The sequence below is a fragment of the Bidens hawaiensis genome, unplaced genomic scaffold (genome assembly GCF_021521415.1).
Source record: "Bidens hawaiensis isolate Kalapana, Puna unplaced genomic scaffold, B.hawaiensis_p1.1 tig00003760_1, whole genome shotgun sequence".
NCBI lineage: Eukaryota > Viridiplantae > Streptophyta > Magnoliopsida > Asterales > Asteraceae > Bidens > Bidens hawaiensis.
In genome coordinates this window covers 1,213,737-1,357,915 of record NW_027491216.1, presented here as the reverse complement: position 1 = coordinate 1,357,915, position 144,179 = coordinate 1,213,737, and the positions used below count along the sequence as shown (strand labels likewise).

General features: G+C 37.7%; 3 protein-coding genes and 2 pseudogenes across 4 annotated transcripts; 2 read left to right on the top strand and 3 right to left on the bottom strand.

The window, feature by feature from the left end:
- Nucleotides 1–15,342: 15,342 nt before the first annotated feature.
- On the top strand, nt 15,343–15,443 carry LOC143624353 (small nucleolar RNA R71; annotated as a pseudogene).
- A 10,649-nt stretch (nt 15,444–26,092) lies between these two features.
- On the top strand, nt 26,093–27,848 carry LOC143624333 (diacylglycerol O-acyltransferase 3-like). Its single transcript, XM_077095028.1, has 2 exons — nt 26,093–26,462; nt 27,119–27,848. The coding sequence occupies exons 1-2, from the start codon at nt 26,139–26,141 to the stop codon at nt 27,725–27,727; spliced, it is 933 nt and encodes a 310-aa protein (XP_076951143.1). The 5' UTR covers nt 26,093–26,138; the 3' UTR covers nt 27,728–27,848.
- Nucleotides 27,849–30,353: 2,505 nt separating this feature from the next.
- Nucleotides 30,354–50,667, bottom strand: LOC143624309 (uncharacterized; annotated as a pseudogene). The gene is made up of 25 exons (XR_013152086.1): nt 50,485–50,667; nt 49,656–50,388; nt 49,215–49,496; nt 43,193–43,275; nt 42,758–42,813; nt 42,596–42,671; nt 42,326–42,392; nt 34,524–34,589; nt 34,341–34,407; nt 33,993–34,076; nt 33,867–33,908; nt 33,608–33,763; nt 32,537–32,614; nt 32,255–32,323; nt 32,102–32,166; nt 31,885–32,014; nt 31,733–31,789; nt 31,571–31,660; nt 31,429–31,494; nt 31,266–31,334; nt 31,091–31,194; nt 30,878–31,003; nt 30,746–30,804; nt 30,631–30,667; nt 30,354–30,543 (listed from the first exon to the last, which is right to left on the bottom strand). The product of XR_013152086.1 is annotated as an uncharacterized LOC143624309 (transcript).
- LOC143624332 (1,4-dihydroxy-2-naphthoyl-CoA thioesterase 1-like) lies at nt 43,266–133,324 on the bottom strand. The gene is made up of 4 exons (XM_077095027.1): nt 133,183–133,324; nt 132,928–133,119; nt 132,020–132,201; nt 43,266–43,275 (listed from the first exon to the last, which is right to left on the bottom strand). Exons 1-3 carry the CDS (start codon nt 133,312–133,314, stop codon nt 132,049–132,051), a joined length of 477 nt encoding a protein of 158 aa, XP_076951142.1. The 5' UTR covers nt 133,315–133,324; the 3' UTR covers nt 43,266–43,275; nt 132,020–132,048.
- Nucleotides 133,325–138,502: 5,178 nt separating this feature from the next.
- On the bottom strand, nt 138,503–143,166 carry LOC143624331 (chromatin structure-remodeling complex protein BSH-like). Its single transcript, XM_077095026.1, has 10 exons — nt 143,086–143,166; nt 142,893–142,981; nt 142,713–142,807; nt 139,795–139,866; nt 139,661–139,708; nt 139,475–139,558; nt 139,269–139,307; nt 139,092–139,174; nt 138,840–138,902; nt 138,503–138,684 (listed from the first exon to the last, which is right to left on the bottom strand). Exons 1-10 carry the CDS (start codon nt 143,136–143,138, stop codon nt 138,597–138,599), a joined length of 714 nt encoding a protein of 237 aa, XP_076951141.1. The 5' UTR covers nt 143,139–143,166; the 3' UTR covers nt 138,503–138,596.
- Between the last annotated feature and the right edge of the window lie 1,013 nt (nt 143,167–144,179).

Sequence of the window (144,179 nt, the reverse complement as noted above, 5' to 3'; positions counted from 1 at the left end):
ATAGTTTTCTTGACAAGCTCACCAGAAATATTTCTATTTCTAGTATTTGTAACACCGCCTTACACACCCACAAGTTTCTCCGAGCTACGTAGCCTATACCGGAGAACTAGATATGACCGTTAGCCCGCGGCTACGTAGCCTTTGACTGTTTAGGCTGAACAGTTTTGTTTGGAACCAGACACATGTGTATTCGGTCTGAGTTGTTTTTATTCTCTAATTTGTATTATAATGAGATCACGTAATCTCATGTAAACGTTTGACTGACTCTTTAAGACAAACAACCTGTTTATCTTATAGAGTATAAATTTGTTTGACTATTTGTAAAGGTTTAACGTATTCACCTGTACCGTCGGTGCAATTGATCGATAAACCTTCTTGAATGTGAATGATGTTTAACCTATAAAATAAACAGGTTTGAATGATTACCTTAATGGTGTTTCTTGATTAGAATGCAGACCTTAAGTCTGGTTTTAACCTTGATTAGGTTTGTGAATGTTTGTATTTTGAAATCATATCTATATTTGTGTGACGTTTGGTATAGCATGCTTTGGCCTAATAGGTTCTATCACGTTGACAAACTTCTCCAGTTAAGTAAACGGGTCCTGCAGTTGATCGGGATTTGTACGAATTACTTACCTTAGGCAAGAAGAGTCTACTAATGATATCTCCACTTCCAGTTACTACATGCCCGTCAAAATATAGTTTTGTATAATATTACATCTTATAGAAGTAGCGTTTATTCGAAAACCTTTTTGTGAATGCTTTGAAAATCTTTTAAAGGTTAAAATGCCATAGCCTTAACTGAGTCTAAGCTATTCATAACATATTTGAAATGACTTAAACTTAATTCTTAGCTTAGCGAATACTCAGGAGTGCTAACACTAAGATAAGAGAGATTGCTTGATTGGCAAAGTCTCGCTTCTAACTCGTTTAGCTGATTAACAAGGCATCAAGACTCCAATTCTTGCACGAATCTCAAGAAAACAGGGTTTCGGAACGTCACAACGATCGGGCACGCTTTTCTATGTTATGTGTGTGAGAATGGAGGTGAGATTTTGAGTGAATTGGCTGAAACCCGTCACTCCCCTTTTATAGGTGAAATCCAGCTCCTTTGCGTCGCGTGAAGGACAAAACTCTTGTTTCTTCGCGTCGCACGGACAGCCTTTCAGCCGCAATTTTACACATGACCTACACGATCGTGCCATGTGTTGACATTTGGTTGGACACGTGTCTACTTAATGAGGTTTCGCGTAGCGCGAAACAACCTTGTCTTGGATTGTATGCCTGCTATCTTCGCGTCATGCGAAGGGAGTTTAACTAATAATTTGCGTTGCACGAAGAAACAAAAAATCAGAATTTCATTTTAAGTCCCTGAACTTTTGAACATTGACATTTTTGGCAAAAATTTAAGTCGGAAATTTCATGATGTTGCAATTTTAAACCTGCATATTCCAAAGCCCCAAGGTTGCAAAGACATGATCCTCATCCTCTCAAAGGTTCACAAGTCGTTTCCTTCCTAGTTAGTTCTAATTTTCGTTTAATGTTTTATTCTTTCATTCTGCAGAAAAACCTTTTATTTCAACACTTAGATCTCGGTCATAATATATCCGAATCATGAATTCCAAAAGCCTAAGTTGATTCTTTATGTGTCTAGTATCTCTGTAATTTTTGGTGTAAAATTTTATAAACTTAAAAACGTTTTTATTATTTTTCTTTAACAAAGGGTCTTGCTGAAAATCCTGACAGATAACTTTAGCCTCAAAACGAATGTCATAACTCACTCATGTTTACGAATTATGACCCAATTTTTGGATATATTGTATACCTAATTATAAAAATTATCCGACTAGAATCTCCTTAATTCGTTAATGTATCGATTTTTAGTGATATTTCTACTAAACTGACTCTGAATCAAACCTCTCGGTAGGCTACTAATTTTCTATTTTTTAATAAATATTTATATGTTATAAAAATTATATAAGGTACAAAACTCATTCGGCTACAACATATAAAATTTTCGTGATCTAAATCAAAGGTTTACTATTTTTAAAAATTCGTGTCTTAAACAGCAATCAACCTATTTTTGTTTCTGGAAAAGATCATCTAAAACCCCAAACCATAAAGTTATCACTTGAAACCCTGAAATCCAATTGTACTTCTAGTCAAACACCAAATCTACAGATATTCAACCAAGGGTTCTGTCACCAAGGCTACGGCCTAAGGAAAAACCAAGTGGTGCGTCCGGGCGTGAATGGACCCACTTACCTTTTTCTGGGAACCTAAGGTCGAAGATTCTATTCCACCTAAATAAAGTAACATCCTAATAACAACTTTCTTAATCATTAGGACTCTAAACTAAAGTGTTTCAAGTCTCGATTTATCTACAAAGGTGTGTTCATAACCCCTTTTACATGTTTTTAAACACTTTATACTTTGGGGGTGGAAAACATGTATAATCAATTGTTTTACATGCTATTTTATTCAAGCTTTATTTCATGATATTCATTGTGTGTGATCATTACGAGTGTATACTTAATCGCATGTACAACCATTAACTTTTTAAGCCCGTGGTAGTATGATGATAGATCTACTAGCCCGACCCGCCAATCCAGGCCTCGGGTAGAGGCCGATGTGTTCAGAATCCGACGATCATTATACATTAAGCATAATAGTCTAATCGTGGATTAGACGACTATCTAAACGTGTTAGAGGTTTGGTTGTAATCACAAAGTATACAAGTAACTTAACACATATGGAATTCTTTCAACTTAAAACTTATTTTATTAAAACCTATGTTCTCACCAACTATTTTTAGTTGACACTCTCGCATGTTTTTTCAGGTATTGAAAATTTGTTTGTTGAAGATTACTTGGTGCAAGATATATGATTGCATGATTGGACCTAGATTACTATAAAACAATTTTCTTATTGTATCTCTGTATTGCTTGATATTGAATTGAATTGAATTAAACAACTATGTAACACATAGTATCATGTGCTTGAACAATCATCGTCTCGCCTCGGCGTATTCCGACGTCGGTTGGATTGTGACAATGTGTATCATTTCTACTCCCGCGGTAGCAGGTACGCCGATTACGTCATGCGCTATGGATGGATTTGCGTTGAAATCTCTAATCGCCTCCCTTCCCAAAATTATGTCATAACTGGGATGCGGACCCTCCATGATGAGAAAATCAACATCCTTAATTCTTGAGTGTTTCCTGTCACTATATGTGAGAGAAAAAGTGATTTGACCCAACGGGTATTTTTAACACTTTGGTTGACCCCCGTGATGAGCGTAATTGTAACATCTATTTTTGTTAATAATAAATAAAGGAAATTTTGTTAATTTAATGGTGTGTTAGTGTTTGATTATGTCGGGTACGGACTTGAAAATGGGTTAGGAAATGGTTATGGGCCATAGGGCCAATGGGCCTCCTATATAAACCCTCTTTAGCCACCTAAAACCTCATTTCCATCACTTTATTTCCACAAACACTCTCAAGAACAGACACAAACACTATCTTTCAAATCGGGATCCAAATCCGAGCTAAAGGAAGGATAGATCTCGTGTTCAAGCATCATCAAATAACCAGAAACACGTCCAGATCCACAGGTTGGTCCAGATCCAAACCGAACTTGAAACCCGTGAGGTGTGTGTTGATGAAAATGGCAAGATTTAAACATCGGTTGGACTTAAGATTTGTTATGAGGGCAAATCGGACCTCATAGTGGTAGAAAAACGTAAACTTTATAGTAAATGGATTAACGGGTGCAATATGGGATGAAGGAGCAACATCCGGGCCATGTAAAAGCAAGCAAACAAAGTTGTTACGGCCTAGAACTCACTAGAATAGTAAAACGAGGCATAAGGAGTGGTTAAAGGACAAAATGGGTAAAAGAATGGTAAAACGAATAAAACACCAAATCGGATCGCACAAAGCAGAATCGCATTGCATGACTATGTGATGTGATTCGTTTAAAAAGAAATGCGATGCAATTCATTTGCCATGCGATGCGATTGGTTTGCTCCATTCGATGCGATTCATTTGCCATTGGATGCGATTGGATTGCTCCATGCGATGCGATTGGTTTGCTCCATGCGATGTGATTCATTTGGCCATGCCATGCGATTGGATTTCATCCGTGCGATGCGATTAGATTTCATCCATACGATGTGATTGGATTGCATCCATGCGATGCAATTGGATTGCACCCATGCGATTGGTTTGTATAACTCAACTTGATTCGTTTTTCTGATGAATTTTTGATAAAGGCTTATAAATGAAAATAAAATTTTTCCAAGCTGACCTGGCAGCTCGACCCTAGTCAGGGGCTCTGCTCCTTAGACCTTTCTAGGGGCTGCCACCCCTAGACCCCGCTGCCAGGGGCGCTTCCCCCAGACCGCCGTTTGTTAGGGGCTTCACTACCCTAGAACTATGATATAATTAGGAGTAGTTAAGTGATGCTTGTAATTTGTACACAGTTAGCTGCGCCCAGCCGAAGAAAGGCATCACAATCAATTCTGAAAGAAACGGGATTCAGGTGAGTTTCTAGCCCCTTTCTCTGTTATGTTTTCGGAGCTGTGTGCATACTCCTCTGTGATTAGTTAATACACTTGCCTTAAGTGGTAAGTGTATGCTATATGAATGTTTATAAATGATACTTGATTGGTATAGAAAGAGTTAAGGGTATGTACGAATATGTATACGAAAATATATATAACTAAATGTATGTATGGTTGTATGGAACGAGAAAAAGGGCACCGGACCCTAATAATATCCGAGGTATGAAGGGCACCTCCCTAATAATATCCGATGTATGAAGGGCACAGGACCCTAATAATATCCGAGGTATGAAGGGCACCGGACCCTAATAGCATCCGAGGTATGAAGGGCACCGGACCCTAATAATATCCGAGGTACGTAGGGCACCGGACCCTAACAAAATTCGAGGTATGTAGGGCGAAATACTCTTTAAAGCGTAGAGATAGTATGTATGAGCAATGAGTTGAAACCATGAAAGTATAAACAGAAAGAAACTACGAAAATATGAAAGAATGAATGAGTGTATGTAGGTAAGTATGTCTGAATGAAAGATGAACATGTTAAGTCTGTAATATGTATCTTCGGATGCGTATGTGTAAGTATGTGAATGTAATGTATGTTTTCTTATTAACTAGAACTCAGTCAGCGTAGTTGACTTTTAGTATGCACGCAGTCAAATAGGTTAAAGCAGCTGGCTTGAGGGAGACACATGGCACAGGCTGAAGGAGCTGGCATCTATGAAGAAGTGTCATGATGCTTTATTTATGATGCTTATGTTAAGTAGCGTGAGGTCGAAGACTCACTCAAAGATAAACCAAATACAACTAAATAGCTAGCAGTAAGTGGGTGTCGAACACAGAGAGTTTGTGGAATATGTGTTAATCAAGTAGCTTAGCAATTAAACTAATATAAAAGTAAATGGCAAAAAGTAATCTTCAAGTTGATTTTGATTGGGTTTTATGAACTAAAATAAACTAGCAAATAAGTTGTAAACAATCGATTAAGCAAGTATTTCTCTTGGAGTTCGGGTTATTACACAACACTCTTGTTAAAGTTCAATGGATAAACCATAATATCTCGGTTTTGTGTAAATATAATTGTTTGTGATTAATCAAGAACTAAGTACACAGATACCTAGAACGCGAGGTTGTTACTTGGTAATCAATCAATAATTTTAACCCAAATTCCTTCCACTAAATCTCAATTGTCAACGACACCAAGAACGCATAGATTGAAATTAGGTTTAAACGATATGGACGATTTACAAACAATCACATAAACATCATGATTATACTAACAAGAACAATTAGACAATCAATCCAATGTCAAGAACAATTAACAATAAGTGCATTGTAATTAACCTTACACCCAAGAGAAACACCAAGGAATTAGCCACTCATGGCTTTGTTGACGATCATAGCATCTAATGTCATCATCAAACGAATCGAAAGCATCAAAATAATGTTTGCCAACACCAACAATGATTGTCTACACCACAAAATCCTCCCCCAATTTTTTATGATTGAAAAGATAATGAAAAAGATAGCCAAAACGGCCAATTAAAGCCAAAGACGGCCAGCAGTTACGATCGGAGCGTGGTCCACGGTCCAGATCGTGGGCCACGGTCCAGGCCACAGTCACCATTCTCCCCCACGGTACGGTGGGTTCTGGAGATTTTGTCTCAGTTGAACCGTGGTCCACGGTGGAGCTTGTTCCCATTTCTTGTTTTCTTCATAATTTTCTTGTTCCAGCTCCGTTTTCTTCACCGTTTTCTCCTATGATCTTGTTGTTTCGTCCTTTAGCTCCTTATACCTACAATCACACGACATAGTGTAGTAATCCAAATCCTTGAAATTAAACATAAACGCACGTGATTTAACTAAAATTACTATACTTAAGGGTGGCTCTACAATCCACTCGTCACATTCCCACACTTAAACGTTGCTTGCCCTCAAGCAACACTTGAAACCACAATTGCTTTCAAAACACAACCACCAAACAAACCACTGGCCCGACTCTGTCAAGGTCTCCAATCATACCCTATTCCCTCATTATTAGAGGTTCGCATTAGTATCACATAGTATTATATTTAAAACACAGAATTTTAGTTAATCTTAACATGCTTTCGGTTTTTATTCACACATAACACACAGTCACTCACTAACCTTCTTATCGGTGATCATTCCATATTTTTCAATAATACTCAATTCTCCTCGCATACGCTTGTACTACTATCAAATCTCCACCAATTCATGCTTTAACACAAATACAAATCAAGAGGTCTTAAAACGGGTTGTAGTGGGGCCAGGTGTAAAGGTATGGAATGGGAATATTGAAAGTGACTCACGTGATCCGATCCGGCTTGTTACATCAAAACTAAATAAGCATTAAAATAAACTAATAAACTACTATATATACACTGCCAACTTGTATCACTAACTCGATACTCATCACTTTGGATATTGAATCCCAATCTTTTTCTTCTTTTTTTTCTTTTTTTTTTATTTTTTATTTCAAATAAACTTAAACTTGCACATAAATATGAAATTCTCTACTCTCTATTGATTGATATCCAAACACATACAATTACAAAGACAACCTACCAAGCCGGATCGTCTCACAACATACATCGGGGTTAATTATATAGGAAGAATAAGTCCAAATAGGTTTAATAAAAGAACCAACCCCCCGCCCCTCTCATTGCCCACGCCCATATGTGTAATGTATGAGGCCCAACCCCCAAAACCCACACTCGCACTCATCTAGACGAGGCTTAAACCTAATTGCCTCTATCACTTTTGCACTTATGTCAAGCTAAGGTCTCGAAATGCATTAATAGCACAAGTTCTAACAGAGAATAACCAATCGATCACCGCTTTCCATTTCCCAATATTCAATGATATGGATATGTTATGCGGGTTATTATACCGAAAGCATGCTAACCTTGACTAAAGTACTTCTCAACCTTATTTTTAAAAACAACTAAGCAAACTTGACTTTGAGGGAATTATGACCATGAAAAGGGACCAAAACTTTACCCCTGCTATCTTACCACTTTCCGGTGTTTTTCTTTCAATTGTCCTTTTTTTAAAATTTTAAATTTTTAGATTTTTAATGAATTTTTTTTTATTTTTTAATGAAAAATTTCCCATCCCCACACTTGGGATACATTGTCCCCAATGTATGGTTTTTAGGAAGTAAAAACAAACACACCACCTCTTTTCATGACCCAAAACACTAAGTCAAATGTTTCATCCTCCTCCCTTCCACCAAAATACTAAAACTGAAACACAAAATAAACAAATATACAACTAATATACAGAACACATGCACCTGACATGACGAAGTCCCCCTCAATAGTAGGGCGGTTGTGGCGGCCCGAAGATGGAGGTCATGAAGTCCAAAAATTCACCAAAATTGAACGCTCCACTTCCTCCGCTACTACCTTCTCCAGATGATGGTGGTGGTGGCGCCATTGACTGTATTGGGTCCACCCACATGGAATGATGCAATGGTGGTTTGGGATAGCGCACTAAACCGTCATATGGTGGAAGAGATGTGTAATCCACACTTGGTGGATCTGGAACAACCGGCTCACCTGCATGCCATTGATCATACATTATTATATTTCTGTCATCCAAATAACGCATGTTCATCTCGTATTCTCGACCATAGGCTTGGGCAGGGTTCCACATCTCTAACCTATCATGCCTCTCCTTTTCAGCTCATTCATGGTATGCACTCATAAAAGTTTGGTGGTTAAACAAAGCCCGTGACTCCTCCGACCAATTACCAAAAGTGGAAGGCCGATGTCTTTCCACCACATCATTAATTGAACCCATGTGGGCCTAATTATGGTCGTACGATGCATATCCCGATGAATAATCCCAACCCCCATGTTGGGACCCACTACCACCAGTAGTATCCATATCCTCTGTATCACTTGGTTCCTCAATCTCCTCCTCCAACGCCTCACCTGCCTCTGGTTCAAAATCTTCCCTCAACACTCTCCATCTCACGTTCTCATTCTTTAACTGATGGTACCTCTCATCCTTAGTATAGTTCCAGCCTGGGCCCAACACATCCAACTTGTGTTACGTAAATGTTTTCTTCATCCCAACTGCGCCTGCTGGTATGGCGCCATGAAACTTCAATATCGCCGTGATCAATTGGCAGTGAGGTATTAACTTCCTCTTGTTTCTTTCTCTACTTATCCATATGTTAAGCATGGCTAAGTAGCGGAAGGAAATTATTGGCTTGCCACACATCAATGCAGCCAAAATAGGAATATCACTGTTTCTTACCAATGAAATGTCACTCCGACGGGGCAACACGTTGGATAAACATATTGTCTTCAACAACTGAGCTTCAATCTTCAACTCCTTCCTTCAAAAATTTGAACCTGTACCTCTACCTCCTTTCAACACAGACGATAACATATTTAACCATTGTGGATGTCTGTCGGGATGGTCAAACAAATCATTGACTGATGGATAGACATATGAGTTGGATGGCTTGCTGTCGAACCGAGCAATTTTATTGAGTGTCTCAAAAGACATCACCACTTGAATTCTTCCCATAGTACCAATTAACTTCATATCCGATCCCTTCTTAAATGGTGGGCACCTCAAGGTATATACCCACTCCTCCATCTCCCTATCATATAACGTAGTGCTCTCTCCATCATAACACTGAAGGGCAACTTCCCACCCTAATGCTTCAAATCTTTTAAACATGCCAAATGATTCAAGACCCGAGTCAGTTACTTCCTTCTCACACGTAAACCCTTCCATCCTTTCTCTCAAACTGCTCATCTTATCTCTAAACAACTCAGGTTGCCATTCCGCAACATAACTCGATAATACCCCACCTTTCCAATCGGGTTACTGATTTTAAACCTGCACTTGTTCCTGTTCTTCTTGCGTACGTTGTCTCTTAGCTTGAGCAGCCCGACCACTAGAGGAACTAGCCTTCCCTTTCCTTTGTTCGCGTTTCTTCCCATCTCTACACAAAAACCACCAAAAACAAACCAAGTCAATTTAACATGTTCCTCCCCACACTTGCTTGTTACCATGGTTGTGGAAAATCAATTCATTATTTAATTCACCAATATCTCAACTCCACAAAGAACACGCTTAATTTTTCAAATTTTCAAGGTAAAATCATAACTTTCAAGCATTTATCTAGTATCCACAACTATAATGTATAACCATTACAACTACAAGCAAGTGGGTATGCTCAAATCACTTCTACCTTAACAATTGTCACCATGCATTCAAAGAATTGGCAAAGAACATACCTTGGTTGATGTTTATGGTGATTAATTTGTACTCTTTCACAACAAATAAGAAACCCCAAATTCCTTGAAATTTTCGAAACCTAATTTCCTTACAATTTACAACTTAAGAATGAAAGGAACTAGGGTATGTATTGTTAATTCTCACAGAAATCCACTCAAGTTAGGGTTAGCAATCTTGGATTTTTGGTGAATATGTGAAAGAGATGATGGTGAATTAAGGTTTGAGAAAGAGTTTATGAAGATGGAGAAGATAATTGGTGGAATAAGTGGCTGAGATGTGTTGTAAAAAAAATTAAAATTCGTTTACTCACTTAAAACCCGTCGGACTGCAGCCGTGGGTGCCACACCGTGGTCCACGGTTGACCATAGTCAACGACACAAGCCAAGCCGGACCGTACCGTGGTCAAAAACAACACCGTAGCCCACATTGAGTTGACCGTGGGCCACGGTCAACACCGTGGTCCACGGTGTACCTTTTTTTTTTGAAAGGAATCCAAGCAAAGTATTTACAAAACAAAACTAAAAATTAAAAATTACCCTACCCCCCATGAAAAATCCGAGTTGTCCTCAACACGGTAAAGAAATCCATACTAATTTCCCCACACTTGAATCGAACACACCTGACGAGAAAGGTAATTTAAAAAAAAACAAATTTGAACAAAAATTATATTACACTATACAACAAACCTGGACCTTTATGCGACGGAACCATCAGGTGAGCTTAGGAGGAAACTGACCTTGTCATTGTCAATCATGTTCACATCTTTCCCTTCTAAGTACGGTTTGAGACGATGTCCATTCACAACTTGTTTACCTTGACCTTGAGCGTCTTCAATCTCAACATCACCGAACTTCCCTACTCTTGTAATGACATAAGGGCCCATCCATTTGCTTTTAAGCTTCCCGGGAAACAATTTGAGTATTGAATTGTAAAGCCACACTTTTTGCGCAACCTCAAATGTTCGTTTCCGTATCTTAGCATCATGCACCCTCTTTAATTTCTCTTTCTAATTCGAAGCACATTCATATGACTCATCCCGGATTTCCTCCAACTCGTTCAACTTTAACTTCCTCAACTCACTGGCTTCATTGTAATCCATATTGACATTTTTAATTGCCCATAACGCCCGGTGACTACTTCCATTGGCAAATGACAACCCTTCCCATACACCAACCGATAAGGAGTGGTACCAATTGGTGTCTTGTAGGTCGTGCGATAAGCTCACAATGCATCATCCAACTTAATCGACCAATCCTTTCTATCAACCCGAATCGTCTTCATTAAAATTTCTTTAATTTGTCGGTTGGAAACTTCAACTTGGCCGCTTGTTTGAGGATGGTAAGGCGTTGCAATTCGTTGATTCACACCATAATGCTTCAACAGTTTGCCAAATGCAAAGTTCTTAAAATGCGATCCACCATCACTTATGATAACTCTAGGAATCCCAAATCTTGAGAAGATGTTGGATTGAACAAACTTGCACACCACGGAATGATCATTAGTTCTTGTTGCAACCGCTTCGACCCACTTGACACATAATCAACCGCAACAAGAATGTAAAGATACCCGCATGAGTTTGGAAGCAGACCCATGAAATCTATGCCCCACACATCAAAAATGTCAACAACTAAAATGGATTGTAAAGGCATTTCATTCCTTTTTTATATACCCCCCCATTTTTTTGGCAATTTAAACAATGCCTAGCATATTCATTTGCCTCCTTAAAAATCGTTGGCCAATAGAACCCACACATAAGTACCTTATACCCTGTTTTAGAACCACTAAAATGGCCCCCACATGCCAATGAATGGGCGTGTTTCAAAATCTCTTGTACTTCATTTTCAGGTACACATCTTTTAAGAACTTGATCTACTCCAACTTTGAAAAGGTCCGGTTCATCCCAAATATATTGCTTGAATTGGGCCATGAATTGTTGCCTCCTTTTCTTTGACCAAAATTCCAGAATCGCCCCCATGGCCAAATAATTGACATAGTGAGCATGCCACGGTGCGGTTGAAACAACAAGCTAATGTTCATCCGGAAATTTTTCGTTTATCTCTATCGGATCATCAATACCATCAAGTGTAATCCGAGACAAATGATCCGCCACGGATTTCAAGATCAAATTCTTGTAACAATAACATCTATCGAATCAAACGCGGCTTTGCATCTTTCTTTTCCATCAAATACCGCACCGCACTATGTTCCGAGTACGCCACAACTTTACTTCCCAAAATATACGAACGAAACTTATCTAAGGCATACACCACCACAAGCAACTCCTTTTCGGTGGTGGTGTAGTTCAATTGTGCCTCGGATAAAGTTTTGCTCACATAATAAATCACCACCGGTTTCTTATCCACTCTTTGACCCAAAACCGCTCCAACCATGCTATCACTAGCATCACACAAAATCTCGAACGACTTTGACCAATCCGGTGATTGTAGAATTGGTGCTTGCACTAACTTCTCCTTCAAACTGTCAAATGCTTGCAAACATTCATTAGTAAACTCAAAGGGGGCATCCTTCAATAAAAGATTACATAAACGTTTTGAAATTGCACTAAAACCTTTAATGAATCTCCTATAGAATCCGGCATGTCCCAAAAACGATCTCAACCCCCTTGACATTTTTCGGGGGTGGCAAAGATGAAATTACTCTAATCTTTGCTTGATCAACTTCCATCCCCCTACTTGAAACCACATGACCTAACACAATACCTTCTTGTACCATGAAATGACTTTTCTCCCAACTTAACACCACGTTTGTCTCAACATATCGTTTTAAAACTTTTTCTAAATCATTGAGACAAGACTCGAAAGTTGAACCAAAAATAGAAAAGTCATCCATAAAAACCTCAAGTGAATCCCCGACCATGTCTAAAAATATGCTCATCATGCATCTTTGAAAACTGGTCGGGGCATTACACAATCCGAATGGCATCCGTCTAAAAGCAAAAGTGCCATACGGACAAGTAAAAGTGGTTTTGTGTTGGTCATCGGGATGGATTGCAATTTGATTATACCCCGAATACCCATCCAAAAAACAATAATATTTTTTACCCGAAAGTTTTTCAATTATTTGATCAATGAATGGTAATGGAAAATGGTCTTTTGAGGTGGCAGTATTTAATTTCCTATAATCGATACACATTCGCCACCCGACTGGTCGGATTTCTTGGGCACTACCTGTGTCGGGCTCACCCATGAGCTGTCTGAAATGGGATAAATGATCCCCGCATCCAACCACTTGATTACCTCCTTTTTCACCACTTTCCGCAAGTTCGGGTTCAATCTCCTTTGAGTCTCTCTTGTTGGTTTAGCCTCCTTATCTGTAATTATTTTATGCATAACAATAAAAGGACTAATACCTTTTAAATCTGCAAGCGTCCATCCAATGGCCGCTTCATGTGCTTCCAACACCTTCACTAACGCCCGCTCTTACTCTTCCTTCAAATTTGAAGCAATGATAGCTGGGAGGGTTTCATTCTCCCCTAAGAACTCATACTTAAAATGGCTTGGAAGCTTCTTCAATTCCACCTTCTGTGGACACTCCAAAGATGGTTTGGTATCCGAATTGATTTCCTTTGGAAAACTCTCCCATTGATGTGTCCATGGTGATCTTCCCTCTTGTAGAGCTAAAGCATCCTATTTTTGTTCCTCCATCCGCTAAGCACAAACGTGTACCTGTTCAGAGTCATCACAAATACAAGCCTTTACACAATCCTCATCAAATTCATGAATGTTACAATGATCCACCACATCTGTCAAAAAACATTCTTCACCACTCAAAGAATTAACAACGTTAGTAAAAACATTTAAACGCATTTTTTGGTTGCCAAAAGCCATGTCAATAGTACCATAGAATCAATGATTGCATGAGCAGTGTTCAAAAATGGTCGACCCAATATAACATTTTGTTGTTGACTTGAGTCACCTGATGAATAATCCAAAACCAAAAAATCCACAGGATAATAAAAATCCTCTACCTTCACAATTACATCCCGTACGATTCCACATGGAAGTTTATGAGATAAATCGGCTAATACAACCGTGGTCTCCACACGTTTCAAAGGACCAAAGTCGTATTGGTCATATAAACCTCCCGGGAGAATGCTCACTCCGACCCCAAGATCCATTAACGCCCTAGACATTTGAAAATCACCCACTTGAATGTTAATTAAGGGTTTTCTCGGATCTTGAAGCTTAGGAGGGAGATCTCCTTTCAAAACCGCACTTACCCGCTTGGTTAAATCCACCCATTTAGGCACTTTTTGTTGCCTCTTTTGAGTGCATAACTCTTTCAAAAATTTTGCATATGCGGGTACTTTTTTTATTGCTTTAAGTAAAGGTAAATTCACTTTAACTTGTTTAAACACTTCCCACATTTACTCCTTTTGAGGGCCCCGTTTTAAAATTACGTTTTTCTTTCCTGGGTCAAGCAAATTCGAAGGAAAGGGAACTACATTTGATTCCACTTCCTTGTTTTTATCATTTAAATTTGGGGCTTGACCCAAAGTTTGTAACGGTTTCTCAAAAGTGACATGTTTAGTGGATTTGTTGGTTTCAATTTCATCATCATCATCATCACTTTCTTTACCCGTGATATCCTCCACTTCACCTTCAACTAACCCCGGTGACAATTTGGCTTTATACTCTTTACCACCTCTCAACACACTAACATGATTAATAGGAACATTACGAGATGAGTTATGAGAAGGGTTTACCTTGGTGTCACTTGGCAACTAACCTTTGTTTTTCTTCAATTCTGCCACCTCGGTTGCAAGTTGACCCATTTGTGTGATCAATGATTGGATGGCCTTGTCACGAACTTCATCCTTTTGCATTCGGGCTTCATCAAGTAGATTCCTTTTCTGCATGTCTTGTTGCATCAACTTTAACATGTCCATCACTTCATTCCCAATTGATGAACCTTGACCCGAAGACCTGCTTTGACCGCCACTTGTTCCTTGAAGTTGACCTTGACTTCCTTCATTGAATTATTGTTGACAAGGAATAAAGTGGGTTTGAGAAGTCCTTTGGAAATTATGATTGAGTTGAGTTGATTGATTTCCAAATCTAAAATTTGGATAATTCCTCAACTCGGGGTGGTAGGTATTTGAGTTCATGTTGAAATTTCGATTACCACCTCCTTGACCTTGAAGTGCATTCACCTTCTCAAGTTGTGCTTGCCCTACCGTACATACATCAGCCCCATGACCCAACTTGTTGCAATTTATACAAACATCAATTCTTTGATTAGTAGTTTGTACCCCCACATCTTCTACAGCATGAACTTGCGGTCTTCCAATTGCCGGTCTTGCTCTTCTTGCAGTTTGAGCCTTTCTCTTTTATGTGACCGGCATTTGCTCCAAGAATGCCCAATCATCATGTTCATAATTGGTATCAAATGTACCATTTGTTATTGACATCAAATCTCTCTCATCTTCCGCATTCAACCCTTCTTGAAACGCATTTAACAACTCCTATAGAGCTATACAATGGTGAGGACAATTCTTGATCATCATATTAAATCTCTCAAATGCTTCATGAAACATCTCACCCGATTGCTGTTGGAAGCTTCTCAAACTTCGTCTCGCATCATTAGTCTTTTGGGCTGTGTAAAACTCTTCTAAAAACCTTTGTTGCGTCTCGGCCCAAGTGTAAATTGATGCGGAAGGCAAAGTGTAGAACCATCTCTTTGCCTTATCTTCTGACGAAAATTGGAATAAAACCAATTTAACCTCATCTGGTGAGAAACCTTGACCCCCGATCGTGTTACAAATAGAATCATATGCCTCCAAATGAAAATAAGGTTCTTCCGTTGCTAGACCCTTATACTTTGGTAAACTTTGGAGTGCATTGGTTCTAACCTCAAACGTTCTTCCATTTTGATTTTGAGGAATAACCATCGGAGATGGGTTATTAGTGATGACCAGTCGAAAGTGAGCTTCAATTCCCCTAACCATTTCTCTTGCATGCCGTCTTGGTATCCCCATTGGCACTCTCGGTTGGCCCATTTTCCAGTAAAAGGGTCTTTGTTGTGCATATTGTTGAAATTGTGGTTGGGGATTTAGTTGTTGAGGTTGTTGATATTGCGGTTGTTGTGGAACTTGTTGCAATGGTTGTGGTTGTTGTATTTGATTGACATGTGGTCCACCCCATTGTTGCACTTGTTGCGGTTGTTGTTCGGGCACATACCTAAACTGCCCTTGCACCCTCAAATGATTCCCATCAACTCCACTTGAATACCCCTCTTTAAACTCTTCATACCCTTCATTGTTATCGCCAAAACGTGGCCCACCAAACGAATGCGGGCCCGATCTAAGACCTGGTGAAATATGAGTTATGGGTGGGTCTTGAGGTTTTGTATATGGTTGATTATAAAGTGGTGTTGAGATTGGAAAGATGATTGTTGTGGTGAATTTGATGATTGTCCTTGAGTAGGCATAAAATTGGTCAAGGGTGGAAGGTTAACTGGTGATTGAATGCTAAACACTGTTGAGGTAGTTATACTTGTGGAACTTGTAGTGGTAATGGGTTCAGTGCATTGTGAGTTTTGTGGATTGATGGGTGGCGGCATTGGCGGTAAAGTTTGTTCCAAAGCCATGATTGTGGTGTCAGTTGTTCTATTTTGTGTGCTTGGAGACCCAATAATCTTGTTCTCCCTTTGAAGAATCCAATTCTGACGAAAAGTTCTCTCGATTTCAGGATCAAACGCTAACGGTGATGAAGACCGAGAGCGTCGTGTATGCATATACTTGTAAGTACCTGCACACTAGCACAACCAGTGTAAAACTGACAATAACAATTAAACAAAAACTACAAAAAATAACACATGTTGCGCACTACTCCCGGCAACGGCGCAAAAATTTGACGTGAGGTCGAAGACTCACTCAAAGATAAACCAAATACAACTAAATAGATAGCAGTAATTGGGTGTCGAACACGGAGAGTTTGTGAAATATGTGTTAATTAAGTAGCTTAGCAATTAAACTAATATAATAGTAAATGACAAAAAGTAATCTTCAAGTTGATTTTGATTGTGTTTTATGAACTAAAATAAACTAGCAAATTAAACAATCGATTAAGCAAGTATTCCTCTTGGAGTTCGGGTTATTACGCAACACTCTTGTTAAAGTTCAATGGATAAACCATAATATCTCGGTTTTGTGTAAATATAATTGTTTGTGATTAATCAAGAACTAAGTACTCGGATTCCTAGAACGCGAGGTTGTTACTTGGTAATCAATCAATAATTTTAGCCCTAATTCCTTCCACTAAATCACAATTGTCAACGACACCCATAACACATAGATTGAAATTAGGTTTAAAAGATATGGACGATTTACAAACAATCACATAAACATCATGATTATACTAACAAGAAAAATTAGACAATCAATTCAATGTCAAGAACAATTAACAATAAGTTCATTGTAATTAACCTTACACCCAAGAGAAACACCAAGGAATTAGCCACTCATGGCTTTGTTGACGATCATAGCATCTAATGTCATCATCAAACGAATTGAAAGCATCAAAACAATGTTTGCCAACACCAACAATGATTGTCTACACCCCAAAATCCTCCCCCAATTGTTTATGATTGAAAAGATAATGAAAAAGAGAGCCAAAACGGCCAATTAAAGCCAAAGAAGGCAAGCAGTTACGATCGGAGCGTGGTCCACGGTCTAGACCGTGGGTCACGGTCAAGGCCACAATCACCATTCTCCCCCACGGTACGGTGGGTTTTGGAGTTTTTGTCTCAGTTGAACCGTGGTCCACGGTGTGCACCTTGGGCCACGGTGGAGCTTGTTCCCATTTCTTGTTTTCTTCATAATTTTCTCGTTCCAGCTCCGTTTTCTTCACCGTTTTCGCCTATGATCTTGTTTTTTCGTCCTTTATCCCCTTATAACTGCAATCACACGGCATAGTGTAGTAATCCAAATCTTTGAAATTAAACATAAACGCACGTGATTTAACTAAAATTACTACACTTAAGGGTGACTCTAAATCCACCCGTCATTAAGACAATTTGAATATCTCATACAAGAATTGGCGTTTTGTAAAATAATGTTTGAAGTTTTAGTATTCCATGAAATGTCTTAATTAATCATGATATTTAAAACTATGTTTATGAGTAAATCCAACACCATATCTAGGGCACAGGGACCAGGGCCTTACAATAATTATCGATTTGATCCAGATTTTGTCTTCGTCGTCCAGTAGATCGAAGCACTACATGTACATGATATCAGATGTGGATCCAACGTCGACAAAGAAGCGGGAGGTTCAGCAGTGTGCGCCGATGACCACGGTGATAATGAGTGCGGCCTTTCTGTTAGTTCCGCCTTTTACGCGGAAGATGACTTTTTCTTCCTTCCATGCCGTGTGTCCAATCTCTGGTCGCTTCCTCCCGTGGAAAATGCTTTGGATCATATTGACGTGGAGATTCTTGATTTTCTTGTTTGGTATACCGCCCTCATATCATGCGTTTTTCCGACCGCCTCGAGAATGGTCTTGACCAAGTGTTCAAGTTTTCCATTATGTACATATCCTTTTATGGAGTCCTTGAGATTGGCGCACTCATCGATGGTATGACCGTGGGCCTCATGGTGCTTGTAGTACTTGGTCACATCCACGTTTGTCCGCAGCTTCAGCGGCTGCAACTTCTTGAACTTGATGCCTTCAGAGAGCATGACCTCTGAAGGACTTTTGGTAAGCTCTGTCCATCTTTCTTTTTGATGACGTGTCGGAAGCTTAGCCTATTGCCCGATGAGCGGACGGGAGTTAGAGGAGGATGAATCCAAGTTTATTCTCAACCAGAAAGATCCAGTCTTCCTCTAATCCTTTGTTCCCAGGTTGAGATCATTCCGCGCATCACTTTGCAGAAGGTCTCTCCCAAGGCCCCGTTCAATGCGCGCATAGCGCTTCGCGACAGTTATGATGGCGCCCCAGCTTTAGAACATGCCATCACGGCCTGTGAGAGTGTGGATGAGATCAGCACATTACACATTTTTCCGGCAGGCTGCACGCATGTGGTTTTCACCGACTCCGCCAACGTTAAGTCCCTCTTTGTTAAAGCAGGTAATAAAGTCTTCGATTCCATCATTGTCTCAGCAGGTGACATTCAGAATATCCGCCGGATCGCTGGCGTGCCTCCATTGCTGGCTGAAGTATTGCGTGAATTTGTATGCAAGATCATCCTAGTCAATGATTCGCCCCTATGGGAGGCGCGCGGCGCTGATTACCGTCAGTGTGAACATGTGACACCATAGGGCATGGTCCACCCAGAGGCCATGCATGCCGTAATGTAAGTTTGTAGGTGGTCATCCGGGTCGGAAAGGCCATTTTACTTTCCTATAGTTGTCGGGATTTTTGGATTTGCATGAAGTTTTGCCTCAGCAATCGTCTTGATGATCTTTGACTTCCCTGACGAGGCTACTGACATGTATGATACGGAGAAGTCTACATTTACGTCTGGGTGATACTTGATCACCTTATTCTTGGGTGTAACGTGAGTTCCAGCCTTTCCCTAGGTTTTGGGAGTTCCTTTCGGCATAATCAGGGCCATCCCTAAGCGAGGAGGCGGTATGGCGTGAGCGCTGTGTTAGCTGTTGGCCATCGACGTGACTTCCACCTTGACCGCAACGTTGTTGGGTGCGGTCAAAGTGGGACTCCATCACCCTGTGTCTTCGAGAAACTGACTCATGCTCCTCCTGGTCATCATCTTCATTGCTGCTTAGAGCTCCACCTAACAAGGTTCAAGGTTGGACTTCGCTAGGGGTGAGTCTCTCTTGTAGCCTCGTCATCAACTTCTCATGCTCTGCTTCCCACCACCCCATGACGCTTGGTGAAAGTGAGGGAGGTGGTTGCTGACGTGGGTAGAGTCTGGTACTGCCCGTAGCAGTGAATGGAGGCGGAGGGTTGGCAGTGTTGCCAGTTCCCTCTACGTTTTTCATGATGGTGCCTTGCACCGTATACGCCCCCCTGATAGCCAACTAGTGTTTGATTCGCTAGGGGGCTTGGTGGTCTTCCACTCATCTCAACTGAAAGTTTGAAAAGGTTGAGAAAAACAAGTTCTAGCACGGATGGTGCTAGTGAAGAAACACTAATTCAACCTTCAGCCTAGGTTACTACTCTTTAGGTTAAAGTAGTGTTTCCCGTGAGGGTAATGTATGATCCGGTCAATCTGAGTTGCTAGACCTGCAAAATAGAACATCGTGAGCTCGTTACGAGAATGAGAATGAGGGTCTTCTTGTAACCACCCTCTGACGTGAGAATCAGTATGGGTAACTGAAAATATATGTAAGCCTAGTAATAGTGGGATACTTAAGCGTGGACCCAGTTCCTTTTACCGTTAGTTTTAGGATGGTATTTATAGCCGAAGGGAAGAAGATAAGGAAGTGGGCCAGCTGCTATGTCAGGAGATCTGCCAATCAGTGGGCCAGCATGTGCCCATGGAAAGTTGGTGGATAAAGCAACCGGTTGATGGTGACATTTGTACCATGTTGTACTACTGATGATGCGTTGTCATCCTCTTATTGGCTGGAAGTCGCTTTCGCCAAGATATTTTCTTATTGTGTCATATCTAGGATGATCTTAGGGTCAAACCTTCAAGAATGCAAGGGGTGACGTGTGGTGTAAGATGGGGTCTTCACCATCGTCATGCCCTTTCTAGGTGTTGGACTAATAGATAATTAATGTTGCTCCGTGGAGGGTGTGGACCCTCCCGCAGAGGTTCTGGTTACATTGAGGTGGGTTCATGTCCCTACTTTTTTAGGGTTATAATAGGAAAATAGGTCATGGATCATGATATAATAGAAAATAGATGACATGACAACTACTTGACTTCTTATGTGAAAGGTCTAATTGAATGTTATGCGAAAAATATGCCATATTTTAATAGTATAGTTAGATAACTTCTACTAAGATGCTAGAATCTAGAAGGATACACCATATATTCACATAATGCCAATTAACCCCTTTACGTCTTAGAAAATTTTAAAACCATTAAAGTACATTTCATAGCTATAGTTGTGAGTGAACCTTTACTTATTTTACTATTTTTTTTTAAATAGATGTATTCTTATTCCTAAGATTATGATATAACCTTCTTGTGAGGTGTAGTACGATAATGAATCGGGGAAAAACAAGAGTACAAGACCTCTCTAGCTGATACCCGTTAGGAGGGAGGGCGATGCGTATTGTTGTTAGACTTCCATTTACGGACCACAAAGAGCCTTCAGAGCCAGCAATTTATCCCATGAACACAAGAGATTTTAGTTTGGATACGCATCTCCACAAAAGGATCTATGGAGGTAAGGTACCAAATCATAGTTAAGCGGAAGGCAAAGCCAATCATCCGTGGAGTGGAGTACCCTTCGCATAAAAGATATAACCTCCGCGGTAAACGTACCTTGCAATTAATAACACAAAAAGTTAAGCGGAAGATATGTTACGCTTAAAGTCAGGACATCGCGTGAAATGAAGAGAAAGGCCAATCACAGGTCGAGATCCCCATGATGCTCATGATAGCACGATGCACCAATCATAGAAGGTCGACGTTGTACCTACCAGCAACGGATATCCCTCCAATCATGAATCACTATCACGCTCAGCTATAAAATTGGAAGGCTCAAGAGGGACAACTGGCCTAATCCTTCTCCTTCCCTTCGGCTATAAATACCCAAAGAAGATTAAAGGCAAAAGGATTTGCACTTACCATACTGATTCTCACGCTGAAGGGTAGTTACGAGAAGAACCCCCCCCCCCTCCCACCTTCTCGTAATGAGCTCACGGTGTTCTGTTTTATAAGTAAAAGCTATCAAAATTCATAACGATACATTCATACCACTCTCAGTCGAGGTATTAAGCTAAACCCGTTAGGGATTAGTTTGATGTTCTTCATGATCTTCTCCTTATGCAAATTAATTAATCCATTAGTTTTCTACTAAAATACAAAATTGCTCTAAGTAGTAATATAATAATAATTTTGTTTTTTTTATATGAATAGTATTATACTATGGTAAGCTTAGAAGAGCCCGTTGAACGAAACAAGGTCAAATTATGTGTACGCTTCTGTCTCCTTTTATGGACCCATTTGTTGCAAGAGGAAAATGTGGAGTAGGTGTTTTTTAAGACATCAAAATCTCACTTCACTATTATATTTGCCCAGTTGCCCGATTTGATATAATGTACAGAATATTCTATGGATATTGTGATGCCCTTTCTAATATCTACTCAAAAGACATTACATTAACATACAATTAAGGGAATATGTTGGTGCATTTTGTGACCGTCGCTATGCAATTCTGTTCAGCAGAAACGAAGTACGGAGTTAGAACAACTTCGCCATAGGCGAAGTTATAACAACTTCGCCATAGGCGAAGTTGTAGCAACTTCTGCCATAGGCGAAGTTAGAACAACTTCGCCTTAGGCGAAGTTATAACAACTTCGCCTACTGGCCCAAGCCCAAGCCCGCGAAGTTGTTTTGTCTATATATATATGTGTCTTGTTTAGGTTTGGTTATCCAGAAAATTAGAGTATTGTGTGTCCAGTTCAAGTAGCTAGAGAGAAACCGAGAGGGAGAGTCGTGTGGGACGGCCCGAGGTAGAGCTCACCTCGGGTCGGCCGTCATTTGTTTTCGTGTTTGGTATGTAATGTGTTTCGGTTATTATATAAATGATCTGCAGATGTGTTTATCCCATTCGTGTGTTTGTTCGTGTATGTGTTTGTGTAATCGTGTTCTTCGTCTTCTACACCATAAACGAGTCTAGGAGGATTCCGCACTCCTAGACCTCGTGCGGATCTCGTATCAATCGGCGACGCCCCAGGGGGACCTACAAGTGGTATCAGAGCCTTAGGCTCTTATGCTATGGTTCGAGATCTGCGTTTTGGTGTTTCTGGCACGTTTCTGATGCGTTTTTGGCCGAACAGCCACCGCAGGCGAAGTTATGGGGTTAGGCGAAGTTGTCGCTTAAATTTTAGGGTTTAGGCGAAGATATAAGGTTAACCGAAGTTACGGACAGGCGAAGTTATGGACAGGCGAAGTTAAGGAGGGGCGAAGTTGACTTTAGGCGAAGTTAAAAAAAAAAAAAGAGTTTTCGTCTGTATGGCCAGGTGTACGCGATTATTGTGAGACCGAAGACGTTGTTCCGTCAACGAGTGAAACTTGTTATCTCTTGGTCTTACGTGTGAACAAATACGTGTCAACTCTGGATATGGAGTTGAGGTTGTGAATGGGATATTGATTGAAACTGGATATTGACACATATTTGGGTGTTTGTGGGCAATGAAATTGTTGTTGTTCGAGGTTGACCAACTGAAGAAAGTCAAACTGAACTGAAGGTTTTCGTCATTACTGGATTGCGGTCAGAGCATATTATTTATGTTATTTTCAAGGCGTTCGAGAATTGGATCCTGAAACGTGATGCTTATTTATTAAAGTGAAAATTCTGGAACAAGTTGGATTTAATCGGGAATTAAAGTGTTTATGTTCTTGATCGTTATCCCTGGTGATTGAAGATGCTTCGGATTAATTAATGGTCATGTGTGTTAGATTCTGTCAAGGTGGTTTTGTGATGAAATTGATCACTTGATGTTGAGTAGTTGAAGATTAAACCTTATCGTATGCCGACGTGTTGGTGAAGTTGTGGAGGGAGCTGAACTTCACGTGTTGTGAAGTCAGAAGGACTCACGTGTTTGGTTGAGATGATTAATTAGGCACGGGGATGCATGCATTTCAAAGACCTCAATCTATATAGTCGGAGAAGCTTACACTGAAGGGGAGATCGGATATGGAAGACGCTGGGTGATTGGTAGATTTGTGAAGCTACAAGACAGTTTCAGGAACGGCTGGTTGAAGAGCAAACAGAAGATCATCAGTTAAGAGGGAGTCTGTTGGTGCATGTTTTGTAACAGATGATCTTTTGTGTTTGTTAGAATTGAGAGCAACGGTCAAAGGGGAGTCTGTTGGTGCATTTTGTGACCGTCGCTATGCAATTCTGTTCAGCAGAAACGAAGTACGAAGTTAGAACAACTTCGCCATAGGCGAAGTTATAACAACTTCGCCATAGGCGAAGTTGTAACAACTTCTGCCATAGGCGAAGTTAGAACAACTTCGCCTTAGGCGAAGTTATAACAACTTCGCCTACTGGCCCAAGCCCAAGCCCGCGAAGTTGTTTTGTCTATATATATATGTGTCTTGTTTAGGTTTGGTTATCCAGAAAATTAGAGTATTGTGTGTCCAGTTCAAGTAGCTAGAGAGAAACCGAGAGGGAGAGTCGTGTGGGACGGCCCGAGGTAGAGCTCACCTCGGGTCGGCCGTCATTTGTTTTCGTGTTTGGTATGTAATGTGTTTCGGTTATTATATAAATGATCTGCAGATGTGTTTATCCCATTCGTGTGTTTGTTCGTGTATGTGTTTGTGTGTAATCGTGTTCTTCGTCTTCTACACCATTAACGAGTCTAGGAGGATTCCGCACTCCTAGACCTCGTGCGGATCTCGTATCGATCAGCGACGCGCGACGCCCCGGGGGGACTTACAGAATATCTACAATTAACATACAAATGTTTTATGTGATTTGAGCATAATCATACTTTTAATCCAGGATTATATTTAAAACGTTGAGAATGTTTAGCTTGTATGATTTTATTTTGTAATAACTTGTTGAATCGTAATACCTAACTTTCATTAATAAAAGCTATTAAGTTATATTGAAAAGACCATTTTGTTCTTTTATAACTACTAGGGATCCTTTTATGTAATTATAAGTCCATCTTTTAAAACCATAGTGAGAAGATTTTGTAAATTATAGAATGAGGTTGTAAATGCAAATTATAGGATGGAGAGATTATAGGATGGAGAGAGAAAATGCAGTGATTTTTGTTTGGAAAAACTTTTGTTTGCCTCTATTTATATTTTAATATTTGTTAATATTGATTATGAGTAGACGAAAGAGAAATTGTAATAATAAATGTATAAAAAAATATTATTTAATTGAACAAGAAAGAGAAATGTAGTTTTTTTAACGTAACTATAGATATGAAGATAAGGGACGGGCTGGGAATGCTCTAACTCTATCTTAATTAGTTGGATTATTCATATATACTGATAGTAATAATTTAAAAACAGCCCAACCCCTGTTTGCGGACTTTGCTACTTTTTTTGATGTCCTGCAAGCCATCATTTAGGTCGGTAATCCAACACAGTAAGGACTAGGGATGACAATGGGCTGGGTTTGAGTCGGGTTTAGGTATTCCCAAACTTATACCCGATTATTAAAGTCTGTCCCAAACCCGTCGGGATTAATCAGATTATTACCCGTCTGGTTTCGGGTTTCCTATCGAGCTTTGACAAATACTCGTCGGGTATATCCAACCCTAGTTTGCCGGGTTTCTATAAGTTTTTAACAAAATGTAACTAATCAGTTACAAATAATGATTACCATAAAATAAAAATGTCTCAAATAATTGTCATAAACAAGTTTCGACAAATAATACATACTTACATACATACATACACACATACATACATACATATATATATATATATATATATATATTACTTTATATAAATATATATAGTATAAAAAAAGTTATGTCGGGTATATCGGGTTTATAATCAAGTAAATGAGTTAATTTTATCGGGTAATCGGGTATATTACAAATCCCAAACCCAAGAAAAATTTTAAAACTAATCACAAACACCTCCCAAACCCTAATAGATCAGGTATTACTCATCCCATTTATATCAAATTTTGAGTTTTTCAATCAGACTCGGGTTTCATTGGCAACCCTTGTAGGACTAACGCTAACCAGGTGGTTTCTTACACTTAAAAACCAATACATTTAAACAAAATAAATCATTATTTATTAAAATTTAAATTTACTGATGGATAAAATTTGAAAGCATTAAACAAAATAAACTTGAATTGCCAACTAGGTAATCTACGTGTCAGTCCACGTCAGCATAAAAAACAATAACACAAAACCAACGGCCCGGATCAAGTTAACGCGCATGCCACGCATGCTAAAAAGCATGTCCAACAGATAACCGTCGTAAGCGCGGGAGTGCTGGACAACAATCACCCGCCACGTCACATCCAACGACACACACAACTCTCATGAACCAATCCAACGGTCCAGATTTTTAAAAAACAAACACTAGTCGGTGTCCCACCAGGATACATACACACATTATACCTTCCTTGTATTAAACGAAAACCCACCGCTTCAATCTTATTATTATTCTTATTCACAAATCCAATCCCACAATTTCAATTTCAATGGAGGTCGCCGGAGTTGTGTTCCGTCAGTCGGCGGGCTTCTCTTCCACCGCCGCTGACGTGTCAATCTCCCGCCAGTCGATAATCAAACCCAATTCGATCCGGGTTAAAGAAAGGAAGTGGGCTGGTGGTTTAGTGGTTTCCGGCGAGTATTCCGACAAGGGTCATTTGCAGTATTATGAGGGGATTAAGAAGAAGGAGGTGAAGAAGAAGTTGAAACTGTTGAAGGGTTTGTCCAAGAACTTGAACACTTTCACCGAGATGGGCTTTTGTTTGGATCCGGATAGTGACTTGGATCAGCAAGTCAAGGGCAAGATGATATCGGTATGATTGGCTTTAATGTTTTATTTGATTGATTAGTTTTTTTACAAGTCTATGAATTAATTTAATATTAAGAGGGTGCCAATTAGGGGTGCTTAGTATTCGAATTGAATCGAATCCGATTCGACTTGATTCGATTTCAGTAATCGAATTTCGAAATACAAATTTAAAGGTTTTGATTCGAAATTCGAATTCAAACAATACATATTTTATTGGATAATATATATATAAACATGTTTATAGAAAAGAAATTATAGAAGCCTTTTAAGTTCTAAAAACTAAAATTTAGAAGTTCATTATTGTGGTTGTTAATTTATTAATTCATAATATTAATATTTTTGTTAATTGATATGAACATGCAGCTCGTGTTACTCCTTTAAAATATAAATATTTTGAATGTTTACCACTTTGAATATTTAGCATGTTGCAACTTTGGATATTTTTATTTTGTTAAAATATTCATGTTTGCAGTAGTTTTGTTAAAAAAAACCCCATGTTTGAATTGAATTCGTCGGAGAACCAATCATATCCAGCTTCAAAATTTTAAATTTTGAATATTTGAGAGATTCAATTCTTTAAAAATTTGAATATTTCAAAATTTTAAAATTTGATTTTAAGTTCAATTGGTTAATTGTGGTGAACAATTGATGATTATGCAGGAAGCAACAGAGGTATTACTTGGACAACTGCAGAAACTAAAAGAAGAGAAGATGGAATACAAGAGGATAAAGAAAGAAGAAAAAGACAAAAAGAAAGCTTCCCGGATGACTACGATGATGAAGTCCGATTGCAAGGATTCGTCTTCGTCTGAAAGCTCATCTTCAGAGTCTGATTGCGACAACGTCGTTAATATGAGCCAACTTAAAACCGTAAGGACCTCAAACACCAATCAAGAACCAACATCATCATCATCGGTCCAAATTCCTGAAAAGGCCGAAAACATAGTCATCACAGACACCGCAATTGTCAATGAGGTTGATTGTGGGAAGAAGATAGAGGTTTGTATGGGTGGGAAGTGCAAGAAATCCGGAGCCGCAGCGCTTTTGGAGAATTTTCAGGCTGCGGTGGGTGGAGATGCGGCGGTGGTGGGGTGTAAGTGTATGGGGAAGTGTAGAGAGGGGCCGAATTTGAAGGTGCACACGGAAGAGGAGGCGGTGACGAATTCGCTGTGCATCGGAGTTGGATTGGAGGATGTTGATACAATTGTGACCAATTTCTTTGGTGGGAGTCAACGATCGTGTTCTGTTATGGTGCCTGCACTGACTTGAGAGTGTTTGATTCTAGTTCTTTTCAACTACTATTCTAAATGTATATGTTTGTTGGTTGTATTGGATTGGGGTTTGGTTTTAGGGGAGTTGTATGATTATTTAGCTAACTGTATAGAGATATGATGATCTTGATTTGTGAAATATAAAAGTTAAACCGATATTTCATTTTGTAAACGTTTAGATATTGTGATGTTTAGAATATTGTGTGGATGAATCGATATTTCATAGTTTCTGCTCTACTTCAAATCGAGTACTTAAACCTCATGTGTTATATTGGTATTTTTGTTTTTATTGCTACAAGTCGGTCACGCATTGAAATGTGTTATAACTTCGATTTTTATGTTGGTCATGCATTGAAATGTTATAACTTCAATATCCAAGTTGGTCATGCATGAAAATGTTATAAAGTTCAATATCTATGAATTTAGTTTTCCCCTAAAAAAAAAGGGCTAGCTGTATGGCTTGTCAAATATATAAAAGTTTAATATTCCTTAATTAGAAAGTCGAGTTATCTTTGAAGTTAGCTGTAATTAAATTGGATGCGTTTATCACACACATGAACTTTCATTAGATTGGGTGCGTTTATAACCCACACGAAATTAACTTTCATTAAATTGGGTTTGTTTATAACATCACACAAGAAATTAACGCCCATCAATCTGGGTGTTTGTAGCACCGCACGAATCGAGTACAAATATTCAAACTTCAAAGGGTTCTGGTCTTGTTCTAAACAGGTTTGGATCGAGATCATGAATACATTTGGCTAAATAAGCCATTAACATTAGCATGTTTAGCTAAATGAGTTGCATGCGGGTTGGATTTTTGGGTTGACTCGTTTATTTTAAAGCACGGGTTTTTACATAATAACTTAAATTGGTTGGTTATCTTATGTCAAAATTAATAAAAAAAAACTAAAATATAAGAAAAAAGAAAGTGACCTCCCAATTGTGACCTAGTGGTACAAGGCTTGAATTCTCCAGTTAAGACTCAAGTTCGAATCTCACTTGTGTCACGTTTGGGTGGGCACAGACAATGAAGCGTTTGAACTAGGCCTTGTGCAAAGGTTATTAGTTCGAACCCTGAGCCCACCTGGATTTTCGTCCCAACGCGTGTTACGCTAAAGAGTTCTGCTCTTGTGGTGACATGACTGTCAAGTGACAGTCAGCGGTATGATTTCCTGGGGAACGCTCAAGCCAAACTCTGAAGCCAACGTGGTCCCAGTTAAGACAACATAGTCTGACCAGAATGCGGGTATCAGGGTTCTCCAAATTTAAAAAGTGCGATAACCTAAACAAAAGAAAGTCGCCGTTCTAAAAGAAAAAAGAAATTGACATCAACTTTTATAATTTAAACAATTGTTTTATTTACATTTGTAATTTTTTTCTAAATTTATAATTTTAGTGTAACAGAAAATTAAAAAAAAAATAAGCATGTCATGTTTTAAACTTTGAATCAATTTGTGAATATATGACGTGTATTGGATCTTTTTCAATTAGGTCGAAACTCGAATCTTGATCAATTTATGATAAGTTCTTAAGTATCGGTTCAAAGTATTATCTAATCATCGGTTACATTTAACGGTTCAATTGTAACCATCGGTTCTAAAATGGTTTGGTTTGTGTCGGGTCATAGGTCGTTAATGGGAGTCACCACTAGGTAAAAATACCAAAAGTCAGTTTTGTTGCAAATTTCTTCATTCTATTTATGTTGCTGTCATCAAAAGAATTGTTCCTAACAATTTTTTTTTCTTTTTCTTTTTTTTTAACAGCTAAAGATTTTTTCCACGTATTTGTCTTGTCTTAAGTTATACTAGAACTCACAATTATTTAATTGTAAGCCACATATCCTTAGTTACAACTAGACTAGTGGTTGTGTATTCTTTCTAAATAAACTCTAAATTTTAAGAACTATACCTTTTCAATTATGTGATTTAAGTCAATATAAAGACTACAAGCTGCTAAAAACTATAAAACCAAGGTGTATTAGTTTTTATTAATCTCAACTATCATCTTTTGGTCGCTGCCGGTCCCACCTAACGAATTGGCTGCTGACAATCTTATCTTTCAACGTATTTGAACGGTCCGCGACTAACAAAATCTTAATGCCGCTACTTGCCGAAAAAACACTTTTGGCCGTAAAAAGTCACATTTTTGCCAATCTTTCAACTAATCTTTCCCTGACGACCAACAACTAACGGCTTTGGAATTCTATTAGCTGCGGACCAATGGGAACAAATATGATAGAAGATGAGATCGTTATCAGCCAATTCGTTAATTGGAACCGAATTAACCGACGGTAAATGTTCTACCAAAAGATGATAGTTGAGATTAGTAAAAACCAATACACCTAAAATCAATAAAAACCATTATAAGTGTGTGAGACATAGTAAAAGGATTATCTAGGAAAGTGGTGGTCCCTTTGAAGCACACAGGGCATGCACCTATGTTATCCCACCACACCAAAATGAAAAGATAAAAATGACCCATGGAAGACTAGCATAACAAGAAATTGAAACCAAATCAAACCAAACTAAACATTAGACAAAGGAACACAAACATGCTACATATACCCAAAAGAAAAACCAAAAAAATATTTTAAGCTCCTATTAAAAACACAATATGGCATATCATATTGGTTGTTTTCCGTCCCTGCCAGGCAACAAATCAGTATCTTGGACGTTTTGGGTTAGCCTGTTGTTCCGAGTTGAGTGAGTTGCAACGCTTCACATATGAGTCCAATGTTTTCTGCTTTGCAGGACTTCTACTACTAGCCGGGTTACATGAAACTTCTAGTGAATTCTCGTGGCCATCAAGCATCTATACAGTTAATTATATCACCATAAATCAATTATACTTCATTTTTCATTAAAGATTAAAAACAACTCTAAAAAGTTTAAAACTTACCTGTCCCAGATTTTCTAACTTGCTTTGCACAACATCCCTGAACCATAAAAGTAATTGATTTCAACTACTTAATATTTATAACTATGAACAAATAATATCTGAAATATGGGCATACCATATGATATCATCAACCGTGTCATTTGCCAAGAGAAAGTGTACATTTACCGACGACACCTGCAAATCCACGAGTACGTTGCTTATTGCTCAAGTAAAATAATAACAAATATCACAAAAGAATAATAATTACCTGACCAATTCTGTGAGCACGATCTTCAGCTTGAATAATGTCACCTGGAGTCCAAGAAAGCTCAGCAAATATAACTGTGCTTGCGGCAGTTAATGTTAGCCCAACACCACCTGCTTTGATTGATAGCTACACAAGTAAACAATTAATAATGTCAATTTCTCACAATTAGAAAATAAGTTTTTTAAAAAATATATAGAGGGAATAAGTTAATACCACTGCTGCTTTGATACTATCTTTTTCCTGGAATCATTAACCAAAGATTGCCTTGATCCTGCTGGAGTGCCACCATCTATACGAATACAACCAACCTTCTTTTTCTGAAATTGGACAAAGATAATAAAAATCTGTACTTGAAAAGGTAACGTAAAATATAATAGAACTGTCTTACAAGAAGAAATTGATGTATTGAATCTATCATTGGCTGATGATGAGCAAACACAATAAACTTGCACCCTGCCTGCATCACAAGATTCCCGTGTTAAACAAAAATTAAACATGGGATAAGATTGTTAAACTGGCTGCTAATTTTGGCTTTGAATAATATTGAATACCTCGATGACGGTTCCTAGGTAATCAAGAACAGCAGGGATTTTGGCTTCTGCGGACTCTGTATAGATCTGGCCCGACACATCATCAACAAAAGAACAATAAAAAACTTTAAATGACAAATTAGCTTAAAAGTTGCATGTGCACCTTGTTTATAAGGTTCTTCTCTGTAAACTTAAGGGACTCAGCATCCTCTTTTGACTTGCAAGCCTTGATTTTGCCTTTAATAACCTCCAACTGTACAATGAGTAAAAATTATGCATCATCAATAATAATCACTAATTAATTAATTATATAAGTTTACAATACCTCACAGAATAAAGCATTGATTTGCTTCATGTCCTTGTCTGCCAAGTCCAAGAAAACCTAGGAATAAGAAAATAAACAGCTTCACTAAATCATAATCACAAAATACAATTATGGAGTTCAACATTAGAAACTTGGTTAAATAAGTTAGATACCTGCTGCCTTCGTTTCACAGGTAGCTCAGAAAGAACGTCTTTTTTTAGTCTTCGTATCATCACAGTTGCTTTTATTAAATTGTGCAGTTCTTCATGATTACTTGCACCTTGATACATTCCAAAAAAACCCGGGAAAAACATTACTAGTATGAGAGTGAGCTTCAATCAACTATTTTCCTTTAAAAATATTAGTCTAATGAAAACAGTTCATCTTACGCCCTGGCAATATCGTTTTCCATATTCATGAACGTCCTTGTATACTTTAGGATACAATGCTTCAAGCTGTTATAAACATGAAAAGGTTTGACCCAGATAAGAATATTAACTTTTAACTTCATGACATTTGACAAGTATATGGAGAAATGATGACCTGTTTAAATAGCTCAATCGGCCGAGATAAAGCTGGAGTTCCACTAAGCAACATTGTCTATTGAGCTTTCTACATTTCATGAAAATAGTTAACACAACAGATTTGTTTTGCTAATATTGTCACTAAAGCTCACTAAGAATACAACCGGATAATAAGTGTTGATTTGTAGATTACATTATTGATAAGGATGTGCGTATCATATAAACTTTATCCTTATCCTTAGATGCTTATCAAGTATACAATCATTAACTTCTTGAACAAAAAAAAATGTAAGAGAGATACCTGTAATATGGGAAGGGATGCAGTAGTTCGCTTTGCTTGGGCATTCTTTAAAAAGTGTGACTCGTCAGCAATCACAACCTAAATAAAGATTTCATCATTAACAGAAAACATGCGAATGAATAATACTGCCAAGCAATAAAAAACTAAAAATCATCCAAAAGTTGTTCATAAGCAGTCACAACCTACTATAACGAAAAAAAATCGCATAATCGCAAGGGATGCAGAGCTAGTGGGCAACCACATGTTATTTGTGTTTTCTTAAATGTATATTTATCGATCCAAACATCTTTCGTATCAGCATATAAACAATATCATAAACTCAAGTTTCAGATGTTGGTTTAAATATCTCAGAAACACTCATAACACCGCTAACATTCTATATCTTCCCATCTATATGTTTTATCTTACAATGAGCCTAGGGGCGTGGGTTTCTGGCACGACACGGACCTAGCACAAAATTTGAGAGTTTAGGTTTGGTCTAAATGGGTTCAAGTCAGTTTTGGGTTGAAGACGCAAAGACATTTAGCCAAGCAGGCCGTGTTCGTGTTAACCCAACAGGTTCATGGACCAATTAAGCCCATTTATTTATTTATTTTTAAATGTGTTTAATGTAATAAGCTAAACTGTTTGGGTATCTTTTATGCCAAAAACTAAAAACATTTTGAAAGCAAATTGGTATAGTTTAAACATATTTGCTTAAAATAATAAATACAGTATGCAAATTTAGGATTTTAGAGTATTAACATGCAAATTAAAAACAAAATAATTTTGTCCAGGGTTAAACGGGCCATGTTCGTGTCAACCATCGAATACATGTGTAGTGTCCGAGTTCATGTTTATGACATGATTTTCGTGTCCGCGTCGTGTTCAGGTTCTTGTAAAATATCATGTTCTACCAGCCAACCCACAAACATCGCCTGTTTAGCAGCCCTAAATGAACCCATTAAACAAAGTAACTTCTTTAACTGTTCACAACTAAAATATATGGAATTGTAAGTTTGGTAACTCCTGAGTAAAAGATTAAACACACTATTTACAAGTAATTGATACAAAATATCAAGCTGTGTTTACCTTAAAATCTGAGCTCATTAGAGTGTCTTGAATTTTGGGCACAGCATCATACGATACAATGTTGAATAATCCATCAAGGCGTATATTTCCCCTGGTGTTAGACCGAATTATTGTAAAACCACCCTTGTTTGACCCACTGTAACTAGACAAAACCACCTGAAATTGAGGCATTTTCTTCATATCGTAGGATGTTCACATTCTACACAATGTAGAATGAAAAGATTACACAAAAAGAGAAAGTAAAATGAAGATATCATACAAGTATATCTGATGAAGGGATGTCTAGCCATTGCTGAATCATCTGTGTAAAGTGTGAAGTATTGTAAGTGCATAATGGTCAAACTATTCACATTCACAGAAACAGGATTTAAAAGAAAAAACTGACAGTAGCCCATTGAAGCCTCAATGAAGATGGAGTTAGAACAAGAACCGGCCATGAGTCACGAACACAAGCCGCCACAGCAATAGCCTGCAAAAATTAAGAATACGTTGCTATTTTTTTAATAGAGTCGGCCTATCTACAGTTTATTAAACAGAAAAAGATATCTTGAGATGATTAAATTATCCAGTATTTTCCAATATCATATGACCTTAAGACTTCTAAAAGTTGTTATGAACAATTATTATGTCAAAATAACGAGGGTTTCTATGCATATGAAACATAAGATATACACAACACTCAACATGAGGAGATGCTTTAGAAAGAGGAAAAGGGGTAGATTCGGTATTTTACCTGAAGAGTTTTTCCAAGACCCATTTCATCAGCCAGGAGGACACGCCCGCCATGCTGCAATACAAATCTGCAACAACAAAAAAAATGTTGAGAATGAGACTGAGCAATCAATGTGGGATGCAGTAAAAAAATAATAAAATATACACCAATACGTGTCTGATCACAGAAGGAACATATTAGTACCTAACACCCTCTCGTTGAAATGGTAAAGTTTTGATTCAATGCTATCAGGCATCCTGTCATAACGGTCTGAGCAACAGAACAAAAAAGATAAACATGTTTAACAAGAGAAGCAATAACAGAACAACAGAAATAAACACATTTCATGATCTAGGATTCAATAATGTTCACTTTCTCTTCTCTAATGTTGCAGAGTTCTAATAGATATATCTTATTCACTATGACCTAATGGACAATCAAACACTTATTGTTAGGATTAAGCACACATAAACACACACAAAAGCAATAAAAATACGGGGAATTAACGTGGTTCGGTCTCAACTGACCTATGTCCACGGGCGGCAACAAGGTTATTGTTTTATCCAAGTGGTAATTGATTGCATGTACAATGTACATGAGATAGTTAAATAGAGATTACAATCAGTGTTTACTAATAGAAATAAAGGTGCTGGCAAACCGAGCTAGGGCTGGCTGCCCCCAACCCGTCACCCCTCCCCCCTTCCCCTCTTTCTCAGTCAATTGGCCCAAGACCTACAAACCCAACACTTAAAAAATACCAGCATCTCTAACATATTTTGGTCAAGCATATGGTAATTACATGCTAATTTATATTTGTGCCCAACTATCACTAATATAATAGAAAATTCATAAAAATATTGAAAGGGCTTTATTGAGTAACATACTCATTGCGGATTCATGTTTACAGGTACAACTTATTCATTGAAAATAATACAGTTATCTTCATGTATGCCTAGAAGTTTGTGATTATTGTTTATGGAGTTCACCCAAGTGTTCAACTTTTTTCATTAATACAACTAGAACTATCACATAGACTACCCAAGTATGTACCTTTTCTCATGCATACCAATTTCGACAATTAGGTGCTAAATGACCAAAATGATCTTCAATTCTTTTAAAAATTCAAAATTACCTATAATGAAGCGTCACATTGTCTTTATATTATATGTTAAAAACTGTTGTCTTCTCTAAAAAAAAGCTTTAAAGGTATTCTCATCATTTGGCATGCTTTTCGTTGAAATTGGTATAAATGATACATTATACAAGATACATACTAGGGTGCTCGGTTTGAAAGACGTGAGGCTTTGTGAGGCCCTTCGTCCGGAAGCCGAAGAGAGGTCACTAACCTCACATACAAAGGCGCTCGATATTCAGAAAATACTTATAAGTTGACTCTGTATAGCATTTACTACCTAGTTAACCCTTAAACACCCAAAATAAGGCGATAAAAGAAACACACACAATCTAAATAATACTAAAAGCATTAAGTACCAAATCCGTGAGATTTCCCTCATTCTCCTTCAATAATTAATATGTTTTTTGAGTTTTCATTTGAACCAAAATTAAATTGGCTTCATTGACTGAAATAAGCTTGAATCAATCCAAGTTCAAAACCAGCTGGTAACCACCCCATCTGAAGAAACACTAACCGTACCCCGGACAGATTACTGGTAACCTGGGGGTTGGATAGCTGTTTCCCACGAGGGGTTAGACCCTTGGAAGATGGTTCTTCTGATAACCTGCAAAACAGACACCGTGAGCTCGTCACTGAGAAGGGGGGGGGGGTTCCTCCTTGTGACCACCCTCCGGCGTGAGAATCAGACTAGATTGCTCTTTAAATATAAAAGTATATTAAGAGATTGCTAGAGCAGATATCAGGTATAATATGATGATAATGTAGTAAGATGATCATACAAGGTAAGATGAGATGGTCATACCATTTGTGGTATTTATAGCCGAAGGTAGGTTTCCAAAGAGGTATGGCCGGCTGCAACAGTGTTCCTGTTCCACCAACAGTAGCCTACGCACGTGCCCTGCTGGTAGTTGGTGGGTAGGTAGCGGCTGATAGTGACCAGGCCTGCTGTATACTATTCCTGTTCCACCAACTGACGGCTACGCACGTGGTATGGCAGTAGTTGGTGAGAAGGCAGCGGCTAATAGTGATACAGTACAGGAGCATGCTGCTCGCCATACTGTATCAATGAGCTGTCGTATCTCTGATCAGATCTTTCGCCCATACCTCGTCAGGTACAGTAAAAGATCCTTCAGTATACGGACTGGCTTATTTGGGCGGGAGTATTCCCCCTCCCGCCTCTGTGCGGGATTGCTCCCGGCTTGGCTCATTCCTTCAGGTGACACTGAATGATCGAGAGCTAAGTGCCTTGTGCGTGTAGCCATGCTGCGCGGGTGGCCTTCCCTAATGGCTTGTATCCGAGGCTGCGGGGACAGGCGGAGTCCTTCACCATTGGGAAGCATTTCCTGCGGGACCAGCTTGCGTACTGCGTGTAAGGACGTCACGTCTCTGAGCATGGTTGGTCCTGCGGATCCAGTTGGTCTCTGCGCAGACGTCCCTGTTTAAGGTGAGTCTTGCGGGTCCAACTGGGCTCTGCTGGGACCTACCTCTTCAAGTCCCCCCAGTCCAATGTTCTTCTCATGAGTGTTTAATAAAGTGAGGTGAACTTTTGGACTTGAGCAAAGGGTTTTGAAAAGGGTTTTGTAAGGTTTTCCATGGGGATTCTTTCCGCGGAAGTCCTTGTCACTTGCAGAAATGCCCGAGTTTCCTGCTTGGTCTTTGGGTATGATGCGGGTAGGTCTGTAACCTCCTCGCAAGTCAGGAGCATTGAGTCCCAGTTGTATGTATTTTCCATGAGGTTTTGGTAGTTTTGAACATAGTGATCAATTATGTTAAGACCACCAATTCCATCCTGGAGCTTCAAACAACGTAGTCCTCGACGTTCCCGCTATGCGGGGATGTTATTTCCGTTTCCGCAAGCATTGCCCAGAAGATCCTTCTTGGTTTCAATTCGCAGCGGAGCGCTAGGTATGTGAAGGGTTTTGCCTTAACACTGTACCTGCGCTCGTCTTACGGTTACTTAACTTCCAAGGTATTCCTGGCGTCAATTCCCTGCGGGTGCAGGTATGTGAAGGGTTTTGCCTTTACACTGTACCCGCACCCGTCTTATAGTTACTTGGTTGCCGAGGTACTTGGCTTCAATTCCCTGCGGGTGCTAGGTATGTGAAGGGTTTTGCCTTAACACTGTACCCGCATCCGTCTTACGGTTACTTGTTCACCAAGGTTTTCTTTGTAGGTTGTGCGTCGGGTCTTTTCAGAGACCTCTTACGATGATGCTATGACCGCAGCCCTCAACGCTTCTCATGAGGATGGGGAAAAGGCCGGCTTCCTGCTTGGTCTAGGGTTTGTTGAGAAAGGCGTCCCGCCTTCCAACTTCCCTTTGTTCGATGTGGATACCGAAGCCATTTATGACCAAGCATTGAACCAATACGCCGCCTTCCCGCATCCAGTGGTGGAGAAGGTGGACGAAGTAGCTGCTGCTGATGATGGGTTAGCTGTCCTCAAAGCGTTCCTCGAACCACCCCGTTCTTCTGACGGAGCGGGTCCAAGTGGAAGCGGCCCTGAAGCTTGATCCTGAAGATCCCTTCCCATTGCTAAGATAGACTTGTATAGTTTTATTCTTTTAGGCGGGTAGTTACCCGGCCATTCTTGTAATATATTCTTGAAATATTAATCTTTTTGCGTATAAGATTGTTATTTCCCTCTTTGGGTTCCTTGCTTTATAAACTTATGACTTGCATACTTAGTTTAAATTAGCAATTTTCCAAGTGTTTAGAATAAGAACCTTTGAACGTGGTTGATAATGGGTTAAAGTTTCGCTTCCTCCTTCGTGATTGTGCGGGTAGAACCGTCACTTGCACTTGGTAGGATGGCTAAACTTTAGCCTTCATCTGACCTGCGTGTAGGTTTTCCTTTTCGAAATTTCTTAAGGCATTAAGATAAGTTATCCTTTGAACGTGGTTGATAATAGGTGTGAAGTTTTGCTTCCTCTTTCGTGATTGTGCGGGTAGAACCGTCACTTGCACTTGGTAGGATGGCAAAACTTTAACCTTCATCTGACCTGCGTGTAGGTTTTCCTCATCTTTTGAGGATAAGTTAACCTTTGAACGTGGTTGATAATAGGTGTGAAGTTTTGCTTCCTCTTTCGTGATTGTGCGGGTAGAACCGTCACTTGCACTTAGTAGGATGGCAAAACTTTACCCTTATCTGACCTGCGTGTAGGTTTTCCTCATCTTTTGAGGATAAGTTAACCTTTGAACGTGGTTGATAATAGGTGTGAAGTTTTGCTTCCTCTTTCGTGATTGTGCGGGTAGAACCGTCACTTGCACTTAGTAGGATGGCAAAACTTTACCCTTATCTGACCTGCGTGTAGGTTTTCCTTATCCTTTTAAGAATTTTGTTTTTGATCATTCGACGCGCGGTTGTCGATAGGTTAGTGTTCAGTTTCCTTTCATGATTCATGCGGATAGACCGGCACTTTCATTTAATGGGAGAATTGAACTTTTCCTTCAACTGACCTGCGTGAAGGTTTGCCACGTTATTGGGTTCGTGCGGGTAGGACCGCCTTCCCACGCAACGACTTCACGTAATGTGAATGCCGTCACCAGTGTTGCATAGTTTAACCGTTCGACGCGCGGTTGCGTGAAGGTTTGTCACGTTTTTTGGGTTTGTGCGGGTAGGACCGCCTTCCCATGCAATGTCCTCACGTAATTATGCGGTGAAAACCGGCATATTTGTGTTCAGAAAAGTATAAATGTAAAATCATCAGCTTCGATGTTCTTAAAAGAGAATCATTTCCATTAGAAGTGGCTCTTGGCCTTTTCTTTACAAATTGGAATTGATTTACATGCAAACTGTGTAAATGAGCTCCATTCCATGTTGGGATGGGAGCGCCATCGAGCCGATACGCACCTGGTTCGGGATCTCGTTCTTTACGCAGCATGTAGTCTCAATGTTGAAGCTGGAATTTTTATTCGTTTTCCCCAGCTGGGGTTCTACACGCATCCGCCTGCTCAGCCTTTATTGCGCCACGAGGTGCGCGAGCGTCCCATCTCTGACAAATGCTTCGACCATGTCTTTTACATCTATGCATTCTTCAGTGTTGTGGCCCTTTGTCTTGTGAAAGTCACAGTATTTGCTTCGATCAGCCTCGTGACGATGTCGGATTATCGGAGGTTTTGGCCACGGGAGCTCTTCAGTGGCGAATATCTCAGTGACGCTTTTGGTGAGTGGCGTCCATCTGGAGTTTCGGTGCGGCTGTACATTATCCCTTCCGCCCACTCGATGTTGCAAGCCGGATGAGGTGTCAAAGTTTACCCTTGACTGCCAAATGCCTAGCTTTCGCTTTTTATTTAGTCTGGCGGTGAGGACGTTGTCTTCTCTCGTCTTCTGAGTGTAGAGGTTTGTGCTCTGTGGGAGATCTCTACCCAGTTGCTTCTCCGTTTCCGCATAGCGTTTTGCTGCTGTCATGATGCCATCCCATGTGGATGGCATGCCATCTTTACCCGTTAGGGTGCGGATGAGCTCTGGGTCATGTGCGCCCTGGATGAAGGCAGCGCGAACAAGATCTTCGCTGATATTGCCCAAACTTAGCTTCTTTGAGTTGAAGCGAGTGATGAAGTTTGGCAGAGATTCATCTTCCTCTCGTATGCATTTGAGGATTGTCCATTGCTCCTCGGTATACTTCCGTTGCTGGCTGAAGTGTTGGCTAAACTTCTGTTGGAAGTCTGCCCAGTCGTAGATGTGGTTGACCGGTAGACGATCAAACCAAGCTCTAGCAGCCCCCACCAGCGTCATTTGGAACATGTAACACCACGTGGGTTCCGTCCAATTGCTGACGGTTGCCCCCGCTATGAACCTGTTCAAATGATCGTCTGGATCAGATATACCGTCATATGTGCCTATGTTGGGCATTTGTTTGGCACTCTTTGGGGCGATTGCCTCAGCAATGTCCCTTGCAAATTTGGACGTTCCTGCATTTGCAACGTTTGGTCTGAACGTTTTAGAGAAGTCTCGTGGACTTCCACCTGTGCTTTTTGGTTTGAAGGCTTGTCCAAAATGCCTTTTCGGTTGGGATTCCGTTTCCTTACGCTTCCCTTTTGCCCTATGGCGAGGGTTCGCGTCGGAGTCGGATTCCTCCGAGTCATCCTCCCAGTACTCGAATTCGTCGGCCTGTTGCACGGAACGCAAGCGTTCGTCCAACTCAGCCTGGAATTCCTTTTGTCGTGCCTCCGCCCATGCCTTAACTTCATCGAGAGTCTGGCGGGGGAGTCTTCGTTTCTCAAACTGGGTATCGGTGGATCCCAGTAGTCGATCATTTACTGCACTTGCCCCAGCTTTGGTAAGTGGGGTAGTGTTCGTAAAATTTACTTCACTTGCCCCTGCTTGGGTAACCGGGGTAGTGTTTGTAAAAACTGTGTTGCCGGTATTCCCCGCAGTAGCTGGGGTTGTGGTTACCGGCATCTCTCTAACCATCTTTGTAGAAGTTTGAAAAAACTGGAGAAAAATAAAGTTCTAGCTTTATGCACGGATGGCGCCAATGAAGAAACACTAACCGTACCCCGGACAGATTACTGGTAACCTGGGGGTTGGATAGCTGTTTCCCACGAGGGGTTAGACCCTTGGAAGATGGTTCTTCTGATAACCTGCAAAACAGACACCGTGAGCTCGTCACTGAGAAGGGGGGGGTTCCTCCTTGTGACCACCCTCCGGCGTGAGAATCAGACTAGATTGCTCTTTAAATATAAAAGTATATTAAGAGATTGCTAGAGCAGATATCAGGTATAATATGATGATAATGTAGTAAGATGATCATACAAGGTAAGATGAGATGGTCATACCATTTGTGGTATTTATAGCCGAAGGTAGGTTTCCAAAGAGGTATGGCCGGCTGCAACAGTGTTCCTGTTCCACCAACAGTAGCCTACGCACGTGCCCTGCTGGTAGTTGGTGGGTAGGTAGCGGCTGATAGTGACCAGGCCTGCTGTATACTATTCCTGTTCCACCAACTGACGGCTACGCACGTGGTATGGCAGTAGTTGGTGAAAAGGCAGCGGCTAATAGTGATACAGTACAGGAGCATGCTGCTCGCCATACTGTATCAATGAGCTGTCGTATCTCTGATCAGATCTTTCGCCCATACCTCGTCAGGTACAGTAAAAGATCCTTCAGTATACGGACTGGCTTATTTGGGCGGGAGTATTCCCACTCCCGCCTCTGTGCGGGATTGCTCCCGGCTTGGCTCATTCCTTCAGGTGACACTGAATGATCGAGAGCTAAGTGCCTTGTGCGTGTAGCCATGCTGCGCGGGTGGCCTTCCCTAATGGCTTGTATCCGAGGCTGCGGGGACAGGCGGAGTCCTTCACCATTGGGAAGCATTTCCTGCGGGACCAGCTTGCGTACTGCGTGTAAGGACGTCACGTCTCTGAGCATGGTTGGTCCTGCGGATCCAGTTGGTCTCTGCGCAGACGTCCCTGTTTAAGGTGAGTCTTGCGGGTCCAACTGGGCTCTGCTGGGACCTACCTCTTCACCATCTTTTCAATAACTAATTTAACCGAATCGTTTTTAACTGAAATAACTGTTATAGGTTAGGTTTTAACGAGCCAAACCGCACCATGTTCACCCCTACCCCTACGTGTACGCTTTATTATTATAATTACAAAATGTATATTTGTGTAATATTTCCACAAGCCAACAAACAATAACCAGTACTAGTTAAAGAAAACCTAATTCAACAATATGGCACCCCACCAAACATCACTGATCACTGTGTATGAGCATAAATACAGATTGGACACACACACACACTATTGCCTTAAAAAGAAGATAATAACAATGATAACTATGACTTCCTCACTTTTCCTCAAAAAGCCACACTTGACCAGCAATCATTTCATCTAAATAACATACAATGATTACATGATGGCAAGTGTACCTCGAAGATCTGGAACAGCAGTGGCAGAAGCAATAGCACGGTGCAGCAATGGATCTAAAGTTTCTAGCTGCAAAATCACATTCAAACAACTGAAAAACTGAAAAAAAAAATGTGTAACAATCAAATGCAACAGAAGCAAAGAAAGTAAACAAAAAAAGCAACTTCACAAAAACTCTAAATTCTCTTAACTAGAGATATAAGTACAACGCTATTTAATAACAAGAAACATGATTTACATATAACATAACCCTAAAGCGTTAGTTTGATCACCTCAATGTTAAGAGAAGTTAGATTGTTAATAAGTTTTTCTGCTTCTGGTAAAGATGACAAAGGGAACAACCACAATCTGCATGGACAGGAACAACAAGAGAAATATAATATAGAAGAAAAATAATCCAGCTAAAAAAAAAAAGTGAAATGAGAGAAGGAAACCTTTCTGTTGCATTCCAATTTGCTTTTGTAACCCTACGAATTGCTGCAACAAGCACCTGAGAGAATAGTCGTGAAAATAATAATAATTAATCTACTAAAACCCTGTCTATTAATTTAAGAGGGAAGAGGTACATCATTATATGCAAATTTAGCAGCAATGCTTCCAGTAGCGTGTAGAAAGAACTTAACAGAGACTTGGAAGGCTCATCTCCTAGAAAGAAAACTGACCAGATACATTTATTAACTTATTAACTCTGATATTCCCACTAAACCCTTGTATTCTCGTTCATAACTCACAACAACCACCTCTATCTTTGTAAAGGTAAAATAACCTGTATCTCCATCTCTCTGTTCATAGCTTCTCATTCAACTGCTCTGCAATCTACTATTTACTTCTCTCTTTAATTCTTTGTTCAACCACCAACTATCAACTACCATCTCTGCATCTTTACACTGGCTATAAATGTCGATGCATACACTAATTCTGCCACCATAATCTTCCTCATCTCCGTCCATCCCTACCAAGTTTGTTTAATTTTCTGATTTTATGAAAAATTTCTTTAATTAACTGCCATGTGTATTCCATCCAGATGTTCATGTTAGGTTTTTCATGGTTCCAAAGTTAGGGTTCTTTATGCTCACTGTTAGTTTGGGCTGTCTAACATCTTTGAAAATCTATTACCTGAAGCAACATGAATCTTTTACACTTTTGATTTATAATTCAATTAGCATGAATCTTGTGTAGTTCATGAGGTTTTGTGTCAGATTTGATTTATTTTCTATGATTAGCATATTGTTTGATTTCTTTGATAGAATCAATTAGCATTATTCAATTTGCAAGATTTAATCATGCCCACCACATGTTTGATAAAATGTCTCAATGAAATTTCATGTTATTTTGCCTAATTCAAGTAGTTAACAACATGACCAAAACATTGCTTTCAATTAGCTACTGTTTCAATTGTGTTCTTTTTTAATTTTGTTTTTACTATGGCCAAAAGATGAGGATATATTAGTGTTAAAAAGATGTTAAGTTCATGATATTATAACCATTTAAAACCCACCGCCAATAGAACATTCACTGCTGCAAGTTATCTTTTCTATGATTAGCATATTGTTTGATTTCTTTGATAGAATCTTGGATATATCTTGTGATTTTGTTTGTGACTATAGAATGTGATTTTAGTATTGCATTGATTTGTTGCTATGCATCAGATAATGGAAAAATCAACTAAAAAGAATAAAACAAAATTCTTGTGGTCTAATGATATGTTCAAGGAGTTTATCGATGCATGCTTGCTCGAACTTAGAAAGGGGAATAGGTCTGGTACTCACTTTACTAGGGGTGGGTGGGAGAATATAGTAAAAACCATGCATGAAAAAACAGGTGTAACCCTTGATCAAAAACAAATTAAAAACAAATGGGATGTCATGAAGAAAGAATGGAAGCTTTATGATCGCTTGATGAGGCTTGAAACTGGAATCAGTGGGACGAGAATCAATCGATGCATCGCCTGAGTGGTGGGATGAGAAAATAAAGGTAAGTTCTACTATTATTTTTAAATATTATGATTAAACCATTTTCAGATTTTAGGGAATGTTGTCCGTCTACTTTGGTTAATTGTCGTGGTCAGTTGAAGCCCGCCTAGGGATGAGTTTGGTACCGTACCGGAACCGGTACCGAAAATATCGATCCCGAAAATCACAAAATCTTGGTACCGGTATCTTAATTCGTTTGTGTGATAAAATAAGTTGAGTTGTTTGTTTATGCTTATTGGAAGACGTATAAGACTTCCATGAAAGAAAATGTATAGAGAAAGAGTCGAGAAAGGCCTGTTGTCTGTTATTATGGTTGGCTTATGCTGCCATTGATGGCAACTTTCTTTCAAGTTTGGTTGACTAAAAAGTTTGACTCCAATATGGGTTTGCCAATCTAGGACTTAGGGATGAGCTCGATACCGACCGGTATCGGTTCGGTACCGGTATTTAAGGTAGAATTCGGGAAATGCTGGTACCGGTATTTAAGGTAAAATTCGTTATCATATACTAGATTTTCGACGTGGACAAACTAGTGCTATGCATGCTCCTCGCCGAGCAAAAGAGATAACTATTTCTACTCATCATTGCGAAATATCATTGAACGAACTTTTGGAGTGTGGAAAGCTAGGTGGGCATTATTGAGAGATATGCATGTTAATTACACATATAATCACCAAGTGAGTATTGTGTTAGCGTCGATGGCGATCCATAACTTTATTAGAAAGGCCGGTAGGTTTAATGAAGCATTTAACACTGCCCAACAAGAATTTACAATCCCACATAAAATCGTACTAGTAATGAAGACGATGAAGAAGTTCCGGCTACAAATCCTATGGGTGATGATGCTATGCTTATGGCAGCGATAAGAGATGCTATTGCACAAGAAGTAATGGAATCGTACTGGTGATGTAGTATGACACTATTATAGTATAGTTGTTATTGTGCATTTTGGTGTTTTTTTTAAGATTCTGAATGTTATATTGTTGTGGTCTAATCAAGAAATTAAAATATGTAAATGAGTTTTATGTTATATCTTTCGCAATTTTTTGTTCAATATGCTAGAGATGAAAAAAAAATATAATAGTATAAATAAGCAATCCCAAACACTTTTTAAAAAGCAACTTATTGATTTGTAAAAGAATGCCCCTTTTGGTCATTTTACATGAATAAGCTAAACCAAACACTTCTTAAAAAACAACTTATTGACATAAGCTAGCCCAAACACTTTTTTATAAACTTTTTTCTAAAAAGCCTTAAGTTAATAATTCCTTTTCACAAAAAGTCCTTTTAGACTTAAATAAGGAATCCCAAACACACCCTAAGATGGAAAACCTACTTCTAAAACCTTTTTAACAATGGGAGAGCTTACCAAGAAGAATATGACTACACAACCTTTTAACGACAACAACCGAATAATTGCTACTGTCGACAAATCACAAAAGAAGAGGTGCAGACTGCGCTAAGGAGAATGGGAAAAGCTAAGGCGGTCGGCCCAGACAACATACCCATCGAGGTGTGGAAGTGTCTGGGAGAAGAAGGAGCCATGCGGTTAACTACTTTGTTCAATATTATCCTCAAATATGGTAAGATGCCAGACCAATGGAGGAGTAGCGTCGTACTCCCTATCTATAAGAACAAAGGAGACGCTCAATGTTGTGGTAATTACCAAGGAATCAAGCTACTAAGCCATACTATGAAGCTATGGGAAAGAGTGATTGAGGTTAGACTTAGACGGGAAACTCAAGTTACGGTGAACCAATTTGGCTTTATGCTAGGGCGTTCCACCGCAAAGGCAATACACATCATAAGAAGTTTGATGGAAAAGTATAGGGAGAAGAAGCGCAACCTTCATATGGTGTTTATTGACCTAGAAAAGCGTATGACAGTGTGCCACGCCAAGTGCTTTGGGACTGTCCGGAGGGTAGAGGGGTCCTGAGGAAATATATAGAGATAATTATAGATATTTATGCTAGGAGTGCTACAAGCATCCGTGCACCAGTGGGGGACACTGACCTCTTCCTCGGGGAGGTAGACCTCCATCAGGGGTCAGCGTTGACCCGTTCCTCTTTGCACTAGTCTTAGACGAGTTGTCAAAATCGATTCAGGAGACACTCCCGTGGTGCATGATGTTCACAAACGATATTGTGTTAGTTGCTGAAAGAAAACAAGATCTTAACATAAGACTAGAGGAGTTGCGAACAGCCTTAGAGGGAAAAGGTTTAAGGATTAGTCGCTTCAAAACGGAGTACCTCCATTGTGATTTTGATGGAGTAAATGACAATGAGGAAATCCATATCACTATTGATGGGAAAGAGGTTCTGCAGGTTATGATGTTCAAGTACCTAGGATCGTTTGTTCAGAGCGATGGGGAGTTAGACAGTGATGTGGCCCATTGAGTTCAGGTAGGATGGTGTAGATGGAGAGCAGCCACAGGTGTATATCCGATAAGAGATTCCCAACTAAACTAAAGGGAATGTTTATAGGTTCGCAATTAGACCTACAATGTTATATGGAACAGATTGTTGGGCTATTAATAAGACCCAAGAGCGAAAGATGGAGGTAGCAGAGATGAGAATGCTACGCTGGATGTATGGGCACACAAAGTTAGACAGAATAAGAAACGGTGTGTTTCGGAATAGATTAGGGGTAGATAACATATCAGAAAAATTAAGAGAATGAAGATTGAGATGGTTTAGACATATGAAGAGAAGGCAGACAACGAATCCTGTAAGATCCGTAGAAAACATTACTATAAAGGGGAGGAAGGGGAGAAGCTAACCTAAATTGACTTGGGATGAGAGGATTAGGTATGATTTGCTAGACCTAAACCTCTGTGAGGACATGGTTGAGGATATGAATTCTTGGTAACGTAGAATTAACGTTAATGATTTCTAGGGGGAAATTAGTAACTTAGGTGCTTCTCTTTACCTTATTTTTGGTCACACGCCATTATGTTATTCTTATATATATATATATATATATATATATATATTTGGGAGTTTATACTTACTATTTCAATATATCTATATAGTATTATCATTATTATTACTAATTGTTATTATTAATTATATTACTGTTGAACTTGGATTGCCTTTATATCCTGCAATGCATATGATTTTTAGAGCTGAGTGTCTCTCTGGAAGCCACCTTTCTATTCTATTGGATAGAGGTACGGTGTGCCTACATCCCACCCTCCCTGGACCTACTTATAGCTTTGCTATTGGCGAGATCCACCAGGTATATTGATTGATTGATTGACTGTAATATATGTTGTTATATTTAATATAAAATATCAAAAATTAAAAAAAAATGTTTGGCTATTTCTTTTACATTTTTTACTAATTTTTATATATGTTTTCAGGAGAGAGAAAGTGTAAATTTACTTTTATATTTTTTATTAACTTTAATTATGCACCATACGATTTAATCTTTAATTAAAAACATGTGGTTGAGAATGAGTTTCTCGAGTTTTCACAACTCAAATGGGTTTTTATTCTAACCTAACTTTACATATATATTTTAAGAACCTTGTTGAGTTTTAAGAACTTAAGAACTTCATTCTTGACCACACATTTAATTAAATAGATTAGATTATGTGGTTGAGATTAAATGTGATTAAAAAATTAAACTAGAGAGAAAATAAAGATGTACAGTGATTACACTAATTTAAGCATTCGTTACACATATGTAATAAGTAGACTCGGTGCGTAAAAAATTCTATAATTTTTTTACATATATGTAACCTACATATATTACGTATGTGTAAAAACAAAATTATTTTGTTACGTTGAGTTCTTTCAAGTTCTTAAAACTCAAAGTGGTTCTCATTTGAAATCTCCCATATATATATATATATATATATATATATATATATACACATACAAGGTGGGTTATTGTACAATAATGGCTTTTCGTACATTACGTACGCGACCTTCCAGAGTGTTGGATTAAAAAAACACGTGGTAGTAGTTTTGTAAATAACCCAAACTAGTTCATAATCAATTCATCAATTACAAATCCATTCTGATCCAAATTCTGAACTCATCGCTCTATCTCATCCAATTTCTAAGCCCTAATCAGGATTTAAAGTATGAAATCTTTAAAGTCAAAAACCAAAATCAAAATGAAACGTCGTTGAACATTAAGAATCTTCAAAATTGATCAAAAAATGATGATTTAATCAATCAAATTGATGTGTAGAAGGATTTAGATTCATCAATCGATAATGAAATTTGCATAATACTATACTCAATTGAGCTATGATTATGGTTCAAAATATTATGTTTAAACGTCCTGAATAAAACTGAAGACACTAAAGCGTTCTGACCTAAACGAACACCTTTAAACGTTCAAGTTAAATGTTCTGACAAAAAACGAGCACCTTTAAACGTTCAAGTTAAGCGTTCTGACCAAAAAGGAACACCTTTAAACGTTCTAAACAAAATTAAATATTCTGACCAAAACGAACACCTTTAAGCATTCAAGTTTAGAAGTTCAGAACAAAAAGTTTAGAAGTTCAGAACCCTAATCAGAGCTCAGATCTGAAATTAAACATTCTAGACAAACCTTTAAACATTCAAAAGCTTATATCTGAAATTAAACTATCTGTAACATGAAATTGAACACTGAAATCACTTCATATAATCTCGTAATTATCATTGTTTAGAAGTTCAGAACAAAAAGTTTAGAAGTTCAGAACCCTAATCAGAGCTCAGATATGAAATTAAACATTCTAGACAAACCTTTAAACATTCAAAAGCTTAGATCTGAAATTAAACTATATGTAACATGAAATTGAACACTGAAATCACTTCATATAATCTATTGTTTCTTACCATTCATAGGAAATTCCTTATTTTTACTTGAACCATTCTCTCTCTCTCTATATATATATATATATAATTATTAGTAAATGTACCTTTCGCCATTTTCGCAACTATCGGATATTTTGAAGACGAAGCTTTCCACCATTGTAGAATATCAAATCCCTCGTAATCAGGCTCTTCGATATCCTCAAGGTACTTCTGAAGTTCTGTTTTTGTTTCATACGAGCTAGAACCACCAACCGATTTATACCGACTAAAATAACCACTCAATTCACGTGCAGAATGTTCAACGTTACTTGCCCTTTGTGAAACTTGATTTAAACTTGGCCTTTCACTATTTCGCTCATATTGCTTAAAAATTATCTCAAGTTCGTCTGTTATAAATTTAACAGCTTTCCCAACCCTAGTCTTTAGTTCCTCTTTTGTCTTTTTCCTTTATTCGGCTTTATATAGACACTCAAAACTAAATGATAAAACACCCAATTTCGACCGAGGATCTAATATAGACACAAAGTAGAGGATGTAATTAAAACCTTTGATATTATTCCGCCAATATTTGTCAAACTTTTCTTTCATCGCGTCTGCCATAAGTTTAGTTTGCAAACCTCCATATTTCATTTCGGTTAGATGATTGTAGATGTCCATCATTTCACTATAAAACATGTTAACAGTCACATGTTTAGTAGCTGAACAGTTAATGGTTTTTTGCTTAAACAAATCTAATAAATTTCTTAACTTTCTCGCGTAACTCCAATCTGTAACTTTATGAACATCATCCCCCAAATCACGTCTATAATTTGGGTGTGCCAAATCAAACGCGTGAAATGCCTTCTCAAATTTCTCTGCCCTATCCAACATCTCATATGTAGACTTCCAACTCGTAGGCGTGTCTAAGCATAACAGAGCTTTACTATCAATCTTTTCTTCCTTAACACATCTTTTAAACGCATCTAGTCTTTTAGGAGAGTGCCGGATATACCGAATTGCATTTCTTATCCGATCAATAGGTAGCGCTCCATCACGTAACCTATCTTTCACAATGAGGTTGATAATGTGCGCCATACATCGGACTTTCACATAACTCCCGTCGCCCAAAAGGTTGTCTAACCTACCTTTTACAAACTCTATTGCCGTATGATTTACAGATGCATTATCTAGTGTAATGGTTAAGATGCCTTCAATTTCCCATTCTTTAGACACTGAATCAGATCCCCTACCTATGTCTTCTCCTTTATGGCTAGTGATATCCTTAAAGTTTATAATCCTCTTGTGCAACACCCAGTTGTCATCGATAAAGTGAGCTGTGACACACATATAATTGACATTTTGTATTGATGTCTATGTGTCGGTGGTTAGACACACCATCCTTTTAGTATCTGCAAAAAAGGACTTTAGCTTCGCATTTTCCTCTAAATATCGGTTCCCAGTATTCCTTGCAATGGTGGTTCTACTAGGTACCTTAAAATTTGGATTAAATGTTTCCACAAGCCTTCTAAAACCCACACGCTCCACAAATGAAAACGGAAGCTCGTCGAGAATCACCATCTCAGTTATAGCCTTATTGCATGCTTCCGCACAAAATTTCCAAATCTTTACTTCAACACTACCACCCTCAACATGATCTTTCTTCTTAAGAAATATGTTGCTTTGATTTTTCTGGGTGTTTTTCACATCTCTTGGAGTGTCGACTCAATGCCGATGTGCCGTTCACAACCGGGTCTGCTCCCAAATTAGTTGAGCAGTGCTTACACCTTGCCCTTTGTTCCCCTCTTCATCATCAAACTTTTCAAAATCAATTTAAACACGAGATCCTCTGGTCTTCTTAGAAGCTTTTGCCTTTTTGGAAGTTTTCGTGCTCTTGGAAGTAGTTGTTTTTAGCTTTCTTTCTTGCAGATTCTTTTTCAACATGTGGTGATTTCCTCTCTTCTTTTCTGTTAGATTAATCGCTCGATAAATTCTGAATATTCTCTGGCTCCATCTAGTTTAATCAGTAACAAAAACACCAATGTTAAAAGATATTCAATCTTTATTTCACTATTGATTGCAATTTGTATAAGCATTTTTAGCAACTGCTCTACAAGTTTAAAAAAAAATCAGAGCTCTAACAAACTATCTGTATTGAGTAACTGTCTGCTTTTCAACGTATATCTATTTTGGTTGTATAATCTATATGCACTTTTCTTTCTATTTGCAATAGCATCTATCTTAGGCCATTAAGTACAATATCAATACCATCATAGTTACTAGTTAACATTTATGATTAGACTCTAGACAGTTTAATTTTAATAGGTTCTAATGTCTCCGGACAGCAGTTGTCCAACAGCTTGCATATGTACCTAGCATAAGCTTTTATATAATGCATGCAGGTGAATGGGATGATGAAGTTTACATATTGAAGGCAATGGAGTTAGAGGGTTCTGTATTTAAGCTTTAATAAGAACATACGTTATGCACTTTTCGTTCCATGACTTTTTTTTCCATTTAAAACCATATTTAAACTAGATCAGCAAGTCAGAAAAAATGTAAATCATATCATAGATAAGAGTAAGACGATAATACAAGATGAAAGTAACAAGCTGTATTGATCAAAGCATGAATTTACATCATTAATTAAAACAGCTAAATTAATACATTGTGAAACCTGTAGATGATTACCATTGTTCTTGAAAGAAACTTAAGAATTAATCGAACTTTTGATTTCTGATTCTTTGTTTTTGAGGCTACGTTAATATGATTTTTAAAAGGTGTAATGATTATTAACGGTTCCTATTTTTGTTAGGTTAAAGGATCGAAGGCTAAAGGAAGGTCAAAGAAGATCTGCAGCAATTACAGCTAATTTGGAAACAAAATAAGTATTTTTAATATATTATTATACTTGATTACACAATTTCGGGTCAGTCCTGAAATAGTTCGGTTACCCGGGCCTTGGCTCGATACCCGACCCGAAACCGAATTCACCATATTCACTGACCTGATGAGAAACCGACTTCTAAGGTACAGGTCCGGGTTTTGGTTTTTTTCGGTCCGGGTTTTCGTGTTTTTTGGTCCAGACCTATATATGCACACCCCTACTAAGTGTACAATCTATACCGACCATAAAAGTTTGAAGTATTTCTTCGAGCAGAAGGAACTGAACATGAGGCAGAGGAGATGGGTAGAGCTGATAAAAGACTATGATTATGATATCAAGTATTATCCTGGTAAGGCTAATGTGGTAGCTAACTCACTAAGTCGTAAGAACGAAGAAGTTATTGCAACAGTGAAGTCGTATAAGTTAGTCATTAACTCGGATTTCTTTGAAGATATCAGCAAGGCTCAATCAGAAGTTCTCAAGGATGAAGGATTAATGAAGAAAGAAAGAACTTCGAGCAGCAAAACGAGTTGATAGACAACACTCATGGAGTAAAGACTAGATTTGACTGTATGTGGATTCCCCGCTATGGAGATCTCAGAGGTGGAATCCTAGATGAAGCTCCCAAGTCTAGATACTCGATTCATCTGGGATCCACCAAAATGTACCAAGATCTGAAGAGAGACTACTGGTGGTCAGACATGAAGAATGAGGTAGTAGATTACGTCATTAAGTGCTTAACTTGTTTGTAAGTCAAAGTAGAACACCAAAACCATTTGGAAAGATGCAGCCATTAGAGATACCATAATGGAAATGGGAACACATCACCATGAATTTCATAACTAAGCTACCGCGTACAGCTAGAAACCATGATGCCATCTAGGTGATTATGGACCGTTTTCGAAAAGTGCTCACTTTCTGCCTATACGAGAGGCTATCTCGTGAGAAATGTTAGCTAAAGTATTCATTAGTGAGGTTGTGGCAAAGCATGGAGTGCCATTGTCGATCGTGTCTGATAGAGATACTCGCTTTACTTCAAGATTCCTGAAGAAGTTCCATGAAGCTATGGGAACAATACTGAACATTAGTACTGCGTATCATCCTCAAACATATGGGCAGTCAGAAAGGACTATCCAAGCCCTTAAGGATATGTTGCGTGCTTGTGTGTTAGACTTTAGAGGAAGTTGGGTCGATCACCTACATCTAGCAGAATTTTCTTATAACAATAGCTACCATTCGAGTATTGGTATGCTGTCATTTGAGAAGTCATATGGTAGACGTTGTAGAACTCCTGCATGTTGGGGAGAAATTGGTCAGAAGGAGCTTGGAAGTTTAGAAGTCGTGAAAGAAATCTCTTCAAAGTTTGATCAGATTAAGGCAGGAATGAAAGTTGCTCAAGATCGTCAAAATTCATATGCTAATAAGTGGCGAAGACTGATTGAGTTTAACGTTGGTGACAGCGTGATGCTTAAGGTCTCTCCCTGGAAGGGGATTATTCATTAAGTAAAAGAGGAAAGTTGAGTCTAAGATACAATGGACCATTTAAGATCATAGATCGTTAGATCGCGTGGGTGAAGTGGCTTACAAGCTTGATTTGCTAGAAGAGTTAGAAGGAATTCACTCCACTTTTCATGTTTTTCTCACTTAAGAAAATGTCTAGTAGATGACACATCTTTCGTGCCATTGGAAGACATCGAAGTGGATGAGCAGTTGAACTATATTAAGCAACCAGCGGAGATATTTTATTTATTTGATTATGAGTTATTATTTAATTAGGTTAAAATAATAACAAGTTAGGTGGCGAGCTTGGAAATAAAAGATGGATTAGGGAATTGTTATGGGCCTATGGTCCATAGGATTGCGGATATTTAAAAACCATAAACCTCCTTAAAACCTTAAACCCTCATTTCCACCATGTTGCCTACACACACTTAAGAACACACACAAAAACTCCTTCCATTTGGATTCAGGTCCGAGCTAGAAAGGGAGTAGATTTCATGTTCAAACTTCATCAACCAACTAGAAACACACCAAGATCTTAGTGTTGAATCAGATCTGAAGCAAGAAACAACCAAAAAGGTATGTTTTGATCTACAAGGTTAAGAAATAGGGGCCGATTCACATTGGCATTTAGAGGGAAGGCGAATCGGGGTGAAACAAGTATTAAAAATGTAAACTTTGGGTAAAACCGAGTTAATGAGCATATATCGGGTTAACCGCGTGTAGCTCGGACGTTAGGAAGCCGGGTAAACGAGGCCGGTTTGGCCCGGAAGTCATTATGATAATAAAACGGGTCATAAGGAAATGTTAGAGGATGAAAGTGGTTGGGGGAATCTAATAAAACGGGAAAGAAACCTATTTTGAATCGCATTCATAGGAGTGCGATTCGCTTAAAGAAATGCGAATGCATTTCGTTAAAAGAAATGCGAATGTGATTCGTTTAAAAAAGTGCGAATGCGATTGATCTAAGGAAATGCGAGGCGACTTGTTTTCCAACATGCGATGCAATTGGTTTCCAATATGCGACACGATGGTTTTTATAATATGAGATATGACTAGTTTTCCAACATGCGATGCGACTGGTTTCCAATATGCGATGCGATCGGTTTCTGATGTGTATAAAAATATGCATCTTTAAAGCATCAAATAATCTCCAAAATTGCATATTTTATCATATTATCTAAGTCAAATAACTACTTATTGCATTAATTTCTATTTTCAGGTATATTCAAACCTCAAACGAAGAAACAAGTGAGCAATACGAAGAAAAACAAAGAGAATCAAAGAAAATAGCTCAACGCACCCCCATGTTTCAAGCAGAACATGTAACGTCCGTAAATTTTCGTAAAAAGGGTTATGCCTAACAAAGCTTGTATATTCTCGGGATTTATCCAGCATTCCTCGGAGACCTTCTCGTTATTCCCATAAGTAAAATTTATTAATTTCCATTCCAAGTTGTTGCATCTTTTATAGTTGAAGGTCTAGAGTGTAACTTGGATTATATCATAACAAAAAAACCCTAACTCCCTTTTATCTCCAGCCGATCGCGACTTCCAGCAGCTCCCCAAACTCAATTTTTCTTTTTTCCAGCCAATTTTAAGGTGTGAAATCCCAATTCAAGGTTAGTCTAACATCCATGCAAGGATTTTTCACCATTAAACCCTTTGGTTGAACATGTTAGGGTTGAGTTTTGATTATAACAGTTTCTGACAGATTCGTACTCATTTATTGTTCGGTCTGTAACTTGATTAAAATTTATTGTTTTTGTGCTTCCATGATGTTCTACTTTGAGTCTAGTTTCCAGAAAGGTATGATTTGTAATTTTTAGACAAGATTTTAATGGTTTTTATGATTTTATACAAACGGGTGTCAAAGCTGATGCGGGGTGATGGATTCTGGTCTGTCTTCCCGACATCATAACTCTTTTTGACAAGTCCAAATTGGTTGATTCCACTTCTGAAAGTTCAAACTTTGAGTTAGGATTCCAATCCAATTGGAATCGTTTAATTTGGTTTGGTATTGATTTTTAAACAAATAAAACACTCTTGCTGCGCACTATAATAGTTGCACGTACCTTTCTGTGTTGGAGGAATTTTTATGATTTTTGTGTGCATTGGAAAAATATAATAAAAATATTTTTAAAAACCTAAGACATTTATACAACTCTGGAAAAAATTTCATAATTTATTTCTATGGTTTTCCTATGTAATAAAATACATCTTTGCATGCTAAAATCTGCTCCTTATACTCATTATTGATCGATACGTTCGTTTTAGGTTTAGCCGGTGGCTGTCCAATTGTGTTCTTGTCGGGGCTGTTTAAAGTGAGGTTTTGATCCGTCATCTTCCTAGGTATTTCATATTTATTATACTTTAGTATCATGATCATTGAAGCTTGTTTGATTAGTCAATTGTCGTTAGATTGAAAACTAGGAATTCGGTTGTCTAGTTTGTTGATTGATGAGTGCAGCGTGTTGTTTGAGGGAATTAACAACCAATTCAGATTGTGTAGCCTCGGTATGATTTACGGGTTTCGAAAAACTATATTTTTAAGTTAATGGGGCTGAATTGGTTGTCGGTTACTGAAACGGGTCGGTACAACGCGAATTCGCGTTTATTGGTAGTTTGTGCGTTGTGCTTGCGAACTACCGACCCATCCAACTCGTGCGGTGTCGTGTGGACTTGTCGGCTGTGATTTTATTAAATTTGGTCCACACGGGGCTGAGTTGGTTGTTAAGTGCATAAACAGCTCATAAACACGCATAACTGTTTCAACTAGCAACTTCCGAGGGTAATTTGGGAATCCTTTGTCTTCGGGATTATCTAAGGGTGGTTTTGGTAAATAAAAGGCCCCGGGGCGGTGGTAATCAAACTTGATAAGGTTGAGGCTTTAGGCCAATCAAACCATGTTAGGACGCCTCGTATGATAAGCGAGTCGGTACGGCCCGTTAGTAATTATTGTTTGTAATCCGGCAGGTGTTTTGATTTGTGGGAGTACTTAGGGATTCTCTAGCTCATTGTTGATTGTGTACCTCGTGCCTGGTGAGTTCATGATGCCCCCTTTTAATTCTTTTTACGTTTTAGGCTAGCATATACACCTCCGTACGATTTTATCCGTTTAAACTTTCTGGACGATATTGTGCATTTTCAATGGTATTTGTATATTTCTAGAATTATGTTTAGATTATATCCTATGCCGTAGGATATTTTTAAACCCCTTTATAATCTTATAATCCCGAAACTTATATATATTACCTATAGTCTAGGCTTGAGGTTATTATTGCGCCTTGTAATAGTTCCCTGACTACTCATTATTTATAGTTTATATGTGGTGATGTTGTTTGGTTGATCGATTGGCTAAGGTTTACATTATTGATAGTCCATGCTTAAGGGCATTATTAGGCTCGTTTATTGTTTTATATATTCCTGAAGAACTATATATTATTGATAGCCTATGCTAGAGGATATCATTAGATTCGTTTATAATTATATATTTATGAAAATTATATATTAATTATAATCTAGGCCTTAGGATATTTTAGACTTGTCTTAAATTCCTTAAGGTTTTATATATTACTTATGTTCTAGGCTCGAGGATGTCATTACTCCTGGTATTAATTGAATGCATGTAGACCTGCTTGTATTAGTTCATATTTCGGACGGACTTATAAAGATATATATGTATATTCATATGTTATCCTATGGCTTATGATTGTTGATATTAAATTTGTTCTTAGTGACCAAGAATTATTTTCGTGTACCTACTGTGTGTGGGTATCGGTGTAACGATGGTTTTGGCCAGGCCAAACTATACTACTACTCAGGTTCTAAAATCCTGTGGCGGGCCCTGGAAAGCTCGTGAGAGGGGAGGCTCATGTGGCATAATCATCATTGTATTAGGGTATTTGTGTGCATGGTGATTTTGGATGGGCCAAACTATACTACTCAGGTTCTAAAATCATGTGGCGGGCCCTGGAAAGCCCGTGAGGTGGGAGGCTTGTGTGGCATGATCACCATCATATTGAATTTTGCGTGCATGATGATTTTGGCAGGGCCAAACTATACTACTCAGGTTCTAAAATCCTGTGGCGGGCCCTGGAAAGCCCGTAAGGGGGGCGACTCGTGTGGCATAATCATCATACCGGGTCCCTAAAATCCCGTATCACGTGCTTAGGTCGTACGCGTGTTCGACCGTGATTATATTATTTGGCTGTTATGCATATATATATATAGCTACTTATCATTTTATCCATTTGCCTATTATTCCATATATTGTTTTATACTTAAAATCTTGGAATGATTTATACATGTCATTTATTAAAACTTGAACTCACTCAGCTCAAGCTGACTTTGTGTGTATGTTAGTTTGATTTTCAGGTTAAGGCTAGGGATTATCGCTTGGACGTGCTAGAGACTACCCAGACGGTTGAAGGCATTTTGGGTCGAGGACTTCAAATAAAACAAACAATTTATTTATTTATGTTTTTATACATTTGATTTTGGGCATCAATTCCTGGTTTTTGGGAATTTTAATACTTATTATTCCGATGTTTAATTACTCTGAACTGGTTTTAAATAAGATGAACTTCTTTGGTTTTAAATTTTTATGAATTTTGGATATGATTACCAACTGTGGGATTCCCGGGATTCGGGGTTTTATAGAACAGCCCCATGTTTTCTTTGCAAGAAAAGACAAAATCCTGATAGAAAAAGACAAAATCTTATGCCAACTGGACACGAGGGCGTTCTTCAAGAAGCACACCGGCGTGGTCACCTTTCAGAAAAGACAAAATTATATGGCTAATACCAAAAACACGGAGGCGTTCCCAGCACGCTGGGGTGGTGAGCCATCATGTACGATCTGACATAACAATTAATGCACCTGGACTCGCCGGCGTGCCCCGGGAAGCACGTGGGTATGCCTGACTCTCCAGACAGCCTATAAATAGGAGTGCAATGTGCATTATTTCAAGTGTGCTTGGAGAGGTTTAGGACGAGTTCTCACCATAAAATACTCACTTATCACTTGAATTGAAGTTCCATAGGAGAGTTAGAAGGCTTAGAGGCTATCATCATCATCCATCACCATTGAAGAAAGGAGTGTCATCCATATTGGTTAGATTGTTGATATAATGCTAAATATATATATAAATCCCTTATGTATTATATTTAATATTTTATTATTTTTTGTTCGGTTTTAATTAGAATTTGTATATTACTAACATATTTATATATTATAGGTCCCGGGTGTCACACCCCCAAATTTTGATTAACGAAGTTTTACCGTGAGGCGTGTGACATACCAAGATCTAGCTCATTCGTTATACCAAACAACCAAATTAAAATAGTCAAACATTTATTTACATCTCATCAAACATGAGAACACCAAATCCAATCCAAACAATTTCAAAGTTTTGCGGAAGCATAAAGTAAATGGTTTAAAAACAATGAACCATGTGTTCAAAACATGCACAACCCATCAAACGTAAACAATGTGATATAAAAGGTTCATGCGATAAGTGTGACTCCAGACTCATGCAATGCAATCCACTCCTTAGAACATCTAGCAACCTGGGCAAGTATAAATACTCATGGGTCAACACGAGGTTAGTGAGTTCATAAGTTGTAGTAAAAAGTAATATATATAGTATAGATAGTATACGTAGCATCAGTTGTGTATGTGGATTTAGAACTTTTCAAATATACCAGGGTAGCTAACCCATTTACAAGCTACTAGACGTTTGAATCAAAGCTGACTGTCTGTATGCCTTCTTACCAGGTCTATCACAAAACACTGGCAATGTATGTTAGGACAATTTACACCCGTCCGACCTCCAGTCGAGTTTTAGTAGGTGGGGTTTGTCAAACCCAGTAGTACTACTTAAATTTCCCCGCAATCTGTAACATCCTAAAATTTTAATGATGAATAAAGAAAGTTATGTTTAGTGATTTCGCGTAATTAATTAATATCGGGTAGGGAGCGGGTCTTGAACTTGGATTAATTGAGATGGGTTAAATGAGAATGGGATTTCAGGGATATAAATACCCCCAAAATCCCAAAATATCTTCATTTTCCCCCACTCTCCTAAACACACACATACACACACACCAAGCACACCCAAAACCGCCGCCGGCCGGGCCGAGAAAGAAGGAAGGATCGAGCGAGGTCCGGGTAAGAGAGAAAGATTAGTGGTGATACCAAGATAAACGAGATCCAAACAAGCTCAAAAGGTATGATTCTTGATCTTGGAAGTTTAAAGATCCGAGCTTTTAGTGTATAAATGACCGAAAATGGTCGGGAAGTGTAGTGGGCGGTATTGAACCTTAACAAGGGTGTTAAAATCGCCCGAAATGTTGATCAGAAACCGAAACAGCGGACATCTGGGCAACTTCGCCTTCATCTGGGCAACTTCGCCTTCAAGCGATGAACTTCGCCTGTAAGCTAAGTTCGCCTGATGAACTTCGCCTGCAAGCTAAGTTCGCCTGATGATAAGTTCGCCTGAGGTTTAACTTCCCCTAAAGCCAAGTTCGCCTGAGGTTTAACTTCGCCTAAAGCTAAGTTCGCCTGAGGTTTAACTTCGCCTAAAGCTAAGTTCGCCTGAGGTTTAACTTCGCCTAAAGCTAAGTTCGCCTGAGGTTTAACTTCGCCTAAAGCCAAGTTCGATTAGAAAATAAATTAAAAACCTAATGAAAAATGTGTTAAGACAGTTAATGGAAATAAAATTTTTCCAAGCTGACCTGGCAGCTCGACCCCAGCCAGGGGCTCTGCCCCTTGGACCCTGCTAGGGGCTGCCGCCCATAGACCCCGCTGCCAGGGGAGCTGCCCCCGGACCCCCATTCGTTGTGGGTCATATAAAGATAGAAATACATTATGAGAAGTGATAGTTAATTGATACGTATACTTGTTATACAGTCAGCCGTGCACAACTGAAGAAAGGGATTACGATTAACGGTGAACGTAACCGTGTTCAGGTGAGTTTCTAGCCCCATTTATGTGTTATGTTTTCGGGGCTGTGTGCATACTCAATATGTTTGTTAATACGCTTATCCTAAGAGATAAGTGTATGCCTTACGTGAATAATGTGAAATGTATGAATGATGGCTTGACGGTACGTGAACGATCTTCGGATATTGCACGTAATGTCAGGTTGTAACGCTAAGTTAAGGTAAGTATGATATGTATGCTTATGTGTATGAATGTGATAAAGTTAATAAAAGAAGGAAAGGATGGTTGTATGGTTACAAAAAGGGTACCGAGCCCTAATAATACTCGAGGTATGATGTATGGTTGTATGGTAACGAAGAGGGAATCGAACCCTACTAATATTCGAGAACTAGGGAACCGAACCCTACTAATATTCGAGGAAAGAGGGAAACCGAGCCCTAATAATACTCGTGGAAAGAGGGAAACCGAGCCCTAATAATACTCGTGGAAAGAGGGTACCGAGCCCTAATAATACTCGAGGAAGGAGGGTACCGAGCCCTAATAATACTCGAGGAAGGAGGGTACCGTGCCCTAATAATACTCGAGGAATGTAGGGCGTAATGCTCTTTATAACGTAAGATATGAAAGTAAGTTAATACAAAAGAAAGTAAGAAAGTAAGAAAGTATGAAAGTATGAATGTATGAATGAAAGAATATAATGTTATGTGAATGGTATGATTATGTGATTAACTAGAACTCACTCAGCGTAGCTGACTTTTAGTATGCACGCAGGTGAGTAGGATGAGGCAGCTCGCTTGAGGGACACATGGCACTGAACAAGAATCTGGCATCTGAAGACTTATGATGTTTTAATTTTAATGTTTAAATGTGAAAGACAAAGGATGTTTTGAGACAAGTTATGAAATATTGTAATGTTTTATGAAAGTTTTATATTCCGCGTAAATGTTTTAAGTAACTCTGATATTTAGAACTGTGTTTATGAGTAAATCCAACACGAAAATAGGGTTACCGGTAACGGGGCCTTACAAGTTGGTATAAGAGCAAAGTTCGAGAGATTTAAGCATCCTACATGCTTAGACTCGAACAGAGAATGGGATTTAAGTAAGAAAGGAAAGAAGATGCCAGTCCAAGAATGCCATGTGTCGCTCAAGCAAGATCAGTAATGGTAAATTGTATGATTAAATGATATATGTTAATGAGAAAGTAAAGATATGTGAACGACAGGGATAGGAATAATTGATTGTTTGATTTGACTAACTGCTTAAGTAGAACCAGCACAAATAGATTCATAAAGGGAAGTGTATAGGACACGGAAAGCAACGTGATCAGCTAGTCACAGCTGGCCACTGTTATTACCTGTTAGCCTTGCTATCCTTGTACTGAATAGTTCCTTGAGTGATGAAGTTTGTGTTTTCCCCTTAGAATACAATGGCTGGAGCTGGAGACATTGTTGGAGCTGGAGGTCGCACTAGACGACGCGGCAGGCCTCGTCGTGTCCAGCAACCTTCGGTTGAGACAGCTTCCAACACCGAAGCTGAAGGAAGCGCAGCTGGAAGAAACCCGGAAAACAATGAAGGAGTTCAACTGGATCCCGCCATTCAAGCAGCTATTGTTCAAGCTGTGGCCACTGCTGTGAAGAATATTACCCCGGGAAGGTCTGCTGGAAGCCGTGAAAGAACTGTTGAAGGGGCCGGTGGTAATGGTAGAAAGGATGATGAGAGGGAAAGGGGTGACTCAAGTGAGGTAAGGTCTGTGAAAGATGATGATAGGAAGAGGGGCCGAGGCGGTTGCAACTATAAGTCCTTCAAAGGTTGTGACCCGCCTAAGCTGACTGGTTTAGGAGACGCAATCGCTACTCTTCAGTGGATAACCGCCATGGATAAGGTTATCCGCATTAGCGAGTGCCGTCCTGATCAAGCGGTAGGTTATGCTACTCAATCATTCGAGGATGAGGCTATGTATTGGTGGGAGAGTGTGGAGCAGAGAAAGACCCGTGAAGAGATCAAGGAGATGAAATGGGACGATCTGAAGGAGTTAGTGATGATGAAGTTCTGTGCTGACGCCGAGGTTGAAAGGGCGGAGATGAAGTTCCTAAACTTGAAAGCTGGGACAATGACACATCGTGAGTACACCACCGAGTTCAATCGAATGTCTAGGTTGGTGCCCGATATGGTCAACACTGAGGCAAAAAGGATCAAGTGTTACGTGAGGGGATTACCACAGAGAGTCCGCATGTTAGTCAGGACAAGTAAACCTGCTACTTTCGATTCTGCTGTCGAACTCGCAGAAATGGTCTATGCAGACTTGACTGCGGATGATGTGGTGGTGGGAGACGAGAAGAAAGAAAAGAAATGGGTCGCTCCTGCTAAACGACCCGGTACCCAGATGTGGAACCCTAAGAACAAGCAGCCGAGAGTTTGGGAGAACAGGTCGTGCAAGACCTGTGGCAAGGCACACAGTGGTGAGTGTAGGTGGGGAAAGGGTTCGGATACATGTCATAAGTGTGGAAAGATTCATGCCGGAGAATGTAGATTTGGGTCGAATGTTTGCTACAAGTGTGGGAAGGCAGGTCATTATGCTCATGAGTGCAGTTCTAAGCCTGCGTGCTACAAGTGTGGTAAGACAGGTCATTTTGCTAGGGAGTGTACCGAGAGTGAAGCTGGAGGTAGTGGAAGGAAGGATGCCGATCAAGCTAGGCCAAGAACTAGAGCCTACATGCTAACCCAAGAACAAGCCAAGCAGATTCCGGATGTCGTCACAGGTACGTTTCTAGTGAACGGTGTTTCCGCTTCTGTATTATTTGATTCGGGCGCAAACAAAAGTTTCGTAGCCACACCATTTAGTAAACTAGCTAAAATGAAATGTTGCCGAGTGTCTGAAACTTTTGTAGTAGAAACCGCCAGTGACACTTCGGTTAAAATAACAAAAATGGTTAAGAACTGTAAGATAGAATTGGAAGGACATGAGTTCCCGGTTACCTTGTACGTTATGACTTTGGGAGGGTTCGATGTGGTTTTGGGTATGGATTGGTTGTCTGAGTTTGAGGCTCAGATAGTATGTAAGAGTAGGATGATAAGGTTAAAGTCAATGGATGGTAGTGCGGTAACGGTTTATGGTGATAAGGAAAGTTCTGGGCTTAATGTCATTTCGATGATAAAAGCCGAGGGTTTGCTAAGGCGAGGGTGTCGTGCCTACCTGGCGTATGTCGTCAACGCTGCGGCCGAGACGAAAGAAATGAAAGATGTTCCTATTGTACGCGACTACCCAGAAGTATTCCCTGAGGATCTTCCGGGGTTGCCGCCGGAGCGAGAGATAGAATTTCAGATAGATTTAATACCAGGAGCCCAACCTGTCGCGAAAGCGCCTTACCGTCTAGCACCGTCCGAGATGAAAGAATTGATGTCACAACTGCAAGAACTCCTCGACAAAGGTTTCATAAGACCGAGTGTTTCCCCGTGGGGCGCACCAGTGTTGTTCGTGAAAAAGAAGGATGGAAGTATGAGAATGTGCATAGACTATCGTGAGTTGAATAAGCTTACGGTAAAGAATAGATATCCGTTGCCAAGGATTGATGATCTGTTTGACCAACTGCAAGGTTCAAGTTGGTTCTCACGAATAGATCTCAGATCAGGCTACCATCAGCTGAAGGTGAAAGAGGTAGACATCCCTAAAACAGCGTTCCGAACGCGGTATGGACACTACGAGTTCCTCGTAATGTCATTCGGTCTAACCAATGCTTCTGCAGCATTTATGGACATGATGAATAGGGTGTGTCAACCGATGTTGGATAAGTCGGTTATCGTCTTCATCGATGATATATTGATTTATTCAAAGAGTGAGTCTGACCATGCCAAGCATCTGAGAGAGGTATTGGAAGTTCTGAAGAAAGAGAAGTTGTACGCCAAGTTTTCGAAGTGCGCGTTCTGGTTAAGAGAAGTGCAATTTTTAGGTCACGTGATTAATCCGGAAGGAATTACCGTGGACCCAGCTAAGATTGAAGCGATAACGAATTGGAAGACTCCGCAGAATCCGACTGATATACGAAGCTTCCTAGGGTTAGCTGGCTACTATAGAAGATTCATCGAAGGTTTCTCCAAGATAGCCGCACCGCTGACCGGTATGACCAGAAAGTCGATAGTATTCAGTTGGGGAAAGTTTCAGGAAGAAGCCTTTGAAGAATTGAAGAAGAGACTCACGCAAGCTCCAATCCTTACTCTACCCGATGGTGACGAGGATTTCGTTGTTTGTGCTGATGCTTCGCATCAAGGATTAGGTTGCGTGTTGATGCAACGAGGGAAGGTGATAGCTTACGCATCTAGACAGTTGAAGGTCCATGAAAGTACTTATCCGACGCACGATTTGGAGTTAGCAGCTGTAGTGCATGCTCTTAAGATATGGAGGCATTATCTGTACGGTACTAAGTGCACTATCTATACAGATCATAAGAGTTTAAAGTACTTCTTCGAGCAGAAAGAATTGAACATGAGGCAGAGAAGATGGTTAGAATTGATAAAGGATTACGACTGTGAGATTAAGTATTACCCCGGTAAAGCTAACGTGGTCGCTGATGCGCTAAGTCGTAAGAATGAGGAAGTCTTTGCAGCAGTGAAGTCATACAAGTTGATCATGAACTCAAGTCTTTTTGAAGAAATCATCAAAGTGCAGTCAGAAGTGTTAGTAGACGAAGGGTTAGTAAAGAAAGAAAGGATTTATGGCCAACAAGATGGGTTGATGGAAAACACTCATGGAGTTAAAACTAGGTTCGACCGTATGTGGATCCCACGCCATGGTGATCTTAGAAGTCGAATCTTAAATGAAGCTCATAAGTCAAGGTACTCAATCCATCCTGGAGCTACAAAAATGTACCAAGACTTGAAAAGAGATTACTGGTGGCCAGGAATGAAGAACGATGTAGTGGATTATGTTGGTAAGTGCTTAACTTGCTTACAAGTCAAAGCCGAACACCAAAAGCCTTATAGGAAAATGCAACCGCTAGAGATACCTGAGTGGAAATGGGAACACATCACCATGGACTTCATAACTAAGCTACCTCGTACAGCTAAGCAACATGATACCATCTGGGTGATTGTGGACCGTTTGACCAAGAGTGCTCACTTTCTGCCCATACGAGAGGCCATCTCGTCAGAAACGTTAGCAAGCTTGTTCATCAAGGAAGTTGTAACCAAGCATGGAGTACCGTTATCAATCGTGTCTGATAGGGATACACGGTTTACTTCGAGGTTCTGGAAGAAATTCCATGAAGCTATGGGGACGAGGTTGAACATCGGTACGGCGTATCATCCTCAAACCGATGGACAGTCTGAAAGGACGATCCAAACCCTTGAGGATATGCTACGTGCTTGTGTCTTAGATTTTGGTGGAAGTTGGGATGATCATCTGCATCTGGCAGAGTTCTCCTATAACAACAGTTACCATTCAAGTATTGGTATGCCACCGTTTGAGATGCTTTACGGTAGACGATGTAGAACCCCGGTGTGTTGGGGTGAGATTGGTCAGAAAGAAATGGGAAGCCTAGAAGTGGTTCAGGAAACGACTTCAAAGTTCGATCTGATCAAAGCAAGATTGAAAGCCGCGCAAGACAGACAAAAGTCTTATGCAGATAAGCGGCGACGACCAATTGAGTTCAACGTGGGTGACTATGTGATGCTTAAGGTCTCGCCTTGGAAGGGGATTATCCGTTTTAGGAAAAGAGGAAAGTTGAGTCCGAGGTACATTGGACCGTTCAAGATTGTAAAACGTGTGGGTGAAGTAGCTTATAAACTGGATTTACCCGATGAGTTAGAAGGAATTCATTCAACCTTCCATGTTTCTCATCTGAGGAAGTGTCTAGTTGATGACACGTCTCACGTGCCATTAATGGACATCGAGGTTGATGAACAATTGAACTACATCGAGCAACCGATAGAGATCGTTGATCGCAAGGAGAAGCAGCTTCGTCACAAGATTATACCTTTAGTAAAAGTAATATGGAAACACCGCAAGGGATCAGATGCTACTTGGGAAGCCGAGGATGAGATGCGCAAGTTTTACCCTAGTTTGTTTATGTAATAGTTAGGTTTCGGGGACGAAACCTCTTTAAGGGGGGAAGACTTGTAACATCCTAATATTTTAATGATGAATAAAGAAAGTTATGTTTAGTGATTTCGCGTAATTAATTAATATCGGGTAGGGAGCGGGTCTTGAACTTGGATTAATTGAGATGGGTTAAATGAGAATGGGATTTCAGGGATATAAATACCCCCAAAATCCCAAAATATCTTCATTTTCCCCCACTCTCCTAAACACACACATACACACACACCAAGCACACCCAAAACCGCCGCCGGCCGGGCCGAGAAAGAAGGAAGGATCGAGCGAGGTCCGGGTAAGAGAGAAAGATTAGTGGTGATACCAAGATAAACGAGATCCAAACAAGCTCAAAAGGTATGATTCTTGATCTTGGAAGTTTAAAGATCCAAGCTTTTAGTGTATAAATGACCGAAAATGGTCGGGAAGTGTAGTGGGCGGTATTGAACCTTAACAAGGGTGTTAAAATCGCCCGAAATGTTGATCAGAAACCGAAACAGCGGACATCTGGGCAACTTCGCCTTCATCTGGGCAACTTCGCCTTCAAGCGATGAACTTCGCCTGCAAGCTAAGTTCGCCTGATGAACTTCGCCTGCAAGCTAAGTTCGCCTGATGATAAGTTCGCCTGAGGTTTAACTTCGCCTAAAGCCAAGTTCGCCTGAGGTTTAACTTCGCCTAAAGCTAAGTTCGCCTGAGGTTTAACTTCGCCTAAAGCTAAGTTCGCCTGAGGTTTAACTTCGCCTAAAGCTAAGTTCGCCTGAGGTTTAAGTTCGCCTAAAGCCAAGTTCGATTAGAAAATAAATTAAAAACCTAATGAAAAATGTGTTAAGACAGTTAATGGAAATAAAATTTTTCCAAGCTGACCTGGCAGCTCGACCCCAGCCAGGGGCTCTGCCCCTTGGACCCTGCTAGGGGCTGCCGCCCATAGACCCCGCTGCCAGGGGCGCTGCCCCCGGACCCCCATTCGTTGTGGGTCATATAAAGATAGAAATACATTATGAGAAGTGATAGTTAATTGATACGTATACTTGTTATACAGTCAGCCGTGCACAACTGAAGAAAGGGATTACGATTAACGGTGAACGTAACCGTGTTCAGGTGAGTTTCTAGCCCCATTTATGTGTTATGTTTTCGGGGCTGTGTGCATACTCAATATGTTTGTTAATACGCTTATCCTAAGAGATAAGTGTATGCCTTACGTGAATAATGTGAAATGTATGAATGATGGCTTGACGGTACGTGAACGATCTTCGGATATTGCACGTACTGTCAGGTTGTAACGCTAAGTTAAGGTAAGTATGATATGTATGCTTATGTGTATGAATGTGATAAAGTTAATAAAAGAAGGAAAGGATGGTTGTATGGTTACAAAAAGGGTAACGAGCCCTAATAATACTCGAGGTATGATGTATGGTTGTATGGTAACGAAGAGGGAATCGAACCCTACTAATATTCGAGAAGTAGGGAACCGAACCCTACTAATATTCGAGGAAAGAGGGAAACCGAGCCCTAATAATACTCGTGGAAAGAGGGAAACCGAGCCCTAATAATACTCGAGGAAGGAGGGTACCGAGCCCTAATAATACTCGAGGAAGGAGGGTACCGAGCCCTAATAATACTCGAGGAATGTAGGGCGTAATGCTCTTTATAACGTAAGATATGAAAGTAAGTTAATACAAAAGAAAGTAAGAAAGTAAGAAAGTATGAAAGTATGAATGTATGAATGAAAGAATATAATGTTATGTGAATGGTATGATTATGTGATTAACTAGAACTCACTCAGCGTAGCTGACTTTTAGTATGCACGCAGGTGAGTAGGATGAGGCAGCTCGCTTGAGGGACACATGGCACTGAACAAGAATCTGGCATCTGAAGACTTATGATGTTTTAATTTTAATGTTTAAATGTGAAAGACAAAGGATGTTTTGAGACAAGTTATGAAATATTATAATGTTTTATGAAAGTTTTATATTCCGCGTAAATGTTTTAAGTAACTATGATATTTAGAACTGTGTTTATGAGTAAATCCAACACGAAAATAGGGTTACCGGTAACGGGGCCTTACACAATCCCATCCTAACGGTTTAAGGTATGTAAGGACTTTAAGTGATATGAGGGCATCTAGTATACACTTGTGATATATAAGAAACTACATAAATCCAAAGTAAGTCGCTGCATTTTCATCCAGAAACCAGTATGTAAGTATGTCCATGTTTTCAATCCAGAAAACAAGTAAGTCGCTGCGTTTTCATCCAGAAAACCAATATGTTAGTATGTCCATGTTTTCAATCTAGAAAACAAGTAAGTCGCTGATTTTTCATCCAGAAAACCAGTATGTAAGTATGTCCATGTTCTCAATCCAGAAAACAAGTAAGGAAAATGTTTTGTTGTTTTCAATCCAGAAAACTAGTACATGAAAATAGTTTTGTTGCTTTCAATCCAGAAAACAACTAGGAAAAAGCATGAACTCACCTGGTGACGCATGTAATGGACTTTTCTCAAACCAAGGTATGCACTTGACTCGTTAACTGCTACCTAGTACAAGTGTTTATGTTATGAGAATGTGTTTAACAACACAAGACTGTAAGACTCATGTGTGAACACACATACAAACCCAAACTTGACCCGACGACTCGTTGGTGATATTAAGTAATGTCAACTGTAATAAAAGTCCTAACATGTATCTACACATCATTTCATGGCAAAGCAACCAAATATTCATCATACAACCTAACTTATGATCATTCAGTTAACGAGGCAGATTCTAGAATGTACAAACTTATTTTATTCACTATGCAAAACTCAAAGATAAATTCTAAACAATTTCTCATAGTATAATATATGTATTAGGTTTCTCAAAAAATTTTATTATATTTTTATCATATATGAAACGCTCACAATAATTCAATCATTGCAGATAGGTACAAACAGTTCAGCATATTGCGCAACAAAACGTATTTTCATGGTTATCTCAACTAATTTATCCAAATTAGGCAAGGCCAATTGGGTTGTCTCCTAAATTCATAATACTAAGTTCCAGAAGTGGAACCAACCCATTTAGCTTTGTCAATCTCAATTTATGATGTCGGGAAGTTTGACCAGAAAACATCTTTCCAAATCAAATTAGACATGCAATCTTGTAAAATCATAAAACCTATCTTCTGTATATCCAAAAATTACAATTCATAATTTTCTGGAAGTTAGACTCGACAAACTATATCCTAGAAACAAGAATATATTAAAAAACATCGTTTATCATCAAGTTACAGTTGAAGCAATAAGCAACTACAAAGCTGTCAGCATTCTGATTTCAACAAAGATCGATCAATAATCATGTATACGACAACCCTAATGTTCTACCACACCAAAAAACGCACCAACATCATTACAAACATAAAAAAACCTCCATATTACAGAAATATATCTTATTAGGGTTTTTCAACACGAACACTAGACAAGCACGTAAACGAGTTATTATCGATGAAACACTTACAATTAACGATCATACTATGTTGTTGATGACCCCTAATCTTCCTAATCACCCACAAGCTCCCAAAGTGACCCAAGAACTCATATTTTTCATCCAATGACGACTGGAAAGGGTTATGGGGGTGATTAGGGTTTGAAAAGTAGGTTATAAAGAAATTTCCTGACCTAGTCGTCCCCCGAGCCGCGCGGAGGATGAGGCCTCGGGCTACGAGACGCGTGAGGAGCTTAATTTTTTTACACTATTTTTTAATAACTAATTATAATATTGAAAAACATTTAACACATAATCACTTATCATGCAATAAATAAATCATACAAGTTATTAACGTAACTGGTTCAACATTAATCACCAATGCTTACAATAGGACTCATGTGTGTTACTTATTGCTGACTCATGTAAATGCTCTGTGTGACATGCGATATAACGGAGTTGGGTTGACGGTGTTAACGTGGAAGAGCGAGGTGTCACACCGTGACTTGTTCATGGTTGAAAAGGGCGAAAAACGAGCTAAAACAAGCCAAACCGGAGGATCTTCTACGAATTTTAAGTCTATGTGCTCAGATTTTCAGAATCTTCTATGAATTTTAAGTTTATAGGCTCAGATTTCCAGAATCTTCTACAAATTTTAAGTTTTGGTCCTTGTAAGTCTATATAAACACCTCTAAACTTAACCCTAATCATAACCTGAATACCCTAGCCAACTAGGATGAATTTGGGAGCTTAAGAGGTGATATTTTGTAGGGTTTGAAGGCAAGGAATCAGCCGGTAGCGTGCTTATTATTCAAGGACGAAGACCATGGGTGTTATCACCTTTAATCTTCCGTTCTTATTTATTTTCTCCGTGATTTCCTTCATTATCGTTTTGTTTGATTTTATTATGCTAGGCTAAACATTATAGACTGCCTAGTCTTATGATGAACCTTTGTTAATGTTTGATTTTGACGTGAGATTTATTTATCATTATGGTTTTATGGACTAGTAAAAGCTTTATTTATATTGAGTTGATGTGTATGTGTGCTTGAGATTGTTTAATTAAGTTTTATTATTCCATGATTTCCTTGATTATTGTTTGTCATTATGATAGGTTGCTAATAGGTCATCTACTTTGTCTATTTTATTGTAACGTCCTCGTTTCATCAATAAATAAAGTATTACGAGTTATTTAGTTATTGTGTCATGTGGCGTTGGATTAAATCAACTAAATAATAAGAAAGGATGAGCGTGTTATGGTTAGTGGACTTAAACATATTTTTGGGTCTAAAAGCCTTTAGGCTTTTCCTATTTAAACCACTAAACCCTAATCTTGTCCTTATCCTCATCATTTCACCATTAATTCCCCAATCATTGTCACACACCCACACACACACATAAACCACCTGTGCACACACATTCTATCCAAGATCCATTACCCAAAACTCAAAGGTATGTCATAAAATCAAGTTTATATTTGTCATTCATCTTTATCTAGACTTAACAATTTCAAATGAACCAACAAGCTCGGAAGCTGAAAAACGAGAAATGGAACTGAAGCAACCAACCATAAATATTATTATAGTAATGTGTTTTTGGCAAGAAGATAAAGATGACAAATAATAATAAAATTAATAAAAAACGGGTCTTTAACAAGACCCGGATTCCAACGGTCCGAGCCAGATCTGCAAGCTTGGGGCTCAAACCACCTGACCGGAGTTGTTTCTTGTTCCTCATACTAGTCATAGACAGCCAAGATAGGACCCGTAATTGAGTTTCGGTGATAGTGGAACCCGGCTCCAGTGAACGAAAAACAAGCACGGAACCCGAGACACCAGATCTGAGAAAACCCATGCGAATCATGGCTATGCGAATTTCGGCCATGCGAATTCTTGGATGCGAATTCCTTGAGCGAATCCTTTTGTATGCGAATTATTTCACGCGACTGGAGTTGTTCTCATGCGAATTAAAACCCAACTGTGTTATCTATGGAGACCGGCGACGGGTTGCCGGAGAATTTATAGGGGCTGCGGCGGTTGACGGATGGGATAAAAGAAGAATAAGAAGTATTGTGGTGTGGTCGGAAAAGTGAAGTGGCAGCAGTAGGTAAGTAAGAAAAGAGAAGAATTAGAGTGGCAGTGGTGGTGTAGCCATGGATCAAGATGAGGAAACCAAAACCCGAACCCGACCCTGATCTGGGTCTCCGGAAAACCAGAGAGAGGGGGGGAGGGGGTGGCGGCTCCTGGAATGAAAGTGAAGAAAGAAGGGGTTTGGGGGGGGGAGGATTATGTATCTAGTGTTTATAATAATAATAATAATAATAAATAAGCTTTACCAATAAAAATATTAATACTTAGAAGTAACAATAAAAGTATTATGGGAATGTGAAGAATTGGTCAAACCCGAACCCGAGACCCAACTTGTTTAGAGCCCGTAACCCGCCTCCTACGAAACCGATGACGTATGGGACCCGTTAAAGAAATACTTGAATATAAAAAGCCTTGAGGTTAATAAAAGGAACACACGAACGTAAGATAGCTGCAAAATATTATGTATGTATATGTAATATAAAGTGTGAAGACAAGAACTTAAGACAAGTTAGAATGAGAATTAAAATAATACATAAAATAAGGTTAAAGTATATTAAATTAATATGAACGGACAAATAAGAATATATGTCGGTTCAATTAACTAACCCCATTAACTTTAGAGAATAAAGGTTAACAAATATAGAGTTTAATACGTGTATGTTATTAACAGTTAGTCGAGCTCAGTTGAAGAAGGGAATTACTATTAATTCAGAAAGGAATTGTCTCCAGGTGAGTTCTAGCCCCTTTATGTGTTATGTTTTCGGGGCTGTGTGCATACTACGATGTGTTGGATTAATACACTTACCTTAAATGGTAAGTGTATATTAGATATATGTTTACATATGAATGTGAATGTTATGGATTGATTAACTAGTATACACGTAGTTGTTATATTAGTTATGATTGAAGGAAGTAGAAAGGAAATGTAACGAAGGTAGAATTGTATGGTATGCTAGAGGGCACAGGCCCTAATAATAACTGAGGTATGTAGGGACTGGACCCTTATAGTATCCAAGGTACGTAGGGACTGGACCCTTATAGTATCCAAGGTATGTAAGACGTCCGATCCTTATAAATTCCGAGGTATGTAGGGACTGGACCCTTATAATATCCAAGGTATGGCCCGGACCCTTATAATATCCGAGGTATGTAGTTAGTAAGAAGCATGAATGTATGTATGTATGTATCAGTAGTAGATGAACAGGTAAATATTAATACATATCTTCTGGCGCGTATTAATAAGTAAGTGAATGTAATGTATGTTAATTAACTAGAACTCACTCAGCGTAGCTGACTTTTAGTATGCACGCAGGCAAGTAGAATGAGACAAGTTGCTTGAGGAGGACACGTAGCAATAAGAGGAAGACTGGCATCGCTATGAAGAAGATTCACGTGTCATTTATGTTTAATACTTACGTTATTTATGTTTAAGACAAAGTGATTATGTTAGGTAAGAATGGTTGACTTTTATTCCGCATTTTGTTTTAATTAACTCTGATCTACGAATTATATGAATGAGTAAATCCAACCAGCGTGAAGTAGGGCACCCGGGTCGGGGGCCTTACATTTATGATTGATTTCGAATAAGATCATAGGAATAATATTATTTTATTAAATAAACCTAAGTGTGCTGCTAACCTAAATATCTGTAAGGTGATAGGTTATTGTCACACCCGGTCCATAGGCGGAAACAACCGGTGTGCGACTCATGAAAGGTTTTCCAGAGCGCGGTTAAGCAACAACTATATGATAAAATACATGAGGATTTCATTCATAATATAAGTTTTACAAAAATATCCATAAAAAGGTTTACATATAACATATTGAGATTTCACAGTTATGTCCCGCTGAAGGGAGAAATAGCCGTGAAAACTCCAAAATATAAAATCCTCATTCATGAAATTTCCATAGTTAAACATAAAACCGTAGTGAGACACCGTGACTTCTCCACGTAGCTAAATACCTAAAAGACACGTAAAATAATTTAATCAGTACAAACTGAGTGAGTTCACAAGTTTTGTGACTCGATAAAATGCTTTATAATATGATTCTCATAACGTCATGAATGCAGTATCCATGACTTGCAGTGTAACGTGAATACATGAGTTCATAACCATTCCTTGACTATATATATACACCATAAAGCCCCACATAACATCCCACGAGTCCACGAGGGAATAAATAAATCGGAAAACTAAGCACCCGTCTTATAAAGTGGCGCGACCACTTACGAGTGGGTTGGTCAGACCAGTAGTACTACCCGTAGAGTTCCTCGGCTATAGTTGCCTATAGTTTATGGTTACAATATATACCGGGGACTTTATGTACCATGAGCGCGCCAAATATCTCATGTACACGCACATTGTAAATCAAGATATACACCATGATAAAACATATTTAAACACGTGTCCCTCGCCCCGAAAACAGTTTAAAACATAGTGAAAATAGTGAAAATAGGGGCTGTGAGACTCACCTTAAATGAGGAATAATGTTCCGTTATACTTGGTGAGTTTCCTGTATTATATCGTATACGTATGCACTTCAGTACATAATATATAACTATTAATACTTAGCCCGATACATACTTATGAGGTGACGGTATATATGTATACTTTTTATACATTAGCGATACGGACGTTAGACAACGTCTTATACTTGTTATGTATTTCCGTTATATCCTCTTTATATATATATATATATCCTCCGAGCATTAGGGAATGCTCGATACAAATTATTCGTCGGTAATCATGACGTTCGTGACATGCTTTAGCCTAATAGGTTTTGGAGCTCTCATCGTTAGTCCCCAGGTAGGTAACGGGCCCATCTATGATATATTCAGTTACCAGCCTAGACAGGACGTCCCGACTACCGGCACCTCCACCCTTCCAGTTACTCGCAATGTCCATCACAAAAACACGTATTTTATATTTATACGTATGGCACATATATAGGAATATATGTGTATTAATTGTATATATCATTTCCTCATGTATACGATAAGTATTATTAGTATTTTCGTCTTCGTAACATATAGTTATCACATCCTTTGTTTTTATAACATTATACATGGGTATTTATATTTTCATTTGCGTATATAGGAATATACGTGTACCTTGTATTTTACCCGTACAATCATCGTTATTTTTATTTCCAAGACTTGATGCAAGGATTGCACCTTATGTTTAATGTGCACTTTTATTTATACTTTTATCTTTATTACTAGTACTCATATTTTATCATTATTATTATTATTACTATTATTATTACTATTATTATTTTTACTTTTATGACAAACCGATACGGTTTTTAATACGTTAGTTATACCCTTTTTAAAGTTTAATATAACCAAAATTCCATCTTTACATTTATATCATCTTGTTTATTTATAAGTGGGTTTTACTACTCAAGATCATTTTTACCTTAACTAGGTGTTCTATTAACCTTAACCTTCCTTAAACACCCTTTAAATCCTTTATATCTTTTACTTAACATGATTTATCCTTAATTATATGTCATTTCAACACACTTCAAGTTTACGTTTATGTCTAATCACCTCATTATGTATATGTATCTTAGGCTTAGTCCATGTTTTTCTACTAAACATTATATGGCATTAGTACCTTGGGAATGTCGGTTTTTGAGCGATTTAAGACGAGATCCAAGTTCCTTGATGTTAACCACGATGTTAAGAGTCTACAATATGTTCAAATAACATGAAATAGGTGGATTAGGGTCAAGTAAAATGATGAGACCGTGGCTGGACAGAATCTGTGTTTTTCCAGCCACCATAAACTGTTACAACTCGAGTTTTCGGCTTACCTAATGCTGAAATGAAGCCGGAAATGGATGTTCAAAAGGTGGTTCGTGATCCTTGCGAGTTTCCTTGGATTCCTAAACAAGAATCACCCAAAAATACCAAGTGGTTTGTGAGATATGAACAAAAGAAGAGAGGGGGTACTGCTGGAAAATGCAGTTTCCAGTAGTGACCTTTGAAGGTTCAAAGCTTCTTACCGAGTCTTCCGGGCAGAGATCCGTTCAAGGCTTTCTACCACGGTTTAAGGATTACTTCTAGCTTTCCAACGATATATAGGGTTCAAGATGTTCAGAGCAGCATTATAGAGAAAACGGGTTGCAAAGAGGCGGCTGTGGTGGTGCTCTGCTGCTGCCTTCGGCCGAGAGAAGAAGAGGTTGGTTTGGAGCTATGTTTCTTGAGTTTGTGTGTGGTGTTTTCCATCCAAGTACTTGGTCTTATTTATAGGAAAACCCAAGGGAACACATCCCTTGGTTTGGGGGATTATAATCTTATCAAATCAAGTGCAATAGTGATCAAAGTATGGTGTTTATTGTTGTTTATTTGAGGGAATGGGGGAGGCGGCCATAGGGAATGGTTAGGAAGATTTTTGCTTGATCATGTAGTACATTCACAATTATGATGTTGAAGATGATGATGATACATGATCATGATACATATGGATGCATGGATAATGGTTTATAAGATTTAATGTGGTGTTTGTTCCTTGTACATTAAAACTGAATGGGAAGAGGTTGGGGTTCGGCTTTGGGCTGCAAAGGGAAGGTATTATGGTCATTTAATAAATATATTGGTTGTCCAAATGTAGTGCTAAGTTCAATCTTGGTTCGGGTCTTAAGTGGATAGTCGTTAGGACGAGTTGATCATCGAGTAAACAAGTTATGGAATTTATATTGGACTTGGGTATTATGAGCTTCTCTTAATTTATTTGGTCACCTATAAAGTATTATAGATGGTATGGAACCCGGTATTTATTTCGGTTCCCGGTATGATGTATATTTAAATTTAGCCCGGAGTTATATTCGGTTAAATAGTGCTCCATATTGTAATCTTTCATGGATTGTTTAGATTATTAACTTCATATTATTTTGACTAGTATACCTTTAATTCCTTCATAGTTTCATATCTTGGTCGTCTCACTGTATAATGTATCATTGATTTGGCCGGTTCAGCGACTATATTCTATTATTTAAACGTTTATGGCGTTTTGGTCCAAATTAGGGAATTAGGACATTACTGGGCATGGTCTTACCATTACCCCTTATATTGGATCATAGATATATATTTAGCTTGATATATTTGTCACCTCTAAACTATTACTGGGCTATCTTCATCATATAGCCGCTCTCATCGGCACTTTATACAATCCTATAGGCATTAACGACTGTTCTCGTCCACATTTCAAGTATACTATGGTTTATACCTCATATAAATTATATAAATGACACGTAATTTTGATCAATTATAAAGATTAAAGAATATGGAAAATTACCGGGTGTCACATTCTCCCCCTGTTGGAAGAATTTCGTCCCGAAATTTGTTGTTAGTTATCCGTTATAGTTGGATCCGGGAAAAGGTGTGGGTACTTCTTTCGAATTTGATCTTCTCTTTCCCAGGTAAACTCGGGTCCTCTTTTAGATTTCCACTGTACCTTCACTAACTTAATCCGACTTCTTCGTAGTTTTTGTTCTTTCCAGTCGGTAACGGCTATCGGTTCTTCAACAAAATGTAATTGTTCGTCAATATGTACTTCGTCTAGGGGTACGATTAAAGATTCATCGGATAGACACTTTTTAAGGTTCGACACATGGAATGTGTCATGTACCCCGTTAAGTTCTTCAGGTAGCTTCAACTTATAGGCCACGGGACCTATCCTTTCCAGGATCTCAAATGGTCCGGTATATCTTGGGCTGAGCTTGCCCCGCTTTCCAAACCTCGGAACTCCTTTCCATGGCGGACCTTTAAAAGAACTTTATCTCCCACTTGGAATTCCAAAGGCTTGCGTCTCATATCCGCATAACTTTTCTGTCGATCGCGGGCCGTTTTCAGTCGTTCTTTTATTTGAAATATCTTGTCAGTAGTTTCTTGAATTAGTTCGGGACCCGTCATTTGTCTATCGCCTATTTCCGCCCAGCACAAGGGCGACCTACACTTACAACCATACAAAGCTTCGAACGGTGCAGCCTTTATGCTCGTGTGGTAGCTATTATTATATGAAAATTCCACCAAAGGAAGGTGAACATCCCAGCTACCACCAAAATCAATTGCACACGCTCTTAGCATATCCTCCAATGTTTGTATAGTTCGCTCGCTTTGGCCGTCAGTCTGGGGATGGTAGGCGGTACTCATATCTAATCGCGTGCCCAAAGCTTTTTGTAACGACTTCCAAAAATGAGACATAAATCGACTGTCGCGGTCGGAAATAATCGAGACTGGGACTCCATGTCTTGACACGATCTCTTTTATATATAGTTTAGCTAACCGCTCCATCTTATCCGTTTCTTTGATAGCTAAGAAATGCGCGGATTTGGTTAGCCGGTCGACTATCACCCATATGGTGTCATAACCACCTGGAGTCCTAGGTAACTTCGTAATGAAATCCATCGAGATTTGTTCCCATTTCCACATGGGAATCTCGGGCTGTTGTAATAATCCGGATGGTTTCTGATATTCCGCCTTGACTTTTGCGCAAGTTAAACATTTTCCCACATAATTTGCTATATCACCCTTAAGATTAGGCCACCAATAGTATCCCTTTACATCTTTATACATTTTATCTGCACCGGGGTGCACGGAATACTTCGTCTTGTGGGCTTCATCAAGTATTCTTTCACGTAATCCTCCCTTGAGAGGAACCCATATTCGGTTGACAAAGTACAGGGTACCGTCTTCTTTGGATTCTAAGTTGTCAACCATACCACGGAGACCCTCGTCTTTGATATTATCAGGTTTCAAAGCTTCTCGTTGAGCTTCGTGGATAAGGGTGGTGAGGTTCGTACTTATAGTTAGCCCTAAGACTTTAACACGTGATGTCTTCACCCTTTCTTTCCTGCTTAAAGCGTCTGCTACAACGTTCGCCTTTCCAGGGTGGTACTTGATTACACAATCATAATCATTCAATAATTCAACCCACCGTCGTTGCCTCATGTTTAATTCTTTTTGATCAAATATATGTTGTAGGCTTTTATGATCGGTGTAGATTGTGCAATGGGTGCCGTATAAGTAATGACGCCATATCTTAAGTGCAAACACCACTGCGCCCAATTCCAAATCGTGAGTGGTGTAATTTTCTCGTGCACTTTGAGTTGTCGTGACGCATACGCGATGACTTGATTTCTTTGCATAAGGACACAACCAAGTCCTTGATGCGAAGCATCGCAATAAACTACGAAGTCATCCATCCCTTCTGGTAAGGCTAGAATAGGTGCACTGCAAAGTTTCTGTTTTAGCAACTGGAACGCCTTTTCTTGTTTATCTCCCCAATTAAACGACTTATCTTTCTGTGTGAGCGCAGTAAGGGGTTGTGCTATCTTCGAGAAATTTTCAATAAACCGTCGATAGTAGCCTGCCAGACCTAAAAATTGTCGTATTTCCGTCGGCATCTTCGGCACTTCCCAGTTTTTAATGGCCTCTACTTTTGAAGGGTCAACATGAATTCCCTTCTCGTTGACGACATGGCCTAAAAAGTGTACTTCTCTTAGCCAAAAATCACACTTTGAAAACTTTGCATAGAACTTCTCCTTTCTCAACAATTCTAAAATCAATCGAAGGTGTTGCTCGTGCTCTTCTTCGGTTCGGGAATAAATTAATATGTCATCTATAAACACTATCACGAACTTGTCAAGGTAAGGTTTGCACACTCGATTCATTAAGTCCATGAACACGGCAGGTGCGTTCGTTAGCCCAAAAGGCATGACTAGAAATTCATAATGACCATACCTCGTTCGGAACGCAGTCTTTGGTACATCGTCCTCGTGTATCTTCAGCTGATGGTACCCGGATCGTAGATCTATCTTGGAATAGAAACTAGATCCCTGTAATTGGTCAAACAAATCATCAATCCTCGGTAAAGGGTACCGATTTTTGATGGTCAGTTTGTTAAGTTCCCTGTAATCAATACACATACGGAACGAACCGTCTTTCTTCTTGACAAATAGTACCGGGGCTCCCCAAGGTGAGTAGCTCGGGCGTATGAAACCCTTGTCTAGTAGCTCCTGTAATTGATTCGATAGTTCTCGCATTTCCGAGGGAGCTAATCGATAAGGTGCTCGCGCTACTCGTGCAGCTCCTGGTACTAGATCGATTCGAAACTCCACTTGTCTTTGAGGTGGTAACCCTGGTAGATCTTCTGGAAAGACATCGGGGAATTCTCTTACTATAGGTATACTTTCTATCTTCCTTTCTTCATCCTTCTTCTCCACCACGTGGGCTAAGAAAGCTTGACACTTCTTTCGCAAGCACTTTCGTGCTTTCATACACGAAATTAACTTCATCACAGTGCCAAGTCTTTCTCCTTGAATAGTCAGCGTTTCACCACTTGCCAAGGGTATGCGGATTTGCTTGTCATAACAATTAACTTCAGCATGGTTCTTTGCTAACCAATCCATGCCTAAAACGACATCAAAACTTCCTAAATCTATCGGCAACAGATCTACGTTAAATTCATGTTCTCCCATCACTAGTACGCAACTTTCCACTATATCGTCTGATCGTAACTGTTTGCCATTAGCTAATTCTATAGTATAGGGCGTTGCTAATTTACTATGTGCTAAACCAAGTAGGTCTTTAAATTCAGTGGATATAAAACTTAAATCCGCACCAGTATCAAATAACACAGACGCATAGTGGTTGTTAAGTAGGAACGTACCAGTGACGACATTTGGGTCTTCCTTAGCTTCACCCGCCCCGATAACAAAAGCCCTAGCTTGAGCTGTATTCTTCATCTGCGGACAGTTCTTGATAAAATGACCCGTATTTCCGCACCCATAACAAGCTCGTGGTGTCGTTTTCCCCGGTTCTTGCTTCACAACTACTGCACCATTCTTAATTCTACACTTAGCTTCCACATGCCCTCTCTTGTGACAATGCTTACACACAATACTTGAGCAGTCACCAACATGATAATACTTGCATTTGTCACACCACGGGTTTGACCCGCTATACGTCTTCCGTGGTTGATCCGTGGTCTGGGCGGCATACACTTTCACAGTTTCTTGTTTCTTGACAGGGGGTTCTTTGGAACTTGACCCTTGATTACGAGAGGCCCAGCTCCTCTTGTGATTGTTATGGCGGCTGTTGCCGCGTTGGGAGAATGGTTGGCTTGCTTCCTTCTGAGTTGGCTTTCCTAGGGTGCCAGCTCGTACTGCATCTTCTGTCAGACTCAGACCTAGTTCAACAGCCTCGGCTATGGTCGCAGGCCTAGTGGCCGTGATTGGTCCCCTGATAACTGTTGCTAATCCCCAGATGTACCTTTCAACTCTCTTTTCTTCAGTGGTGGCCATATGAGGAACTATTCGGCATAGCTCGTGAAATCGCGTGTTATATGCTGTGATGTCGGCTCCCTTCATGGTGAGCGTCCAGAACTCATTTTCCAACTTCTGCATCTCAGTCTTTGAGCAATATTTCTTTTCCATCATCTCCTTTAACTCTTTCCAGGTCTTGCCATAGGCCACGTCTCGGCCTAGGGTTTGTACTTGTAAATTCCACCACGATAGGGCTTCATCTTGAAACATACATGTCACGTACAACACTTTCTGTTTTTCTGTGCATCCACTGATTGCTATCACAGATTATGTCTTCTCGATCCAACGGATAACTCCTATGGCTCCTTCCGTTCCCTTAAAGGACCACGGTTTGCATGTCATGAAAGTTTTGTAGGAACATCCTCGTTCCTCACCGCCAGTCTCTGGAGCTACATTTTCAGTGTTTGCGGAATTCCTTCGTTCTTGACTTGAGTCGCCCCTACTGGCTTCGTAGGCGGCTATCGCTTGCGCTATGACTTCTTGTAATTGCGCAGGTGTATTAGGTAAACTGTTGTTCCTTCTCCTTGGCATTTTCCTTCAAGTTGAGATTAAGAAGGATCGGTTAGTATTGGCATCACGCTCGTATGTAAGTAGTTGTAGGGTTCGATACTTATTACATTCACACCCATATATTTGCTTATAGTCATACTTATTAATCATATACTCGCATACATAGATTTTATTATTACATCTCATTATACCACATCGTATACTCATACTCATATATCATAATCATAACTTCATTACATCAAAAGATTTGATTACATAAGTTTATGTTTAAGTCTACTACAAACTCCTACAACATACAAGCGTTTTGCCAAAAGATCGGATCGTAGTCCGTAATATATTACTTCCCATACATATGATTACTACCCGCTAATACTAGTCTATAGTCGCTTCATGGCATCGGTGGTGGCGGTGGTGGAAACACGTTTCCCAAAAAGGCTTGAATTGTCTTAACCTCATTTTCCAATTTCATCACCCTTCGTTCGGTGGCAGCGGCCCGCCTCGCTCCCACATCAGCTAAGTGCAATGCATCTCTTACCATATGCTCCAACTTTAGCACTCTCATCCTTGCGTCCGAGATCAAGTCATAGTGGTTATCAAGGCGGAGACTGGTCTCACAGGCCTTGCCTTTCACGCTCTCCATAAACACCTCGACCCTCTGCTCCCAATCCATGAGCCATTCATCAAGGGCCTTTCTCTCAGCCTCGGCGGCTGCTGCGGTCGGTGGTACGGGGACCTCTGTATCATCGGAGGTAGCGCTCCCTTGGGGGCGTGAGGACTCGCCTACCTCATGTATAGTCCGGGGCACCTCATCGTCGGAGTCCGTGGCATACCTTTTCAGCCCGGCGGCTCGTATCTCCTCGGAGGGCACTGCAGCCAGCTCCTCCATCTCCTCAAGGTCATCGTCGTCATAAGTTACCTTGTCGTCCTCATCGAGCCTAATTACCTCGGTAGGCTCGTCATCGGAGATCTCTATAGGATCATCAGGAATTGGAACAACGTCGCTCATATGGACACTGCTGCTATCAGTGTTAGAGTCAGAGCCGGAGTCGGAGTCAGTGATGGCTAGGCCATGATATGGATCATTGTTCAGGAAGGCCATCGCTGAAAGGATTAAGGTTTAATTAGTGATAATATCGCCTTTTTTTTTATCCCTTATTTTGGTCATTCCTATACAAGACCATTAGTTGCGATAAAGGTGTCATGAAGACACGTGCACTCTCGTGTAATGCAAGTTTTGAAAACATGTCATGCATGAAAAACGTTTTCATGAGGGAATCTAAGGGGTTATAGCCTAGACTCAGGGTTGAATCCTAGTTCGCCATAACCTTGGCTCTGATACCAGTCTGTCACACCCGGTCCATAGGCGGAAACAACCGGTGTGCGACTCATGAAAGGTTTTCGAGAGCGCGGTTAAGCAACAACTATATGATAAAATACATGAGGATTTCATTCATAATATAAGTTTTACAAAAATATCCATAAAAAGGTTTATATATAACATATTGAGATTTCACAGTTATGTCTCGCCGAAGGGAGAAATAGCCGTGAAAACTCCAAAATATAAAATCCTCATTCATGAAATTTCCATAGTTAAACATAAAACCGTAGTGAGACACCGTGACCTCTCCACGTAGCTAAATACCTGAAAGACACGTAAAATAATTTAATCAGTACAAACTGAGTGAGTTCACAAGTTTTGTGACTCAATAAAATGCTTTATAATATGATTCTCATAACGTCATGAATGCAGTATCCATGACTTGCAGTGTAACGTGAATACATGAGTTCGTAACCATTCCTTGACTATATATATACACCATAAAGCCCCACATAACATCCCACGAGTCCACGAGGGAATAAATAAATCGGAAAACTAAGCACCCGTCTTATAAAGTGGCGCGACCACTTACGAGTGGGTTGGTCAGACCAGTAGGACTACCCGTAGAGTTCCTCGGCTATAGTTGCCTATAGTTTATGGTTACAATATATACCGGGGACTTTATGTACCATGAGCGCGCCAAATATCTCATGTACACGCACATTGTAAATCAAGATATACACCATGATAAAACATATTTAAACACGTGTCCCTCGCCCCGAAAACAGTTTAAAACATAGTGAAAATAGTGAAAATAGGGGCTGTGAGACTCACCTTAAATGAGGAATAATGTTCCGTTATACTTGGTGAGTTTCCTGTATTATATCGTATACGTATGCACTTCAGTACATAATATATAACTATTAATACTTAGCCCGATACATACTTATGAGGTGACGGTATATATGTATACTTTTTATACATTAGCGATACGGACGTTAGACAACGTCTTATACTTGTTATGTATTTCCGTTATATCCTCTTTATATATATATATATCCTCCGAGCATTAGGGAATGCTCGATACAAATTATTCGTCGGTAATCATGACGTTCGTGACATGCTTTAGCCTAATAGGTTTTGGAGCTCTCATCGTTAGTCCCCAGGTAGGTAACGGGCCCATCTATGATATATTCAGTTACCAGCCTAGACAGGACGTCCCGACTACCGGCACCTCCACCCTTCCAGTTACTCGCAATGTCCATCACAAAAACCCGTATTTTATATTTATACGTATGGCACATATATAGGAATATATGTGTATTAATTGTATATATCATTTCCTCATGTATACGATAAGTATTATTAGTATTTTCGTCTTCGTAACATATAGTTATCACATCCTTTGTTTTTATAACATTATACATGGGTATTTATATTTTCATTTGCGTATATAGGAATAAACGTGTACCTTGTATTTTACCCGTACAATCATCGTTATTTTTATTTCCAAGACTTGATTCAAGGATTGCACCTTATGTTTAATGTGCACTTTTATTTATACTTTTATCTTTATTACTAGCACTCATATTTTATCATTATTATTATTATTACTATTATTATTTTTACTTTTATGACAAACCGATACGGTTTTTAATACGTTAGTTATACCCTTTTTAAAGTTTAACATAACCAAAATTCCATCTTTACATTTATATCATCTTGTTTATTTATAAGTGGCTTTTACTACTCAAGATCATTTTTACCTTAACTAGGTGTTCTATTAACCTTAACCTTCCTTAAACACCCTTTAAATCCTTTATATCTTTTACTTAACATGATTTATCCTTAATTATATGTCATTTCAACACACTTCAAGTTTATGTTTATGTCTAATCACCTCATTATGTATATGTATCTTAGGCTTAGTCCATGTTTTTCTACTAAACATTATATGGCATTAGTACCTTGGGAATGTCGGTTTTTGAGCGATTTAAGACGAGATCCAAGTTCCTTGATGTTAACCACGATGTTAAGAGTCTACAATATGTTCAAATAACATGAAATAGGTGGATTAGGGTCAAGTAAAATGATGAGACCGTGGCTGGACAGAATCTGTGTTTTTCCAGCCACCATAAACTGTTACAACTCGAGTTTTCGGCTTACCTAATGCTGAAATGAAGCCGGAAATGGATGTTCAAAAGGTGGTTCGTGATCCTTGCGAGTTTCCTTGGATTCCTAAACAAGAATCACCCAAAAATACCAAGTGGTTTGTGAGATATGAACAAAAGAAGAGAGGGGGTACTGTTGGAAAATGCAGTTTCCAGTAGTGACCTTTGAAGATTCAAAGCTTCTTACCGAGTCTTCTGGGCAGAGATCCGTTCAAGGCTTTCTACCACGGTTTAAGGATTTCTTCTAGCTTTCCAACGATATATAGGGTTCAAGATGTTCAGAGCAGCATTATAGAGAAAACGGGTTGCAAAGAGGCGGCTGTGGTGGTGCTCTGCTGCTGCCTTCGGCCGAGAGAAGAAGAGGTTGGTTTGGAGCTATGTTTCTTGAGTTTGTGTGTGGTGTTTTCCATCCAAGTACTTGGTCTTATTTATAGGAAAACCCAAGGGAACACATCCCTTGGTTTGGGGGATTATAATCTTATCAAATCAAGTGCAATAGTGATCAAAGTATGGTGTTTATTGTTGTTTATTTGAGGGAATGGGGGAGGCGGCCATAGGGAATGGTTAGGAAGATTTTTGCTTGATCATGTAGTACATTCACAATTATGATGTTGAAGATGATGATGATACATGATCATGATACATATGGATGCATGGATAATGGTTTATAAGATTTAATGTGGTGTTTGTTCCTTGTACATTAAAACTGAATGGGAAGAGGTTGGACTTCGGCTTTGGGCTGCAAAGGGAAGGTATTATGGTCATTTAATAAATATATTGGTTGTCCAAATGTAGTGCTAAGTTCAATCTTGGTTCGAGTCTTAAGTGGATAGTCGTTAGGACGAGTTGATCATCGAGTAAACAAGTTATGGAATTTATATTGGACTTGGGTATTATGAGCATCTCTTAATTTATTTGGTCACCTATAAAGTATTATAGATGGTATGGAACCCGGTATTTATTTCGGTTCCCGGTATGATGTATATTTAAATTTAGCCCGGAGTTATATTCGGTTAAATAGTGCTCCATATTGTAATCTTTCATGGATTGTTTAAATTATTAACTTCATATTATTTTGACTAGTATACCTTTAATTCCTTCATAGTTTCATATCTTGGTCGTCTCACTGTATAATGTATCATTGATTTGGCCGGTTCAGCGACTATATTCTATTATTTAAACGTTTATGGCGTTTTGGTCCAAATTAGGGAATTAGGACATTACTGGGCATGGTCTTACCATTACCCCTTATATTGGATCATAGATATATATTTAGCTTGATATATTTGTCACCTCTAAACTATTACTGGGCTATCTTCATCATATAGCCGCTCTCATCGGCACTTTATACAATCCTATAGGCATTAACGACTGTTCTCGTCCACATTTCAAGTATACTATGGTTTATACCTCATATAAATTATATAAATGACACGTAATTTTGATCAATTATAAAGATTAAAGAATATGGAAAATTACCGGGTGTCACAGTTATTGATAGGTCTTTTTTGATCAGGATTGCTAGATTTAGTTCTTTGTAAGGAGTCCGTCTAGGTTTGATTATTTATTATTGTCTATTGAGTCAATTGAATATATTAGACTGTCTTTGATTTCCGCGCTGTAAGCTAGGATTTCGTATAAAGGAACTAGTTTGTAATTAATTAGGTGATCATAAGGAAACTTGATTTTTAATGCTGGTGAGTGTTAAAACTTATTAGAAACCCATAGGTGTCTTCTTGAGAAGGGTCAGGGGTCCTGTTTGAGTTTTCTTTTAAGCATCTATTTTACGATCCCAGTTCCATAACTAAATATATTTCCGGTTAATTGATAACTGAAACTTAGGGGATTCTAGCCTAGGTGGTTGCTTGTCAACATTTGAATTAAGTCTAGCTTTAAGTCATCTTTAAGTCTTAGTGATTAATTTAATATTAGTTTATATTAGTTTTTAGTAAACCCCCTAAATAATAATAAATAAATAGTCATGTTTGTAGTTAAGTTTAAATTTAGCTAGTTAACATAATTTAAAAAGTCATGTGGGTTCAATATCCGGACTTACTTAGCTGTACTAGAGTCGATCGGTTCACTTGCCGGTTAGTAGTTTAGTTAAGTTTAAGAGTCTAGAATTTGTTACTTAGTGTCTAGATTAGCGTGTTTTTATATAACTACTATTAGCACGTCAATTGTTCTAGTTTAATCATGTGTTTATTATCTTCACTCTCTTTGATGTTCATTATCATGCTCATTATGAGCTAAACCTCCATTTACCATCTAAAATCTATGAAGAAGCGTTGTTCTAATTGACTATTACATTGAATATGTGAGTTAGTTTTTGTGAAGTACATGGTTATCTTGCAATTATCCTTTCATGAGATATGTTTGTTAACTTAAATCACTTATTCAAGATTGATGATTAACACTCATTCATGTTCTTGGAAACTAGAAATGGTAAAAAAAAATATCTTGATATTTTATTCAAAACATATATGTGGCACCTCGCTCTTCCACGTTAATATCATTAGCCCAACTCCGTTATATTACACGTCACGCATAACATTTACGCGAGTCAATAAAAAGTCACACACATGAGTATTATACGCGTTGGTGATTAATGTCGAACAGGTTACATTAATAACTTGTATGATTTAATTATTGCATGATAAGTGATTATGTGTTAAATGCTTTTCCGTGTTATAAATTAGTTATTAAAAGTCTAGTGTAAAAAAAACCTTTCGGCGCGCCGCGCGGCTCGGGGGACGACCAGATTGGGAAAAATTGTTTAAAACATATTTTTCAAATCCTAAGCACCTCGTAACCCTTTCCAGCCGTCATTGGACGAAACACATGAGTTCTTGGGTAACTTTGGGAGCTTTTGGGTGATTAGAAAGATTAGGGGTCATCAACATCATTGTTTGATCGTTAATTGTAAGTGTTTCATCGATAATCACTCGTTTACGTTCTTGTCTATTGTTCGTGTTGAAAAACCATAATAAGATATGAAATATTTCTGTAATATGGAGGTTTTATAATGGTTGTAATGATATTTGTTCATTTATTGGTATAGTAGAACATTAGGGTTGTCGTATACATGATTATCGATCGATCTTTGTTGTAATCAGAATTCTGATAGCTTTGTACTTGCTTATTGTTTTGAATGTAACTTGATGATAAACGATGGTTTTTAATATATTCTTGATTCTAGGATAGTTCGTCGAGTCTAGTTTCCAGAAAGTTCTGATTTGTAATTTTCGGATATACAGAATATAGGTCTTATGATTTTACACGATTGCGTGTCTAATCTGATTCGGGAAGTTGTTTTCTGGTCTAACTTCCTGACATCATAACTTGCAATTGACGAAGCCAAATGGGTTGGTTTCATGTCTGGAACATCATATTTTGAGTTAGGATTCTAACCAATTGGTCTTGCTTGAATTGGATAAGTAGTTTAGCTTAGACAAGTCAATACATTTTGTTGTGTAATCTACTGAAATGTTTGTACCTATCTGCAATGATTGAATTATTGTGAGCTTTTTATACATGATAAAAATATAATGAAAATTTTTTGAGAAACCTAATCCATATATTCAACCGTGATAAATTTTGTAGAATTTATCTTTGATTTTTTCATAGTGAATAAAATCAGTTTATACGTGCTAGAATTTCTCTCATGAACTGAGTGGTCATAAGTTAGGTTGTATGATGAATATTTGATTGCTTTGCCATGATATGATGTGTGGATATATGTTAGGACGTTTTGGTACATTTGACATTACTTATTATCACCAACAAGTCATCGGCTCAAGTTTGTGTTGTGTGTGAGTCCATACATGAGTCTTAGAGTCTTGTGTTGTTAAACACATTCTCATAACTTAAACACTTGTACTAGGTAACAGTTAACGAGTCAAGTGCATTCTTTTGGATTTTAAGAAAATCCCATTACACGCAACACCAAGTGAGTTCATACTTTTTCATAGTTGTTTTCTGGATTGAAAACAACAAAACTATTTTCGTATACTTGTTTTCTGGATTGAAAACAACAAGACATTTACCTTACTTGTTTTCTGGATTGAAAACACAAAACATTTGCCTATAATTGTTTTCTGGATTGAAAACACGGACATACTTGCATACTGGTTTTCTGGAGAAAAACGCGGCTACTTAATTTGGATTTATGTAGTTTCTTATATATCACAAGTGTATACTAGATGCCCTCATACCACTTAAAGTCCTTACTTACCTTGAACCTTTAAGATAGGATCGCAGGGAAATTTAAGTAGTACTACTAGGTTTGACAAACCCCACCTGCTATAACTCGACTGGAGGTCACACGGGTGTAAATTGTCTTAACATACATCACCAGTGTTTTGTGATAGACCTGGTAAGAAGGTATACAGACAGTCAGCTTCGGTACAAACATCTAGTAGCTTGTAAATGGTTAGCTACCGTGGTATATTTGAAAAGTGCTTAATACACATACACTACTTATGCTACATATACTATCTATACTATATATATACACTTTTTACTACAACTTATGAACTCACCAACCTCGTGTTGACCCTTGAGTATTTATACTTTCCCAGGTTGCTAGATGTGCTAAGGAGCGGGTTGCATTGTGAAACACCCTATATTTTTTTTCTTATAATAATACTTATCAGAGTAGGTCCTAGATTATATCCAAAATAGGTCACTCGTGGTGACGTATTATTTCATGAAAATATATATATTACAAGAAAACTTATACGTTTAACAACAAACTTTATTATACAAACTATTAAACACGAGAGTATGGTTCTCTTGTCAGTCCAGTCACGTCCATGAAGCTTCAACCATCTAGGGGTGCTTTTCCTGAAAATATTTTAAAAACATATTTTTATTAGCTTTCGCTAAGTAAGTACATAATTTTATAAAAATATGTTTTATTTTCATATGGATTTTAGCACCCAAATTCCTTGGGATTTCAACACCCGAAATCCTTACATTTACACCTCATTATTCTTTGGGAATTCAACACCCGAATTCCTTATGTTTACTCCTCATTATTCTTTGGGATTTCAACACCCGAATTCCTTATGTTTACTCCTTATTATTCTTTGGGAATCAATACCCAAATTCCTTATGAGCTCATTTTTAACCCATGAGGGTTATTAACTCCCCCTTTTATATGGAGTTCAACACCCAAACTCCTTCAGATTTCAATTCCCGAAATCTTTTTATATATAATATCAAAATTTTGGAGTTTTAATTACTAAAACTCTCGGGACTCGTAACCCATATATTTTTATTGGGGCTTACCACCATATTTATTTCAAAACTATAGCCCTTGTTAAGCCACCAATTCCATATACTTGGAACCATAATCTCATAAAACATTTTCCAAATAATCATATATTTGAGTACTAAATAAGCAAGTATAACACCCTATAAAATAACATGATTATGGTTCCGTGTACTTGCCTCTTTGTATTAGTAACTCAAGTGTAGACGACAATCCGCTATGATGGAAATGTCTCTATAATACAACTACTATGTTTTCTTGTTTAAAGTTTACACTTATATAGACTAAATTTGAGAGTCATATGATGATGTATCAAACTCTTGTGCATGGAAAGCATTTATATATATAAGGCATTCTTATCCATTAAGAACTCTTCTCCATTAAGAAAACTTTGTCAAGAAGATATGAGCTGACATCATTTTCTTACCCTATAAGATTTAAAATTTTCTATTATAATATTATAATACAAATATTATGAATATGCATGACATCCACTTCAAAGACTTACTCGTTAAGGTTTTCTACACTCTTATATTTTCCATTTTAATATTATAATACAGATATTATGGATATGCATGACATCCAATTCAAAGACTTACTCGTTAAGGTTTTCTACAATCTTATCTTTTCCATTTTAATATTATAATACAGATATTATGGATATGCATGACATCCAATTCAAAGACTTACTCGTTTAATAATATTTGAATACAAGTTTCAAATATTTTATTTTTATCCACTAAAGAAGATGTTACAATTCTCCCCCTCTGTAACGTCCTCATTTCTATAATAAGTAAATTAAGCAGTAGGAGTTAATTTTAGTTACCGTGTTACATGACGTCATTTAAATTATTTAAATATTTATAAAGAAAATGGATAAGGTTAAGAGGGGTCATTGGACTTAAGGATGATTTGGCCTAAAATCCTTTGGGCTTTACCTATTTAAACCCTAAATCCTAATCATTTCATCATCATTCCAATCAATGGCACACACACATAAATCACCTGTGCACAACATTCTATCCAAGATTTTAAAGATTCGTTTAAAGTTTCAAGCAAGCCAATCATATTCAAACCCATAAGGTATGAGCATATTATAATTATCCATGTTCATTTTCATTCTGTTTCTTTTCTAGATCCAATAATAAATGAACATATGAGTCGAATAGCAAAACGCGAGAACAAACCGAGCTAGGACGGCTTAAAACAAACTGTAATAGAATCAAATACGAAAATACAGAAGCCGGTCTCGGCTGAAAGCAAATCAGTCTACAATAAGAAAGGTAACAGCAAGCTTGGTCAATGAGATGAAACCCGATTGACTAAGCCGAACCCCGACGGCCACAGCTAGAAACCGAACAAAAATCTCGAGACTCGAATCAAGCCCGAAATGAACCCCAAACAAATTTTCCCGTCACCTACGCAGCAAACGTTCGTGAAACAACTTGAGTTGCAGATTCCATCGGATTCTTGAGAACCAAATCTGGCGAAACCCCGTGCAAAGTCACCAATTCGCGTCCCGTGAGAACTCACTAGTTCGCATCCCATGCGAAGTCACTATTTCGCATCCTGTGCGAATTCGGGATTTCGCATCCCGTGCGAAATCAGAATTTCGCATCCCGTACGAATGATTGAAGGAGGGAAGGTGCAGGTGGTGGTGGCCGGAGTTGGAAGGGGCGGCGGCAGTGGCCATGGTTAGGGAAAGAAACGAGAAGAAGCAAGTGGCGGAGTGGTGTAGCCATGGAGCACGATGAAGGAACCAAAACCCCAAATCCAACCCGGAACTTGGGTCGCCGAAAATTACGAGAGAGAGAGAGGGAGGGGGCGGCGGTGATGTGCTGAAAGCGGTCTATAAAAACTTAACCTAACCTAGACACTCTAGTTTTAAATTTATAAATCTAGACTACCCTAATGCTAGACCACTAGATAGGCAAGTGTACCTATCAACTGTAGTAAAGCCTAATGAAGTCCGGATATCGAACCCAAAGGACACTAGCGACACCTAAACTAGACTCTGACTAAAAACTTAAATAAATATATTTAGTTGATTTTTGTGTTTTTGTTTATTAACTATGAACTAAAGAATACTTAAACTAAAACTGACACTTACACTAATATATTTTAACTCGATTATCTAGACAAACTCAAAGATAGGAGAAGCACTACCTAGGTTTAGAATCTTACTTGTGAATCTTGGATCTCTCTCGGCTATGGAAACTATGATGGAACTGGGATCTTAAAATACGACACCCTTAGACAACCTATGGATCCCTGATCATTCTCCGGGTGTGACCTAAAAGGAAACCTTAAGGGGCGTGTAAACTTACCGATTGGTCGGATCACCTCTCAGTCTTTGCAACAATACTAAAGTACCCTAAAAGATAGATTACCTGTCAGTTTCACTATCTCAATACACCCTAAAGTGCAAGGGGTAACCTAAGAACAATCAATAAGATACGGAATTACAATGAAACTAGGGAAATCTAGGAAACCTCCTGTCAGAGCGCTCTAGCCTAAACACCTAATCCCAAAGACAACCCGACTATCTATTACCTCTCAGTCTCTAGATAGGTAGAATATAAATTTTGATAAATCATAAACCAATGTTCCTATGGATTACTACATCTAGTAAAACCATAAAATAATCACAAACACACAGTAAGCGACCTAAATATGCGTCTTGAAAGACTTTCAACAAGACACATACGGAACAAAGATGAATAATAAATCAAAATTATATATGCAAACACATCAAATCAATTATAAAAAGATTCTCTACTTTAATATTAATCCAACATTAAAATCCAGAAGCCAAGAAAAAACCTCAAATCACAAAGTAGTCATCAAAAACCTAGGTAGCTAGGGGATTTAGACAACAACCATACTCAAGAGTAAAACATAATAATTAGGTTTAAACACTGAATTCATAATGAAAATAACAAATTCAAACTAGAAAATAGTGTTATGAATGAGTAGGTGTTGAGCCCCAACGCTCTCTATCCGAACCAACCTGTGCTTCACTCTTCTTTTTCTTCTTGCGGCTGCCTCGTCTCTCTCTCCTCTGACTTCTGTTTCGGATACTATATCCGTCCTCCAAGAAAACCCTATTCACGGCTGCCTTTCTTTTCTTCACTTCAAAACCTTATTTTCCAATTTCTTTCATGTGGACCCACCGACTTCAGAACTTTGTTTCGTTTCAATGGTCCAAATACTAATATGGCTTTGTAGGGTTTTTTTCTTTTCATTTAAAAGCCCATATGCCTTTTTCTCCACACATTGCATGTTGATTTAATTAAAATACTAATTGTTGAACGATCTGTAAAGCCAAAACAAATGCATCAATTTTCTTTTATGTCACACTATATAATGTTAGTTTATATACATATAATATTATATGTAGCCATGTTCAATCTAACATTCAGTGTTATTAAAAGGTTGGTTTAGTTTGATATCTTCAGTTCATTTTCTCAAGACCCAACAAAGATATAAAAGCTATTTGATATAATATATTTTATAACCATATCGACTCATTTAATAAATAACTAGCATGTAAATTAGAGTACCTAAAGTTTGGTTCAAACACTCTATATTAGCTCGTTGACTCTTAAAACCTTAAAACCCACATATGAACCAATTGATAATAATATTCAATAAAAAAATGGCTCAAAGGTACCTAAAAGTATAGGGAATATTTATATAATAATATGTATAATTGACGCCACATCAGGCGGCTCCGGTGAGGTTAAAGAAGAAGGAAAGAGATAAGAGTTGGGTGGGGTGGGGTGGGGTTGGGTTGGGTTATATAATAATAATAATAATAATAATAATAATAATAATAATAATAATAGTAAGAAACAAATGAGACCCCGAACCCGATACCCGACTCATTAAGAAAGTTTACACTTGACGCGAACCCGAGTAGTAAAGATACTTAAGAATATGAATACGTGAGTAAATAGTAACTTATAAAAAAATATGGGAACTTAACCCGACTCGTTTAGAATCCATAGCCCGTCTTATGCCAAACCAACGACTTATGGGGCCCGTCCAGAAACATTTGAACATAAAAGCTCGTTATAACAATTAAGGAATTAAAAGGGCGTTCGAACGAAAGATCACTTGTAAAAGGTTACATATATATACCATAAGTGTAAGGATGGGAGCATAAGACAAGTTAGAATGAGAATTAAAATAATAATAAAATGAGGGTAAAGTAAATTAAATAAATATGAATAAATGTCGGTTTCGGTTAACTGAAAAATTAACCCCGTTAAGTTAAAAGTGAATGACAAGTGATTATAGAGGATTAATACGTGTACCTTATTAAACAGTTAGCCGCGCACAACTCAGGAAGGGAATAACTATTAACGGTGAACGTAACAAGATCCAGGTGAGTTCTAGCCCCTTTTATGTGTTATGTTTTCGGGGCTGTGTGCATACTACGATGTGTTTAGATTTATACACTTAACTTAAATGGTAAGTGTATATTAGATATATGTTTGCGTATGAATGTGAATAATATGGACTGCTTAACTAGTAGGCACGTAGTTGTCATATTAGTTATGATTGAAGGAAGTAGGAAGAAAATGTAACAAAGGTAGAGTTGTATGGTATGTTAGAGGGCACCGGGCCCTAATAATAACTGAGGTATGTAGGGCACTGGACCCTTATAATATCCAAGGTAAGTAAGGACTGGACTCTGAGGATATCCAAGGTATGTAGGACACCGGATCCTTGTTAATTCCGAGGTATGTAGGGTCTGGACCCTTATAATATCCAAGGTATGTAGGACACCGGATTCTTATTAATTCCGAGGTATGTAGGGTCCGGACCCTTATAATATCCAATGTATGTGAGGATCGGATATTATAATATCCGAGGTATGTAGTCAGCAAGAAGTATAAATGTATGTATGTATGTCTGAATAATAGATGAACAAGTAAGTATTAATACGTATCGTCGGACGCGTATTAGTAAAGAAGTGAACGTAATGTATGTTAATTAACTAGAACTCACTCAGCGTAGCTGACTTTTAGTATGCACGCAAGGAAGTAGAATGAGACAAGTTGCTTGAGGAGGACACATGGCAATAAGAGGAAGACTGGCATCACTATGAACAAGACACCCGTGTCGTTTATGTTTTATGTTTAAGACTTATGTTATTTCTGTTTAAGACAAGATGTTTATGTTATGTACGAATGGTTGACTTTTATTTCCGCGAAATGTTTTAATTAACTATGATTTTATGAATTATGTGAATGAGTAAATCCAACCAGCGTGAAAGTAGGGCACCCGGGTCGGGGGCCTTACACCCTCTTAATTAGGTTTTGTCCTCGAACCTGTTCATACCTTAAATAACTCAGGGTAGTATTTTCTCATTTCATCTTCGGTTTCCCACGTGGTATCTTAACCTCGCCGATGTTTCCATTGTACTTTCACTTGACTTATATATTTATTTCGAAGTTGCTTAACTTTACGATCAAGAATTTCCAGTGGCTTTTCAATATAGTTAAGATTATCATCCACTTCGATGTCATTTAACGGTACACATGCCGTTTCATCAGCCAAACATTTTCATAAATATGACACATGAAATGTGTTATGTATGCCATTTAATTCTTCGAGTAAGTCAAGTCGATAAGCCACTTTCCCCACTCGAGCAATTATTTTAAATGAACCAATGAATCTTGGGCTTAGCTTGCCACGTTTACAAAAATGAATCACTCCTTTCCATGGAGAGACTTTTAACATAACATAGTCACCTACTTGAAATTCAATTGGGCGTCTCCGTTTATAAGCATACGACTTTTGTGGATCCTGAGCCGCTTTTAAATGTGCTCTAATTTGATCAATCTTTTGCATTTACGACTTTTTTATTTGCAAGTTCTCTTTGGCTGACTTCTCCCCAACACACTGGAGTGCGACATTTCCTACCATATAGCATTTCAAATGGGGGCATCCTTATGCTTGAATGGTAACTATTATTATAAGAGAACTCTGCTAGGGGCAAATACTTGTCCCAACTACCACCAAAATCAATAATACAAGCACGAAGCATATCCTCGAGAGTTTGAATTGTTCTTTTGATTTGTCCATCAGTCTGAGGATGATATGCCGTACTAATTAATAATTTGGTGCTCATTTCCTCCTGAAATTTTCTCCAAAATCTTGAGGTAAAGCAGGTGTCTCTATCGGATAAGATAAATACCAGCACTCCATGTCTTGACACCAACTCATTAACATATACTTTCGCCATTCGTTCTGAAGAGTATTTTTCATGAATGGGTATAAAGTATGCACCTTTTGTCAAACGGTCAACAACCACCCATATTGTGTCATGCCCTTTGGCTGTTTTTGGAAGTTTTGTTATTAGGTCCATCGTAATGTGTTCCCACTTCCATAATGGAATCTCTAATGGTTGCATCTTCCCATGTGGCTTCTGGTGTTCAGCCTTCACTTGTAAACAAGTTAAACATCTTTCCACATATTTAACAATATCTCTTTTCATACCAGGCCACCGATAATTTTTCTTCAAATCATTGTACATTTTGGTTGCACCTGGATGAATTGAGTATTTTGATTTATGGGCCTTATCAAGAATGATCGTTTTAATTGAACAAGACTTAGGAATCCAAATTCGCCCAAAACGAACCTTAATTCCTTTATCATTTTCTTCCAAATGTCGGACTTGACCGAAATTTCTTTCGCGCTTTAAATTTTCTTCTTTTAGCGCCTCTTTTTGCACATTTTTAATTTGATCAAATAAGGCCAAATTTACAATTAGTTTATATGATTGTACCTTAATAGGGGAATAATTCTCTTTTCGGCTTAGGGCATCAGCGACAACGTTGGCTTTACCCGGGTGATAGAGTATTTCGCAGTCATAATCTTTGACTAATTCCACCACCGCCGTTGTCTCATGTTTAATTCTTTTTGATCAAAAAATATTTCAAACTTTTATGATAAGTATAAATTGTGCATCTTGTTCCATATAAGTAATGCCTCCAGATCTTTAGCGTAAATACTACTGCCGCTAATTCCAGATCATGAGTAGGGTAGTTTGCTTCATGTGATTTCAATTGTCGTGAGGCATATGCTATCACTTTCCCTCTTTGCAAAAGGACACAACCCAATCCATTACGTGAGGTGTCAGAATAAACTACAAAGTCTTCTATTCCTTCCGGTAAAGCTAGTACCGGAGCTCTAGTTAGCTTTTCTTTCAAAATTTGAAATGCCTTTTCATGTTCTAGGTTCCATTTGAACTTCGAATTCTTTCAAGTCAGCTTAGCTAATGGGGAGGCTATTTTCGAAAACTCCTGAATGAAACGTCGATAATAAGTGGCTAAGCCTAGAAAACTTCTTACTTTAGTTGGAGTCTTTGGAGGAGACCATTGCATAATAGACTCTATTTTAGCGGGATCCACTAAGATACCCTCCTCGTTCACCACGTGACCCAAGAATTGAACTTCTTGAAGCCAGAATGTGCATTTTGAAATTTTTGCATATAGTTTTTCTTTTCTTAAGGTTTAAAGAACCTCACGAAGATGTTGAGCATGCTCCTTTTCAGTTCGGGAATAGATGAGAATATCATCGATGAACACGATGACGGAACGATCAAGCATAGGCTTACATACTCGATTCATAATATCCATAAAGATAGTTGGGGCATTCGTTAAGCCGAATGGCATCACAACGAATTCATAATTCCTGTAACGAGTACGAAAAGTCGTATTAGGTACATCTTCTTCTCGTACCTTTACTTGATGATATCCCGACCTTAGATCGATCTTTGAGAACCAACTAGCACCTTGTAGTTGATCAAAAAGATCATCAATTCTAGGTTAAGGTTACCTATTCTTGATAGTCAATTTATTTAATTCATGGTAATCAATGCACATCCGCATGCTACCATCTTTCTTTTTAACGAACAAAATAGGCGCGCCCCAAGGTGAAACACTTGGGCAAATAACGCCTTTATCCAATAAATCTTGGAGTTGAGACATCAACTCTTTCATCTCGTTTGGTATCAATCGATATGGAGATTTAGCCACTGGTTTAGCTCCTGGAACTAGATCAATTTTAAACTCGACTTCCCTTTCATGTGGAACTCCCGGTAACTCGTCAGGAAAAATGTCAAGGAATTCATTAACAATAGGGACTTGATCAAGTTCCTTTCCTTTTGCTTTTATATCTAACACGTTGGTGAGAAATGCTTGATAACCATGCTTCAAATAATTCCTCGCCTTCACCATCGAGCATATTATGAAATCATTCTTCCTTTCTCCATAAACACAAACTTGTTTTCCAGCCAGTGCTAGAAATTGGACGATCTTTTGATTGCAAACTATCGATGCATGATGTTGGGATAACCAATCCGTCCCAATACTGATATCAAATTCCCTTAGAGTAATGGAAATTAAGTCGATAGAATATTCTTCTCCTTGAATATTTATTTTACAATTTCGACACACTTCGGAGACGACAAAGTTCTTATCACTAGTGATTTCGACTTCTAAGGAACTTATTAATTTACTTCTACTAAAGGAATTTTGGCAAGCAAAAGTTTTGGATACGAAGGATCTACTGCTCCGGAATCAAATAAAACGTAGGCAGAGAGGGAATTTACAAGAAAGGTACATGTTACGACATCAGGTATAACCTTTGCCTCTTCCACGGTGATTTGAAAAGCCCTGCCTCGGGGTTTTGGAGCTTCTAACTTCTTTACGTTCTCTGTAGTTCTTGATCCTTCTGCCACCTTTCATTCCTTGCCCTCAACTCTGGGCATTCATTTTTCATGTGACCCGGTTTATAGCAATTATAACATAAGTTCACAGGACTAGTACACTCTGGTGCTGTATGCCCGAGTCTTCCATACTTATAACATGTTGGGTTCTTATAACGACATTCTCCTAAATGTCTTTTTCCACAAAGCTGACAATTACTAAACTCCTTCTTAAAGCTAGGTATTTTAGCAGGCTTAAAAATTTTCAGTTTCTTTATAGGTGCTGCAGGTATAACAACATCTGGCTTTCGCTTCCCATCTCTTTCAACTTGTCTTTTTAGCTCCACCTCTCGTTCACAAACCCAATTAAGAAGTTCCTCGAGACTTCCGCACTTTGATGGAGAAATGATTCTCTGATTTTTGTTTTAAGTATTAGGTAGAAACGAGTCATCCACGCTTCTTGACTAGTGAAGAGAGAAGGGCAAAACTTTGCTTTATCATAGAAAACTAGTTTGAGACCCGTGTATTACACGGGGAATTAATAAAAATTATAATATTTAAACATTAAGCAAAATACAATCAATAACACATAACACAATTATCATATATTATTAATACAATTACAACTTACATTAAAATTACAGGAATTACAAAACAACCATTATGCAACTATTTTAAAATAAGAAAAAATTTCCCTGTGCACTACATTTGTGGTTATATTGGTCAGATTACCTTGTTTATAAAAAATCATAATCTTTAGCCCACACCTGCTTGTAATTCTTGACAAGGCGACATATAGCTGTCCATGTGAGAACACGGGTTCTTTCAAGTACAAACCCACACTAGATAATGATTGACCTTGGCTTTTGTTTACGGTCATCGCAAAACATACTGCAAGGGAAAACTGTCGACTTTGAAACTTATATGCAATTTTGTTGTCTGTTGGAGTCAGTGGCTATCTATGGATGAAAATTCTATGTCCAATGTTAGTTCCAGAAATAATTTTTGATTCAACTACACGAGTACCTAAAGATATAGTTTCTATTCGACTACCTCTATATAAGCCTTCTTGCTGGTTAAGATTTTTAAGGAGCATAACAGGAACACTGGCTTGAACCCAATATTACAAAAACTGGTTTGTAGTTATAAACCATCGGGTTAGGACCGGTTTGGAGTTTTTTTAGCTAAAACCGGTTTGAACCTGTAAGGCCCCGAACCCCGGGAACCCCACAGTTAGTAGTCACTCAAAACACTCGTAAAATTAAATAAACTCAAAAACCGTTTCTTCCATTAAAACAAACATTTCAGAGTATCAATTTTGCGGAAAACATGAAAAATGAAATAAGTTCCCGAAACCCGGGAATTTTGCCCAAAATCCAAAGTAAGTATAACTTTTATAAATTTCCTTGAAATAAAACATTCATAATAATTCTTCCTTCCAGTATGCCCTTCACCATCCAAATAGCTCCGTGCACGTCCAAGCGATAAGGCATCCTCTTCCGAATCCTGAAACTTACACTAACATGCACACAAAGTCGACTTGAGCTGAGTGAGTTCAAGTTTTAAGTAAAAGATATCAGTAGTAAAATCATGATAGTCTTATCATAGGTTTTCTAAAAGTAAGAGGGTACATCCATCTAATCATCATTACCAAACTTAAACATCCTCATACATACATATACAAAATGTATATGTAAACATCCATTCAATAACATCCCTATATACATAACAGTATATATATATCATCCACGTATAACATCAGGGTCGAGCAAACGTACAACCCAAACACGTAACATCAGTGTATGCAAACACAAAGTAGGCATACACAACATCAGTAGTCGAAACGACTACAACATCGCCAAATAGAGGCCAAGAAATAATGTATATACACGTATATATATTTAACATCCCAAGGCTTACCATATACTAGCAAGCCTATATAAAATCTTTTTAAAAACATTTCATCAAGTAAGAAAATATTTAGGTGCACATGCTAGCCCAAAAGTAAAATGAGTAAAAAGGACATCATGAACTCACCTGAGATCGATCGAATACTTGCAACGAGCTAGGAAGTTCTTCAGGGCAAAATCACAAGCAAGGGCCTGTAGATTATACATAACGCGTTACTAAACTAGACTGTAGGAACACTCTAGCCAAATGGGCCGTACAAGCCCAACACTTTGGCCCAAGGCCCAACAACTTGGCCCAAGGCCCAAAGATAGTCAAATCGGGTCGAATGCGCGTGAAATAATTCTTAAAACCATTTGTTAACCGAATCAGCCCCGAATGGACCAAATTCCGTCTTAACTCTTTTCATTCATCATAATTATGTCACCCGAGTTGATAGGGTTGACGGTTCCTTTTTATAACTCTTACTTTAACGTTTAAACGAAAATTCGCGCATCGCCGACTCAATTGACGAAGCACTAACCACAACAACCCCGAGCATCAAAACAATAATTTTCCCACAGCCCTTAGACTCCCCTAGGGCCATGCAAACTGATTCGGTTGGTCATCCAACCGATTAACGCATCAAACTCAACAATTCTAGACAACCGAACATAACAATCAAACTACAACTAGTTGATCAACTTAACGAACACCTAAGAACATGATCTTTGAGTATGATATACGGGACATACCTAGGAAGATTGTGGTGCAAAACCTCACTTCAAACAGCCCCGAAAAGAACACAATTGAACATCCACCGGTTAAGCCTAAAACGAACTTATCGATCAATAACGAGTAAAACGTCCAGATTTTAGCATGCGAAGATGCATTTAATTACATAGGATAACCTTTGAAATAAAATATTAAATTTTTACCAGACTTTAATAAATGTCTTAGGTTTATAAAAATATTTTTATTATATTTTTATATTGGACACAAAAATCATAAAAATTCCTCCAACACAGAAAGGTATGTGCAGCTATTTCAGCGCGCAACAAAATGGTTTTATTTTTATCAAATTCATTACCGAACCAAATTAAACGATTCCAATTGGGTTTGGTTCCTAACTCAAAATACTAACTTCGAGAAGTGGAACCAACCAATTTGGACCTCTCAAAAAAAGGTTATGACATCGGGAAGACAGACCAGAATCCGTCATCCCGCATCAGCTTTGACACACGATTTTATAAATTCATAAAAACCATTCAAATCTCGTCCAAAAATTACGTATTATACCTTTCTGGAAACTAGACTCAAAGTAGAACATCATGGAATCAAGAATCGATCAAAAACAGTGGATTAACATCGCGTTACGGACCCTACAATAAAGGTATACTAATCTGTCAACAAGCTGTTATCATCAAAACTCAATCTTAACGACCAATAAACGCGTTAATATGATCAATTAAGGTGTAAAAGACATGGGGAATCATAAAACCGACCTTGAATTGAAGTTTTCACGGCTGAAACATGGTGGGGCAGAAGAAAAACGAGCGGGGGGGGGGGGGGGTTCTTAGCTGCGATCGGCTGCACCTAGGGTTATGAGTTAGAGTTTTTCATTCTTTTATGATATAAAATAAGAAGTTTCATTCTAGCCCCTCAAGTATAAAGTGTGTAGCAACTTGGGTGGAAAGTTACATAATTTTAACGTACCGGGATGACGTAAAGCCTCCGAGGAAAGTTGGATAAATCCCGAGAGATGTACATACTTTACATGCTTTAAATCACTTATCTGAAATTAACGGGCGTTACAGAACCCGATATTTTGGAACCGGTTCGACAATAACAGGTTTCATCCGGTTTAAAATCTGTTTGTAGCTCAAAACTAATTTATATCTCACATATCATATCCATTTATAGCTCATTGACCATTCGATATAATGCCCCATTGAAAAATCAATTTATTGTAAAGGAAAATATGATTGTAATTATAATAATGATATTAACAATTGCTTATGTTACAATAAGAAAGATATTTTCGAACCGGTTAGTCAAAAACAAGTTTAACCCGGTTTAAAACCCGTCAATCTATATACGTCAGCTTTAAAACTAATTTATAGCTTACATATCATATCAATTTATAGCTAATTAACCATTCCATGTAATGCCCGGTTGAAATTTGGAAATCAATTTATTGTAAAGGAAAATAGGAAATATCAATTGGAAATCAATATATGGCAATTAGTTCCAGCCGTAATGGCAGTATCAATACATAGATACCAACACTGATCGGATAATATCAATTGATGTAAGTGTTGGTTGACGTACTTGAAGACCCAAATTTATTGGAAGCATATGATATGTAAAAGATTCTTGATAATGCTTTGGTTGACAGTTTCTCAAGGTTATAAAAAAAGATGATGATATATACAATTTGTCAAAACTTCTTTATAAAATATAGGCCTTTAAAGTGTAAAGAACCGGACGTTCAATGAAATGCTCGGGTTTAAACCCAAAACCGATTTGTGCACCTCTAGTAGCAAATGTGTCAACTACTATTTTAAAAAGAAAGCGGTAAATAGCAAATATTTTTTGATGATTTATTTTTGTTGTATAATAAAGGAAAATAACTAAAATGAAAAGTGATATACCTTTACACTAAATGTGTCAACGAACGCACCAACAGTAAGGGAGTTGGATTGTTGATGCTATTGAATGAATTAAACAAACAAATTTATGTAACACTAAACAAATCAAAATATCAATTGATTTGAATTGGAAGTAATTCTTCATTAAAAAGTGTTGATTGGCCATGGATAGTTTAAATATCGATTGAAAAAGTGTTGGTTCACCATTCTTTTAGGCAATTAGCAAACCAAGGATAGGATAATAATAAGCTATTGACGAAAATAAAAGATCATTCCTTTTGAAAATTAAAGTTGAAATCCAAGCATTAGTGAAAAATAATTGAATACAAAAAATTCCAAAAAGTTAAATCCCCATAGAAAAAATTCCAAGCAGAAGAAATCTAGATTTTAATTAAAACAGATAAACTTTATTTTAAAAGATCAACATTTTTAATCTTCGGTATTGCTTTGAATTTTGAACAGTTATTAAGTCAAATTAGATACTTACAAGTTACAATCTTAAAAGTTAATATAATATAATTGCCAATATATTAAATGCATAGTTAAATTAAATTGATTTATCTAGGGGATATAGGTTAGAAAAATGGGGAGTCATGAGAGCATGACAAGTGGCAAAATATGGTACCCTTTTATTACAGTAGTAAGATTCCAAATATTTCGTCCACCATTTCATTGCCTTGACGCATATGAAGGAGTTCCTCAGTGATACGATCAATTGCAACACAGGGACTGAAATGTTTTAGGAAAATTGGTTTGAATACTTCCCAAGACATATTTCTTATCGTTTCTCTACCTTTTTCCTTTTTGACCATATCCCACCAGTCTTTAGCTCTTTCAGAAAGTTGGTTTGTTGCAAACATCACTTCATCAGCCATGTCGCAGTGACACGTATCAAAAATAGTCTCCATGGTTGACCAAGGGATCTGTTTCTCCCTTAAATTGTAACAGTTTACATGCCATGAAATTCCTATATGCACATCTATGCGTTTCTACTTCCACTCTTGGTGCAGCTCCCACGTTCTCGAGAGGCTTTTCCCAATTCGATTCATTCTTTTTCAGATTTTTTTCCAGCATAATTCCTATAGAATTTTGCATTTCGGCCAGAAGATATGGAATATTGGCTTCAAACGCCTTCCCCGCCTCAATTGCTATCTGCTTGTGAATTTCATCGGGGACAAAATTTGCAATATCGTCTTAATGAGGTGAAGACTCAGATTTTTCCGAAACATTATCTACATGCTTTTCTGCATTACCGCTTCCATCACCGTGCACAATATTTTCTTCCGTCATGTCTCTTTACTGTGACGAATAACTTATTTATTATTATTTTTATTCCATAAACTTATCCTTTCTAAGGTACTTACCTAAGGCCTTTATACACCTTATCTATGTTAATTATAATAATTTATCTAAGGCAATAAAGCACCCTATATGCACGTATGATGCAATAAATACCAATACATCATTATATGCATATTTACATTTCCCTCACTTACTCTTTGTTATTTCCAACACAATATAATTATTGGGAATTCATAGCGGTATGATACATTTGCTCTCATACTGGCCAAGTATGAAAGACATATATTATACTCATCCTAATCCCCCAACTACTATATTGTCTTTTAAACATACAAATTTCAGTTTTCACATATTTCCCCTTTATTTTAATTTATGTGTCCTCATAAAACTCCGCTTTATAGCTTCCATGGATCATTTCTGGACTGAACCCTCTCGTTTATATATCAAGAGCACTTATGGTTCAAGTCTAAGTATTCATCTTGAATGCTTAAATCTCTCGAACCGTGCTTTGATACCAACTTGAAACACCCTATATTTTTTTTTCTTATAATGATACTTATCAGAGTAGGTCCCAGATTATATCCAAAATAGGTCACTCGTGGTGACGTATTATTTTATGAAAATATATATATTATAAGAAAACACATATGTTTAACAATAAACTTTATTATACAAACTATTAAACACGAGAGTGTGGTTCTCTTGTCAGTTCAGTTACGTCCATGAAGCTTCAACCATCTAGGGGTGCTTTTCCTTAAAATATTTTAAAAACATATTTTTATTAGTTTTCGCTAAGTAAGTACACCATTTTACAAAAATATGTTGTATTTTCATATGAAATTTAACACCCAAATTCCTTGGGATTTCAACACCCGAAATCCTTATATTTACTCTTCATTATTCTTTGAGAATTCAACACCCGTATTCCTTATGTTTACTCCTCATTATTCTTTAGGAATTCAACACCTGAATTCCTTATGTTTACTCCTTATTATTCTTTGGGAAATCAACACCCGAATTCCTTATAAGCTCATTTTTAACCCATGAGGGTTATTAACTCCCCCTTTTATTTGGAGTTCAACACCCGAACTCCTTAAGATTTCAACTCCCGAAATCTTTTTATATATAATATCAAAATTTTGGAGTTTTAATTACTAAAACTCTCGGGACTCGTAACCCATATATTTTTATTGGAGCTTACCACCATATTTATTTCGAAACTATAGCCCCTTTTTAAGCCACCAATTCCATATACTTGGAACCATAATCTCATAAAACATTTTCCAAATAATCATATATTTGAGTACTAAATAAGCAAGGATAACACGCTATAAAATAACATGATTATGGTTCCGTGTACTTACCTCTTCGTATTAGTAACTCAAGTGTAGTCGACAACCCGCTATGATGGAAACGTCTCTATAATACAATTACTCTGTTTTCTTGTTTAAAAGTTTACACTTATATAGACTAAATTTGAGAGTCATATGATGATGTATCAAACTCTTATGCATGGAAAGCATTTGTATATATAAGGCATTCTTATCCATTAAAAACTCTTCTCCATTAAGAAAACTTTGTCAAGAAAATACGAGCTGACATCATTTTCTTACCCTATAAGATTTAAAATTTTCCATTTTAATATTATAATACAGATATTATGGATATGCATGACATCCAATTCAAAGACTTACTTGTTAAGGTTTTCTACAATCTTATCTTTTCCATATTAATATTATAATATAGATATTATGGATATGCATGACATCCAATTCAAAAACTTACTCATTTAATAATATTTAAATACAAGTTTCAAATATTTTATTTTTATCCGCTAAACAAGATGTTACACATTGCATATGTCAGGAGTCACACTTGTCGCATGAACTTTTATTTCACATTGTTTACATATGATGGGTTGTGTGTGTTCAAACACATGGTTTATAGTTTATCTTAAAACACTTACTTTAACGCTTCTGCGACACTTTCAAATTATTCGGTTTCAATTTTGTTTTCTCGTGTTGGAATGAGACTTAAATAAATGTTTTGAATACTTTAATTTGGTTGTTTGATATACCGAATGAGCTAGATCCTGGTATGTCACACGCCTCGCGGTAAAACTCCGTTAGTCGAAATTTGAGGGTGTGACAATATATCCTTGTATTGCATTTAGAAATGATGAGATACAAGCTATGATCAGTTTCTCTAGTTTTGGTAACTCTGAAATAAATTTGTTAACACAATTGATTAGGTTATCGTGCTAGTTAAAAGAGTCATATGTTAAAGGAATATGTAATTACAATCTACTTAAATCAACCGAGAGAGATTGTGTGAATAAACTATAACCACCCGAAGTTGTTAGAATTGGTATTTGATAAATCGAAGTCAATCTTAATCTTTATACATCACTAAAACTACTTGCTTACTTAAATTGACATTTTCGTGATAGACATGAATATATGCATTCTACTTTCTTCTTTGTCATATGGTAATTCACATAGGAATGAGGGGTTATTCTATCATATATTATTAAAGCAAGTTAATCATATATTCATCATTATAATCATCAAGAAAGAATGGAGTGGATTCTTGATTTAAGATGGTAACCTTTAATTATTGATTTTCTCATTTAAAAAACTTATCTCCTTGTCACCTATTTTATATACTCTAATTTAAAGAGAAATAGTTTAAAAACCACCTTTAAACGACTATTATCTCTGATTAACTTAAAACAAAGATTTATTATTAGATACTATTTGTGTCCACGGATCGATACTTGGTTCTTACCAATATTGTTCTACATATACGATAGCTACACTTGCCTATTCGTGTGTGGTTTAGTCTTAGTAGAAATCATTTTATAAATTTAAAATATGGTCTTGTGTGAATCAACACCTCAAACCATCATTAATAACACACTACACACCAGTTTCCAATATGCGATGCGAATGGTTTTCAATATGCGATGTGATGCGATTCGATTCGAAATAATAATAACTCCGTTTAACCAAGTCAGGTTAGTTCACGGACTTGGGTAGTAAGGCCTAGACAGAAAAATAGTTATTTAGCACCTACATTTGTTATACAGTCAGTCGTGCCCAGCTGAAGAAAGGTGTTACCATTAGCTTAGAAAGGACCATGATCCAGGTGAGTTCTAGCCCCTTTCCTTGAAATATTTTTGTTTTTGGGGCTGTTTGCATACTTGTAAGAAATGAAGAACATATATATATAATTATTGTAAGAATTTGCCATATGGTGTCTATTGTGCTTATTCATATATGATTGTAAGAGTTATGTAATGAGTAGAATGTAAGAGTCAGGGCAGCAGACTCTTATAATATATGTGCAAGACTTAGAGTGGCTGACTCTATGATATCGGTGCAAGAGTTAGGGCGGCAAACCTAATATCTATGCAATAGTGAGGGCGGCAGACCCTTATAGTATCTGTGCAAGAGTTAGAGTGGTCAACTCTATAATATCGGTGCAAGAATTAGGGCGGCAGACCCTTATAATATCTGTGCAAGAATGTCCTTTTTGAAAGATAAACTTCATTCAAAAAAATGCCACTAGTGAGTCCTCAAAACAAGGACTTCTATGCAGTCCAAAGTTACGTCAAATCCAACGGATATTTACACCACACATTCCAATCGATAGATTTCAATCTAGACCTATGCCAGAACCAAAAATACGAATACGACTTAACCGTTTCCACCACTTCGATTGCTCTCCGTGCTTTACTGTTAAAAATTCTAGCATTTCTTTCATTCCAAATGCACCACAACGTAGAAACTACAATGCCGTGAATCAGCCGGTTATCCTTCTTGGTGTTAGTATAGTTGTCAGCCAACATCAACAAGTCTCTAACCCCAAAGGCAAAAATAGGGGGCAATCTACACCAACTCCCTATCCTTGACCAAACTTCCATAGTGAATATACATCATGTGAACAAGTGAACAGCCGTTTCCGAACCAGCTGAGCAAAGAGGGCACAACTCATCATCTATGTGAATCCCACGCCTAACCAGCTCCACTCGAGTAGGAAGTTTATTAAGCTCGGCATGCCATACCATTATGTTACATTTCAACGGGGCCCAACCCCGCCATTTCATTTAAAAAATAGGAACCGAAACCTGTCTTTTGGAGAGTAATTTCATAGCTATCTTGACTGTGAACAAGCCATTAGTATCTCTCTTCCGTAGCCAACAATCTTGGCCTCCTTTCCAATCGTGGCCATGAATAGCCTAAAGAAGTTCAAATAATTCTACAACTTTTTTTGTGAGTAGTAGGATTTCTGCGCCACTCCCATTCCAAACGCTTTTCACCGTTACATAGCACAACCAAATTTGAAACTGTAGCCCATTTATTTTTTTCCAACCTGAACAAGTTAGGAAATAAGAATCTAAGCGGCTCATTTCCAAGCTGGTAGTCGCATCAAAAGTTAATTTAATTCCCATCACCTACAATACCAACAAAATAGCTGTTAAGAACTATGCCATTCAAGAGCTTTTTTTCACCAAGTTTCACTATCTGTTTCCAACACCCACTAGAAGAAATCCTACACGGTAACATTGTCCAGGTTCAGCTAGATCCATCACATCCTACCATTACCGTTTTCCACAAACAATTGCCATCCTTATTAAATCTCCAAGCCCATTTAAGAAGTACAGCTTCATTAGTGACTCTAAGATTGGTGATACCCAAACCGCCCTCATTCTTTGGCCTCGTAACTGAATCCCAAGCCACCCAACAATTTTTTTTCTCTTCGGTAGAACCCGCCCATAAAAAGCGCCTCATTATGCTTTCAAGTTTCTCAATCACCGCCAAAGGAGCTTTGCATAAAGAGAAATAGTAGATAGGTAGATTTTCAAGCACCAATTTGATAAGTGTCACTCTTCCCCAGATAGATATTGTCTTCGATTTCCAAGAGGCAAGTCTATGTTTCACCACTTCGAGCATCGGATCCCAATTTCTAATTCGGTTCATATTAGCTCCCACTTTAATTCCTAAATATTCAAACGGAATTATACCTATTTTACAACCCAATACCTCCATCATATTATCCACTTCTATGTCTTCTGTCCCAATCCCAAACAATTAGACTTGCAGAGGTTAATGCGGAGACCCGAACATAAATAAAAACTCGAAGAATTCGAGCTATATTCTTCAAATTCTCATGTGACCATTCTCCCAAGAGAAGAGCATCATCCACATAAAAAAAATATGAGTAATATTCGTTTCCTGATCTGTGAAATTAATACCCGTAAACTCACCGATCTCCTTAGCTTTAGTCAGCATCCACAAATGTGCCTCCATAACAATCAAGAATAAAAATGGAGAAAGCAGGTCACCTTGATGAAGACCTTTCTCACATTTAAATTCAAAAGTCGGCGACCCATTAACTAACGCTGCCGATCGTGCCGACACGAGAATTCATCTAATCCAAGTACACCATCTAGGAGGAAAACCCATTTGAGACATAATAGATATCAAGACATTCCAATTGACGTTGTCATACGCCTTCTCGAAATCTATCTTTAGGAGAAACGCCTTTATATTTATTTATTTCAACCACTCCATAATTTCATTCACAACAAGAGGACTATCAAGGATGAACCAGTCTTTTAAAAAGGCCGATTGCGACTCCAAAATCACCATTCCCAAAGCTTTATTGAGACGATTAGAAAGGATTTTAGAAATAACCTTGCTAATCATCCCAACAAGCGTGATGGGTCTATAATCTTTAACCCCAACGGAGCTTTCACCTTAGGAATCAAGGTAACAAAAGATGATCCGCAACCTGGAGTGATAATACCTGTCTCATGGAAAGCCATCAAAATACGAAAAAAATCTTCCTCCAAAAGATGCCAGAAACACTTTACAAATATGAAATTAAAACCGTCTGGAACTGGCGCATTGTTCGAACTGCACTCAAAAACCGCTTCTTTGATTTCCTTTTCAGAAAACATGGTAACCAGCATGTCTCGATCCGTCTCCATAATATTTTTTATATCAATACATTCCAAATCCGGTCTCTGAGTAATTTTTTCTCTAAAATACTCTCAAAAGAATCTCATGACTTCTTTCTTTACAAGACTCGGTTTAGACACCCATTCCCCATTCACCTCAAGCCCGAAATAGTATTCCTAGATTTTCTCCCATTTACCATACTATGAAAAAAGGCCGTGTTTTCATCCCCATGAGACGCCAACTTCACCCTCGACTTTTGTTTAATGTCCTGGGATCTATGACGCTCAATCTCTTCAATACTTTTCCTACATTCTGACCAGATCCACACTTCTTCCCCCTCTAAATCCCTATCTTCCATAATAATCTCATAATCTTCTTTTTCAGTTTTAAGCCTGGCTAAGTCTTCATCCTCTTTAATTGTACATTTTTGATCAATCCTTTTAGCCTATTTCTAAGCACTTGAAGCTTCCTAACCAAAAACACATCAGAAGGACCCAAAAAATCACATTCATTCATCATATTGATAACCAACTCCTCACATCCTGCCCTATCCAACCACGAATCAAACAATCGAAATGGCTTAGAACCATAATTCGTATCAACTAACAAAAGAACCAAATGCGAGTGGTCTGACAGATCTCTATGTAAAGCTCTAACACAAGCGTTGGGCCACTTATTAAAAATATTAAAACATACTAGAACCCTGTCAATTCTATTAAGTTTACACTCTTCCCCTCTACTTGCCAAATAGGTGTACTTCATACCTTTCAGATTATATTCTCGCAGGCCAGCCTCATCAATAAAATCATTAAAATCCCTCGCACATACTGGTTCGAAGATAGAATTTTTCCTTTCCTCCGGACATCTAACTGCATTAAATCTCCTAAACGGTCCACTATCCCTGCCCTGTCTAAATACCCTGATTAACGCCGATACCATAAATTGTTGAGAGAATAGCAACTTATCTCCTAAATTACCTCCTGGTCTTCAACTTCATGTACTGTTCGTATATTATGGTAAAAACAATCAGCACCACACCTTTGTTTTTCTAGAATATTATTCCCCTTATCCACAATATCATTTAAACATTCCTCTTCTATATTATATTCACTAGAGTCGGACTCCTCTTCTAAGCCCAAGAGGTCATTAAGGCCGAAGGGATCTTTTGTGCTAGCCTTTTTCCCCTTTTTCAATTTATCCGACCCACTTGAACTATAGTCCTTGGGCTGGCCCAAATCTATCCATTTGTTAATTTTTTTTTCTTTTAGTAATATTACCTACAACCGAACTTTCTTCTTGTATTTCCAACTTATCAAAGTCAAATGTGGGGCCGGGCATGAATTTATTATGATTAGGGCATTCCTTGTCACATGATTTTTGCATTAATGGTGTGTTATTCTCCAAGTCAATTGCATCGGTTACCAAATTGGACTCCCCGTTACCGTTAAAGTCTGAATTTTCATAACTACCCTGCCCATTTGGCTGTATTCTGGTGTCATCCTCCGACTAAGTTTTAGAACGTGGCTGAACCATGTCTTTATTGTTTGCTGCAATATTTCGATCATCTTCCTCACCTGACTTATAAATGTCGTCGTCTGGATTACCCATATGTTCTGACCGATTTAAACACGATACAAATTCCGGAATCCATTCGTCGTCCAGTTCCTCAACCCACACCCTGAAATTCCTATGCTGCCATCGAATGATGACCTCCTCCAACACCCGTCTACCAACGTTGATTAACACCCCGACGAATGATGGCCTTGCGAATAATCTTCCCAAATAACCCACCAACAGATTCCGACACTTCATTTTTGAATAATTGTAAAGGAATGCCGAGAACCTTTAGCCATGCTAGTCTTCCATACTGTCCCTCCCATAGTTCTAATATAGAAAATCTTCCTATGATATTTCTCACTGCTTCCATAGCATCCATCGCCGCCTTGTTGCTTTCAAACGACAATAGTACTGTTAAGCCTCACAATAACTAAACCTTCCCATCGTTTGGACTAATCTCGTTCATGATTACATAAATATTTTTCAAAGCTTCCACACCATCATCTTCGCAACCACCACTCTCCCATGCAAGCTGACAAAAGCTTGAACGTTGTTATCAACAGTAACAGTTCTAACCTCATGATCTACTGGTGCATTCTTCCTAGTTAGGATGTCTTTAAAGGATCATCTCCCATTTTTACCACCATCCACATGATCCCTTCTAACCCCATAAACTGCACCACCCGTCTTCCGAGAATCCTCAACTTGTGTTTTACCACAAAACCTTTATCGTTTATCTCGCTGTCCTCTAGGATGAACCGTGCTACACTAAATTTTAAGGCGTAACCTCCCATACGAATCTTGCTCAAGTTCTTCCCCATATCAACTTTGTCTTTGACATCCAAGCGAGACACGAATCCAAAGCGATTGCCAAATCTATCGCGTTTTCGAGCAATATAAATGTCGTAAATCTGTGTGTACTCCCTCACAAACTCAGCTAGATCATTCCCATTGCACTGATCGGGAAGATTCGTGACAAACAACTTTTTTAACCAGCATTGGACGTGCTCCGGAATTGGTTTCCGTTGATCCGGACGTCCCATTCAAAAAGTTCCATTTACTAACCGTTTCTAGTTAATATCATATAGAAACATAAGAGTAAATGAATGAATATGTAAGAATAAATGTATGAATATGTAAAAAGTAAGAGTAAATGTATGACTATGTAAGAATAAATGTTTGAATACGTAAGAGAAGTAAGAAAGTAAGTGTAGGTTGAAGGTAAGAATAGTATCTTCGGATGCGAAAATGTATGTTAAATGTGTAAGACTAACCAGTGACTTAGCAATCTGGAACTCATTCAGTTTTGTATATTTTAGTGTTATTGGATTAACTTGTCCATGGAGGAAATAACGTTATGAGATTAAACGAGTTAGGTGACGCGGGAGTGCAGGCTTGTTTAACAATAATGTTATTTGGGCTTTTGTTATTTGGTTTTATACTTGGGTTTAAGTGTAATGTCAAATGGGCTTTTAATTATATATTTGGGCTCATAAGGGAAAGGATTTGGATTATATTAAACCATATTTTTGCATTCCTTGTATTATGATTATAACTTCATCCACACACATACAGAAGATAGGACGATGGTTACTTGGTTCTCTTTGGATCTTCATCAAGAACAATCAAAATCCAATTCCATCAAGAGAATTCTCTATCTTATCCGATAAATCATTGTGTGTAACCCACAAATAGGTTTATCTGATAGTGATTACATGATTCAGAGAATAATCCAGGTTGCAATTTTTTTATCTACAATCGCATACAAGATTACCAGGTTTGTTTGTATGTTCAATTGATTGATTTGGGTTATAGACTACACAATATATACAACAAAGATAAACCTATTGGGTTTAATTTGGTTATTAACTGGTTCGGTTAATATACCTGGGTTAGACTAGAAGTTTTCTTGAAACCCTAATTTCACATTAGTGATTGTAATTTGCATTGTATAGTGATTTGATTGAAATTGACCAGATAGGTGTTGGATTCGATTGCAATTACATGTTTCGTGGCATGTGATAATTCAGTAGTATGTTTATGTTTGAATTATCATACATATGTGAATAAATTTCATATGATATCATTAATTAACATATTAATATGTTTTATAAAAGTGTGATTTTATCTTCTGTCTAATTTGAAGATGATAATTCAATCATTAGAAAACAAAGAGTTGTTGTGTTTTGAGACATAAACTGATAAACCAAATTTGAGTGAATAATATGTGCGTCTAAATCTTTAACAAATTGGTTTATATTCATGGTATCATGCTTTATATCTTAATTTATTAAACCATGTACGTTTTATAAATTCATCTTTAAGATAGAGAGAATGATTTATGTAAGTATGAAAATACATGGCACATGGTATTTGAATGTCTAGGATTTTTATGATGCATTTATTGGTATTAGGTTCCTTATCTATGAACCTTTTGAATATATTAATTGAAAAGTTATGCATTGATCACTAAATACAAATTGTGATTTCAATAATTCCATCAAAGATTCCATATGATTAAAATTTAGTGGAATTGAAAAGTTACAAAGAATAGAAGTAATAGGTGTATCTAAATTTGATGACAAATATATTAAAACAAAAGAATCTGGTGCGATGTTTATGATTGTCAATTAAATAAAATTTCTTGACAAAATTATACTTTAAACACATTATGGATGTTAGCTTTAATGTTGACGGTTAGATTACTGTGAAATGGACATCTAGTAAACAGAAATTGTGACTCATCTTGTTCATATATGATTCAGTTTGTGATTAGTAAATCATGAGTACCATATAGGTGCAAACATGTTTTACAAATCATATTATTTAAATATTTTGACAACATGGAAAAGGGCAGCCATTAAAGTTCTTATTTTATATCAGGCTGTTTCATGTAAACGGTTAGAAGTAGCATGCTATACATTAAATCTATTTAGGTAGAAAAGTATGTTTATATGTTTTTGCATATATCTAATACCATGATTTTATTTTATGGTATGTTGATGGGACTTAGCCTAAGTAATAATAAACTACTAGAAGTATACAAGTTGGAAAACACTTTGGGGTGTGAAATATATGAAATTCGATTTCGGGTTTATTATTGGACTCGAAAAGTTTAATGGTTCTAAAAAGAATTCGGTGAAGAATTATTTGTGGTATATTTCTTATTTCTATTATGTACAGGATGACATGCTTGCATAGTGGGTATACTCGGGTGATACGAGTCATGTATGCAAGGATCTAAAATGGTTTGAAGAATTTGAACCTGTTGAAGAATTGTATTTACTTCTGGAAAACATTTGTTTTGGATTATGTGTTGTATGCTCCAAGGATTTGAAAGAGTCACATGTTTGGGATTTTGTTTTAACTACCTATGGTTTTAAACACGTCAATGAGTTGGATAAGTTTATCTTATCTCAACATGAAATCTTTTGAATTTGGATATATATGTAATGAAGTTTTAAACATAATATTAATGTCACGTTTGTTATTGAAGTTGTTTATATGCTATCATCATTTCATAGCAGGGTAGATTATGATTATATATTGTGACATGCCAAGTTAGGTTATGTGAATTATTTTAGAATGAAAGAGATTTCTAAAATGAATTTAATGCCGGTTTTGATATGCCATACATGTGAATTAACTTTTTCATTTAGACTTGTGGGATTTTCATAGCATGCCTTCACTAGGTAAATAAGAAATTATTGTTTTCTATTTTTAAAATGAAGGATATGGAGGAGGCACATGTGATCCTTTATATAAGGATTAAAAGGAGTAACAATGATAGAATCATGACACAGTCTCATTATATTGAGAAAGTGTTGAAGAAATTTAATCATTTCAATTGTTCTCTTGTAAGTACTATCATAGATCCAAGTGTCAAGCTTATGGATGCTTGATGTATGCTATGATTAGCACAAGGACTTGCATAGTTTATGTTGTGGGTAAGTTGAGCAGATATGTTAGTAATTAACAGTGCTTAACACGGACAGGTAGTAAACAGACTGATTAAGTACCTGAAAGAAACCATGAACTATGGTTTGTGTTATTCAGGCTTTCCTTCAGTCTTAGAATGTGTTTTCTTATACAAGTTGTATAACTAATTGGATGTGTGATGTGCTTGAAGTAGTTTAATATTTATTAACTAAATTAACTAAAAATAAACACTAAGTAATACTCGATACTCTCTAAAACTCGACTAAACTACTAACCGGCAAGTGAACCGATCGACTCTAGTAAAACCAAGTAAGTCCGGATATCGAACCCACGAGACTCTTTAAATTACGTTTATTAGCTAATTAGACTCGACTACAAAATAAGACTTATTAATTATATTTGTTTGGGGGATTTAAAATACTAATTTAATACTGTAATTAAAAACTAATTAAGAAAACAAGTAATTTAAACGAAAACGAAGTTTGTTATGAAAATAAGATGATGATGAGAAAACTACCTAGGCTAGACTCCCCTAAATTTCAGTAATGAATTGACTCGGGAAAATATTTAGTTATGGACTGGGATAGTAAAATAGACGCTTATAAGAAAACCCGAATAGTACCCCTGACCCTTCTCAAGAGAAACCTATGGATTTCTAACAAGTTTTAATGCACACCAGTATTAAAAATCAAGTTCGCTTACGGTCACCCAATTGTTTATAATTTAGTTCCTTTATACGAAATCCTACCTTACAGCGCGGAAATCAAAGGTAATTTACTATACTTAATTGATTTGATAAACAATAATAAATAATCAACCCTAGACGGACTCCTTACGAAGAACTAAATCTAGCAAGATTAACTAGTAAAGACTTATCAATAGTCTAGCACTTTACAAATTTTAGGTTAGCAGCACACTTAGGTTTATTTGACAATATTATTCCTATGATCTTATCATGACATCAATCATAAAATAATCAAAAACACAAAGTAATTGACCTAATAGCAACCTATCATATGATAAACAATAATCAAGGAAAGCTATGGAATTAAACTCATCAAACAATCCTAATTATCCATATGCATCAATTAATTATAGATAAATCTTTTACTAAATCATAAAAACCATAACGTAAATAAATCCCAAAATCAAATCAAAACATCAAAATAAGTTCATCATAAGCCTAGATAGTTCATGCAACTTAGCCTAGCATCTTAGGTTTAAGCAAAGCAAACAAATAAGAATTCATGGCGATAAAATAATGAAAACGAAAGAAACAAAAGATAAAACCTGTGTTCTTCGCCTTCAACTAATATGCGCAACACCAGCTGATTCTTCGAATCCAAAGCTGTTGAAAACTCGTCTCGGTCGCCTCGTAACTCACCAAATTCGTCTGGACTTCAAGGTTGCTTAAGGGTGAATTTATGGGTCTTTAAATAGGCAACAAATTTCCAAAAATACGAAAGTCGGCCATGAAAATCTGGAATCTTCTAACATTGCCACGCCGCGCGGTGGCCTTCTCTCCCTTGGCCATGCGGCGCTCCGGCCTGGGGGGGGTCACCTGGTCCGGTTCGGTCTGGTTCACTCCTGGTTCGGTCCGGTTCGTTTCCTGATGCTTCGGTTCGCCGGTTTAGCTCATTTTTTATCGTTTTTCGCCCTCTTTAACCACAAACAAGTCCCGGGACCTACATTTATTCAAATAAGCTAGTAGCATACAAATCCTAACAAAAAACGAACATAAACTAATAAAATATTATACAAAAGATACACGGGATTAATGTATATTATACGTTATATCTAATATCCCCACACTTAACCTTTTTTCGTCCCTGAAAAAGTCTCATTGCAACGGGATCAGAATCGGAGAAATACAGTCTTAAAAACATATAGGTTATCTTAAAATTTTAATACAACGCAAAAACTGCAATTACCGATATTGTTGTCCACTTAAACCCATGCATTTGTCTTTACCGAGACAAGTAAGATCCAACTATTATTATTATTATTATTATTATTATTATTATTATTATTATTTTGTATATAATCTAGTGGAACCCACAGTCAAGACCCATTTTATTTTAGATTTTATCGGATCAAACAACCCCAACTTGACTTAAACCTCATAATAGTAGATTAAAACATTGTTGCAAATTTTTCATGAACAGCTAAGACGATCAAGGATATTTTTTATCCACCTAAATTTAAACATCAAAGTATCCCAAGCAGCCATTAGATACGATTAAGGTTCAATTATTCAACTAACTAGCAAGTGTTCCCCACTACATGACATACCCCCATTATCAAGCAACACCTCGGACCCATTACCACATGTGATTTTACAAGTTTCCATCTGTCGGTTTACATAAGTCGTGTCTCTAGTTGATCATGTTCTTAATGGTATGGGACGCAAGTAAGAGGACCACGTATGACTAACAGCGGGATGATCACTGGATCATCAAGATTTTACTTCACTGTAATTGATGTAAGTGAGTGTAATGGCAGTAAACTGCGGGTTTTATGCTTAAAAGCTTTTATTTATTTAAATATCCAAAGATACCCAGATGAACAACCGTAAAAAGACTCGTGGTTTCTGAACCCGAGACATCCCATCAATACAGGATTTAAGGTTATAAAACCATACACCTATGAAGTGTTAAACACTAAAACTAGAAGTGTAAGTTTTAAGTTTATATCACCAGCTACACGGTATACTTTAACGTTTAAACCTACCCAAGCATCGTATGTAGCGTATTCAGATTTCTTTAAAATTTTTAATTTTCTACAATCGAACTAAAAATGTGGCTTGAGTATGGCAGACCTTTCATCTTGTATTTTATACAGACTTAACATGTATCCCACTAAAAATTATATTTATCGTTAAAAACCAACTATCAAACTACCCTTTCATTCTCAAAGCTGAGCCTACCGACACGTCCCAAGTTAAGTGTGTGTTCTTTAATATATATCTTATTATTAGTAGTTTGAAAAACCGATTCCCGATAAGTATCCTCATCTCCCATTTATACGCAAAAAGAAACAAAATCAAGGGACATTTTTTCAAAACTTTTTTTTTTAGTAAAAACCACAAAACAAACTAAAGACATGTGTTCCTATCCCCACACTTAAAATTTGCATTGTCCTCAATGCAGGGACGGAAACACAACTCAAAATTTTAAAAACCTAAAAATACAAAAATAAATAAGAACAAAAAAAAGCTAAAATATAAAAACTAAAAATATAAAAGCAAAGTAAAAAAGGAAAAGACTTAGCTGGTAATATGCGAGTGAAATATGACGCTAAAGTCTTCTTCCATAAATGCCCTTCATCTCCGAACGTGCTCAGCAACTAGTATCTTCTTTCTCTCATACACGAACGGAAGCGGCAACAACACAAATAATATCTAAAAATTCATCTTATCAACTCGATAGATATTAATCATTCAAAGTATGGAACCGGACCAACCAACAAACATGAATAAAAGCAGCAAATAAATAATTAAAAAAGTATACGGCTCCTGCTGCTACATCCCCACACTTGAATGTTGCATTAAACTTCAAGGGGATCTTCTCGCTATCTTCCTTCAAAACTTAAAAACCAAATAAAAACTACAAAAAACTACGTTATGGAAAAACAAAAATAAAATACAAATAAAAATAAGAAAGAATATACAAACTCTACACTTGAGTTTTCACTCAAGAACCACGTGTGACAATTTAGTGCAACGGATTGAGAGGAGTTTCCTCCATCTCTATTGATTCCTCCGGTCCTCCAAAATAGTGCTTTAAGCGATGACCGTTCACCTTCTAAGACGTTCCGTTATCCGGATTCTCCAACTCTACCACCCATACGGGAAAACTTCTTTCACCAAGTACGGTCCCGTCCACTTCGATCTCAATTTACCTGCAAACAACTTCAAACGAGATTTAAATAACAATACCTTATCCCCTTTCTTGAACTCTTACCGCTTTCAAACGTCGATCATGTAGAGCTTTCGTCTTTTCTTTGATGTTCAACGATCGGGAATATGCTGCATCCCGAAGCTCCTTTAACTCATGTATTTGAAAGTATCTTTTCCTTGCGGCCTCAGTAAGATCAACATTCACCGTCTTCAACGCCCAGTACACACGATGCTCCAACTCAACCGGAAGATGACAAGACTTACCGTAAACAAGAATAAATGGTGTAGTACCCAACGGAGTCTTGTATGCGGTCCGGAATGCCCATAACGCATCATCTAACTTCTCCGACCAATCCTTTCGACTAACCCCAACCGTCTTCTCCAAAATCCTCTTCACCCCTCGATTTACATTCTCAACTTGACCATTTGTTTGAGGGTGATAAGCAGTAGAGGTACGATGAGTAACCCCATAACGAGCCAATGCTTTCTCCATGACGGTATTACAAAAATGGGTTCCATGATCACTAATAATAGCTCTCGGAATACCGAAACGAGTAAATAACTTCTTAAGAAACCTCACAACAACTCATGCATCATTTGTAGCCAACGCTTGGGCTTCCACCCACTTCGACACATAATCAATTGCCACCAAAATATACTTATTACCTTTCGATGTGGGAAACGGTCCCATGAAGTCGATGCCCCAAACATCAAAGAATTCAAGAATTTGTATTGGGTTTTGAGGCATCTCATTATTGGACGAAATATTACCTGTTCTTTGGCACGCATCACAAAGCATCACAAACTCCTCAACATCTTTCACAACTGTCGGCCAATAGAACCAACTATCAACCACCTTCTGCGCGGTAGCATGCGCACCATGATGACCTCCAGTCAACCCCTCGTGAACATACTTGATAATATCCCAACCTTCCTCTTTCGTCACACATCTCCTAAGAATCCGATCGCCACCAATTTTAAACAAGAACAGGTCATCCCACACATACCTATTCACATCCCGGAAGAACTTCCTCTTTTGTTGCGTAGTCATACCCTCCAAAATAAAACCATTAGCCAAATAATTAGCGAAATCAGAGAACCATGGCATACCTTGCTTCTCAGCCGTAACAAATTCGATTGACTCATAAGAGAATGTATCTCCAATCTCCTCTTCACGCAACTCTTCTCCCCTCGGATCTTCTAAACAGGATAGATGATCGGCCGCTACATTTTATGCACCATTCTTATCTTTGATGTCGATGTCAAACTCGGAAAGTAGAAGAATCCACCGTATAAGACGAGGCTTCGCGTCTTTCTTGTGGAAGAGAAAATGCAAGGCTACATGATCGGTAAAGACGGTGGTCTTCGAAAGCACGAAATACGAGCGGAACTTATCAAATGCGAAAACAACGGCTAAAAGCTCCTTCTCGGTGGTGGTGTAGTTTTCTTAGGTATCATTCAACGTCTTGCTAGCATAATAGATGGGGTGAAAATGTTTATCTCGCCTTTGCCCCGAAAATGCTCCAACCGCATAATCACTAGCATCACACATGAGCTCAAACGGCAAACTCCAATCGGGAGAACAAAGAATGGGAGAACTTACGAGCTTTTCTTTTAAAAATGTGAATGCCTTCACACACTCATCATCAAACACAAACATTACGTCTTTCTCAAGGAGTCGGGTCATCGGGTGGGTAATTTTGGAAAAGTCTTTGATAAATCTCCGATTAAATCCCGCATGGCCTAAGAAACTCCTAATCGCTTTCACATTCGTCGGTGGAGGAAGTCAACTTATAGTATCAATCTTCGCACGATCCACCTCAATACCATCTCTCGAGATCTTATGACCCAAGATGATCCCTTCCATCACCATAAAATGACACTTCTCCCAATTCAACATTAACTTCGTTTCAATACATCTCTTCAATATCTTCTCAAGATTAGCCAAACATTGATCGAAAGAATTACCGTAAACCGAAAAATCGTCCATAAACACCTCCATGGACGTCTCTATCATATCCTGAAATATAGCCACCATACAACGCTGAAATGTAGCCGGAGCGTTACACAGTCCAAACGGAATGCGACGGTACGCAAACGTGCCATATGGACATGTAAAAGTCATCTTCTCTTGGTCTTCCGGTGCAATGTGGATTTGAAAATAACCCAAAAAACCGTCAAGAAAATAGTAGAACTGCTGACCTACCAAACGCTCAACATCTGATCAATAAACGGCAACGGGAAGTGGTCCTTCCGGGTGGCATCATTCAACCGCCGATAATCAATACATACTCTCCAATCGGTAACCGTACATGTACGGATAAGCTCATTCATCACAACAGTTATACCTCCATTCTTTGGAACAACTTGGGTCGGGCTCACCCATGGAGAGTCGGAAATCGGGTAAATCATCCCGGCATCCATCAACTCAATACTTCCTTCTTCACCACATCTTGCATATTCGGATTGAGACGTCTTTGTGGTTGCACCACCGGTTTGTACTCATCCTCCATTAAAATCCGGTGCGTGCAATAAGCGGGACTAATACCTTGAATGTCGGACAATCTCCATGCAATCGCCCCCTTGTGTAGCTTCAACACGTCTATCAACTTTGACTTCTGTTCTTCCGTCTGCTTGGATGACACAATAACTGGCAAGTTCTAGCCCTCATCAAGATACACATACTCCAAGTGTGACGGGAGTACTTTCAACTCCAACGGAGCGGGTTTCTCCTCAGAACCCGCCCCACTCTCACAACTAATCTCGTTCACCTATATCATCTCGGGCAAACCCGAAATCTCAGCCAACTTATCACAAACCGAATCGTTCTCACACAACTCATCCTCAACCAAATCATCACAATCGACTAAACCATTACTTTCCACGAGATCCGTACCACAAATGTAATCAAAGCATTTATCCATACCTGCAATAAAAGAGTTAATAAAATAAACCGAATGGCATGGACCACTGAAATCATCTTGATCACTCGGGTGCTTCATCGGCCTCGCAACATCATAAGTAACATTCTCTTCACCAACCCGAAGTGTGATCTTCCCATCATACACATCGATAAGTGCCTTCGCGGTTCGTAAAAACGGACGACCAAGAATAATGGGAACCTTCTCGTCGGCCTCCATATCGAGCACCACAAAATCAACCGGGAACACAAACTTATCCACCTTCACTAACAAATTCTCGATAATACCTCGCGGATACTTAACCGAACGATCGGCTAAAAATAAAGACATGCGACTCGGTGTAAGCTCGCCTAACTCCAACTTCTCGTACAAAGAAAACGACATCAAATTTATACTCGCACCCAAATCCGCCAATGCATGGCTCATCGCATCACTACCAAATAAACACGGAATCGTAAACACACCCGGATCTGACAACTTCTCGGGTACACGGTTCAACACTACCGCCGAACAATCTCCCATGAGGGGAATCGATGGCACCTCCCCCAACCTATCCTTCCTCTTCAACATGTCCTTCAGAAACTTCGCGTACTTCGGCATGTTTTGGAGGGCTTCAATGAACGGGAGATTAATCTTCAACTGTCGTAACACATCAAGAAAGTGCCCATACTCCAGCGTATATTTCTGGTGTTTCGCGCGAGCGGGATACGGGATACGAGAGTGGTCAACCAAAGGTGATGGCCGGATTTCAACCGGCTTCATCTCTACTGGTGGTGCAACTGGTGCGACTGGTGCGGTGTTCTGCACTTTTCCCGGTACTTCCATCTCGATCTCTTCATCCATCACCTCCTCATCTTCAACTTCATACCTTCGCGCTTCGGGACCCAAAACCCTGCCACTACGAGTAGTAATTGCCTTGATTTGAGCGGCTGGATTATGTTGAGTAGAACCTGAAAACTGTCCCGGAGGTCTTTCATTCAATTGTCAGGAAATATCACCAATGGTCCTTTGCATGTCGAGCATAGCTGATTGTTGATTCTTGAAAAGCAGATCATGCTCGGCAAGGGTCTTTTGAGTGGCTTGATCTCTAGTAACCATATGCTGCATTATCTCGTCCAACTTTTAACTCAGATCCGGCACATTATTCGAACTTTGACCATGGGAACCTTCGTTGTTGTACTGTTCCTGATTTCGGTTATAGGGAGCTTGGAAACCAGGTGGCCCACCGGCCGGACGCCAACTCGAGTTACTCTAACCTTGATTCTGATTCTTGTAGCTGTTCCAGTTCTGATTGTTGTTATTGTAAGCATTAGGGAACCTGTTCTGACCAGCCACAAAATCAACATCTTGATTATTCATCAACGGACGATCCAGCGTACCATGGCCACCCCTACACATCTTATCCACCTTAGCTTTTAACTCTTTTATCTCCCGGTGAGATTCTCCAAAGCAGCAGCCATACCAGTATCCAGATTGACCTGGTGTACACCTCGAGCAGATGAGGGTGTCCTGGTGGTGGGATTTGAATTCCCGCCTTGTGGCTTCTTCGCGTACTCAGATTGCGCGAAATTTTCAAACATCTCGTTACACTCAGTCACGTTCTTCTTGTCCATCAGATTGCCCCCCGCAGCTGTGTCAAACCTTTCTTGAGCTTCATAAGTAAGGCCATTGTAAAACTTCTCAACAAGGGCCCAAGGTGTGAGCCCATGTTGTAAACAACGGGAAAGCAGATTCTGAAAACGTTCCCAAGCTTGGTAATACGCCTCATCCGGCTCCATGTGGAAGGAGTGGATCTGATCACGGAGGCGAGAGGCCTTAGCAAGTGGAAAGTACTTCTTGAGGAATGCGTTGCGAAACGCCTCCCATGTGGTGGATGTTCCAGCAGGTTTCGAATCGAGCCAAGTGGCGGCACGACCTGAAAGTGTAAACGGAAACAAGTGAAGGAAGGTCGCATCCTGGTTAGCACCTTGCAAATTGAACGTTTTGAACACACGGGTCAGACGGTTGATGTGTGCCAGTGCATCTTCATCTTCACGACCATGGAACTGGTGGTGATTGGTGATGTGTTCATGATATAGGATGGGATCTGCCACGAGTTAGGGTTATTAATGTCGGGAGCGATAATGGGTGAGTGATCTACATGGAACCCTTCAAAAGCTTGCTGGTACACGGTGCGGTTATTCTCGGCCATTGGAACGGGTCTAGGACTTGGTGGTGGTGAATTTGTGGGTGATGATTTCAGTGAAGTATCTATGGTGATCGGTTGCTTTTCAGACGAACATGCCTCGGACTTCAACGGAGTAGGTCCAAAACAATTCAACGGCGGTCCTTGCAAACGAAGATGTGGCATATACCTACAAAAACGTACGAGACCGAGTAAGTAGTTTCTAATAAAACAAGAATAATAAAATCAAACTAATAATTAAAAACAAACTAGACTTAATTAGACTTCTACGACTCAAACAAAACGTGAAGCAAAACAAGTAGCACGTATGTAGCAAATAGGTCCAATCAAAGCTAATAACGCAATTACCAAGAGTCCCCGGCATCGGCGCCAAAAACTTGATGTGCTTGAAGTAATTTAATATTTATTAACTAAATTAACTAAAAATAAACACTAAGTAATACTCTAAACTCTTTACAACTCGACTAAACTACTAACCGGTAAGTGAACCGATCGACTCTAGTAAAGCTAAGTAAATTCGGATATCGAACCCACGAGACTCTTTAAATTACGTTTATTAGCAAATTAGACTCAACTACAAAACACGAATTCTTAATTATATTTGTTTGGGGGATTTAAAATACTAATTTAATACTATAATTAAAAACTAATTAAGAAAACAAGTAACTTAAACGAAAACGAAGTTTGTTATGAAAATAAGATGATGATGAGAAAACTACCTAGGCTAGACTCCCCTAAATTTCAGTAATGAATTGACTCGGAAAAATATTTAGTTATGGACTGGGATCGTAAAATAGACGCTTATAAGAAAACCCGAATAGTACCCCTGACCCTTCTCAAGAGAAACCTATGGATTTCTAACAAGTTTTAACGCACACCAGTATTAAAAATCAAGTTCGCTTACGGTCACCCAATTGTTTATAATTTAGTTCCTTTATACGAAATCCTACCTTACAGCGCGGAAATCAAAGGCAATTTACTATACTTAATTGATTTGATAAACAATAATAAATAATCAACCTTAGACGGACTCCTTACGAAGAACTAAGTCTAGCAAGATTAACTAGTAAAGACTTATCAATAGTCTAGCACTTTATAAATTTTAGGTTAGCAGCACACTTAGGTTTATTTGACAATATTATTCCTATGATCTTATCATGACATCAATCATAAAATAATCAAAAACACAAAGTAATTGAACTAATAGCAACTTATCATATGACAAACAATAATCAAGGAAAGCTATGGAATAAAACTCATCAAACAATCCTAATTATCCATATGCATCAATTAATTATAGATAAATCTTTTACTAAATCATAAAAACCATAACGTAAATAAATCCTAAAATCAAATCAAAACATCAAAATAAGTTCATCATAAGCCTAGATAGTTCATGCAATATAGCCTAGCATCTTAGGTTTAAGTAAAAGAAACAAATAAGAATTCATGGCGATAAAATAATGAAAACGAAAAAAACAAAAGATAAAACCCGTGTTCTTCGCCTTCAACTAATATGTGCAACACCAGCTGATTCTTCGACTCCAAAGCTACTGAAAACTCGTCTTGGTCGCCTCGGAACTCACCAAATTCGTCTGGACTTCAAGGTATGCTTAAGGGTGAGTTTAGGGGTCTTTAAATAGGCAACAAGTGTCCAAAAATACGAAAGTCGGCCAAGAAAATCTGGAATCTTCTGACATTGCCCCGCCGCGCCGTGCGGTGGCCTCCTCTCCCTTGGCCGCGCGGCGCTCCGGCCTAGGGGGGTCACCTGGTCCGGTTCGGTCTGGTTCACTCCTGGTTCGGTCCGGTGCATTTCCTGGTGCTTCGGTTCGCCGGTTTAGATCATTTTTGATCGTTTTTCGCCCTCTTTAACCACAAACAAGTCCCGGGACATACATTTATTCAAATAAGCTAGTAGCATACAAATCCTAACAAAAATTGAACATAAACTAATAAAATATTATATAAAATATACACGGGATTAATGTATATTAAACGTTATATCAATGTGTATACTCTCTTAAAGAGAGGTTTCATTTCTTAGGTAATTAAGGAATGAATTTGCATCACTCGATAATGGAATGTGAGTTTTTAGCATTGCAACAACTGATAAAAGTGATTGAATGGCTAAGAAACTGTTATTGTGAAATTCGATTATGGTCAAACCGATATCAAGTAACGCCCGCTAATTCCGGTTTCAAGAATTAAAGCTTGTAGAGTATGTATAATTCTCGGGATTTATTCGACGTTTCTTGGGATCCTTCTCGTCACCTCGGTACGTTATAATCACTTAACTTTCTCCCCAATTTGCTACACACTTCATACTGCAGGGACTAGGATGTAATATATTTTATATCATAATATATATATATATTAAAAAAAAACCTAACCCTAATGTTATTCAGCGCCGATCGCAGCCAAGACCCCCCCTGCTCGAATTTCTTCTCTCCAGCCAAGTTTGATCCGTAAAAACTTCAATTCAAGATCGGTTTTATGATTCCCCATGTCTTTTACACCTTAATTGATCATATTAACGTGCTTATTGGTCGTTAAGGTCGAGTTTTGATGATAACAGTTTGCTGACAGATTCGTATACGTTTATTGTAGGGTCTGTAACGCGATGATAATCCATTTTTTTGATCAATTCTTGATTCCATGATATTCTACTTTGAGACTAGTTTCCAGAAAGGTATAATACGTAATTTTTGGACGAGATTTGAATGGTTTTTAAGAATTTATAAAATCGAGTGTCAAAGCTGATGCGTGATGACGGATTCTGGTCTGTCTTCCCGACGTCATAACCTTTTTTCGACAGGTCCAAATTGGTTGGTTTCACTTCTGGAAGTTAGTATTTTGAGTTAGGAACCAAACCCAATTGGAATCTTTTAATTTGGTTCGGTAATGAATTTTATAAAAATAAAACCATTTTGTTGCGCACTGAAATAGCTGCACGTACCTTGCTGTGTTGGATGATTTTTTATAATTTTTGTGTCCAATAGAAAAATATAATAAAAATATTTTTATAAACCTAAGACATTTATTAAAGTCTGGTAAAAATTTAATAATTTATTTCAAATGTTATCCTATGTAATTAAATGCATCTTCGCATGCTAAAATCTACACGTTTTACTCGTTATTGATCGATAAGTTCGTTTTAGGCTTAACCGGTGGATGTTCAATTGTGTTCTTGTCGGGGCTGTTTGAAGTGAGTTTTTGCACCACAATCTTCCTAGGTATGTCCCGTATATCATACTTAAAGATCATGTTCATAGGTGTTCGTTAAGTTGATCAACTAGTTGTACTTTGATTGTTATGTTCGGTTGTCTAGAATTGTAGTTTGGCGCGTTTAACGCGAGGGTTGAAGTGATTAACGACCAATTCAGCTCGGGGACACTTGGTTTGATGTACGGGCTATTCAAAATTCATTTTTATAAGTTATGGGGCTGACTGGTTGTCGGTTACTCCAATGGGTCGGTACAACGCGCAATTGTGTTTATTGAATAGTTGGTGCGTTGTACTTGCGGGTTACCGACCCATTTGACTCGTGTGGCGTCGTGTGGACTTGTTGGCTGTGATTTTATCATAATGGGTCCACATGGGGCTGAGTTGGATGTTAACGGCCTAAACGACTAGTAAACGAGCGTGTTAGTGTCACCTAGTGCTCCCGGGGGTAAATTGGGAATTCTTTATTCCCGGGAGTACCTAAGGGTCGTTTTGGTGAATGTGAGACCTCGGGGGCTGTTGTGATTAAGTTTGATGAGGTCAAGGGTTTAGGTAACTCGAACCATGTTAGAACGTCTCGTAGGATAAACGAGTCATCTTGATATCATTAGTATTGATTGAATGTAAATCGACAGGTGTTTGAGTTTTGGGATTTCTTAGGGATTCTCTAGCTCGTGGTGAATCCGCGTCTTGTGTCAGGTGAGTTCTTGATGTCCCGTTTAACTCTTTTTAAGTTTTGGGCTAGCATGCACACCTAAACGATTTTGCTTGATGAAATGTTTTAAACTATTTTGCATAGGCTTGCTAGTATTGGTAGGCCTTGGAATGTTATAGAATGTGTGTATGTATATATATATATATATATATATATATTAGAATGGCCAATATTTGGCGAATGTTGTAGTCGTCTCGACTACTGAATGTTGCGTATGCCTACTTTGTGTTTGCATGCGCTGAATGTTACGTGTTTGGGTTGTACGTTTTCTCGGCCCTGAATGTTATTATTGAATGTTATATATATATATATTTATATATATAGGAATGTACGTATAGAGATGTTCATACGTAAGGATGATTATTTATTGAATGTGATGACCTAACTAATGTAATTCCGTTTACAGTTTTAAAACCGTTGGAATGATTATTAAGACATTTGTTACTTATTTAAAAATTGAACTCACTCAGCTTAAGCTGACTTTGTGTGCATGTTAGTGTGAGTTTCAGGTTAAGAAGAGGATGCCTTATCGCTTGGACGTGCACGAAGCTACTTGGACGGTGAAGGGCATACGGGATTTGAAGATTTTATTATTAAACATTTATTTTTAAAAATTTTTTTAAAGAAAAATTATGTTGGTTTTGGGAAAAATTCCCAGGTTTTGGGAACTTATTTTGTTATTTACGTTTTCTGCCGAATTATACTCTGTGATGCTTATTTTAATGAAAAGAATTGTTTTTAAGTTTAATTATTTTTACGAGTGTTTTGAATGATTACCAACTGTGGGGTTCCCGGGGTTCGGGGCCTTACATATCACCAAGATCTATCAGGTGGGATAGTGCTGACTAAGGGTAATAGTTAGATGAATAATGGAAGATTTATGTGAAGTGCAAATAAATTGTGTGGTGATAAGGTTGAGAATTTCTTGCTCATAAATAAACAAAAATATGAAAGGGGAGAAAAAAGTAAACGGTAAATGTATTGAGAAAAGTGATTTTAAAATTTAAAAGTTCAAGCTGTAATTTAAAAATTATTGAGAAAAAATAAATATTTGATTTATTAGACATTCAATAAATACGTTCAACTACATATTTTGATATTAAGAAAAAATTAAATATTTGATTTATTTCATCCCTCAAATCCATATTAACACCTCATCCCCTAGAACATCAAGAAATTTTGAATTTTCATGGATCTAGTCTTTGATCTTCTTCAACGACACACATTTAACAGATGGTGAATATGATGATGCAGATGAGGTAACTTGACAGAGCCGGCTGGAGGGTACTGCCGGTTAGACCGTCGGCTGGGGCACGTAATTTTTAGGGGCCAAAATTTTTTGTATGTGTATTTTTTATATATACATTTAAAAATATAAAACTTATAAAATATGAATTGCTCTTTCTTATCTTATAATTATGGGGCCCAAACTAGAACTAAAAACTAAAAAAATAAGTAAAAAACCCGATGCAAAATAAAAAAAATAGCGGTCGATTGAAATTTCTTTTTGGTTTCTTTCTTCTTTGCGAATACTAAACAACGACCAACCCAGCCGACCACCACTGTTGGTTTGTTTTTAACCACCAGGCTCCTCCATGGTTGACCAAGCTAGCCACCAAGGACCAAGCTATTTTTTTTCAATGTTAGAACTTAGGAGAGTTTCACGAATCACTGGTTAATCGTTAATTATTATGGTATTTGATTTTAATAATATATTTTTCTATGTTTATTGTTATAACATTAAGCTTCGTTTAAAAAAATTAGCTTATATATTTCGTTACTCATTAAGGCTAAGGGCCTTTTTTCTCCGGCTTGACTGAGGTATTTAAATCCTCAAATACGGTCCAGTAACTTGACATCCATTTTTGGTGATAGGTTGAGATGTGCAAATAAATTGTGTGATGATAAGGTTGAGAATTGCTCCATTTTTCAACGTTGTTTGGTTTGATTTACACCGATAAAAAACCGTCACTAACAGTGTGACTAATAGTTTGTCGTAAGACCTGTCAAAACCCAACTACAAACACCTTCTATCCAAGGGTGATAAGAACATATCATACAAACATGTCTGGTTAGGCTTAGCACTAATGATACATGTTGCTCATGTTTGTCAACGAAAAAAGATACTACATGTACATACATAACACATATCTTTGAAGTGCACATCTTTCTATTTTTGATGATATTAAATAAGTTTCATGATAATTAACCAATAAAGGCATCAAATTGTTGATCTTAAATGATATATTCTTCTCTTCCATAACATCAATTTCATCACAGTCTGAACTTTTACAGGAGTTAAATTAAGCAAACACAGATGATCATCTAATTTCTTATATATTTTTATTCATTTGAAAGAAGATGTTCATCCAATTTGGAGCATATAACAAACACTTGGTATTGTGCAATTTTATTTATAGTTCATAGTTTAGCATATTTCTTTAGATTTTGAGCAGCATCTTTGTTATTTTCCGGCACAGGCAAGTTGGTGATAAGAGTAACTCTTGATGATGATACAAGTGATCTGTTTTCTGAATCTGCAGGATCAATCTTCCATAACCTAACCTCCCACACCTGCTCAAATCATCTTGTTCAAATTACGCAGATTTACACCAAAATTTACATGCATTTATGAAGAGTGCTGCTATGCATGCACTACCTTATATCATACGCGCAATAATGGACAGAAGTAGAGAGGGGTCAAGAGGGTCCATTAACCCCGGGCATGAGAATCTATTGGATTTTTATATATAAAATCTGAGATTTTTCTAGAAAAAACATGATTATGATCCTCTAGTTTAGCCAGTGGAGAAGTGGACCTTATGATTGAACCCCCCCCCCCCCACCCCCGGGATCGATTCAGCCATATGAAGTCATTAACTTTTTTGGAAAACACTACTGTCGCGGTTGTCAGTTTCAGTAAAGTTATCATACGTGCTAGTATAAAAACCTTTACATATTTTTATACAGGCGTGCATAACACTTTTCACGTCATATGATCAGTCGTATAAGGTTATGCAGGCCGTATAACTTCTGCGTAACACACAATTATCATCCTTGTCGATTTCAGAAAATGTATATATGGGTTGTATAAAATTTTTCTTGCTCGTATAAAAACCTTATTTTATTTTTATACTGGTATGTACACATTTTCTACACATCTTATGCAGAACACACTGTTGTCACATCTATCCGTTTAAGTTAAGTTATACCGGCAATATAAAATTTTCCAGTTATCGTACGGGTCATACAAGTGGTGTGTGTCAATATAACATTTTCCACGTATGCTATGATCCGCACCTGAATGGTTTTGCCCACGTGGACCGGAGTCGCCTCAGCGAACACAAGATCCCCAAGGTCAGCACGCTTGAGATGATTAATACTCAACTGTAACCCCGCCACTCTCTTCCACCCGGACGCCATGTGCGCCCCCATACTCGCCAACGCCTCCGCTATCAACGCCGACACGCCGCCGTGCAGCACCTTAAACGGCTGTCAAATTCAAATTCAAATAAGAAACGAAACAATGAATGAATAAGAAATTAACAGGATCACCTGGCACGCCTTGTGAGTGACCGGAAGACGGCCGGTGACCTTCTGCGGTGACAACTCATCGATCTGAAAGCCGATTGCGTGTAACGGAGCATCCAAAGTCTCCGTCTTCGGATCCTTGGTGGATGAATCCATGGATGAATGAATTTATGATGGTTGGTTGGTTTGTTGGTTGATGATTATTATTTATATTATTGAATGAGGAATACAGATAGATAGGGTAAGGTTAGGTATGAAGTGTGAAGCGGATTAAACTTCCTTAAGTAGTATACAAGTCTTAGAAATAGGGACAATGCCAGGCTTATATTAGCAATTTTCTTCACATTTATTGTCATATACTTGAATTTGGTGACGGTGAATCCGTTATTATATATCATAATTTTGGTGCCACTAAGTGTCGATTGGGTCACTTGGCATTGAATTTTTTTTTTTTTTTTTTGTGGTTTTATTGTTTTTATATTTTTTGGTACCGTGACGAACATAACAGAAACCGAACGAATTCGTGTAGACTCACAGCCTCAATGACCGGGACCGACAACGCTCGAGTTTTACCAACGCCGATTTTACTAACTGACACCGCCCTATTGGTCCACCATTTTTATATATTTTTCCATTTTTAGCTCTGGTACCGTAACGAAAGTAACCGAAACCGACCAAACTCGTGTCGAGTTACCGCCTTAATGCCCGAGATATATATTTTTTTTTGTACTTTTGGTACCGTAACGAAAATTGACCAAATACCTCTTTTTTTCTTTTTTTGTTTGTTTTAGTTCTGATTTTGTAACGAACATGACAGAAATCGACTGAATTCGCGTAGACTCACCACATTTTGTTTTTATTCCGGTACCTTAACGAATATAACAAAACCTAATAAATGCCATTTTTTTTTGTTTTAGTTCCGTTACCATAACGAAGGTTTACCGACCGATACCACCCAATTGGTCCACCTCTAATTTTACATGTTTTTTTTATTTTTGTTTTTTAGTTCCGATATCACAATGCACTTAACGAAACCAACCGAGTTCGCGTCAACTTACCGCCTCAACGCCTAGGACAATAATACTGGGGTTTATTATCGTCCATGTTTTACCAACCTGCCCGACTCAACGCATCGGGTAAAACACTAGTTATTTTATATTTGTGGAACTGCGACTTCTTGTATTTAGATAATCGCACACTCTGTTCTTTCCAATGTGGTGTAGTGGTAGAGAGTTTGGGTTTCTCAATGGAGATCCAAGTTCAATTCTCACTTACAACACCTTGGGGGGGGGGGGGGGGGGTTGGCTCAATGAAGGAAGACTAGGATCTTTGTGATCTCCAGTTCGATCCAGAGGGTATACGGGTAGGTTTTCCTCGGAACTGGAGATAACTTGGAGGCGCTTAAGAGCTCCGTGCGGCTGGGTTGGGCCAGCTGGCGATGGCCTTTAGCCATTGGATCACCCCGTACAGAGTACTTATGTATTCTATGTTTGTTGGCCGTTAAAAAAAAATAATAATAATCACACACCCTAAGTTTAAAAATTTTGTTGTTTCATTTTGGCCACAGTATTTTGTTTTAACACGAAAAATCATATAATCTACTACCACTTAACATAACGTGAATCCATTGTTACTTTACTTTGTATGATGTTATTTTATATATACATATACTAGGTTAGAAATTCTGTAGGTAAAAAGAATTATTCTTTTTTTTTGTTAATATTTATTTAAAATAAATGTAATATGTATTTTAAAGATGTTTTATTAAAAAAAATTAATGTATAGGACTTATGTTTTATTATATTATTATATTATTTATAACATTAAAGAAAATTATTATTTAAGAAAATATAGAGACGGAAAACCCAACTTTTAATAATCTATAAAACTGTCCTATATTTTCATTATTTCTATTTATCATATATAGTAAAGGCATCTATATACAGTAGGGCTTCATACCCTGCCTATGTGGCACCCTAAAAACGCCCATCATCATTACACCTCTCTAAAAATAAGTAGGTGTTGCCTCTCGTGTCATCCGCATGAGTACGAGGAAGTTTCTTTCCCCTTCAAACTCACTTTCCACCAATCACCATCTTGTTCAATATAAACATCATTTAATCTAGTTTACTGGGTTGAATAAAAGAAAATAAACATAATTACTATTATACATAATATTTAAATAAATTAAGTTTATTAAATTATAATAATTAACTAATCACTATAAAATTATGAAGGGGGTCACATTTCACTACGGGGTAAACAAGAAAAATCCACTGTCTATTCGGCAAATGAGATGGCAAGAAAAAATTGTGTTTTTAGCCCTCCATTATAGATGTCCTAAAAGAAGAGAGAATTGTTAATGGTGTTTTGTAGCCACATTACCCAGGCGGCAACAATATCTCTCTCAATGGGTACACTTACCAATATATTCTTACCCAAGTTTGATTCTAGAATGGTGGCTTTTTAATGACATACCCTTAATGGATTTAAACATGAGACCACACGAAGAAAGCCTTATGGCAAAAACCATAACCTTTTGAATGAACACGATTGCTTTACTTAAATGGCGTTACTTAGAGCCATTTCTATAAAAGAAAATAGCAAAAGAGTGACCTATAACAAATTGATGGTCAGGCCCGGCCCAAAGGGAGGGCGACGGATCCAGGCTCATTTTCTTGAAAGGCTCATAATTGTTAAAAAGGAATAAAATTATATTTTATATATAATTTTGTATTAAAACAAAATCTTACAAATAGAGTTATTGGTTGAATGAAAAGAGATTAGACTATGGAATTAAAGGCATGGGTTCAATTCTCACAATACTGGCATTCTTTTTTTACATGGGAAAAAACTATTTGTGTTTTATAAGAGTCATTTTAATAACTTTTTTATTTTTTAATTTTTTTTTTTTTTTTTGTTTTTGGTCCATATTGGGCTTTTAAAAGGCAACCATATTAGTAAAATTGTCTTTCGTATAATTAGAACACGATTTTAGAGCCCCATTTTTTACTCATCCAAAGCCTCAAAATTTTAAGTGATTTTTGAAGACGACCCTGGTGATAGTGATAAAGTAAACGGTTGTAATGGATTAAATGTATGAATTAGATCATTTGAATGTACACATTTTAAGATGGCATTTATTGATCCACATTTTTGTGACACAAATTGTTTTGATATTTAGTTCGCAATCACTTTCTACTGATAGATCAATAAGTTATCATCTCACATTGTGAAATAAGAAAAAAAAACACGTGATCTTAAAAGAATTATATAAAAAATGACACCCTCCATTGATGACGTGAAAACTATTGCTACAAAACATTATACATAGCCAAATAAAATGTCTTAAAAGTGCACCTTAAATGGAGGTGCTTTTTTCTCATCCAAGTCGTATGTGTATGTTATGGGTGGGAGAGGGAGGTGAGAGGGTAGGGCGTCGAGATGAGCAAAAAGGGTTCTGGTCCGGTACCGGTACCGAACCGAACATTTCGGTATCGGTCGATATCGGTACCTTTCCGAGCCACAGCACATCTGGAATTATAGATGTAAGTTGAGAAGTTCGCAAGAGAGGAGATAAAAAAAAAGGGTGAAAGATAAGAATGGACGGAGCACCCACGAGAGGGCATCGATGCTGCTCATCTCCAGTTAAAGACTGTCCCGTGGTTGAGTCCCAATAAATATAAACCATAAACAGGGTGTGCGTCTTGATGATCCCAACTTCACAACGGCCATTTTCTTAAATAATAATAATAATAATAATAATAATAATAATAATTTAAACCTATATATATATACACACCAATCAATTAACTCATTTTTTCAAAACAAAAGAATTATACTTAAAGTCTTCTCAAGAAAATTTATATCCATCTAATATAAAATGGATCTTTTTTAAAATTATTCATCTAGCTCCAATTTTAAAAAGAGGCAAGTCGTCCTAAAAAAAGAAACACGAGTTTCGATGAAGAGGGACCGCGTAGCCGCACATGAATGGCTAAAGACGTATTATTTCATTGTAAGTTTCAAAAATCAACGAAGAAATTTTCAGACGTAGATTTTGGATGTCCCGAGGGTTATTTTTAAGAATTGTTGCCTATATTGAGTATTTTCAATGACGTTATGATGGTAGATTCAAAAGAGGGTTTTCGCCAATCCAAAAGTGCACATCCACAATTCGCCAGCGAGCATGCGCGGTTTTTACCAACTGTTATGATGAGGTGCTAGCTATGTTTGAAAGGTCACGTGACACTTTATAAAACTTTTGTGATGGTATTATTCAATTGTACGCAAAAGACTATTTGCGTAAACCAATCAAGCACGACATAAAACTTTAATACAATGCTCACGACAGTCCATGGATTTCCGTGGATGATAGAAAGCAATGTTTTAAAAACTGCTTTTTACTGGGTTGGATTAGGCAAAAAAACGGTTCAGCCGGTTTAACCAAGTTGCACTAAGAGATTTAATCGGATTGAATAGTTAACCCCATAATTTTATAAAAATAAAACTTCAATTCTTGACTCAAAAATAATTTAAAAACACATGGTACAACTCATAGACTCACACCCTTTGGCGTGGTGGCAAAGGCGGTTAGATTTATTTAGGATGTAAATTTAAAGGTCAAAACCTTCAATCCTCTGTTGGGTTTGGGTGTACGTATTATTAAGCTGTTAAAAAAAAGAAAAAAACAATAGAAAAAAAGCTTTTAAATTTAACAATTCAATTTATGGTGTGGGACTTGTAACGACCGTTTACCACTTTACCTTTATTACTTTTTACTTAAATTTAAACATACATAATGTTAAGAACCATCTTAATCAATATTAAATCATTAATACATGGATTGAGCATTCACATCTCATACCCCATTTAAATTTCAAGAAAAAATGATTAAAAAACATGAAAAACATCTCATTTCCCATCTTTAATACCATTCCACATACAGTATTTTGAAAAACAAATCAATCCCCCAAATTTGCTTCTAATCATTCTCCCCTCATCTATTTTTTTTATGGATGAATGTGAGTGGATTAAAATTAAAAGGTAATAAAAAGGATTATTAAAAAAAATTAATTATATAGGGATCAATACAAGAAATGGGATGTAGAACCCTTCTAAAAACAAATTTAGAAAAAAGTGTTTTTTAGTCAAATTTGCTTCAACTATTCTCCCCAACTACCTTTTTTAAATATCATACAAACCACCAACCAAACCGTTCTTTGTGAGTCTCATCGACCCAGAAAGTAAGTTTGTTATTTATCAAACTCGACATGACCGGCCCTCTAACACCCCTAATACCCATTGAATTCACATACATTGATATAGATGATACTACAAAAGTAAAAATTTACCATAAGTTTAAAAGCATTAAATTGCAATTGTGTTAGAAGCATATCCAAACAAAGGTGAATGAAACCCTACCAACTTCTAAGGCATTATGCTTCTCTAGCTTCTATGGCATCAACTTCCTCATTAGACAAGATATCAACAATTGGTTCATATAAGTCCCACTCTCTTCTTTTCCTACACAGACCAACACTCAATAAGGTTAGTTTAGGTGGATTCAAAATCTTATTGTGTCACATTGATTAAAGATAAACACTATCAGCGGCCAGTTTTAACTCGACCCCATTTTGACCCGCCCATTTTTCCAGGTTCAAAGATGAGATTACTATTACCTGATGACACTTGATTTGTTACCAAATAACTTCATCGTGTCCAACACATTTCCACCTGGCTTACTGTGATTCAAAATCAGTAAAATCAATTATCACTATTTGGTCGAAAAATAATAATAATAATAATAATAATAATAATAATAATAATAATAATAATAATAATTTTATTATTATTATTATTACTATTATTATTATTATTAGCAGTAGTAGTAATAATAATATTGCATCACATTCATGTCATCAGAAACAAACCTAAGAGGCAAATGCTCAGGGCCCCTGCGTCCTTTCTTGTTTACTCGTGATTCCCTTGCTGAAGCTACACTCTGGATTGCAATCTAGAAAATAATAAAATTATATACAAAATAATAGCTTAATTTCTCATGTATTTGCCAAGAATGTCTACATGTAAACAAGTAACGAAATACTAACCTCACAAAGTTGTTCCCTGATAGCAAAAGCAATTGCAGGCTGCAGAAACAAGATTTTCTTAATTAAAAATTGAGAAATTAAAAAACATAATAATAAAAAAAGTGGCTGCTAAGAACATCATATGAACTATAATTATAAACTAAAAACAACATTATGAACAGTATTTGGGCCTTTAATAAAAATATAATAACTACTAATAAACTTACTCCAACTTCAGGGTCTTCAATTTCCAAATCTTCACAAAAGATTCTTGCAAATTCTTCAGGGTCACTCTCAAAGTTATTCAAGTCCTGAAATTGATTTAGCTCAAACATCAATTATTATAAACTAAAAAAAATCAATTCATTACACAAACTGAATCAAAAAAGGACATGAATATAAAAAAAGCATACCCATAAAAATTGGTCTTTTATTAGAGTATGATTCACTCGAAGATCTAGCTGGTAGAGATCAAATAAAAGGTCAACATCAACAATTAAATATTGAAAGAAAAACACATAGTCATGTGAAGATAGATGAAAAGTACCTTAATAGGGACCATTTTTTCACCTGTGTGCATATCTTGTCTTTCCAATGACCGGAACTCATTAAGTTGTGACTGCATTAATTTTGAAGATACAAAAAAGTGAAGATGAATGGATGCTTTTGTGGAAGCATAAGCATAAGCATTTATTTAAATATGCAATATACATTTAGCTACTAATTTATGCAGACAAAAGTGATTTAAAAGCTTAATACTGTTTTATTCTGATCCAATTACTTTCCCAACAAGTTGCATAGTTAACACCCTGTAACTTTGAATATACACGTATAGAATAACACGTTTGAATGTTAATATCTAAATTACCAATTAAGCGTGTAAGTTATTAATACATGCACAAATCATACATACATGTATGCAAGTAAATGTGCTTGTTTCAAGTATAAAGGGTTAGACTGTCACTCATCCACTCAGCTCGCTTAAAAACACTATTGTTACTAAATGATTGAATGTCTTATAAACGGATCACAAATTCAAAATGAGATTGCATTGATGCCCAGAAACCTTATCTGCTTTATCTTGCTTCACCTCCTACACTTTCATTCTACCTGTGCAGCTTTATAATTGAGTGGCTCGTCTACTTACCCTTATTCAACTTCATTATCTTTGATTAATGAGTTCTTTTGTTCTCTTGTTATTTGATATGATTATTATTCACTAGCTTTGTTTCTCGTCAATGTGTGTATGTTCTTTAATGTCGTATGGTCACTATTAGAATTTGTAATTTTGTATTGATGATTTTATCACAAACACTATAAAAGGCTGCGCTGTTTGGTTGCAAATGTAGAACAGAACTATAGACAAGAACAAAACTGGACAGCTTATTGTACACGCAGTAACAATTACGTAACACTATTTCTATAGATTGAATGCATGTTTCATGAGCTTGATCCCCATGTGATTCATACTTCTTTAATGTGGTATTGCAGATTAGTATATGCTGATATCTCAACAGAAACTTCATCATGTCTTAATACCTTACCTACTTTATCTTTCTTAAAGCATCCTACGCTTTTTACACTTTGCTTCTACCTACAAATCATGTTAACTTTTAGTTAATTAAGCCATTGACTTCAATGTCCCTCACTATCTTCATGACACCTAATTAAAGTATCAAACTTACCGTTCTTCAACCTCAATAGCATTAACTATGATGTCTTTTTGGTTTTTATCCAAGAATCATTTAATATTATTAAGGTTATTAGTTACGTACTTACAACACTAACAAGTGTCTTCAAATTTGATGTCTGCTTCCTATACCTGTTCAACCAAGTTGTTTGTTACTGTTTTGAGTTATCATTTCTTTCCACATTCTTTAAGCTTCTCATATATATTCAAGGGCCTTATTAAGAGCATTCTACCCTTGCCAAAAGATATTAGGTCATCACATTTTAGGTCCCACGACATAACCCAAAAGGAACTTAACATATGTGTGGCGTAGATGTTTGCCACCACAAATCTATTTTTGTGATCACACATTCTAATTTGACCTTAAAATCTATGATACATCAGTGACAGAGTAACGTGAGAGACCCCGAGTGTACTGCTCCCATAAATCCATAATGATGTTGACAGACTAGCATTTGCCCATATAAATGCACTGATGCTGCCCACTGTAATCAAGGGTATGCATGTTGTGGCACTAAGAGATCATATGGCATCCGATACCGTTTGATTTTACCAGGTTTAACAAGATATGATATTGGTTAGCATCTCTAGATGGCTAGATGAACTATCTTACACTACTGTTTTTAGATAAATATATGAGAATTGCATAGAGTATAACTATTAAATATTATTGTTAGCAATAACATAACTTAACGGCTTGTTTCCAAAACAAAGCTACAATGATCAAATCATTATATATAGCAACTAAAGTTGGTAACAAGTTTGTAAAACTGAAAACACCAATGTTCAAAATTGTTGTATCTATGAAACAAACAAAGAGAGCAGGGTGAATCAAGAAGGTTTGCAGCACTCCCAACTGCATTTTTCACTACAAGAACAACATTGAAAACAGTCTGGAAGCGAATAATACAAAGAACAAGACTCGGTATTCCACGTCAGCATTTGCAGCAGCAGTTGTCGTTGCAAAAACAGGGTATATAGAAATTGAAAATTTTTAATTCTTCATTAGCAGTTGAAACCAAATCCACTCTAGAGGAGGGTTTCTAGTCAACTCAATCAACTCTGTCCATCAAAGAAACCCTAGATATATGAGTTAATTGTTTCAATTTTTAATGAGGCATACCCAAAGTCCGTTCATTGTGTTCTTTGATTCCTGCTAGCTTCAAGTATTGTTCTTGGAATGACAATATTAGTCAGGGATGCTGCAACCTTGAGGTTCTTGATTTACCATGCATTCAATGTGTCGATTCATAAATACAATGTCACCAAATCTACTTATATATAATAATTTGATGACTGCATCTTCATTTCTAAAACAAGCACCTAACTTCAATTATTGCTAACACTATCTTATATTATGCATACTACAATTAAGTCAGATATGTTCCAACCATATCAGAGTGTCCCTCAATAAAGTATAGTCCACCCATAGATCCTACAGATTTGCAGCATTGTTGCAAATAATTAGGTCAACGCATATAAAACCATCTAGACCAAAAGCATTTAAAAGTCTATACATAACCAAAAAAACAGCAGACTATAATGGAACTCAATAATTTCATCTTACTTTCTTATGGTTACGGTCGCAAGCTAATTAGTACATCTCAAAACAAAAATGTTCAAAACTATTTCATGTGTTTTTATTCTCTGTATGCGTCACAACTTAAGATGCTGACAAGCAGTTTTTGCAAAGACGTTACATTATGCATTAGCCACACAACAAATGTGATCAAACACCATACATAAAAGTTTCTAGCTACACGAATACTGTTTACCTGAACGGATTGAGCAATCTGGGTTACAAATGGTGGAGGAAGCTTAAGGTCTTTCACTGTGCATTTAGCAAACAAACTTACAACTGAATCCGGATCTGTAACAAGACACAGAAAGAAGATAAACAAACTGAAAACTTTCACAGTGAATTTCTGAAACTAATTAATAACAGAAACACACACCAGAAGGGTTCCAAGTAAACGTATCCCTGTACCGCTGACCGTCTATCTCAATGTCAAGCCGAATGGGAACAAGATTTTCAGCAGTCGGACTGCATTTCAAAACTGTGAATCAGTTACATATTCCTCTACCAGAAACATCGTAATAGAAAATAAAGCAAAGGCGATAATATCAAAATGATTTCTCTGAGCTTACATTCTGAACTTAACGGGGGTTTTATACGAACTCCAGGCTGGATACGGCTTCATATTATGCGCTCTTTGAAGTCCAGTAAGTTTTAGCTGGCACAGAAAACTGAGTCTCGAAATTATAAAAACCCACATTATGTTTTGTATATAGTTAAAGCATCAAATATCAACCTCCAAAGATGTTTCTAAGCAATGAACACAGTTTGTCGTCTCAACACCACTAATCGACCGTATCATAAAACTAGTGTTGTCACTTTTATCCGCAACCGGAAACTAATAACTGAAACCCAAAAGTGCTTTTACCCGTACACATGAAACCCGACCCTACCCCGACCCGTACTAATTCAAGACAAGTACAGAGTCACTAGGTCAAATAGCCGAAGCCGAATAACCTAACCTGGGGTTGGAAGAACATAAAACCTAAAATCAACAAGTGTTGATCGATATGATGAAAACCTAATTAATATAATACATTACAGATAATATAATTATAATTAATTAAGCGAGTACAAGTAGAAGATGATAAACCGCGCTACAAGTCAACCGGAGGAGATTTCGTGCCGTTCGTCGGGAAATTGACCCCTTTGCCTATATTTAAAGAATAATTATGAAATTATACTGTTGTACAAATAAGAGTTTTGAAGAAAATATAATAAAAGGAATATATTTTATAAAGTCAATTTCAACCATTCAACCAAGTAGTTTAAATGACAATGCATCTGATTCAACCAAGCAAGTCCGTATTAATTATTAAACACGTTGAATTTTTTATTTTATTTTTTGTTTTTAATGGTAAATTTCATTCAACCATAAAAATGGCACTTGCTAGTCCTTAAAGCAAAGACCGTAAGGGAAATCAAGTTACATCAAACCAATAGGACACGTACACCAATCATTCCAATCTAAATGTTTATGTCTCGACCTATTTGTAATCCAAAAATAAGAAGTCGATTTGATCTTCGTCACCACCTCGATAGCTTTGATAGTTTTCCTTTGAAAGATCCGCTCATTTCTAGCAATCCATATGCACCAAAGGTTCGTTAAAATGATACCATGCATCACCCGTTTCTCATACTTCCCCATTTTAAAGCCTTTAACAAG

Excerpts from the sequence above, each read along its gene's own strand:
- LOC143624332 (XM_077095027.1), bottom strand. The coding sequence starts at position 133,314 with ATGGATTCATCCACCAAGGATCCGAAGACGGAGACTTTGGATGCTCCG. Across the intron at positions 133,120-133,182 it reads TCACTCACAAGGCGTGCCAG|CCGTTTAAGGTGCTGCACGG; the intron begins GTGATCCTGTTA and ends TGAATTTGACAG. Across the intron at positions 132,202-132,927 it reads ACGTGGGCAAAACCATTCAG|GTGTGGGAGGTTAGGTTATG; the intron begins GTGCGGATCATA and ends TGATTTGAGCAG.
- LOC143624333 (XM_077095028.1), top strand. The coding sequence starts at position 26,139 with ATGGAGGTCGCCGGAGTTGTGTTCCGTCAGTCGGCGGGCTTCTCTTCC. Across the intron at positions 26,463-27,118 it reads TCAAGGGCAAGATGATATCG|GAAGCAACAGAGGTATTACT; the intron begins GTATGATTGGCT and ends ATGATTATGCAG.
- LOC143624331 (XM_077095026.1), bottom strand. The coding sequence starts at position 143,138 with ATGAAGCCGTATCCAGCCTGGAGTTCGTATAAAACCCCCGTTAAGTTC. Across the intron at positions 142,808-142,892 it reads GTTTACTTGGAACCCTTCTG|ATCCGGATTCAGTTGTAAGT; the intron begins GTGTGTGTTTCT and ends GTCTTGTTACAG. Across the intron at positions 139,559-139,660 it reads TAAAAGACCAATTTTTATGG|GACTTGAATAACTTTGAGAG; the intron begins GTATGCTTTTTT and ends AATCAATTTCAG.